Here is a 141,988-nt window from a genome sequence, read left to right as displayed (position 1 = left end):
GAAGTCAGATGCTTAACCAACTGAGCCACCCAGGCGCCCCATTTTTATTTTATTTTTAAAGCATCAAAAAGTTAGTTAAGAAATTTGATCATCCTAACTTGCTACGTTTCTAGAACTATCATTTGGATTACCTATTTTCATTTGAGTACTTCTTCTGTTCCAGTTTTCAATGTGGGTGCTTGTGTAACAAACCCCCTAAGGCCTAGCATCCCAAAGAATATTTTTATTATTCCCTCGTATATGAATAACAACAATTTAGCTAGATAAGAAGTCTAGGCTCAAAGTTGTTTTCCTTAATATTTATTTATTTATCTTTAATGTTTACTGATTTATTTTGACAGAGCGAAAGAGAGCAGGGTAGAGGCAGAGAGAGAGGGAGAGAGAGAATCCCAAGCAGACTTCACACTGTCAGCACAGAGCCCGACATGGGGCTCATACTGAAGAACTGTGAGATCAGGACCTGAGCTGAAATCAAGTGTTGGACACTTAACCGACTGAGCCACCCAGGCACCCCTTCTCAATATTTAAAAATTAATAGCTCCATTGCTTTCTTGAGTCCAGAATACTATTGAAAAGTTGGATATCAATCTAACCTTGACTCTTCTATTGTTGATCTGTTCTTTCTTTCTGGCTCATTTTTAGGCTGGTTGACTTTTTAAAAAAAAATCAATGCACTTTACTTTTTAGAACAGTTGTGAGTTTGTCTAAAACTTGAGCAGGATGTACAGAGTTCTCACATATCCCAACACCTCCACTCACCCACACATCCACACACACACACACACACACACACACACACACAGTTTCCCCTACTATTAATATCTTACAATATACAATAAATTTGTAATAAGTGATGAGGCAATATGGATACATCATTATTAACTAAAGTTCATAGTTTACATTAGGGTTCACTCTTCTCTTAAACATTCTATAGATTTAAATATATTATCCACCATTACAGGACCATACGGAATAGTTTCACTGCGCTAAAAGTCCCCTATGCTCCACCTATTCATCCCTCCTTCTCTCTCCCCATTGCCATCATCATCACTATCACCATGACTATCAATATCATCCTCCTCACCATCATCATCACCCTTAACATCATCTTCATCATTATTACTATCACCTACACAATGATGACTATCATCTTCATAATCAAAAGAAACTTCATAATAATCAAAACCCTCTTCTCTATCACCAGCAGCAGCTCACCGTCATTATTCACATCATAATGCTCACCATCACTGTCATGATCGTCAACTTCATTGTCGTCTTCATTATAACCATGGTCATCCTCATCATCATCACCCCTCACCATCATCTTCATTATCATTGTCAGCTTCTGTTATGGACTAATTTATGCCCCCGAAATTCATAGGTTGAAGCCCTAAACCCAAATGTGACTGTAGTTGGAGATAGGGCCTTAAATGAGGTCATAAAGGTAGGGCTCTCTATTCCTATGGGTCTTGTGTCCTTACAAGAAGAGAAAGAGACAAAAGGGCTCACTGTCCTCTGTTCATGCACAAAGAAAAAGTCATGTGAGGACATAGTGAGAAGGTGTCCATCTGCAAGGTGAGGAGAGAGATCTCACCAGAAACCAACCCTGCCGGAACTTGGATTTTAGACGGCCAGTGTCCAGAACTGTTAGAAAATAAATTTCTGTTGTTTAAGCCACCCAGTCTGTGGGATTTTGTTATGGCAGCCCAAACAAACTAATACACCGTCACAACCATCTTTGTCACCTAAACCACCACGGTTGTCACTTTCATCAGCACCGTCACTATTTTTACCTTCACCATAATCATAATCACCACCATCGTCAATCACCCTTCGTATCATCCTCATGATCACCAGCGTCATCATCACTGGCATCATGACCATGTTTATTGTCTGTGTTAATACCATTTTCACCATCATCGTCATCTGTGTTATTACCATTTTCCACATCATTATTACCAATTGCCATCATCTTCATATTTATCACCACCACCATCCTCATGCTCACCATTACCAGCATAGTCATCATTATCACAATCAGCATTATCTTCATCTCCATAATTATCACCATTACCACCAAGAGTATCAAAATCATCATCATCATCATCGTCATCGTCGTCACGTCACCATCTTCACACTGATCATAGGATCCAACATCATCAGATTCTTATCATCATCGTCATCAATACCATGATCTTTATAATCATCACCAACATTATTTTCCCCATATTTCTCACCGTCATGGCTATCATCACCCCCAATGTGTACATTGCCATCATTTCATCATCTTTACCATCATCCTCATCATCTTCATTATCTTCACACTTATCTTCACCATCCTTACCATCATCACCAACAAAATCACCATCATCAACAACAGCATCCCCTCCGTCACTGTGATTATCACCAGGTCCATCGCCATCATCATCTTCAACATTATTGCCATTATCATCTTCCTCATCACCATCACCATCACCTTAATCATCAGTGTGACCATCACCATCGTCCTCACCATTAACATTACCGCCATCACTGTCATCATCATCATCATCACCATACTCATCACGATTATCATCACCATCATCATCATCATCCACGAAATCTTCATCATCACCATTATCGTCCTCATCACCAGCATGATGAACATCGTCATCGTTACCATCATATCACTCTATTCATTTTCATATTCCTCCCATTAGCATCACCATTATCTTCCTATTCAGCATTGCCATCATTTTCATCACCTTTGCACTCATCCCCGTCATCAGTAGAATCAAAATCATTATCTTTATCTCACCACCGTCATCATCGGCTTCTTTTATATCTTCATCATCACCACCATCATCTTAATTATCATTTGCACTATCCTCATGACCATGATCATCCCAATCATTGCTGCTATCATCACAATTGTCATGATTATCATCATCATCATCATCAACCTCACGATCATCATTATAATCGCCATTTTTATCATTACCACCATCATTTCCAAAGTCCTCATTACCGTCAGCTTTACCATTATCATGATCATCATCGCCATCATGGACATCAACTCGTTTCATCATCATCACCATCTTTACCTTCTCCATCATAGCCATCATCTTCATTAGATTATCTTCACCGCCGAAACCACTATCATCATCATCTTTATCATGAATATATCACCATCATCATTTACACTCTTCATCGGTAACCTTATCTCCAGTATCATCTTCATCACTATCATTATCTACATTATCATCACCTTCCTCACCACCTCACGGCCATCATGATCATAGTCATTGTTACAATTATTGTCCACAGTATCTCCAACGCCACCATCGTCACCATCATCTTCTTCACAGCATCATCCTCATTCTCATCATTGGTTCTCCTCATTTTCATCACTACCATTGTCTTCAGCAGCTTTGCATTCATCATCACCATCATCATCACCGTCCCGCTATCTTCATTCTTACCGCCATTGCCATCATCGTCTTCTTCTTTATCGTCATTCTAGTATTCTCTACGTCATCATCATCACTACCGCCATCTTCACCATCATCATCACCGTGATTATCACCATCGTCTTAATTATTACTAGCATCATCATCAATGCTATCATTATCCTCACCATGACCGTTCTTGTCATTATCACTACAATTAAAATTACCATCGTCGTGACCATCATCCTCATCTTCATCACCACCATCATCCTTTTTTTACCCTTCTCTCTACCATTACCATCACTATCCTATCCATCATCCTCACGTATATCATCACTGTCATCAGCAGCAGCTTCATATCGCCACCATCATCACCACCTTTATCACAATTAGCATTATCATTGTCAACGCTGTCATTGTGATGATCTCCATCATTATCATATTCATTATTATCATCACCTTCATCAGCACCATTATCACTCCCGTCATCCTCACCAGCCTCGTCAGATTGTTCGTTAATATTCATCATAGTCACTACTATTATCACCCGCAGTAGCAGCATCAATATCTTCACTGTCTTTCCCATCAGGATCACCGTTGTAATCCTCACTATAATCTCTATCGTTACCAGATATGCAGAGGATAAATCAATCACAGAGAAAAACGTGGCATACAAAGTTACCAAAGTCAGAGTAGTTGCATGGATTGATGGAACACCAAATTTTTCTTAGTTCTTTAAGATCTTGTACAAATCTATATAGTGGGCAACCATCTTTATCAAATTTCACTTCCTTCTTTATTGGAAGTATGAGGGGATTACATGGTAAGCGCCTTTTGAAAATTATCTCTTCTTTTATTCTAATTCTCTTATAGTTAGTTTCATTCCTTCTAATTGAGCTCTTGACAATGGAGATTGTTTTACACATGGCCGTGGTTTATCCCTCTGGTAAAATATTTTTATGGGCTCTATATTTTGCATATAACAAGTATCATTATTTCCCAGGGCCCAAAATAATGCATTGATTTGCTTCAACTTAGGGTGCTTTCCTATGATGTTGTGAGACCGCCATTCTACCATATTTCCTTTCTTTTGGTGGACACGTAGTAACCAATTCTGATACTACCTTCAGAGGAGCTCCACGGAAACTCCATTTGGAGTACAGAATATGGTAGCCTTTAAGGTGCACGGCTGGACACACAACAGGTGTACAGAAGAACCAAGAGAAAGTGAGGAAACATGTTCTTCAGTCAGAGGATCTGTCAATATGGGAACATGGATGAAATGGAACAAGGGAGAGAAGGTAAAAGCAAAAAGGCTGATCCAAGATACCAACACCCTACATTGATCTATCACCAAATGGAATGTGAGAAATTCCTGACAAAATTGCAAAATAAGAAGCACCAGTAACACCAATTCCCAACTTAGGATTCCCTAAATCGGTCAGATTTTTAAGCTATTTGTCAATGATTTGCTAGCTTTCTGAGCTTTCTTATTTATGTAATTCCTGCATCTTTTAGAGTGTCTTTCTATAATCCCCCCTTTAATATCTTGATTTCTGGCAATATTGACATACAGTTTCCTTTCTTCTTTTGTCCCTTTCATAGGTTTTCTAGAGTAGGGGGTATTCCCTTTAGAAAATAGTTCTAACTGAGCAACTGACACAGTAGTTTTTAAAATTTCTTCATGTTTTCTTTATCTTCTCTGGAGTTTACCAAAACTGAGTAGTTGCAGCTAATATTTGAGTAATAGTCTGCCCTTGCCCTACTATAGCACTTTCCTTAATATGAATTTTAAGAACCAGCAAAGAGCCAGGACTCCTGGTGGCTCGGTTGAGCATCCAACTCTTGATTTCTGCTCAGGTCCCAGAGTCATGGGATAGAGTCCTGCGTTGGGATCCGCACTGAGCACAGAGCCTGCTTAAGATCTCTCTCTCTTCCTCTGCTTCTCTCTGTCACTCACACTCTCTTTCTCTCTAAAAGTAAAATAAGTCTTAAAAAAAAAAAAAACAACAAAATAAAGAATCAGCAAAGAGCCAAGACAAAGGTGGTTAGGACCAGAGGGTGAATTTGATCTGCCCTTAGATCCAGGCCCACAAACACAGAGGACCATAGAGAAAACATCTACTAATCACTGGTGAAATCAACAAGGGATTCACCCATCTTCTTGGGACACCACTGCAACTTCTGCCAGCTTACCTTTAATGGAAAGCGTCACATGCAATCATTATCAACCCTTCCTGACAGGTCTCCAAAGTCCTTAGTTCTTTCATCCTTGTGGGGTGACAGTAAACATCTTTCCTTGGTCACCATAACACTGTATGTGATCTTCCGGACTCTGAAGTGTTTGCTAGATTGAATGGACAGCCTTCTGGCAGCAGGATTCCATGCAGCTGCCGGTTGCAGAATTCTGGGAAGTAGCCAGTGCACAACATCATACATGGGGTTGTAAAATGAAAACACTCTGCTTCTGGGTCCCAGGGGAGACATGACATGAGTATTATCAGCTGGCAAGAAAGGAATGTGAATTACCTGGGTGTCTGGGGTCGCTTTTCAATGTCATCACCTTTGCTGGCGATCCAACTAGGAAGGCCTGGGTTGTTCCCCCCCCCCCCCCGCCACTGATGAGGAAAATGTAAACTATATAGTACTTTTGTCTGCTTTCCTTGACATTCATCGGCTTAACACCTTCTTTGTTTTCCTGTTTCCAAGTAACCAGTGAAACTACTATCCATATTTATCCAAGTTCTCAGGTATTCTCAGATCATGTCCCATTATCATATCTGCTTCTCTAACTGTGCGGATGATAAGGGACTCTTAAAAGCGTCATCTGGGACAAGACATGAGGTGGACTTCGGGTCAAGCCACGAGGCACACATTTATCTTCAAATAGCCAGCGCGGTACAGAAAACTGCAACGCAGACCAACTCAGCAGATTTCATCGCTGATGAAGCCAACAACCAGCACAGACACCACAGATACCCTGAAGGTATTTTGCCAACTATTTTTTGCATTCAGTCGCCTGAGTCCCTCCCCCAAACCTTACAGCTACGCACCTGCATACATCCAGCCCAACCCCATCACTAGCCTCCAATGCTCTCTGCATGGCCAGGGGAAAGAATGCAACAATAGGAGAACATGCCAAAATCCAGGGCCTCCACAGCTGCCAGTGAGCCCGTAGTTGGCCATGGTCCTTGCTGCCTGCCCTGACCCCTATCACTACTATGTGGGTGTCTGCAACTGGACCCTGCTGCTACATAGGCATTTGCAGCTGGCCCCTGCAGCTCAATGTGCACACACCACTGCATCCAGCCACCACTGGATCCTGCCCTGGTCCCTGGCTACCAGAATTGGCGCTTCCAGTCACTGCAGACCCCATGGTGCTCGCAAAGGACCATACAGTTGTTGATGCTATGTGCCACAGCATCCTAAGCCAAGGAGACATCATCCCCGATTAGACCCAGTGCCGCACATGCCCCTGCTCTAGGTGCCCCACACCACCAGACCAGGGATCACACAGCGTATTCCCGCCTACCCTGCCCAAAGGCAAAAGACTTCACTTGTAAGAATCAGCCCATAAAGTCTGAAAGACATAACTGCTTGCTCAAATGCAGAGACACCTATACAAAGCTACGGGGATGACAAAGGATCAGGGAAACATGTCTCCACCAAAGGACCAGAGTAAACCTCCAGTAACTAACACCCGCCGCATACAACAAATGAAGGTCCAGCAATTTCTCTGCGAATAATTCAAAGTAATTGTTCTAAAGATGCTCAAAGAGGTACAAGAGAACACAAATGAACAATTTGATGATATCAGGAAAAGAGTGCAGGAATAAAATGAGACGTTCAAGGAAGAGAAAACATAAAAAGGAAACAAATTTAGGAACTGAAGAATACCATGACTGGACTAAAGAATTTGAAAGAGAGCCTCAACAACAGACATGAACAGCACAAGAATCACGGAGCTAGAAGACAGATCAATTGAACTTATCCAATCAGAGGAGCAAAAATAAGAAAGAATGAAAATTGAAGAAGAAAGTCTATGGGGGTTATAAATACCACAAAGAGAAATACTATACACACCACTGGAGTCCAGAAGGAGAAGAGAGGGAGAAAGGGGCAGAAAACTTGTTTAAAGAAATAATGGCTGATATACCCAACACAACAGCACCTAAGTATATAAAGTAAATATTAACAGACCTCAAGGGAGAAATAGAGAGCAATATAATAATAGTAGGGGATTTTAAAGCCCAACTTTCATCAATGGATAGATCATCCAGACAGAAAATCACTAAGGAAACAGTGGCTTTGAACGACATATTAGGCCAGATGGACTTAACAGACATATACAGACAAATCCATCCAAAAACAACAGAGTACACATTCTTTCCAAGCAGACATGGAACATTCTCCAGGATAGATCATATGTTAGGCCACAAAACAAGTCTTAATAAATTTAAGAAGATTGAAATTATATCAACCATCTTTCTGACCCTATCAGTGTGAAACTAGAAATCAATTACAAGAAGAAAACTGGAAAATTCACAAACACATGGAGATTAAACAACATGCTATCGAACAACCAATCTTCTTTGATTCGAAGAAGAAATCAAGAGAAATCAAAAATATATTAAGACAAATGAAAATGGAAACACAACATACCAAAACTTATTGGATACAGCAAAAGCAGTTCTAAGAGTAAAGTTCAGAGGAATAAATGCCTACATCAAAAAGCAAGAAAGAGCTGAAATCAACAACCTAACTTTATACCTCAAGAAAAAGAAGAGTGAATGGAGCCAAAGTTAGTAGAAGGAAGGAAATAACAAAGATCAGGATGGAAACAAATGATATAGAGACTAAACATATGATAGAAAAAAAAAATCAATGAAACAAAGAGCTGGTTTTTTATTTTTTCATTTTATTTAAAAAAATTTTTTTTCTTGGGGCGCCTGGGTGGCTCGGTCGGTTGAGCGTCTGACTTCTGCTCAGGTCATGATCTCACAGTCCGTGAGTTCGAGCCCCGCGTCGGGCTCTGTGCTGACGGCTCAGAGCCTGGAGCCTGCTTCGGATTCTGTGTCTCCCTCTCTCTCTGCCCCTCCTCTGCTCATGCTCTGTCTCTCTCTGTCTCAAAAATAAATAAACGTTAAAAAAAATTTTTTTAAAAATTTTTTTTCTTGATGTTTTTATTTATAAACGTTAAAAAGAAATTTTTTTTAAATTTTTTTCTTGATGTTTTTATTTATTTTTGAGACAGAGAGAGACAGAGCATGAGCAGAGGAGGGGCAGAGAGAGAGGGAGACACAGAATCCGAAGCAGGCTCCAGGCTCTGAGCCGTCAGCACAGAGCCCGACGCGGGGCTCGAACTCACGGACTGTGAGATCATGACCTGAGCAGAAGTCAGACGCTCAACCGACCGAGCCACCCAGGCGCCCCAAAGAGCTAGTTTTTTAGAAGATAAACAAAATTGACAAATATTTAGCTATACCCACCAAGAAAAAAAGAGAGAGGACTCAAATAAATAAAATCATAAATGAAAGAGACGCTGCATCTGGTGCCACAGAAATACAAAAAACCAGAGGAGATTACAATGGGTAATTATATACCAACAAATTGGATAACCTGGAAATGGATAAATTCATAGAAACATGCAACCTACCAAGACTAACTCATGAAGAAACAAAAAATCTGAACATACTGATTACTACTAAGGAGATTGAATCAGTAATTAAAAACCTGTCAAGAAACAAAAGCCCAGAACCAGATGGCTTTCCTGGCGATTTCTACCGAACGTTTAAAGAATTAATACCAATTCTTCTCGAACGCTTCCAAAGTAATGCAAGAGGAGGGAACACTTTCTCCAACTCATTTTACAAAGCCAACATTACCCTGATAACAAAACCAGAATCCTGCTAAAACAGTTCAGAGAAAATCCCCCACCCTTGATATCTGAGCAAGTTCCTCATCCCCTACCTTTGACGTATAAATCCTTGGCCTATCTCCAGCAAGAATTCTCCTACCCTGGGACACCTGGGTGGCTCAGTCCGTTGAGCTTCTGACTAGATTTTGGTTCAGGCCATGATCTCATGGTTTGTGGGACTGAGCCCTGTGTTGGGTTCTGTGCAGACAATGCAGAGCCTGCTTGGGATTCTCTCTCCCCCTCTCTTTCTCTCTCTCTCTGCCTCTCCCCCACTCGCTCTTCTGTGCGCTCTCTCTCTGAAAATAAATAAATAAATTTTTAAAAATTATTTTAGTATATGTGCTGCCGAAGCGAGCACGAATTTTTAAAAATTAAATTTAATTAATTAATTAAAGAATTCTCCTACCCTTAGGGCACCTGGCTGGCTCGGTCAGTAGAGTATGTGACTCTTTTTTTTTTTTTTTTTTTTTTTAATTTGGGGAGAGAGAGAATCTGTTTTTTAAAGTTTATTTATTTTTGAAAGAGAGAGAGAGAGAGAGAGCGCGTGAGCACAAATGGGGGAGGGGCAGAGAGAGACACAGAATCCAAAGCAGACTCCAGGCTCCGTGCTGTCAGCACAAAGCCCCACACAGGGCTTGAATGAGATCATGACCTAAGCCAACGTTGGACACTCAACCGACTGAGCCACCCAGGCACCCTGCGTATGTGACTCTTGTAAGATCAAGCACCACATTGGGTGTAGACATTACTTAAAAATAAAATCTTTACAAAAAAATTCTCCTACTCTGTTAGTAACTTTCCATCTACTGATCCCCTCACATGGCTATGAGGCTCCACTTGTCCTTGTTATATTTGGGGATGAGTCTGATCTCTTTTCCCTACTGCAATAGGGAAGGCTTCTTTGAGATATTTGAACAGACACTTGATTAGAGAGAGCAATTCACTTGTGCCGTGTTAATTGTATTTTTTAACTTGAGATCTTCCTGGTTCTTTGTATGACAAGTGATTTATGATTGTATCCTGGACGTGTGGGTATTATGTTCTTAGTATCTGGATCCTACTTACAGCTTATACTTTAGGAAGCAGTTTATTTTTTTTTATTTTTTTTTAACGTTTATTTATTTTTGAGACAGAGAGAGACAGAGCATGAACAGGAGAGGGTCAGAGAGAGGGAGACACAGAATCTGAAACAGGCTCCAGGCTCTGAGCTGTCAGCACAGAGTCCGACGCGGGGCTTGAACTCACGGACCGTGAGATCGTGACCTGAGCCGAGGTCGGCCACTTAACCGACTGAGCCACCCAGGCGCCCCCAGGAAGCAGTTTAGATTTACCCTCAGGTCATGGCATACTTTTGCGGACTATGTTTCGAATGACAATTTGGTTCTCACAGGCCTTGAAAAACTCTGCTATGCTTTATTTCTGTGCTATTCAGAAGCCAACCTGAAAACCTAGGCAGGATTTTAATTTCTTGTACAGGTTACTCGGGGGGGGGGGGGTTGCCCAGGATGCTATATATATTTAAAAATTCCTTTCTCCAACTCCTTCCTTGGATTCTCTAGTTTGGAGGGTAAGAAACATCACCTCATCAAGCTTGCCCAGCTCGGTCTCCTAGATATCACCTCATTAATGGAAGGAGAATGCTGCCTCCCAGCCACCAACCGGGGCAAGGTGTACTCATAATTTTTAAACACCAAGGCATTTAATGTTCAAAAACTTTCACTCTCTGTGCTTCTCTAGCAGGAAAAAAGACACAGATGTTCATTCAGCATCTCAGCAAAAACACCAAGAAATTCAGCTAAAATAGATTTATTGAGTGGAATCAGAGCAGGAGGGCAGAAATGTCTTTAAGCGGTTCAAAAGCAAGGAGAGTATCCTGAGATCCATGCTTTATTAGAACAGAGAGCAGAAAGGCTGTCTAGAGAACCAAAATCAATAAAGTGCCATGACAAGGAAAAGGAATGAGTTCCTATGTCAGATTATGCAACAAAGTCAAATAAACTGAGCCATAGCACATGTGATACTAATTCACAAGATCTCTTTTTTGCTGAGCAAATATTCAATAAACAAATTTTTATTTTTTATTTCTATTTTTTTAAGTTTATTTTTTTTGAGACAGAGAGAGCACGCACACAAGAGGGAGCACCTAAGCAGGGGAAGGGCAAAGAGAAAGGCAGAGAGAATTCCAAGCAGGCTCCACACGGTCAGTGCAGAGCCCAATGTGGGGCTCGAACCCATAAATCACGAGATAACCTGAGCTGAAACCAAGAGTCAGACACTTAACTGACTGAGCCACCCAGGCACCCCCAAAAATACAGTAAATTTTTAAAAATAATGAAATGATTTCGGCTCAGGTCATCTCGTGGTTTGGAGCAAGGAGGAGTCTAGCTAGATTTATCCATGGTCAGAAGTAAGGTAAAAGTCTACAGTCCAGGGGTGCCTGGGTGGCTCAGTCGGATAAGCATCCAACTCTTGGCTTTGGCTTTGGCTTAGGTCATCTTGCGGTTTGTGGGTTTGAGCCTCACATTGGGCTCTGCGCTGACAGTACAGAGCCTGCTTGGGATTCTCTCTCCCTTTCTCTCTGCCCCTCCTCTGCTCTTAAGCTTGCTCTGTCTCTCTCTCAAAATAAATACACTTTATACACATAGATGAGTTATTTCCCCATATGGTGGCCTGGATAAGTGCATTTTCATTGGAAAATGAGTTCCTAATTCATGAGTATTGTGAAATTTTTGTGATCAGCTTGTGTGTGTGTGTGTGTGTGTGTGTGTGTGAGAGAGAGAGAGAGAGAGAGAGAGAGAAGCTTTTTAAAAGATACATTGTTTGATGATGATTAAAAAAATAATATTCAGGAAAGAAGGCACTTTCCTATGCTATGTACCAAAAACATTAGATTACTGTCACCACTGAATGTTGTCACCTATTACACACTGTAAAAATTTAAATGTCAACAGAAAACATCATTACCTTAAAAATAGCTAGGATAACAAGGGTCAAAACAATTTTTAAACATTTATGTTTATATTTAAGAGAGTCATAGTACTTAAAGATGGTAAAAATAATCAAAATTCCTTTTAAGAATGTGTTTCCTACATGACTGTAGTGAGACAAAAAGACCCTAATCCCCAGAATCTGTGATTACCTTATATCGCAAAAGATGTGATTAAGTTAAGGATCTTAAGAGGAGGTACTTATTCTGGACTATCTGGGTGAGCTCTAAATGCAGTCACCTCGTGAAAGAGAGGTAGAGGGAGTTTACAGACACGAAGAGGGGAAAGCAACGTAAAAATGGAACGGAGAGAGAGGTTGCCAAGGAATGCCAATAGCCATTAGAAGCTGGAAGAATCAAGGAAGAGCTTGTCTCCGGGAGCCTCCAGAGGGAGTGTGGCCTTGCCAGCACTTTGATTTTGGACTTCTGTACTCCAGAACTCCGAGAGATAAATTTTTGTTGTTTTAAGACACCCAGTTTATGGTAATTTGTTATGGCAGCCCTAGGAAACTAATACAATCCTCCTTACAGAACTTTCTTGCTTTCTCTTTGCCTTCTGCATGAATTTCATATGCTTTATGGAGTTTCCGATTATTGAGATACTGTCTGAAGGAGAAGCGTAAGGTGGTGAGCTCACAAAGGAAAACAAAAGAGTCTGCAGTCTATTCTCTAACACTGAACCGTACTTGGCTACATCTGTGCAGGTATTTGCACATTAGTGATCACCAATGGCTAGGAGATGCCATAAACTTTAGTCAACGTTTTGCCTTTGACCATGTGATTCTCTTCAAGGAGAATCAAGTCCTGGGGTTAAGAATTGATCGATGAAGTTCAGTTTCATATATTTATTTCTGCTTAATTCCTTAAGTTAGAGCAAGTGATGATCCTGGAACAAAAGGTACCCCAACAAAGGTAATGATGGAGGAGGAGGTCCTTGAACGAAGATGACGGTGGTGGTGATAACGGTTTACCATTTATTCCAGGTAAAGGAATTGGAGGAAGAGGAGCAACTCCTTTAAGTAGAGGCAGCACAGGTAGAGATGATGGTTGGCACGACCCTCTATCTGCCCGTAGATGCCACGGAAGAGGACCTGAAATTTATGAGTAACTTGACGGCCAGTGCTCCTATAATATAAATAAACTTCAGGGGCGCCTGGGTGGCGCAGTCGGTTAAGCGTCCGACTTCAGCCAGGTCACGATCTCGCGGTCCGTGAGTTCGAGCCCCGCGTCAGGCTCTGGGCTGATGGCTCAGAGCCTGGAGCCTGTTTCCGATTCTGTGTCTCCCTCTCTCTCTGCCCCTCCCCCGTTCATGCTCTGTCTCTCTCTGTCCCAAAAATAAATAAACGTTGAAAAAAAAATTAAAAAAAAAATAAATAAATAAACTTCAAATGCTTGCAGTAAAATATGCAGTACACATTCATGGGGGTTTTTTAGAGATTATACACTACTTACTAGTTTATCCATCTTCAAGGACCTAGTATATGCAAGAGTCTTGTAAAGATATTTAATAAGCATTTAAAATTCTATACAAAAGTACTTCCACTAACACTGTAATGCCAGAAGAGTTGGCATCCTCATCAAAAGGTTTGTGAAGTCGCACTCCAAAGTAATGAAAAATTAGATGTTACGATGAACATATGCAAAGAAGAAGTATTCTATCTGGCCCGGGCCTGTTAGATTAGTCTGTTCAAATATGGGTAGTACAAGGTTATGGTTTGATCCCCTTGGGAGCTAATTAGCTTTACATAAAGAGTCTGTCTCAGAGTGCCAATGATCTAGCTATCTTATAATGACATAAGCAATATCCATTTATATAGTAATATATGCTTATCAAAGTTTTTACATTATCCCTTTTGAACGTTATTATAACCCTATAATATAGGTAGGGCAAGTAGTTTTATCTCATTATTTACAGACGAGACACTGAGAATCCAAAAACTTACGTGATTGGTCAAAGGTCACAAATTTAGTGTGGAACATAATTAGGACCTGAATACAGTTCTTCATATACTTAATTCGGCTCCCTTTTTATTATAGCAGACTACCTCCTCATGAATGCGTGCCATTTGTCATGAGCTGAGGACAGACATAGGTGAATGCCCAAATTTGGGGAGTGAAAAAAGGGAGAGTAACCAACTTCTTAGAGAAAAAAAAAAGTGAAGTAGGATAGAAAAAAAAAATGTCAAATATTACAGATAGAGTAAAGCAAAATGAGGCTACGAAAAGGCCACCAGATTGGGTCACATGGAGTTCACTGTTGATTTTTTATGTAAGTTTTCAGTAGACTGGTAGAAACAGATGAATTCAAGCAACAAACACCTATTGAGGATCTGCCACGTTAAGATGCAATCTTCACTTTCTGAATATTACCTCCAAATCTGAGCTGTCTTGAGGGTGGGAATATAAAGTTGAAAGGTTTTGCAATAATGGTAGTCGAGATTAGAGAGGTCTACAAAAGCTTTGAGGATTATTAAAATAACTGAAGATTTTCTTCATGAAAGGAAAAGTGATTCTGATGGTTAATTTTATGTGTCAACATGACTGGGCAAGAGGGTGCCCAGGTATCTGGTTAAACATTATTCTGGGTGTTACTGGATGAGATTAACATTTGAATTGGTAAACTGAGTACCACAGATTCCCTTCCCTAATGTGAGCAGACCTAATCCAATCAACTGAAGGCACGAATATAACAAAAATGCTTATCTTCCAACTAGTAATGAAGAATTCTTACTGCCTAACTACCTTTGAACTGGGACACTGGCATTTTTCCTGTATTAGGATTCAAACACAAACATCGGCTCTTCCGGAGTTTCAGTCATGCTGGACTTCCGACCAGACCTACACCATTGGTTTTCATGATTCTAAGGCTTTTCTACTAAGACTAGATCCAGACTAATGGCTCTCCTGTGTCTGCTGCTTGCCAACTCATGCTGCAGATCTTGGGACTTGCTGCTACCATAATCATGTGAGCCGCTTGCTTATTTTATATCGTATATATTATGCCCAATATTACATATGTTATATGTAAACTTTATATATTTTAATAAAAATATGTATACATATTTACATATAAATATGTATATGTTATACATAAAACATACACATATGTACATATAAATATATTCTGTAAATTGTATATATAAAATACATGGATCTCCTGAGGCAAGGGAAAGAAAAGCAAAAATAATCTATACTGTTTTTTAATGTTACATACTATATATATAAAATCTCTATCCTATTGGTTCTGTTTCTCTAGAACCCGGAGTCATATAAAGGTGGACCCAAATATTCAAATTATAGTGAAAATTTACTCTCAAAGACAATTTTGCTTGCATAATATTTTCTATCACAAAATATGTAGGGAAGCATAAGAAACTAATGCTCGAGTCTTTTTCCACACATGGAAATGATTTGTCTTGGGAAATCAAATTTGTAGAGTTATTTAAACTAAAATTTTAATTTATGAGGAAGTCTCTTTCTGGTCCTATTTTTCCTCTATTGAACTAGATAATTTCCTACCATAGAACTCATCTTGACATGATAAAATATATATATAGCTTCATTACCTGTTTTTGATTTTGCTGGAATTCTGTTCCAAGCTCTTTGATCTTTTCTTCCTTTTTTGGCATCTTGTTTCGAACTTGGGTTCAAGCTCTGAATTCTTCATTTACCTGCAATGTTTGACACCGTAAATGCATACTGAATAATAAAGCTTCCAGAAAGCTTTAAACAATATTATGATTAAATAAATGGAACACCCGGTGCTTCTTTAATTCCCAGGCCTTCACTCCTGACTGTTTTCATGACAATTAACTGCCCTTGTGTGGGGCTGGGACTAGTGCTGGTGATCATAGTGGTAGTAATGAAGAACTATGCTCTCAACTCAATGCAAACAAAACCATTTGTACTCCTGAAAAAAAAATACTATAAAAAAATTTTAAATGTGTGGGCCACATTTTTCTTCATATATCATGGGTATATTTTGTTTTACTATTCAAAAGTAGATCTTAGTAATTTCATCCCAAATGGGGAAAGACTGAGAGCTTTTCCTCTACAGTCCAGAACAAGATAGAGATGTCCACTCTCACCACTGTTATTCAACATAGTACTGGAAGTTCTAGCCACAGCAATCAGACAACAAAAAGAAATAAAAGGCATCCAAATCAGCAAAGAAGAAGTAAAAGTTCCATTATTTGCAGGTGACATGATACTATATAGAGAAAACCCGAGGGGCACCTCGGTGGCTCAGTCGGTTAAGCATCTGACTTCAGCTCAGGTCTTGATCTCACAGTTCATGAGTTTGAGCCCCGTGTCTGGCTCTGTGCTGACAGTTCAGAGCCTAGAGCCTGCTTCAGATTCTGTGCCTCCCTCTCTCCCTGCCCCTCCTCCACTCATGCACTCTTTCTCTCTCTCAAAAATAAAAACAAACATTAAAAAAAAATTTTTTTTAAAAAAACCCAAAAGACTCCACCAAAAAACTGCTAGACCAGATAAATGGAATCAGTAAAGTCGCAAGATACAAAATCAACATACAAAAATCTATTGCATTTCTATATACTAATAATGAAGCAGCAGAAAGCGAAATTAAGAAAACAATCCCATTCACAATTGCACCAAAAAATAATAAGATACCTAGGAATAAACCTAACCAATGAGGCAAAAGATCTATACTCTGAAAACTATAAAATACTAAAGAAAGAGGGGCGCCTGGGTGGCTCAGTCGGTTGAGCGTCCGACTTCAGCTCAGGTCACGATCTCACGGTCCGTGAGTTCGAGCCCCGCGTCGGGCTCTGGGCTGATGGCTCAGAGCCTGGAGCCTGCTTCCGATTCTGTGTCTCCTTCTCTCTCTGCCCCTCCCCCATTCATGCTCTGTCTCTCTCTGTCTCAAAAATAAATAAAAATGTTAAAAAAAATACTAAAGAAAGAAATTGAAGAAGACACAAAGAAATGGAAAGGCATTCCATGCCCGTGGGTTGGAAGAACAAATATTGTTAAAATCTCTATACTACCCAAAGCAATTTACACATTTAATGCAGTCCCTATCAAAATACCAACAGCGTTTTTCACAGAACTAGAACAAACAATCCTAAAATTTGTACGGAACCACAAAAGACCCTGAATAGCCAAAGCAACCTTGAAAAAGAAAAGCAAAGCTGGAGGCATCACAATTCTGGACTTCAAGTTATATTACAAAGCTGTAGTGATCAAAACAGTATGGTACTGGCACAGAAATAGACACATAGATCAGTGGAACAGAACAGAATACCCAGAAATGAACCCACAATTATATGGTCAATTAATCAACACAGGAGGCAAGAATATGCAATGGGAAAAAAGTCTCTTCAACAAATGGTGTTGGGAAAACTGGACAGCAACATGCAAAAGAATGAAACTGGACCACTTTCTTACACCATACACAAATACAAATTCAAAATGGATGAAAGACCTAAATGTGAGACCTGAAACTACAAAAATCATAGGAGAACACAGGCAATAACTTCTTTGACATTGGGCCACAGCCATGTCTTTCTAGATGGATCTCCTGAGGCAAGGGAAAGAAAAGCAAAAATAATCTATACTGTTTTTTAATGTTACATACTATATATTTAAGCTTAATAAATTAGAAAATTAAGTATAAAAATAAGTTGTCAGATGGTTCAACTTCTTAAATATATTTAATCTTGAAGAGAGATCACACTACTAGAACATTCAAGTTGATTCACATGAATACAAATTAGAATCTTTCCACTGCATCCTTAATTGCTTAGCATTCTAAAAGATGTGCTGTACAAAACCAGACAGTAGAATGACATACACCATAGGGGTGCCTGGGTGGCTCAGTCAGTTACACGTCCAACTTCGGCTCAGGTCATGATCTCATGGTTCGTGAGTTTGAGCCCCACATCAGGCTCTCCTCTGTCAGCATAGAGCCCGCTTCAGATCCTCTGTCTCCCCTCTCTCTGCCCCTCCTCCCCAACTTGTGCCCTCAAAAATAAACTTAAAAAAAAATAAAAAATAAAAGAATGATCACGTCATAAAGGCATTCTCCATGAGATGGTAAGTCAAAACACTTGTATAAAATGTTAGGAGGGAATGTGAGAGGTTAAAATACAGTGCTAAGCCAGAGAGATCATCTAAATGATGGACATTCTTGGGCCGCCTGGGTGGCTCAGTCGGTTGAGCACCCGACTTCGGCTCAGGTCATGATCTATCTCACTGCTTGTGGGTTCAAGCCCCGCATCAGGCTCTGTGCTGACAGCTCAGAGCCTAGAGCCTGCTTCGGATTCTGTGTCCTGCTCTCTCTCTCTGCCCCTCCCTCGTTCATGCTCTGTCTCTCTCTCTCTCTCTCCAGAATAAATAAAACATTAAATGATGGACATTCTTCTGCTGTGTCCTGCTACAGGTCTTCATCGAGCCTCTAAACAAGACCAAACAAACCTGAATATTTATTGTGAACACTGCTTGGTCCAGCTAAAGAAAGACCATATTCACATCTTATTTCACCTCTGTTGCAATGTCACCTGAAGTCATTCTAGAAGGCTACTACATTCTATAACGCTACTCCTGCTTCTAAAAGTGATGTATCTTCTTGTCTGGAATTGTCTTTTTTCAAATGTTTATTATTTATTATTGAGAGAGAGAGAGAGAGAGGGAGAGAGCGCAAGCAGGAGAGAGAGAGGGAGACACAGAATCTGAAGCAGGCTCCAGGCTCTGAGCTGTCAACACAGAGCCCGACGCGGGGCTCGAACTCATGATCTATGAGATCATGACCTGAGCCAAAGTCGGACGCTTAACCGACTGAGCTACCCAGGCACCCCATTGTCTGGAATTGTCTTTAGCTTAGTGGAAGAATAAGTACTTTCACGGTTAATCATTCATTCTCAGAGTATATATGACCTTTAGAAATTATAAAAGGCATTCAGATCCAAGTCTGAAGAAAGAGTGTGCGAGCAACACGGAGAATAATAATGGTTAGGGTTAAACCTAAAATACTACTTAATAATTGTTGTATCTATTCATATCTGAGTCCTAGAAAATGTCTCACAGTGGCTAATCCAAATCTTCTCTAGTATCTTTAAATTTCAATTCCTCCTCAAAGACTTTGATCAATCAATGATCTGATACTATATTTTTTTAAAGTAATCTCTACACCCAATGTGGGGCTTGAACTTACGATCCTGAGACCAAGAGTCGTATGCTCCACCAACTGACCCAGCCAGGCAGCCTTGATCTGATATTCTGGTTCACTGAAAGATGTGAGTTTGTTTGTTTGACTTTACTATGATCCATGTTAAGATTTGTCTGAATCCAGGGGCACCTGGATGGCTCAGTGGGAAGAGCATGTGACTCTTGATCTCGGGGTCGGGAGTTTAAGCCCCACGTTGGGTGTTGAGATTACTGAAAAAAAAAACAACTTTAAGATTTCTATGAATCTGGGGCACCTGGGCGGCTCAGTTGGTAGAGCATTGGCCTCTTGATCTCAGGTCTTGATCTCAGGGTTGTGAGTTTGAGTCCTGTGTTGGGCATGGAAACTACTTAAAAAAAAAAAAAAAGAAGAAAAAAGATTTCTCTGAATCCACACTCCCTTCCCTCTCCTAAATCAGCTTCTCCTTCTGTGTTTATGAGCATGTGCTTACACAAGATAATGTCTACAATTTCCTTCTGTAAATAGCTCATTGCTACATTTCAGAGAGTCATGTAATCTCTCTGCTTGTAATTTTTAAAATTTTTTTATTGTTTATTTTTGAGAGAAAGAGAGACAGAGCACCAGTGTGGGTGGGGGGAGCAGAGAGAGAGAGAGAAAGAGAGAGAATACGAAGCAGCTCTAGGCTCTGAGCTGTCAGCACAGAGCCTGACGTGGGGCTGAACTCATGAACTATGAGATCATGACCTGAACCAAGGTCAGATGCTTAACCGGCTGAGCCACCCAGCGAACCCCTCTCTGCTTGTAATTTAAAATTAAACACACAGGGGTGCCTGGGTGGCTCAATTGGTTAAGCATCTGATTTTGGCTCAGGTCATGATCTCATAGTTCATGAGTTCAAGCTCCATGTCTGGCTCTGTTCTGATAGCCCGGAGCCTGCTTCAGATTCTTTGTCTCCTACTCTCTCTGCCCCTCCACTGCTCACACTTTCTCTCTCTCTCTCTCAAAAATAAGTAAATAAACATAAAAAAAATTTTTTTAGGGGCACCTGGTACCTTGGTCGGTTAAGCATCTGGCTTCGGCTCAGGTCATAATCTCATGGTTCATAGATTTGAGCCCCGTGTCAGGCTCTGTGCTGACAGCTCAGAGCCGAGAGCCTGCTTCTGATTCTGTCTCCCTCTCTTTCTGCCCCTCCCCTGCTTGTGTTCTGTCTCTTTCTGTCTCTCAAAAATAAATAAAGATGTCAAAAAAATTTTTAATTAAATAAATAAATTTAATTAAATTAACCGCACATAGAATTCAAAATCACACAAGTCTAAAGTATGTGAGTGGAAAGATGCCTTCTTAGAAGGCCACTAATCTTAGCTTCCACTTTTTTCTTTTTCTTTTTTTAAATGTTCATTTATTTTTGTGAGAGAGAGTTAGGGGCAGAGTGAGAGGGAGACAGAGGGTCCAAAGCAGGCTCTGCACTGACAGCAGAGAGCCCAATGCAGGGCTCGAACTCATGAACCGTGAGATCACAACCTGAGCCAAGGTTGGACGTTTAACCAACTGAGCCACGCAGGTGCCCCTTATCATCCACTTGTAACAGTGAAGAAGCCAAGACCCAAGAGTGCAACTTACTCAGAGCCACAGCCAATTGGTAGCAAAGCTGAGATCAGGTCTTACAGCTTATCATCTACAACTGAGTGCAGGGATGTTAGAAAGTACCAGATAGGTTAATATTTCTAATCCCCCAGGCAGAACTCTCATGATCATCACAATAAATCATTAGAGCGACTGAGCATGCGTGGACACGGTGCTCACCAGATATTAACACAGGAAGTTCAGTGAGGCGCCTACTTTGAAAAAGGAGCCTAGGGGCACCTGGTTGGCTCAGTCGGTTGAGTGTGATTTTGAGGTTGAGTGTCCAAGTTTGGCTCAGGTCATGATCTCCCAGTTTGTGACAGCGCAGAGCCCACTTTGGATACTCTGTTCCTCTCTCTCTCTCTCTCTCTCTCTCTCTCTCTCCCTGCCCCTCTCCCACTTGCACTTTCTTTCTCAAAAATAAACACTAAAAAAAAAGAAAAAGGAGCCTAGGTACGGAAGGGGGTAACACAGAATCAAAGTACAAAATACAATGCAGAGTTAACTCATATACCTATCAGAAGTGTGAAATCAGAGTCCGTTCTTCGTCTATGCTTGAACTCTGGGTCCACACCATCGCACGTGTAGCACACACAGTAGATCACACTCTTCAATTTTCTTATAAAACTGGGACCGGGGTGGGGAGGGCACCTGGGTGGCTCAGTCGGTTAAGCATCCCACTCTTGATTTCGGCTCAGGTCACCATCTCATGGTTTGTGGGTTTGAGCCCCACATCCAGCTCTGTGCTGACAGGGCAGAGCCTGCTCGGGATTCTCTCTCCCTCACTCTCTCTCTCCGCCCCTCCCCCCACTCCCAAATAAACTTAAAAACAAAAACGAAAACAAAAACAAAACCTGTGACCTGAAAAGGAAAGAAAGTATTTTTGAGTACCCTCGCCACAGATACAAATCAACTTTTCCAAGATTCCACATGAAAAAATCTATAGCTTCACACTAGAATTTGCTGGGATTCAGTGGCCAAAGATACGGATCAGCCTTTCTGCTTAGTTAAGCTACTGTCCTTAAGGTTAATAAAATAAATATCCTGTTAGCCCTACATGCACAGGTTTAGAAATGTTGTTCCCCACTTGCGAGGGATGAATATCCTGGCATGAGGCAGCCAGGGACAGTTTGGATTTTGTACAGTGGTATCACTCAAGTAGCTGTGAACAGCTTATACAACTGTACTGAGCCACTCAAGATGCTAAGCAAGGAAGAACGTATACACGTGTTCAAAAAAGATCGAACTTATAGAAGCATACATGCTTAGTAGGCAATGGCTAGAGCCTCAATTGATTCAAAGCGGCAAAGGTCTTGAACCATGTCTTTAATTACGTAAACCATCAAGGTAAGCCTGGCCCTAAACCTGACCAATTTGCATACTGCCGAAATACAACAAAATACAACAGCAACTGTTGCATCGAAATGGGAGGGAAAACGACACTCGGTCAGTGGCTGGACGATTTTACAGAGTAATAGCACAAGAGGTACAGGATATTCCCTCTCTTTGCAACTTTCCTCCCCAGATCTCCAGGATCTCTTCCTTCGGGATTTTTGTCACCTTCTCAGTAAGGCCTTTGCTGCACAACCTATCGAAGGTGCAAATCCCCACATCCTTCCCATGGCCTACTCCCCTTCCCTACCCCAGTGTGTTGCAAAGAACAGATCATTATCCCTCATATATATATGTGTCTCATTGATCTTCCCCACTAGAAATGTGAGCCCCGTGTGAACTGGGACCTTTTTCTTTGTCACTTTCATGGTTGTATTTCAAGCATTAAGAACAGCATCTGGCACATAGTAGGTGCTCAGCAAAAAACCAAAGTCACTTTTGGCCTAATGTTCATGCTGTTCCAAAGGTGATCCTGTTAAATGTATGGTGAGCAGTTTTCAGGATTTTCTTCCACATATTTACATTCTCATATAAGAGACTATTAAAAAATAGGTACCATTCACTTCAATTAAGCTTTGAATATTTCTATAATAAACAAAAATCACTTGTTTCCACTTCTACCTGGAGATACAATTACAGCTTTGTAAACATAACCAAGATTAACTCTTTAAGTTTGGTATTTTCCCCCATATTTCTCAATACCGTGCTCAAACTATGATTTTGTTTCTGTTTACTCTTTATCATGGGTGATTTCAAATAAAGCAGATGCAACAATATGTCAGAAATCCTATGCATCTGCCAAACAGCTTCAACAACAATCAACATGAGCAATATTCAACATTTTGCCAGTTGTGGGTTTTGCTTGGGTTTTTTTGCTAATTTTTTTTTTGGTTGAGCATTTCAAAACATATTGCAGATATATGGTTTTGCACATAAATCTTAAGCTATACAATCCATATACTCTACTATAACAAACGCTCTAACAGATAAGGGCTTTAAAAAACCCAAATATTATCATTGCCTCTAAGAAATTATAATTATAGCTGTCCTTGCACAAAACAGGTTTGAACTGCACGGGTCCACTTATACACAGATTTTTTTTTTTTTACATAGTACAGTACTATAAATGTATTTTCCTTTCCTTATGATTTTCTTTAACTTACTTTATTGTAAGAATATAGCATATAACATATATAACATACAAAACACATATTTATGTTACTGGTAAGGCTTTCGGTCAACAGTAGGCTATTAGTAGTTAAGTTTGGGGGGGACTCAAAAGTTATACTTGGATTTTTGACTGCACAAGGAGGTCAGCACCCCAACTCCCCTCATTGTTCAAGGGGTCAACTGTATTCCCTAATGCCACATGAAAATATCCATGTCCAATATGCCTGCTTGACCTAAGTATGTCTCTCAAATTTGATTTGTTCTTATTAGGATCCAAACAAGGATCATCCATAGAATTGGCCAAATTATGACTTAATCCTCTTTTCGTCTATAACATCCCTTTAACCCCTTTTCTTTGCCATTTCTTTGATGAAAATACTGGATTATTTGTCTCATAGAATTACTCACATTCTGATTTCTCTGTAGACATCCTTGTCCTGAACATATTCCATTACAAACAAAATACCTTGTCGTGTGACTTGGTTAGATTCAGGTTAAATGACTTTAGCAAGAATGTTTTATAATTAATGCTTTGTATTCCTATTACATCACATCAGAACACACGTTGTGATTCACACACTGATGATACGAATATGAATCAGTGGGTCATAGTATTTTTACTTTGATTCACCCACATATTGTTCTTTTACTTAAATTGTATTAAATTTATGTGTGGGCTTGCTTTTTATTATTGATATGAAATTCATGCTGTATATAATTTATAATTTTAAAATGTACAAGTCACTTTTTTTATGTTCCCCAATTTGTGCACGCATCACAATCAATTTTAGAATATTTTCATCATCCCAAAAAGCAAGTCCATACCCGTTAGCAGTCATTCTCCATTCCCCCTGACAACTTCTAATCCACTTTCTTTCCCTATGGATTTGCCTATTCCGAACATTTCTTGTGAATAGGATCATGCAATATGCATTCTTTTGTGCTGGCTTCTTAAAAGTACTATATTTTTGGGGTGCCTGGGTGGCTCAGTCAGTTAAGCGTCCGACTTCGGCTCAGGTCATGATCTCATGGCTCGTGAGTTCGAGCCCCGCGTCGGGCCCTGTGCTGACAGCGCAGAGCCTGGAGCCTGCTTCGGATTCTGTGTCTCCCTCTCTCTCTGCCCCTCCCCCACTTGCACTCTGTCTCTGTCTCTCAAAAATAAATAAACGTTAATGAAAAAATACTATATTTTAAAGGTTAATTCAGGTCGTAATGTGTATCCATGTTATGACTAAATAAAATTCCATGATATGGATATAACACATTTTGTTTAAATGTTCATCAGTTGATGGATATTCGGGTTGTTTCCCCCCTTTAGCTTTATGAATAATGCTGCTGTGAACATTCATGTACGAGTTTTTGTTTGAATATGTTTTCAGTTCTCTGTTATATATACCCAGGAATGGAATTGCTGACCACGTGGTCACTCTGTTTAACTTTTGGTGGAATTGCCAAATGGCTTTCCCAGGTGTCCACACGATCTTACATTCCCACTAGTAATGTATATGAAATTAAATTCTTGACAACCTCGCCGCAATTGCTATTTTCCATTTTATTTTTAATTTAGTCATCTTGGTAAGTAGGAAGTGGTACCTCCATGTGGTTTTAATTTTCACTTCCCTAATGATGGATGATGTCGAGTATCTTTTCTTGTGATCATTGGCCATTAGCATGGGAGGGACCAATGGATTTGCAGCATGTGTGTGAATACTTCCTGTGCAACCTTGGTTCACAGTGGCAAAGCCAGTGAGTCTGTTCGTACCTCAGTTTCCTGGCACAATGAGTAGTCAGTGAAGTGGTCTCTGCCCAGAGAATGGGAATAGAAAAAGGCGTTGGCTTGGATCTCTGCATGAGGAAATGACCCCCACTCCCTAACGTGAAGGACAAGAAACACAGGGAGGAATCCAGAGGCTCAGATGAGACCCAGAGCCCAGGGGCTGGTCAGGTAATCCCACCAGGGGAGGAGGTGGAAACGCTTTCATTTACCACTCTGCCAGGTGGGGAGAGTGAGGCAGGGAATGAACCCCTCCCGTCACCCCTAGGAGTGGAAGGCAGCTGGGTTTTGTGAGATTTCCGGTGTTGACCTGAAATGCAAAAAGGCCGCCGCCCGGCCAGGACAAAGCCCCTCGGGGTCTTCTTTGTCCTCCTTCCTTCCGCCCTAGAAATTCCCACCCACTTCTGCCCAAACAACCTAGGGAATGGGTGAGAAAAAGGGGCTGTGAGTCCCAGCTTGAACCAGGCTGAGAGCAGCGGGACAGCAGGTGGTCTTGAGGGTGGTGGGCAGGTGTGGGCAGGGGTGACTTCAATTCTCTCTTGAAACAGGTGTGTATTCCCGTATTTGTGAAGATTTTCTTCTTTAAAAATAAAGGATTGCGTTTGTCAATGGAGAGAAAAAGTACACAAACATATCTTCACAGATATAGATTACAACCTGCTGGGAGGATACACGCACCAAATTAACACCCCTCATCTCTGGCCGCATCACCTATAGGTTTCTTTTCTTCTATATGTGTCTCCATTATGGGAACACTATTTTGCAAGAGGAAGGTTTTCCTCTTTCAATAGGAGGAAATAAATCAAGACACTGATCAGACAGGAGAAGCGTTCCAGTCGCTGTGATTCTTTCGGACCCGGCACATCACCAGGCGGCGTGGACACCACCTGCAGCAGCCCCGGAAAGGCCACACAGGGACGCTGGCTTCCTAGCAGGTCCTGGGCAAAGAGCGGGAGGTGATGGGGCGCAAAGAGCGCCTGCTCTTCCGATCCCGACTCTCACCCGGGGAGGGAGCAGTTAAAGTTTCCATTACCTCAGGCGTATGAATGATGCAAACGTGTAACCTCGTCTGAAAGTGTACGTATTGAAACTTCTTTCCCCCTAAATAGTTTTGCTACTGCGGAACGGTACATTTTCGGTTTTATTGTTTGAGCACCTTCCCCACGTGCCCTCTTGCCGGCGGCGGACAAGTTGATTTTCCCGAGCAAACGGTAAAAGACCGCTTTACGCTCTGAGCTTCCCACGCCCACCTCTTCCCGCCCCTTCTAGCACCTGGGAATGTCCCACCCCTCCCTTGGGCGGGGCCGACACCGAGGAACCCGGATTCTCAGCCCCCGCCCCCGCCCCCGCCCCCGCCCCCGCCCCCGCCGCGACCCCGTACCTCCAGCCTGCGCACGCTCCGGGGAATAGGAGGAGACGCCGACGTTGGGAGGGGCGGCCTACCCAAGGCCTCGAGGGCGCAGCTTTACGGCAGGGATGGGCCGGGGGGCGCAGTCGTTATCGTGCGGCCCCGCGCGAGGACCGGAGCCGACTTTGTTTTTCCCGCCGGCGCGCGGCCTCCGCCAGGTGGGTCCCTCGGCTTTCGTCCCTTTGCCGTTCCTTTCCCTTCTCGGGCGCGAGGGGACCGGGGGGCGGGGGGCCGGGCTTGAGCGGCCCTTCCGGGCCCGAGGACCTTCCCTGTCCTCCAGAATGTGGACAGCCTGTCCCCGGCGTGCGACGTAGGCCAGCGGTGGCTGCTGCCCGGCCGGCTTGGAGGGACAGGAGGGGACTGGCCGAGGCGGGGCGAGCGCGGGCTCCGGGATTGTACCGCCGTCTAAGTTCTGTGCCCAGGCGCGTGTAGGGGGAGCCTCCCAGGAGCGCCTTCTCGGGCCTCCTGGTCGGTGGGCCTGGGAGCGTTTCCCTGTGGCTGCGGGGTGGGAGTGGGGAGGGCGCGGATCCTTGTCCCCAATCCCCACTCTGGACCCTCGCCTTCTTCCCCACTTACGTGGCCGCAGGAGGTTCTGCTCGGTTGGTTTGGATGGAGGGCTCCTCGGAATGTATCGCCAGAAAAGTGACATTTCGTGTAACTGAGGGAAGAATAGGTGTCCTTGGCCCGTGTTGGGCTCAATTCTCTACTCATTTCGGACAAACTTTCTTGAAAATCTTGTAAGAAACCCAGTGCCAATGACTGGCTTAAGGAAACTGTTCTGACCTATAAATTGCTTATTTAAGTGAAACTAGCGGATTCACAGAATAGGTTGCAGATAATATGTCATCCACATTATTTTAAATGAACTAAGGGGATTTGGGAGACCAGGATTAATTTTCACAAGTCGTTGGTGCTCCTCGCGATTTGAAACTTAGCCGGGGACTAAATTTGAAGAGGTGAAATGACCTGAGTGAAGGAATCCAGCCTCTTGTCTTCCTGTGTGTTTAAAACTTTTAAGAGCTTTGTACGGGCGCCTGGATGGCTCAGTCGGTTAAGCCTCGGACTTCAGCTCAGGCGATGATCTCACGGTTTGTGAGTTCGAGCGCCGCGTCCGGCTCCGTGCTGACAGCTCTGAGCCTGGAGCCTGCTTCGGATTCTGTGTGTCCCCCTCTCTCTCTGCCCTTCCCCGGCCCGTGTTCTGTCTCTCTCTTAAAAATAAATGAACATTAAAAAAATTGAAAACTTTTAAGAGCTTGGTATTTGTGCACTGGCCTTACTGTGTTTCACTCATTTAAAGAAGGGTGCCTACTCTCCACAAATCCGTTCTGTCCATGTTTGATTATTTATGACAAATGTACACCCTGTTCAGTCCCTGGCGACATCTGAAAAGAAGATGTAGGTTGTGTAATTGTAGTCATAGAAACGAACAAAGGACGAAAGTTTGCTTTACCTGCATGCAAACGTGCATGTTTGTCGCAGACCTATCCAGATACACACGTCCTGCTGGCGATTCATGAATGAAAAAAATGCAGGTGGAAGGGCCAGGCTATTGATTGTGTTTACTGTGAAGGAGTGGGATTTTTGAAGAGGCTCTTTCAGACCAATTTTAACCATATCTCAGTTCTTAAAACTTTTTAAAGACCAAACTGGAATTTAAGTTAGGATTTTCAGTGAACAGTTTTTTGAAAAAGTTGATGGGTTATCATCAAACAGCGGAGATGTTAGTAATGGATTTTTGACCTAAAATAATTCTATTTCCACATATACTTTTAACCAAACCCCCAAATTTTGGGGGGCTTTCCCCAAGTGATGGGATTACTGGTGCTTTACGTTTTCATCTTTTTACAGTTTTCTGTGAATAGGAGGATCTGAAAGGAGGGTGATTACTAATGAAAGAAACAAGCTTTTTAAAGAAGTAGTTTCAGGTTATCAAAGATAATGAAGGCTAGTGGCAATACAGGTTTCCCCTGTTGTCAGAAATTAGAGAACATTCCTCTGAAACCTAAGCTGAAATGGCATAAAGCTAAGAGTATACTGCACTTCCTGAACATTCGTGTTAGGCCACTTCGCTTTTAAGAAAGACTGGTAGTGGGGCGCCCTGAGTGGCTCAGTTGGTCAAGCCACCGACTTTGGCTCGGGTCATGATCTCGCAGTTTGTGAGTTCGAGCCCTGCGTCGGGCTCTGGGCTGACAGCTCAGAGCCTGGAGCTTACTTCGGATTCTGTGTTTCCCCCTCTCTCTACCCCTCCCCTGCTCACACTCTGTGTCTATCTCTCAATAATAAATAAACGTTAAAAAAATTTTTTTTAAAAGACTGGTAGTAGTACCTGTTTTTGCTAACTGAAGGACATCCGAGGATTTTTGCTTTCACAAAAACTGTTACCATGCTACTGTTGGTCTTTTATAAAAGTGAAGTAGTGGAACTCAAACTTTTGGGAAGCAGGGGATACCCCAATACAAAAATATGTATGAAGCGAACCAACTCGATATAGGCGGGAAAAAAGGCCAGAAGGAAAGAAAGCACTAGTTATTTCCAGATGACAGTGTTACTGGTGTGCTTGTGTTTCTTGTTACTGATACCGAGGCAGACATTTGGTCTTATTTCCAAAATTTAACAGCTCACAGAAGTTCTGCGATGATCTGATGGCATGAGATGGCAATTGAAATGTGAGCGTTAGGGATTTTCAGTAGTACCCTGTTTACAGTATGATTATTCCCATCTGAAGTATTCAAAGAGATTGGCTCCATTCTTTGTAAAAACATCTCCCTGTGAAATGGCACTTGACTGTCTGCATGGGCAGGACAAATCCTTGCAAGAAAATAGCAATGAAACCACTTAAGATGAGCCAGATTCAACATAGGGCAAGAAATGGTCCATACATAAAGAGTTAGTACAATAAACTGGTAATATGGGTCCCTCAGAAGGGCAGGTCACGATTAGAAACGCTTGATGTGTAAGGAATTGTATAACAGTGCAATTTTTGTTTAGATTTTCCTTATTAGTTGGTGGGAAACCTTTTTGTATATTTAGTGTACTTTTGTGTTTCTCTGTGGACTGTTAATATCTTTTACTGTCGGGTGTTACTCAAATGATTTTCTTTGTTAATGTTTATTTTTGAGAGAGAGGGAGAACATGAGCAAGGGAGGGGCAGAGAGATGGAGAGCGAGAGAGAATCCCAAGCAGGCCCCGCGCCATCACTGCAGAGCCAGATGTGGGGCTCGCACCCATGGGCTGTGAGATCACAACCTGAGCTGAAATGAAGAATCAGGCACTTAACTGACTGAGCCATCCAGGCACCCCTCAAATGATTCCTACAGCTTCTCCTGTGTTTGAGTAAGACTAGTGTGAGTTGAAAATATTTTTTCCTATTTATCATTGCTTTTCTGACTTTGCTTACAAAAGTTTTTTTTTTTAAATATGGTGAATTTTACATGTTCATATATATCCATGTTTTCTTTGATGGATTTGGAATCAAAGGTAGAAAGGCGTTCCCTGCTGCAGGGTTATTAACGAATCAGCCTGTGCTTTTAGGGGTTTTATGATTCTGTTCACTGAATATTTAATTCTTGGATCTATATAGAGTTTATCCTGACTTCTTGTGTGAAATGTGGAACCAAGAACCTGGGTACCCCTTTGCCCCAAATCTGTCCTTTTTTGGTTAATGTTTATTTTTGAGAGAGAGAAGGTGAGTGTGCATGGGGGAGGAGAATGGGGGGGGACAGACAATCCTAAGCTGGCTCTGTGCTGTCAGCTGGCTCTGTGCTCGATGCGGGGGTTCGAACTCACAGACCATGAGATCGTGACCTGAACCTAAGTTGGATGCTTAACCAACTGAGCCACCCAGGCGACCCCCAAATCTGTCTTTACGTCCACAGATTTGGGAGCCTACCTTTTATATACTAAACTCTTGTATGTCCTTGGGTCTGTTCTCCTTTTTTTAATTGAAGTGTTATTGACATACAGTATTAAGTTAGTTTCAGGTGGGGGGCACCTGGCTGGCTCAGTTGGAACAGCATGTGAATCCTTTTTACAATTTTTTTTAAGTTTATTTATCTTGAGAGCAAGAGAGAAAGCGAGAGTGCTCGTGCAATGGGGGAGGGGTAGAGTGGAGAGAGAGAATCCCAAGCAGGCTCCATGCTCTGAACGTAGAGCCAGATGTGGGGCTCAAACTCATGAACCATGAGATCATGACTTGAGCCGAAATCAAGAGTCTGACGCTTAACCAACTGAGCCACCCAGGCACCCCATGCATGTGACTCTTGACCTCAGGGTTGTGAGTTTGAGCTCCACATTGGATGTAGAGATTACTGAAAATAAACTAACTTAAAAAAATTAAATTAGTTCCAGGTGTGCAGCATAGTGATTCAATTATATACATTATGAAATGCTCACCGCAATAAGCATAGTTACCTTCTGTCACCATACAAAGTTACTATAATATTACTGACTATATACCCTATACTTTACTTTTCATCCCCATGACTTATTTATCTTATAACCGTAAGCTTGTACTTGTTAATCCCCTTCACCTATTTCACCCACTGCCCCACCCCCCCTTCCGCTCTGGCAACCATCCATTTGTTATCTGTATTTGTGAAAATGCTGCTGTTTTTTGTTTTGTTTTTTAGATTCCACATGTTAGTGAAATCACGTGGTATTTGTCTTTCTCTGGCTTACCTGACTTAGCTAATACCCTCTAAGCCCATCCATGTTGTCGTGAATGGCAAGATTTCATTCTTTTTTATGGCTGAGTAATATTCCAGTGTGTGTGTGTGTGTGTGTGTGTGTGTGTGTGTGTGTGTGTGTGTGTGTATACACATCACATTTTTATCCATTGATCTATCAGTACACACTTGGGTTGCTTCCATATCTTGGATATTGTAAATACTGCAGTAAACATAGGGGTGCATATATCTTTCTGAATTAGTGTTTTTGTTTTCTTCAGGTAAATACCCAGTAGTAGAACTATTGGATCTTATGGTATTTATATTTTTAATTTTTTTGAGAAACCTCCATGTTGTTTTCCAGAGTGGCTGTACCGGTTTGCATTCCCATCAGTAGTGCATGAGGGTTCCCCTTTTTCCGCATCCTTGCCAACACTTGTTATTTCTTACCTTTTTGATACTAGACATTTTGACTGGTGTGAGGTGATATTGTAGTTTTGATTTGCATTTCCTTGATATTAGGAAATATCAAGCATCTTTGTCATATGTCTCTTGGCCATCTGTATGTCTTTGGAAAAATATCTTTGGGTCCTCTGGCCATTTTTTTAATAGGATTTTGTTCTTACTGAGTTGTATGAGTTCTTTATATATTTTGGGTTATTAACCCATTATTGGATATATGATTAGCACGTATCTTCTCCCATTCAGTAAGTTGCTTTTTCATTTTGATGATGATCTCCTTTGCTGTGCAAAAGCTTTTTAGTTTGCCATAGCCCCAATTGTTTATTTTTGCTTTTGTTTCCCTTGCCTTGGGAGACAGATCCAGAAAAATATTGCCCAGGCTGATGTCTTAAGAGTTTACTGCCTATGTTTGGGGCGGAGGGGGTGGGTTAGGAGTTTTATGGTTTCAGTTCTTACATTTAGGTCTTGAACCATTTCGAGTTTATTTTTGTGTATGATGTAAGAAAGTGGCCCATTTTGGGGTCTAGTCTTGGTCTTTGTGTTCTCTGTATATGGCACATCTGGTCATCCCCCCACATGGCCATTCATTATCAAAACTGTCCTGATATTCCTGCCTATTTATTTTATTGTCCCTTATGAGTAATGGAAAACAACAACAAAGCCTTCAAAAGCCTTTTGGATTGTTCTTGGGATTAGAATAGATTGATTAATTTACTGATGATGAATTAACATATTCAAGAGGTTGAGTATTTTTTATGTTTATTTATTTTGAGAGAGAGAAGGAGAGAGAGAGAGAAAGAGAATCCCAAGCAGGCTCAGCACTGTCAGTGCAGAGCCTGACGTGGGGCTCCATGTCACAAACCGAGAGATCAGGACCTGAGCAGAAGTCAAGAGTCAGACTCTTAACCAACTGAGCCACCCAGGCACCTCGAGGTTGAGTCTTATTATTCAAGAATATAATACATGTTTACTCTTGTTTAAGTGTGTTTTCCTGTCTTTCTTGACCCTTTAAAGTTTACCTCCTGTGAAGTGTTTCATGTTTTTGTTCAATTATTCCTAGCCATATAATCTTTCATTATTGGTAATATAAATCCCTTTATTCTGTTTAGTAATGGGATATTTGTCCATGGAATTGGGCTGAAAAAAATATTGGTAGAGCCCTTGATTGTTAAGAATTTTGTTAACCCTCTAGGTGGCAGTGAAGGGTATAAATATTTTCCTTACTGGTTCTTATCAACCCTAGGAAAGGTGAAAAAGTTTTGAAGCATATGCCTCTGAGTGTTGGATCTTCTGGCACTGGGTGGGTAAAAGTTGGGTAAAAAATTACAAATCCATTTCTCTGAAATATTTTGTTTTCTCTCTTACGTTCAGTGTTGCAAACAGAATTCAAATGTTCCCACTGTTCCCATCTCATTGGAGGGTCCTGAAACCCTTGCATTTCTCCGTTAACACATTTGCTGAAATTCCAAAGATTTTGAAAGTTAATGTTAGTTTTTGTGGGCAACAGATAATCCAGTGACTCCAGAAGATGATATAGATCTCAATTTGATGAATTTGGAAAGGGCATAGACACTCTCGTGTACCGAACAAATGGGCTAAGTTTAGAGTATTATAGAGCCTGTAAACCAGAATTTAAGAGGATCAAAATAAAACAAAACTCTAAATTCTGTATTGCCTTTTCTTTTCAAGGCTTTGTTAAACATGATACACAGCGACTCCCTTCAAACTATGGAATACAGAATGCTAGTCTTTTTCTTCTTTAGGGTCTTCTGTTGTTCCTATTTGTGCTTTGATTGTACACAGGCCCTTATTTTGCTGACAAGAACTAAAGTAAAATATATTGTTGAAATGCTTGAAAATTGGAGAAGTTTGGCATGAACGGGGGCTTTTCTAAGCCTGATTGAAATTCAAGCATCCACGAACATCTAGGCTGATGCGTTTAGGTACCCGCCTCTTGGAAAACCATTTGACAGTATTGATCCAAGAATTGAATGAAAGTACATGAGAATTTTTGCTTCATTCTGTTGCTTCTCTGAAAATGCAGGATTATATTCACAAATGAGCAGAGGAGCATATCCAAGAGGGTGTCTTTCACCCAGGATTTGTAGAAGTGAGAAGTAGAAAGGGACCAGAAGGACCCTCCAGAGGTGAATGGTGGGATGTCTTGTTACTCAGCCGTGGGAGGGAATATACACTGCCTGCCATAGAAAGAATGAGATGGTGGTCCTCGTGGGCCTGAATCCTTGGCAGAAGCGTGTCCTCTTTTGAGGGAAAAAGCAGAAAGGTTCCTTGAAGGATTGAAGTTTGATGAATCGCCTACAATATGAAACCAGAAAGAAATCTCCAAGTGGATATGTGTATACCTCTATGTCATTGCAAACGCAGACTGAGGAAGAAACAGACATTTGAATCTTCCACCCGAACAGTTGTTTGCCGTGTGCATGGGACAATCTTTCAAAGATGGAAAGGATAACATAAGATTGTGACTTGCCTTTCTTTGGGGGTCTTATGGCATGTGGTGGAGGCTCTTTAGAATTTTGCTTGATTTTCTCAGTTGATTTAAAGGCTTTTCTAACAGCTTTCAGTCACATCGGGCCTCTGGAGCAATACGGTAATGTGTAGACCAAGAGAAAAATTAAAAAAAAAAAAAAAAACAAAAGAAAACATGAATTGGCTGGATATTCCCAGCCAGAACAATGTGGGAGCAGCTGGGAAAATGGGGCATGGAGTCACCAGCAGAATGCATTTCCTTCTGATTATGCTGTCTTCAGATACCTTTACTTGGCCAGTGTGTTCCTTCAGAGATTATTCCACCCTGCGTCTGCCACAGTCATGGAGAGTGAATTCTAGAGGTGTGCCTGACATAGGTAAAGTCTTCACCATGTAGCACGTGCCGATCGCTCAGAAACCTGACCAAAGGCTTGTGCCTTCATAGGAAATGCTCCAGAGTGAAATGCATGAACTCTCACAAGTGTACAGAAATCATATTTGTTTTTCATTGAAAACTTTCCCGTGGGAAGCATTGAGACAATGAATATAGGCCAGATACAAGGACAGGTGTCTTTAGAATACCATGTAGTTCCATTTCTGACCAATGTATGAGTATAATAATCCATATCTGAAAACTGTGAACAGTCACGTAACATCAGCCAGCTTAACAGGATTATTGTATTGCGAGTTTACCTCACTTGACCTCTTGCTGATACCTGTGGACCAACTGTCTTTGTATCAAGCTATAAGAAGCCTCATGGTCCCAATGTTTTCCGCAGGGGTGGCAAACGCAAAGTGTTAAAGAAATAGAGATACTTTCAGGTCCCCTGCTAGGGTGCCTAGGTGTGGAGTCATTGCTTTTGTGTCATGAAGGCAAGCTAAGAAGATTCTACAGAGACCAGGCCTTGCAGGATGGAGCGCCAGATTTTGAGGCATTTGCCCCTTTGCTCTCAAGTGGCCAAGATGGTGAACCATCTTGTGTTAGCCAAGCTGAACACAAGGTGGCTTTTTTTCCTTAGGAAAGGGTGGAGGGAGAGGACCTGGGGTGGAAGGGCACTTTGGCATTTCTGGTGCAGTACTGCCACCAAGAGGAGATACTTTGCAAATCTCACCAACCAGACACCTTCACTTCCTGGGGAAGAGTGATGGGGGTGAAGTATGGGACAAGGATAGTGTCCCTAGGAGGTCAAGAGATCCACTAGGCGTGGGAGTAAGTGTGACCCAAGACCGAATTGGGTCAGGGAAGCTCCAGAGACTGGCACTGTGATAAGGATCGTGGTCCGGGAGACTGCCAGGCACCCAAATGGCCGCCATGTCTGGGCAGGAGTGGAGGAAGCCCTCTCTGAAGGAGCCCCACCCAGGAGGCTGAGGCGTTCAGCCATGTGCCCTTTCCCCTTGGAGCAAGAGCACATTTGGCCTGGATGGACCAGGTCCCTGAAAGCCTCTCTTGGCCAGAGTAAAGCCCAGTCCAACACCACCGCGGGCACTGGAGGACTGCTGCCGTTGGCAGTCCTAGAGGCAGGACGGCGACGTTCCTCTGTCCGGCTCAGAGATGACATGCGGAGCCTGGCTACTCCGTGCCAAAGGGTCTGAGGCGTAGTGCGGCAAGCAAGCAGAGTCTGGAAGGGAACAGCCCACACGAGGAAAAAGGAGCCAGGTTGAAGGAGCCCTTTGCCTGAGTTAAAGAATCTGATCAGCAACTGTGGTGCCATCTACTGGGGTCTGTAGGATCCCAGACTTCCAAACACACCTTTTGGCTTAGAGCAGGGCAGACACCCTGGCCCGTAATTTGCAGTCTTCGGCACTCTTGGCCGTTTTCCACAAGAATCCGTGAGACTCCTTCAGTGATGAGAAGGAATGGCCCTGGCTTCCTTTCACTCTTGGCGCTCTAAGGTCTCAACCCCATGCTTGCCCCTGAAGCTGGGGAATCAAGAAGAGGTCTGAAGGTGGTACTTAAAGCTCACAGCTGTTAAGTTGAGAGAACCCCCTCCCCCCTATTCATCACAGATCAATATGTTTCTCAGGGACAGGAACAAGGTGCGTACTCCTGGGCACACAGCAGTTCATTCTAGACTTCAGCTGTCCTGATAGCCTACTTCTGGAAGAACCTCTGGGGTAGCTCATGCCCTTTGCCTAACTTTTACCTGCTGAGGGAGGTGTTCTGGAAGCAAATTTCCAGGCTCAACCCCTCCTGCCACCCACACTTGTTGATTCCACCCCTCGTGGAAGGGTGTGGAAACCCACTCACTGTCCCTTCATTTTATGCTTATGGCGTTGAACTTTTTGCTGAGCCCCCAAGGCCAGATCCTGACATACATGGTCTGATTGGTCCCCAGACCAAGGTGGTCTCAGTGTGCCCCTCTGGCCACCTACAGAACATGGATCTCATATAGGAAATCCCAAAAGAGTCCCCAGACAAGAGGACCCAGGTCATACACCCATACACCGGGAGACAGGCTGAGGAATAGGGTGTTTCTGAGCTGCAACCTTCCCAACAAGTAGTGAAAAAAACAGATCGGGATCCCCTTACTCTGGTGGATGATGTCCATCTCAATATACTTATCTTGTCTCTGTCCCGTTCCCTCCTGTATCTACATGCTCTGTCATTTGGGACAAGTAGGGCTTCCTGGGATACTTTGGGGCCTGGAACCCAGATTCTCTTTGTAGGGGGAGCCAAAGCAAACAAAACACAGCTCTAGCTCTAACCAGCAGGGCATCTGCATTACTCTTCCTTGTCTAGGTCTAGTACCAAATCTGGAGATTTTCCATCCTGTCTGCAAGATGCTGCCTCCACCCCAGGGTGGCTGCTGCCTTCCCTTTCCTGTTTCTGTGGCAGCTGAGCCTGGGGCCTCCAGTTCTGGGTTCCCCCGTGGCCCTGAGACCACAGGAATCTCACTGAGCTAGTTCCTGCACTGAGGGTAAGGATCCACAGGCCAGTTGCCCTGGAGTTGGAGCTTCAGCTCCTTGTTCCCTAACATGGTGGCTGCCGAGGCCACGCCCCCACAGCCTCGGGAGGCCTGCGTCCTGGCAGCCCAGTGTTACTTGATGGTTGAGTCTGTCTCTATCCACCCTGCATCGTTTCCCCCACCGACTCTGGGGGTGTGCTCTGTCTGACACGGGATCTTGTGGGTGCCCCAGTCCCACCCTTCCTCCCCTCATAGGCCTTCCTCAGCAGAAGACAGGAAGGTATTACAGTCTTTGCTCAAAAAGTATCCACTTGATGGCACTGTTGCTCCAGAAATGCCATCCATGCTTGCCTGTGAGGTTTCTCTCTCTGTCCTTTGAGGATCAGGAAAGGTTCCTGAAGACTCTAAAGTGAACTAAGCCCCCAAATAGGGTTGACTGTAGTGGGGTGTTGGGGGAGGTGGTGTCTCTTCTATTTGGACTTCTTGTTGGCAGTAGGAATGTACCTATAATAACACCTAAAGGAATACATACATTTATGGATTCACCCTTATGTCTCTTTAAGAGTTTTAAGTATGCATGCCCTGGGGACTGGGACCCTGTTTTCTCTGCACACTTTCATATGGATAGTTCTTCTGGGGCAGAATCCTCCCTTTCCAAGGACACTGATTCTATAGCAGTAGCTGTCACCATAACCTGGATTTCCTAACTTCGTGAGTTATTGCCTCTTTCTGTGTTCATCCAGCTTCTTCATCCAGCTTAAAGGCCCAGGAGTAGGCCATCATGACAATAGGAGGAACTGACAGGGGCCGTGTTAGGTGAGGGGACAGGGAGGTGAATTGCCCATGCTCACCTCCAAGAGCCACAGTCACTCTGCCACTGAGTGCCCCAGGGGGGTTGTGCAGGTTGAGGGTGGGAGGGGTGGGGTCCATAGGACAGATGGAGAGCCCAGTGACTTCATCCACATAGTTAGATGACCTAGGTGAGGGCCATTGTCAGCAGCCCCTCCTGGGAAGTCGTCCTTGGGAATGCCTCTATATTCCACCCTCAAAACACCTACTCATTGATTCAGCATTCACTTTTTCGTTAATAATAGACACACAAATATGTTTGTGTTTCTGTATATACATATATATAAAATTTCCTGTCTGTATTTTTCCCTAAAACTGCCTTGGAGATGCCACATTGGATAGAAATTTTGCCCAAAGAAAAGCCCTTAGCGATGCGTGATGACCGCTCCCAGGTTGTCTCTTTGCCTTCCAACCCCCTATCTGCTGTGGGAACCACGTGTAATGTTTCCTCATGTATGCTGCAGTGACTGCATGTAAATGAAAACTAATGGACACACAGGGCATCACGTATTCTGCTCTCTGACCCTACACGTCCCACATAGTAATACACACTCTTTAACATTTGGCTGCTCTCCCAGCATATAGGTATCTTGACCTTGGCACATCTGTGCAGAGTAAATGACCTAGCCTGCTTGATTCTCTCCATTTCTTTTCTGATAGCTGCTCAGTGTAGGGTGTCCTCACCTCTGCCAGGGGCTGGAGCACAGGTTATTTTACTTGTCCCATCTCTTTGGACACTGGGTTTCTCCCCTTCTCTCCTTCCGTCTTCAACCAGCATACAGAGTCATAGTTACTGAACTGTGTGTGCATGCATGCGTGTGTGTGACCATGATACATTTTCTTTTTTTTTTTTAAGTTTTTTAAACATTTATTTTTCAGAGACAGAGACAGAGCGCAAGTGGGGGAGGGGCAGAGAAAAGGGGAGATACAGAATCCAAAGCAGGCTGCAGGCTCCAGGCTCCAGGCTGCCAGCACAGAGCCTGACGCGGGGCTCAAACCCACAAACTGTGAGATCATGACCTGAGCTGAAGTCAGACACTTAACTAACTGAGCCACCTAAGTGCCCCCAGGATACATTTTCTTACATCAGTGTCCACCCAGAGGAAAGAGGATGGTAAATCGTAACCTGCCACATCCTTAGGGAAAATGTCCACATCCCTAGAAAATGAATGTATGCCCATCAATATCCCCCCATAGTCACACAGGTCCAGAACTAAGGGGGGAGAGCTATGAGTATAAACGTCAAGGTGATGGCTGTGGTTCCCTCAGAAAAGAGATTTTAGAAGATAACTTCACGATTCACCTGATGCATTCTCTGTGAGCTGCTTTCTGACATCCTGGAATGACAATCTGCGCAGTTTTTGAAAGATGAGTGCGGTTGGTTTACACACCCTGCCGTATTCAGCAGTTTTGGTTGACCCCAGAGGTGGTATGAATAGTAACCAGAAACACTCAAGATTGCTTGAGTGGGATGTACACGACACCCTGTTAACTGGAGCACCACTGTGGTGGTCCCATACTGAGAGAGCTCTATCGTTGCAGGAGGACACAGTGTAAGGAAAGAAAGAGAAAGGAAAAACGAAGAGGCCGGTGCTGGTGTTCTGGGTAAGTGAGTGCTCTTCGTTCTTTCTTTTCCTTTTCCAAGAGAGTTTATTTTATCATAGGTAAAACACAGTGGTTGTGGTATTTCCGCAAGGCTCAAGGAGAGACTCCCGAAGCAGGTTCCTGACACCAAGGCATTTGTGTACTTTACCAGAGTTTCAGCCATGGTAGGCAAGGCTCTCAAGTCACATCCTGATCGTGGGACAGGAAAAAGGTGATACGTGCATGAGCGTCTAGATCATCTCAATACTTGACTTAAGGGAACCTGTATGAGGAACTCAAGGTCAGTGTCCTGCAGGACTGAGAGAGTGGAAAGGGATTGGGCCGGAACCTGATTTGGGCTCCAGTCCCTGTGAAGTCAACTACCAGAGACCAAAACATGGTCTGGTATTTGGCTCCCCACTTCACCTACGGGGAGCAGCAGTCCCAGCCCCATTGGCGGAGAGGTCACTGGAGACCTTTTGAAGACAGCCAAGTGCCTCATGCCTATTGCTATCTTTGATTTGATTGGATCTCTCCATACATGTTCTTCCCATTGTCTCCTGATTTCTCTTGCGTCTAGCTTACTGCACCACGGCCCTCTGCCAGTTCAGGGAAGCCTTGGGAACAAACTCTTAATGGAATATTAAGAGGTTACATGTGCTGGGGGGTGTTGGCTTCGGGGGAGCATATCATGGCAGTCAACTATAGATCTCTCCACGAGCCCTAACTCTATCTTTTGACAAACCAAGAAACTTAAAAGCATAGAGTCTTGAGGAAGTGTACTTCGTTCTTCTGGGGGGAAATGTTGCATGAGGGCATGGCCAGAAGCCAGACATGTTTTCTTTCTTCTTACTCATGTTCCTTTAAACAAAAAAAAGTGTCATGAAGATGACACTTCCTACTGTGGTTCAAAATAATTGAAGGCTTCTGCAGGTGGCCAAGGGACCTTGTAGAATCATGCTTATGCTGGGTTGTATGCTAGTCTGGTCAAGGTTTCTGCCTTAGCAAAGGACAGAGACAGGGTCCAAGCAGCAAAGGCAAGGAGACAATTTTGTGGGAACCCCACTTTCAAGAGGACCTTGTTTGACAACCCTATGAGCCTTTCATAGTAAATCCTGGACACAGCTCAATGTTTGAGTCAAGTTCTTCCTCTAGGTTCCAGAGAGGAGGAAAGATGCCACCTGCTTCCCTTAAAAGAAGCTTTGGACCATGACACTCCCCTCCTTCTCCAGTATGACTTTCTGTACAAAACCTAGGGACAGGGAAGGAATATGCTCCCTGTTACCTGCCATAGGGGGAAACGGAGCTAATGGGAACCTTAGGTGTGATTGAGTGCACAACTCCTGTCTTGTTGGAATTTAAAAAAAGTAGGGGTTGTCTCAAGAATGGAGATTTGAGGAGTCGATACAACATGAAGCCATGTGGGCATGCAAACACCTCTGTACCTCTGTACACTCAGACTGCCACGGAAACAGGCAGAATGCCCAGACATGGACAAGCATTTCTCCTAGAGCATGGGTCTATAGGACCCCTGCTCAGACCTGGCAGCTCGTTAAGTATTGCTACATACATCTCAGTATAACCGAAAGTGGTGTCAGCACAGAGTATGAAAATTACAGTTAGAGACAGTTCAGTGCAAGCTCAGAGAAAATAAAGGTAGAGTAGAAAGAAAACTAGGTCATGCCATTGCTTTTCAAGATGCAGCATATGATAAATGGCAGTGCTCATAAATGCAAAGATGGAGGTCTCATCAAAGTGCTCTGTGTCCTCCCAATGTCTCTAGTCATTGAGAGTCAACTCCTTCACCAACATGGAATTCTGAAGCATCAACTCACCCAGATGCCTTCTCTAAGAGCAACCAAGCACTAAGGAGCCAGTAAAGTTCATTGGCATGTGTCTACACGAAACGCCTGATTAACGACCATAAAAACAAAGTACATTTCCAAAGCTAAAACAAGTATAAGGTATATATCAGATAGCTCCTCCCTAGCCTACTGACATGCTGATATGAATATGAGAGCCGTCAGAAATTCAATTTCAGAAGGCATGACATGGTTAGGCATCGCATGAGACACACACCTGCCATCCATAATTAGTCATAGGTGCTATTATTCACACGTAAATCTCAGGAGCACCTGGTGGGTGAAGGGCCGGGTCCACGGGACAAATCCGTCCTCTAGCCACGAAAAGCGGACGCCAGCTTTGACCGCACGGCTCCTTCCCGGGACCGGCGCAGACCTTGGCGTCTGGCTGCTAGAGGCTTCGGGGTCACGTCAGGCTGGCCCGTCGGGGAGTCCTGACCGAGGATGCCCGGGTGAGCGTGTGCCCCCGTCGGGCACCGACTGGCTGGATAGGGGTGGCCCCGGGCGCTGGGTCCACAACCAGTGGGTCTCCTGAGGTCTCCTCCTGCAGGCCTCCAGGGGTCGGAGTGGCGCCCCGGAAAGGGTCAGGACCAGCACGGGGAGGATGGGGGAGCCTCGGGGAGCCTCGATGCGCCGGCCTCGCGTTTGCTTTTGGGTCCCAAAGCGGGCTACATGGAGCCAGAGGGGACAAGGCTCCGCTCCCCGGAGCCTCAGGAGCCGGAGTGCTCCCCCAGGTGGCAGAGACCTGAGAGCCGCCATGTTGGAGCCCGGGGTGGACAGGGCCCGGCCTTTTTTCCTCGGCAAAGGGCGGAGGGAGAGGACCTGGGGGAAGGGCGCGTGGACATCCGTGGTGCAATACTGCCATCAAGCGGAACTCGTTGGCCATCCAGGCTTCCTCTGGAGGAGAGGCGTGGGAGTGAAGTGGGGAGTCCCGGGCGGGACAGAAGGGGCCGCGGTCCAAAGGTGCCCGGTCCTTTTAGCAGGCTCTCCACCCTGGTCCTTTGGTGACCGGCTGCGAAGCAAGCGTGGCATCCGGACGCAGACACAAAGGCCCCTCCTTGCCATTGCCCTCAACACTCTCATGGGACGTTGGAACCAGGTGGCCCAGAGAGTGACCCGTGTCAATGCAGATGCCTAGCGGGGGGCGGGGCGGTGGGGTGGGGTGGGGAGTGGACCACTCCCCAGACAGACACTTGGACAGACAGTTGAGTGGGAGATCAAGATCGGTGGTGCGCGGCCCCCGCCGGAGACCGTGTTATCCCCGGGCGTTCGCACCGCAGCTGCCCCGTGTGTGTGTGTGTGTGTGTGTGTGTGTGTGTGTGTGTGCGCGCGCGCGCGCGTGTGTGTCGGGCGGCCGCTTCCTGGGCCCAGGCCTGGGTTTGGGGGGCCGTGGCGGGTCGTTGGGGGGGGGGAGGGGTGCAGCAGCGGAGCGAAGGAGGAGGGGGGCTGCCGCCACTTCTACTTTGGCTCGCCCTGGCTTCTGGACTCTGTTCCTCCCCACACCCCGCGGGAGCCACCTGCACGTTCCTCACCCCCACCCCCCAAGACCAGCTCGAGGTCCCTGGACACCGGCTAGGCGGGGCCCCACACCTGAGCCTCACAGTGGGACACAGGGACATCAGGGTCCCGCCTCCTCCCCCAAGGCCAAGTGGCAGCAGCCCTCCCAGTGCCCGTGCCGTGCCGTGCCGTGCCGTGCCGTGCCTGTCTCGTGCAGGGCTTCTAGCCCCCACCTGCCCTCCACACCCCGGCCCCGCCGGGGCCGATCCTGCTCTTGCTCCCAAGGAAGGGACACGCGGCCAAGGGCTCACGGGCCAAGGGCCCAGCGCCCGTTGCCCCGGCCGGCCCGGGGTGCTCCTGGCCGCTTCGGGGCGGCTTCCAGGACTCCTCCAGTCCCGCCCAGACATGGCGGCCACCAGGGTCCCTGGCCCTGGCTTCCCGTGCCCGACCCGCAGGGGAGCCCGTTCTGGCGCTCTGTCGCGCCACCCGTCTCTGGAGCCTCCCGGGTCTCCCGCTGGTACTCTTCGCCTGGGAGTGGGGGGGGGGGGGGGGGGCGGTTGGAGGGAGGACCCATCTCTCTCCCGCCTGGGACTTCACTCACAGGGAAGCCACAGCGCGGGGCTCACGGGATGGCCAACGACTTTCGCTTGATGGCAGTGTTGCACCACGAATGCCCACGCGCCCTTCCCCCAGGTCCTCTCCCTCCGCCCTTTGCGGAAGAAAAAAGGCCGGGCCCTGTCCACTCTGGCTCCAACATGGCGGCGCCCTCGTCTGGGCCACTTTGTGGCAACAGCTCCGCTTGTGTGGTGGCTCCGTGCAGCCGAGCCTGGTCCCCTGGGCAGCAAGGCCCAGGCCCCTAGGCCCAGATGCCCACTCAGGCAACCGTCCGCCTAGGCCGCGGTGGAGGCTCACGCTGTGGATCACAGCGCCCGCCCTTACGTGGAGACCCCGGCCGTGCCAATAGCCCACGTGTGGAAGAAGGTGCGGGCTGGGTCGTGCCTTCCCCTCCACACGCAGCCACATCCAGCCCCGGGAGTCCCCAAGCATCCACACGTGTCCGGGTCCCACGTCCACGTTCCTCCCTCCTCCCCCCCGGCCCCCCCCCCCAACTCCGGCCAACACCCACCGAGGGCCGAAGGCAGCCTGTGTCCCCTTCTCCTCACACAAGTCAACTTCAGCAAGGCTCTTTGGGCGCGGGGTGGGGGTGGGGGTGGAGGTTGGGGGTGGGGAGCGAGAAGCTGTGCCCCCTCCCCTCCTTTTTGGCCAAACCCCAGGGGCACGGTGTTGACATCCTGGAGATCTCCTTGTTCCCCCGCCCCTTGCCCGAGAGCCCCGGTGGGTGTCCTTTGGGCCCCGGGTCCAGCAGGTGCACCCGCAGACGTTGGGTCCACGGAACCGCAGAGCGCCCTGCGTGCGCTCTCGGGTGCCTACCCAGAGGACGGGAACTGGGTCACGCGGGCCCCGAGGCCGAGGAGCAGGGCTGCGCTGGGCTGCGCTGGGCTACCGTTGATACCCAGTGGGGCAAGGTGGGCCTCGATGGGGTGACTGTGGTGGGTGAGGTCCTTGTGGGCGGAGCGGTCCCGGGCGCACACGCACACCCTCCCCCTCGGTCAGGGTTCCCGAGATGGGCGCCGTGGGGGCCCGTGCCGGGGACTCTGTTTGGTGACCTGACAGCAAACACCCGGGTTCGGGGGCACCTGGGTGAGCCTCCCTTGGTGCGGCCCCGTCCCCGACGATCGATCGGGGCGGCTCGCGTCTCTTGGGACCAGACCCTTCCTTCCCCGTGCGGGTCGTTCCTCCCTCCCTGTCTCTCTCTGCGTGTCTCTGTCTCTTTCGTGGCCTTGCGTGGCTCCTGCTTGCGCTTTGAGGGTCCTCGGGGCCTTTGTGGTCAGAACGAAATCCCTCGGGAGGGTGGCAGCCGGTGGAGAATGGAGATGCTGGGTTTCCAGCCGGACTGGAGGGGCAACTAACTGTCCGGGAGCCTGCTTGGATGTCCCGGCAGCCCAGAGTGCCCGGAATGACCCTTTTGGACTTGAGGCCGGCCAAGGGTTTTCGTGTGCGGGTGCCAGGAGAGAATGTGCGGGCACAGGCCGCCTCGGGAGGGGCGGTGGACGTTCGTGGCCTTCCCGGACCGCCCGCCACCGCCGCCGCTGCCGCTGTAGGTCCCTTCGCGTGGGCCCGTGTCCGTGCCCGCGTGCCTGGACGGTGCGATCGCACCACGGACTCGCCAGTGCCAGTGCCGGGCTGTCTTGGGGACGACGCGTCCCTTTGCGGGAACGCTTGGCTCCAAGGTCAAAGAACAGAGCCCCTCTGGTGCGTGTTCTTTCTCCCCTCCCACCAGCCCCGGGCCCCGGGCCCCAGGCCCCAGGCCCCAGGCCCCAGCCCTCAGCCCTCGCCCTCGCCCTCGCCCTCGCCCTCGGGGGCATGAGTCTCCCCAGCGAGCAGGGTCTGTGTCCACCCGGGTGTCGTTCGGCCAGGGTTGGTAGAACTGACGCGCGGGAAGGGACCGGAAGGACTCTGGGGACGTGGAGACGAATATGGCGGGGTGGGGGGAGCGGGAAGGAGGCTGGCTGCTTTCCACAGGTGGGATGGAATCTTACATCCACTGGCTGGCCTAGGAAGAACGAGGTGCTGGGCCACAGGCTTGGGAGAACAGGCGGCTCCCGTCTGCAGGGCAGAAAGCGAAAACGTTCCCCGAGGGTTGAAGATGGACAAGTGTCTCGCCGGAGGAGAGCAAGTGACCTGGGTCCGTGCGGTTGTCAGGAGTCCCTTTATGCCCTTGGGCACACGGACCGGGGTAGAAACAGACATCCGCCGTACACCTTTATGAGCTCTTGCTGCGGGGTGTGTGGGCCACCTCCTGAGGGCGAAAAGCATGACGTCCAACTGTGCCGAAGTCCCCTTTTACTGCGGGACGGTGTGGGCGTGTCAGTCTGCACGCGCGCGCGCGCGCGTCTGTCTGCGCGAGAGTGTGTCCAAGCCTGCTTGTGGTGTGAGTTGAGGGTGTGTGTGTGTGAGATGAGGGTGTGTGTGTGTGTGTGTGTGTGTGTGTGTGTGTGAGCGAGCGAGGGAGGGAGGGAGGGAGGGAGGGAGTGTGGTCCTTCCTGGTTGGAATGTGCCCCAGGCACGAGAGGCGGGTTGTCAGGGTGCCCTTGAGAGGTCTGCGGTCAGGTGTTGGTCGTAGGTTATGGACCGATGAACGGGAGAGAAGACCACCGGCCCTGTGCGTTGGCCTTGTTACCGCCGTGCCAGAAAAGGCACGGGTCCTGGAGAGCGTGGGCACACCTGGGTGCTGCCCATGCCTGGCCTTGGCTCCCGTGGGAGCTGTCCAGGGATGGAGCCTGGGGCAAGCGTGAGGCCGCTTTGGCGTCGGTGGTGCGGCTCCAGGCCGCCCTCCCCAGTGACCCGTGGGTGCCACCGTCCGCGCCTGAACCGCGGGGGTGCCCCGGGGGTGAAGGGCCAGGGCCTCGGACCCGTACGTCCTCTGGCCGCGGGAAGCGGACGCCAGCGTTGACAGCACGGCTCCTGCCCGGGGGCCGGCGCAGACCTTGGCGTCTGGCTGCTAGAGGCTTCGGGGTCACGTCAGGCTGGCCCGTCGGGGAGTCCTGACCGAGGATGCCCGGGTGAGCGTGTGCCCCCGTCGGGCACCGACTGGCTGGATAGGGGTGGCCCGGGCGCTGGGTCCACGACCAGTGGGTCTCCTGAGGTCTCCTCCTGCAGGCCTCCAGGGGTCGCAGTGGCGCCCCGGAAAGGGTCAGGGCCAGCGCCGGGAGCCTCGGGGAGCCTCGATGCGCCGGCCTCGCGTTTGCTTTTGGGTCCCAAAGCGGGCTACATGGAGCCAGAGGGGACAAGGCTCCGCTCCCCGGAGCCTCAGGAGCCGGAGTGCTCCCCCAGGTGGCAGAGACCTGAGAGCCGCCATGTTGGAGCCCGGGGTGGACAGGGCCCGGCCTTTTTTCCTCGGCAAAGGGCGGAGGGAGAGGACCTGGGGGAAGGGCGCGTGGACATCCGTGGTGCAATACTGCCATCAAGCGGAACTCGTTGGCCATCCAGGCTTCCTCTGGAGGAGAGGCGTGGGAGTGAAGTGGGGAGTCCCGGGCGGGACAGAAGGGGCCGCGGTCCAAAGGTGCCCGGTCCTTTTAGCAGGCTCTCCACCCTGGTCCTTTGGTGACCGGCTGCGAAGCAAGCGTGGCATCCGGACGCAGACACAAAGGCCCCTCCTTGCCATTGCCCTCAACACTCTCATGGGACGTTGGAACCAGGTGGCCCAGAGAGTGACCCGTGTCAATGCAGATGCCTAGCGGGGGGCGGGGCGGTGGGGTGGGGTGGGGAGTGGACCACTCCCCAGACAGACACTTGGACAGACAGTTGAGTGGGAGATCAAGATCGGTGGTGCGCGGCCCCCGCCGGAGACCGTGTTATCCCCGGGCGTTCGCACCGCAGCTGCCCCGTGTGTGTGTGTGTGTGTGTGTGTGTGTGTGTGTGTGTGTGTCTGCGCGCGCGCGCGCATGTGTGTCGGGCGGCCGCTTCCTGGGCCCAGGCCTGGGTTTGGGGGGCCGTGGCGGGTCGTTGGGGGGGGGGAGGGGTGCAGCAGCGGAGCGAAGGAGGAGGGGGGCTGCCGCCACTTCTACTTTGGCTCGCCCTGGCTTCTGGACTCTGTTCCTCCCCACACCCCGCGGGAGCCACCTGCACGTTCCTCACCCCCACCCCCCAAGACCAGCTCGAGGTCCCTGGACACCGGCTAGGCGGGGCCCCACACCTGAGCCTCACAGTGGGACACAGGGACATCAGGGTCCCGCCTCCTCCCCCAAGGCCAAGTGGCAGCAGCCCTCCCAGTGCCCGTGCCGTGCCGTGCCGTGCCGTGCCGTGCCTGTCTCGTGCAGGGCTTCTAGCCCCCACCTGCCCTCCACACCCCGGCCCCGCCGGGGCCGATCCTGCTCTTGCTCCCAAGGAAGGGACACGCGGCCAAGGGCTCACGGGCCAAGGGCCCAGCGCCCGTTGCCCCGGCCGGCCCGGGGTGCTCCTGGCCGCTTCGGGGCGGCTTCCAGGACTCCTCCAGTCCCGCCCAGACATGGCGGCCACCAGGGTCCCTGGCCCTGGCTTCCCGTGCCCGACCCGCAGGGGAGCCCGTTCTGGCGCTCTGTCGCGCCACCCGTCTCTGGAGCCTCCCGGGTCTCCCGCTGGTACTCTTCGCCTGGGAGTGGGGGGGAGGGGGGGGGGGCGGTTGGAGGGGAGGACCCATCTCTCTCCCGCCTGGGACTTCACTCACAGGGAAGCCACAGCGCGGGGCTCACGGGATGGCCAACGACTTTCGCTTGATGGCAGTGTTGCACCACGAATGCCCACGCGCCCTTCCCCCAGGTCCTCTCCCTCCGCCCTTTGCGGAAGAAAAAAGGCCGGGCCCTGTCCACTCTGGCTCCAACATGGCGGCGCCCTCGTCTGGGCCACTTTGTGGCAACAGCTCCGCTTGTGTGGTGGCTCCGTGCAGCCGAGCCTGGTCCCCTGGGCAGCAAGGCCCAGGCCCCTAGGCCCAGATGCCCACTCAGGCAACCGTCCGCCTAGGCCGCGGTGGAGGCTCACGCTGTGGATCACAGCGCCCGCCCTTACGTGGAGACCCCGGCCGTGCCAATAGCCCACGTGTGGAAGAAGGTGCGGGCTGGGTCGTGCCTTCCCCTCCACACGCAGCCACATCCAGCCCCGGGAGTCCCCAAGCATCCACACGTGTCCGGGTCCCACGTCCACGTTCCTCCCTCCTCCCCCCCGGCCCCCCCCCCCAACTCCGGCCAACACCCACCGAGGGCCGAAGGCAGCCTGTGTCCCCTTCTCCTCACACAAGTCAACTTCAGCAAGGCTCTTTGGGCGCGGGGTGGGGGTGGGGGTGGAGGTTGGGGGTGGGGAGCGAGAAGCTGTGCCCCCTCCCCTCCTTTTTGGCCAAACCCCAGGGGCACGGTGTTGACATCCTGGAGATCTCCTTGTTCCCCCGCCCCTTGCCCGAGAGCCCCGGTGGGTGTCCTTTGGGCCCCGGGTCCAGCAGGTGCACCCGCAGACGTTGGGTCCACGGAACCGCAGAGCGCCCTGCGTGCGCTCTCGGGTGCCTACCCAGAGGACGGGAACTGGGTCACGCGGGCCCCGAGGCCGAGGAGCAGGGCTGCGCTGGGCTGCGCTGGGCTACCGTTGATACCCAGTGGGGCAAGGTGGGCCTCGATGGGGTGACTGTGGTGGGTGAGGTCCTTGTGGGCGGAGCGGTCCCGGGCGCACACGCACACCCTCCCCCTCGGTCAGGGTTCCCGAGATGGGCGCCGTGGGGGCCCGTGCCGGGGACTCTGTTTGGTGACCTGACAGCAAACACCCGGGTTCGGGGGCACCTGGGTGAGCCTCCCTTGGTGCGGCCCCGTCCCCGACGATCGATCGGGGCGGCTCGCGTCTCTTGGGACCAGACCCTTCCTTCCCCGTGCGGGTCGTTCCTCCCTCCCTGTCTCTCTCTGCGTGTCTCTGTCTCTTTCGTGGCCTTGCGTGGCTCCTGCTTGCGCTTTGAGGGTCCTCGGGGCCTTTGTGGTCAGAACGAAATCCCTCGGGAGGGTGGCAGCCGGTGGAGAATGGAGATGCTGGGTTTCCAGCCGGACTGGAGGGGCAACTAACTGTCCGGGAGCCTGCTTGGATGTCCCGGCAGCCCAGAGTGCCCGGAATGACCCTTTTGGACTTGAGGCCGGCCAAGGGTTTTCGTGTGCGGGTGCCAGGAGAGAATGTGCGGGCACAGGCCGCCTCGGGAGGGGCGGTGGACGTTCGTGGCCTTCCCGGACCGCCCGCCACCGCCGCCGCTGCCGCTGTAGGTCCCTTCGCGTGGGCCCGTGTCCGTGCCCGCGTGCCTGGACGGTGCGATCGCACCACGGACTCGCCAGTGCCAGTGCCGGGCTGTCTTGGGGACGACGCGTCCCTTTGCGGGAACGCTTGGCTCCAAGGTCAAAGAACAGAGCCCCTCTGGTGCGTGTTCTTTCTCCCCTCCCACCAGCCCCGGGCCCCGGGCCCCAGGCCCCAGGCCCCAGGCCCCAGCCCTCAGCCCTCGCCCTCGCCCTCGCCCTCGCCCTCGGGGGCATGAGTCTCCCCAGCGAGCAGGGTCTGTGTCCACCCGGGTGTCGTTCGGCCAGGGTTGGTAGAACTGACGCGCGGGAAGGGACCGGAAGGACTCTGGGGACGTGGAGACGAATATGGCGGGGTGGGGGGAGCGGGAAGGAGGCTGGCTGCTTTCCACAGGTGGGATGGAATCTTACATCCACTGGCTGGCCTAGGAAGAACGAGGTGCTGGGCCACAGGCTTGGGAGAACAGGCGGCTCCCGTCTGCAGGGCAGAAAGCGAAAACGTTCCCCGAGGGTTGAAGATGGACAAGTGTCTCGCCGGAGGAGAGCAAGTGACCTGGGTCCGTGCGGTTGTCAGGAGTCCCTTTATGCCCTTGGGCACACGGACCGGGGTAGAAACAGACATCCGCCGTACACCTTTATGAGCTCTTGCTGCGGGGTGTGTGGGCCACCTCCTGAGGGCGAAAAGCATGACGTCCAACTGTGCCGAAGTCCCCTTTTACTGCGGGACGGTGTGGGCGTGTCAGTCTGCACGCGCGCGCGCGCGTCTGTCTGCGCGAGAGTGTGTCCAAGCCTGCTTGTGGTGTGAGTTGAGGGTGTGTGTGTGTGAGATGAGGGTGTGTGTGTGTGTGTGTGTGTGTGTGTGTGTGTGTGAGCGAGCGAGGGAGGGAGGGAGGGAGGGAGGGAGTGTGGTCCTTCCTGGTTGGAATGTGCCCCAGGCACGAGAGGCGGGTTGTCAGGGTGCCCTTGAGAGGTCTGCGGTCAGGTGTTGGTCGTAGGTTATGGACCGATGAACGGGAGAGAAGACCACCGGCCCTGTGCGTTGGCCTTGTTACCGCCGTGCCAGAAAAGGCACGGGTCCTGGAGAGCGTGGGCACACCTGGGTGCTGCCCATGCCTGGCCTTGGCTCCCGTGGGAGCTGTCCAGGGATGGAGCCTGGGGCAAGCGTGAGGCCGCTTTGGCGTCGGTGGTGCGGCTCCAGGCCGCCCTCCCCAGTGACCCGTGGGTGCCACCGTCCGCGCCTGAACCGCGGGGGTGCCCCGGGGGTGAAGGGCCAGGGCCTCGGACCCGTACGTCCTCTGGCCGCGGGAAGCGGACGCCAGCGTTGACAGCACGGCTCCTGCCCGGGGGCCGGCGCAGACCTTGGCGTCTGGCTGCTAGAGGCTTCGGGGTCACGTCAGGCTGGCCCGTCGGGGAGTCCTGACCGAGGATGCCCGGGTGAGCGTGTGCCCCCGTCGGGCACCGACTGGCTGGATAGGGGTGGCCCGGGCGCTGGGTCCACGACCAGTGGGTCTCCTGAGGTCTCCTCCTGCAGGCCTCCAGGGGTCGCAGTGGCGCCCCGGAAAGGGTCAGGGCCAGCGCCGGGAGCCTCGGGGAGCCTCGATGCGCCGGCCTCGCGTTTGCTTTTGGGTCCCAAAGCGGGCTACATGGAGCCAGAGGGGACAAGGCTCCGCTCCCCGGAGCCTCAGGAGCCGGAGTGCTCCCCCAGGTGGCAGAGACCTGAGAGCCGCCATGTTGGAGCCCGGGGTGGACAGGGCCCGGCCTTTTTTCCTCGGCAAAGGGCGGAGGGAGAGGACCTGGGGGAAGGGCGCGTGGACATCCGTGGTGCAATACTGCCATCAAGCGGAACTCGTTGGCCATCCAGGCTTCCTCTGGAGGAGAGGCGTGGGAGTGAAGTGGGGAGTCCCGGGCGGGACAGAAGGGGCCGCGGTCCAAAGGTGCCCGGTCCTTTTAGCAGGCTCTCCACCCTGGTCCTTTGGTGACCGGCTGCGAAGCAAGCGTGGCATCCGGACGCAGACACAAAGGCCCCTCCTTGCCATTGCCCTCAACACTCTCATGGGACGTTGGAACCAGGTGGCCCAGAGAGTGACCCGTGTCAATGCAGATGCCTAGCGGGGGGCGGGGCGGTGGGGTGGGGTGGGGAGTGGACCACTCCCCAGACAGACACTTGGACAGACAGTTGAGTGGGAGATCAAGATCGGTGGTGCGCGGCCCCCGCCGGAGACCGTGTTATCCCCGGGCGTTCGCACCGCAGCTGCCCCGTGTGTGTGTGTGTGTGTGTGTGTGTGTGTGTGTGTGTGTGTGTCTGCGCGCGCGCGCGCGTGTGTGTCGGGCGGCCGCTTCCTGGGCCCAGGCCTGGGTTTGGGGGGCCGTGGCGGGTCGTTGGGGGGGGGGAGGGGTGCAGCAGCGGAGCGAAGGAGGAGGGGGGCAGCCGCCACTTCTACTTTGGCTCGCCCTGGCTTCTGGACTCTGTTCCTCCCCACACCCCGCGGGAGCCACCTGCACGTTCCTCACCCCCACCCCCCAAGACCAGCTCGAGGTCCCTGGACACCGGCTAGGCGGGGCCCCACACCTGAGCCTCACAGTGGGACACAGGGACATCAGGGTCCCGCCTCCTCCCCCAAGGCCAAGTGGCAGCAGCCCTCCCAGTGCCCGTGCCGTGCCGTGCCGTGCCGTGCCGTGCCTGTCTCGTGCAGGGCTTCTAGCCCCCACCTGCCCTCCACACCCCGGCCCCGCCGGGGCCGATCCTGCTCTTGCTCCCAAGGAAGGGACACGCGGCCAAGGGCTCACGGGCCAAGGGCCCAGCGCCCGTTGCCCCGGCCGGCCCGGGGTGCTCCTGGCCGCTTCGGGGCGGCTTCCAGGACTCCTCCAGTCCCGCCCAGACATGGCGGCCACCAGGGTCCCTGGCCCTGGCTTCCCGTGCCCGACCCGCAGGGGAGCCCGTTCTGGCGCTCTGTCGCGCCACCCGTCTCTGGAGCCTCCCGGGTCTCCCGCTGGTACTCTTCGCCTGGGAGTGGGGGGGAGGGGGGGGGGGCGGTTGGAGGGGAGGACCCATCTCTCTCCCGCCTGGGACTTCACTCACAGGGAAGCCACAGCGCGGGGCTCACGGGATGGCCAACGACTTTCGCTTGATGGCAGTGTTGCACCACGAATGCCCACGCGCCCTTCCCCCAGGTCCTCTCCCTCCGCCCTTTGCGGAAGAAAAAAGGCCGGGCCCTGTCCACTCTGGCTCCAACATGGCGGCGCCCTCGTCTGGGCCACTTTGTGGCAACAGCTCCGCTTGTGTGGTGGCTCCGTGCAGCCGAGCCTGGTCCCCTGGGCAGCAAGGCCCAGGCCCCTAGGCCCAGATGCCCACTCAGGCAACCGTCCGCCTAGGCCGCGGTGGAGGCTCACGCTGTGGATCACAGCGCCCGCCCTTACGTGGAGACCCCGGCCGTGCCAATAGCCCACGTGTGGAAGAAGGTGCGGGCTGGGTCGTGCCTTCCCCTCCACACGCAGCCACATCCAGCCCCGGGAGTCCCCAAGCATCCACACGTGTCCGGGTCCCACGTCCACGTTCCTCCCTCCTCCCCCCCGGCCCCCCCCCCCAACTCCGGCCAACACCCACCGAGGGCCGAAGGCAGCCTGTGTCCCCTTCTCCTCACACAAGTCAACTTCAGCAAGGCTCTTTGGGCGCGGGGTGGGGGTGGGGGTGGAGGTTGGGGGTGGGGAGCGAGAAGCTGTGCCCCCTCCCCTCCTTTTTGGCCAAACCCCAGGGGCACGGTGTTGACATCCTGGAGATCTCCTTGTTCCCCCGCCCCTTGCCCGAGAGCCCCGGTGGGTGTCCTTTGGGCCCCGGGTCCAGCAGGTGCACCCGCAGACGTTGGGTCCACGGAACCGCAGAGCGCCCTGCGTGCGCTCTCGGGTGCCTACCCAGAGGACGGGAACTGGGTCACGCGGGCCCCGAGGCCGAGGAGCAGGGCTGCGCTGGGCTGCGCTGGGCTACCGTTGATACCCAGTGGGGCAAGGTGGGCCTCGATGGGGTGACTGTGGTGGGTGAGGTCCTTGTGGGCGGAGCGGTCCCGGGCGCACACGCACACCCTCCCCCTCGGTCAGGGTTCCCGAGATGGGCGCCGTGGGGGCCCGTGCCGGGGACTCTGTTTGGTGACCTGACAGCAAACACCCGGGTTCGGGGGCACCTGGGTGAGCCTCCCTTGGTGCGGCCCCGTCCCCGACGATCGATCGGGGCGGCTCGCGTCTCTTGGGACCAGACCCTTCCTTCCCCGTGCGGGTCGTTCCTCCCTCCCTGTCTCTCTCTGCGTGTCTCTGTCTCTTTCGTGGCCTTGCGTGGCTCCTGCTTGCGCTTTGAGGGTCCTCGGGGCCTTTGTGGTCAGAACGAAATCCCTCGGGAGGGTGGCAGCCGGTGGAGAATGGAGATGCTGGGTTTCCAGCCGGACTGGAGGGGCAACTAACTGTCCGGGAGCCTGCTTGGATGTCCCGGCAGCCCAGAGTGCCCGGAATGACCCTTTTGGACTTGAGGCCGGCCAAGGGTTTTCGTGTGCGGGTGCCAGGAGAGAATGTGCGGGCACAGGCCGCCTCGGGAGGGGCGGTGGACGTTCGTGGCCTTCCCGGACCGCCCGCCACCGCCGCCGCTGCCGCTGTAGGTCCCTTCGCGTGGGCCCGTGTCCGTGCCCGCGTGCCTGGACGGTGCGATCGCACCACGGACTCGCCAGTGCCAGTGCCGGGCTGTCTTGGGGACGACGCGTCCCTTTGCGGGAACGCTTGGCTCCAAGGTCAAAGAACAGAGCCCCTCTGGTGCGTGTTCTTTCTCCCCTCCCACCAGCCCCGGGCCCCGGGCCCCAGGCCCCAGGCCCCAGGCCCCAGCCCTCAGCCCTCGCCCTCGCCCTCGCCCTCGCCCTCGGGGGCATGAGTCTCCCCAGCGAGCAGGGTCTGTGTCCACCCGGGTGTCGTTCGGCCAGGGTTGGTAGAACTGACGCGCGGGAAGGGACCGGAAGGACTCTGGGGACGTGGAGACGAATATGGCGGGGTGGGGGGAGCGGGAAGGAGGCTGGCTGCTTTCCACAGGTGGGATGGAATCTTACATCCACTGGCTGGCCTAGGAAGAACGAGGTGCTGGGCCACAGGCTTGGGAGAACAGGCGGCTCCCGTCTGCAGGGCAGAAAGCGAAAACGTTCCCCGAGGGTTGAAGATGGACAAGTGTCTCGCCGGAGGAGAGCAAGTGACCTGGGTCCGTGCGGTTGTCAGGAGTCCCTTTATGCCCTTGGGCACACGGACCGGGGTAGAAACAGACATCCGCCGTACACCTTTATGAGCTCTTGCTGCGGGGTGTGTGGGCCACCTCCTGAGGGCGAAAAGCATGACGTCCAACTGTGCCGAAGTCCCCTTTTACTGCGGGACGGTGTGGGCGTGTCAGTCTGCACGCGCGCGCGCGCGTCTGTCTGCGCGAGAGTGTGTCCAAGCCTGCTTGTGGTGTGAGTTGAGGGTGTGTGTGTGTGAGATGAGGGTGTGTGTGTGTGTGTGTGTGTGTGTGTGTGTGTGTGAGCGAGCGAGGGAGGGAGGGAGGGAGGGAGGGAGTGTGGTCCTTCCTGGTTGGAATGTGCCCCAGGCACGAGAGGCGGGTTGTCAGGGTGCCCTTGAGAGGTCTGCGGTCAGGTGTTGGTCGTAGGTTATGGACCGATGAACGGGAGAGAAGACCACCGGCCCTGTGCGTTGGCCTTGTTACCGCCGTGCCAGAAAAGGCACGGGTCCTGGAGAGCGTGGGCACACCTGGGTGCTGCCCATGCCTGGCCTTGGCTCCCGTGGGAGCTGTCCAGGGATGGAGCCTGGGGCAAGCGTGAGGCCGCTTTGGCGTCGGTGGTGCGGCTCCAGGCCGCCCTCCCCAGTGACCCGTGGGTGCCACCGTCCGCGCCTGAACCGCGGGGGTGCCCCGGGGGTGAAGGGCCAGGGCCTCGGACCCGTACGTCCTCTGGCCGCGGGAAGCGGACGCCAGCGTTGACAGCACGGCTCCTGCCCGGGGGCCGGCGCAGACCTTGGCGTCTGGCTGCTAGAGGCTTCGGGGTCACGTCAGGCTGGCCCGTCGGGGAGTCCTGACCGAGGATGCCCGGGTGAGCGTGTGCCCCCGTCGGGCACCGACTGGCTGGATAGGGGTGGCCCGGGCGCTGGGTCCACGACCAGTGGGTCTCCTGAGGTCTCCTCCTGCAGGCCTCCAGGGGTCGCAGTGGCGCCCCGGAAAGGGTCAGGGCCAGCGCCGGGAGCCTCGGGGAGCCTCGATGCGCCGGCCTCGCGTTTGCTTTTGGGTCCCAAAGCGGGCTACATGGAGCCAGAGGGGACAAGGCTCCGCTCCCCGGAGCCTCAGGAGCCGGAGTGCTCCCCCAGGTGGCAGAGACCTGAGAGCCGCCATGTTGGAGCCCGGGGTGGACAGGGCCCGGCCTTTTTTCCTCGGCAAAGGGCGGAGGGAGAGGACCTGGGGGAAGGGCGCGTGGACATCCGTGGTGCAATACTGCCATCAAGCGGAACTCGTTGGCCATCCAGGCTTCCTCTGGAGGAGAGGCGTGGGAGTGAAGTGGGGAGTCCCGGGCGGGACAGAAGGGGCCGCGGTCCAAAGGTGCCCGGTCCTTTTAGCAGGCTCTCCACCCTGGTCCTTTGGTGACCGGCTGCGAAGCAAGCGTGGCATCCGGACGCAGACACAAAGGCCCCTCCTTGCCATTGCCCTCAACACTCTCATGGGACGTTGGAACCAGGTGGCCCAGAGAGTGACCCGTGTCAATGCAGATGCCTAGCGGGGGGCGGGGCGGTGGGGTGGGGTGGGGAGTGGACCACTCCCCAGACAGACACTTGGACAGACAGTTGAGTGGGAGATCAAGATCGGTGGTGCGCGGCCCCCGCCGGAGACCGTGTTATCCCCGGGCGTTCGCACCGCAGCTGCCCCGTGTGTGTGTGTGTGTGTGTGTGTGTGTGTGTGTGTGTGTGTGTGCTGCGCGCGCGCGCGTGTGTGTCGGGCGGCCGCTTCCTGGGCCCAGGCCTGGGTTTGGGGGGCCGTGGCGGGTCGTTGGGGGGGGGGAGGGGTGCAGCAGCGGAGCGAAGGAGGAGGGGGGCTGCCGCCACTTCTACTTTGGCTCGCCCTGGCTTCTGGACTCTGTTCCTCCCCACACCCCGCGGGAGCCACCTGCACGTTCCTCACCCCCACCCCCCAAGACCAGCTCGAGGTCCCTGGACACCGGCTAGGCGGGGCCCCACACCTGAGCCTCACAGTGGGACACAGGGACATCAGGGTCCCGCCTCCTCCCCCAAGGCCAAGTGGCAGCAGCCCTCCCAGTGCCCGTGCCGTGCCGTGCCGTGCCGTGCCGTGCCTGTCTCGTGCAGGGCTTCTAGCCCCCACCTGCCCTCCACACCCCGGCCCCGCCGGGGCCGATCCTGCTCTTGCTCCCAAGGAAGGGACACGCGGCCAAGGGCTCACGGGCCAAGGGCCCAGCGCCCGTTGCCCCGGCCGGCCCGGGGTGCTCCTGGCCGCTTCGGGGCGGCTTCCAGGACTCCTCCAGTCCCGCCCAGACATGGCGGCCACCAGGGTCCCTGGCCCTGGCTTCCCGTGCCCGACCCGCAGGGGAGCCCGTTCTGGCGCTCTGTCGCGCCACCCGTCTCTGGAGCCTCCCGGGTCTCCCGCTGGTACTCTTCGCCTGGGAGTGGGGGGGGGGGGGGGGGGCGGTTGGAGGGGAGGACCCATCTCTCTCCCGCCTGGGACTTCACTCACAGGGAAGCCACAGCGCGGGGCTCACGGGATGGCCAACGACTTTCGCTTGATGGCAGTGTTGCACCACGAATGCCCACGCGCCCTTCCCCCAGGTCCTCTCCCTCCGCCCTTTGCGGAAGAAAAAAGGCCGGGCCCTGTCCACTCTGGCTCCAACATGGCGGCGCCCTCGTCTGGGCCACTTTGTGGCAACAGCTCCGCTTGTGTGGTGGCTCCGTGCAGCCGAGCCTGGTCCCCTGGGCAGCAAGGCCCAGGCCCCTAGGCCCAGATGCCCACTCAGGCAACCGTCCGCCTAGGCCGCGGTGGAGGCTCACGCTGTGGATCACAGCGCCCGCCCTTACGTGGAGACCCCGGCCGTGCCAATAGCCCACGTGTGGAAGAAGGTGCGGGCTGGGTCGTGCCTTCCCCTCCACACGCAGCCACATCCAGCCCCGGGAGTCCCCAAGCATCCACACGTGTCCGGGTCCCACGTCCACGTTCCTCCCTCCTCCCCCCCGGCCCCCCCCCCCCAACTCCGGCCAACACCCACCGAGGGCCGAAGGCAGCCTGTGTCCCCTTCTCCTCACACAAGTCAACTTCAGCAAGGCTCTTTGGGCGCGGGGTGGGGGTGGGGGTGGAGGTTGGGGGTGGGGAGCGAGAAGCTGTGCCCCCTCCCCTCCTTTTTGGCCAAACCCCAGGGGCACGGTGTTGACATCCTGGAGATCTCCTTGTTCCCCCGCCCCTTGCCCGAGAGCCCCGGTGGGTGTCCTTTGGGCCCCGGGTCCAGCAGGTGCACCCGCAGACGTTGGGTCCACGGAACCGCAGAGCGCCCTGCGTGCGCTCTCGGGTGCCTACCCAGAGGACGGGAACTGGGTCACGCGGGCCCCGAGGCCGAGGAGCAGGGCTGCGCTGGGCTGCGCTGGGCTACCGTTGATACCCAGTGGGGCAAGGTGGGCCTCGATGGGGTGACTGTGGTGGGTGAGGTCCTTGTGGGCGGAGCGGTCCCGGGCGCACACGCACACCCTCCCCCTCGGTCAGGGTTCCCGAGATGGGCGCCGTGGGGGCCCGTGCCGGGGACTCTGTTTGGTGACCTGACAGCAAACACCCGGGTTCGGGGGCACCTGGGTGAGCCTCCCTTGGTGCGGCCCCGTCCCCGACGATCGATCGGGGCGGCTCGCGTCTCTTGGGACCAGACCCTTCCTTCCCCGTGCGGGTCGTTCCTCCCTCCCTGTCTCTCTCTGCGTGTCTCTGTCTCTTTCGTGGCCTTGCGTGGCTCCTGCTTGCGCTTTGAGGGTCCTCGGGGCCTTTGTGGTCAGAACGAAATCCCTCGGGAGGGTGGCAGCCGGTGGAGAATGGAGATGCTGGGTTTCCAGCCGGACTGGAGGGGCAACTAACTGTCCGGGAGCCTGCTTGGATGTCCCGGCAGCCCAGAGTGCCCGGAATGACCCTTTTGGACTTGAGGCCGGCCAAGGGTTTTCGTGTGCGGGTGCCAGGAGAGAATGTGCGGGCACAGGCCGCCTCGGGAGGGGCGGTGGACGTTCGTGGCCTTCCCGGACCGCCCGCCACCGCCGCCGCTGCCGCTGTAGGTCCCTTCGCGTGGGCCCGTGTCCGTGCCCGCGTGCCTGGACGGTGCGATCGCACCACGGACTCGCCAGTGCCAGTGCCGGGCTGTCTTGGGGACGACGCGTCCCTTTGCGGGAACGCTTGGCTCCAAGGTCAAAGAACAGAGCCCCTCTGGTGCGTGTTCTTTCTCCCCTCCCACCAGCCCCGGGCCCCGGGCCCCAGGCCCCAGGCCCCAGGCCCCAGCCCTCAGCCCTCGCCCTCGCCCTCGCCCTCGCCCTCGGGGGCATGAGTCTCCCCAGCGAGCAGGGTCTGTGTCCACCCGGGTGTCGTTCGGCCAGGGTTGGTAGAACTGACGCGCGGGAAGGGACCGGAAGGACTCTGGGGACGTGGAGACGAATATGGCGGGGTGGGGGGAGCGGGAAGGAGGCTGGCTGCTTTCCACAGGTGGGATGGAATCTTACATCCACTGGCTGGCCTAGGAAGAACGAGGTGCTGGGCCACAGGCTTGGGAGAACAGGCGGCTCCCGTCTGCAGGGCAGAAAGCGAAAACGTTCCCCGAGGGTTGAAGATGGACAAGTGTCTCGCCGGAGGAGAGCAAGTGACCTGGGTCCGTGCGGTTGTCAGGAGTCCCTTTATGCCCTTGGGCACACGGACCGGGGTAGAAACAGACATCCGCCGTACACCTTTATGAGCTCTTGCTGCGGGGTGTGTGGGCCACCTCCTGAGGGCGAAAAGCATGACGTCCAACTGTGCCGAAGTCCCCTTTTACTGCGGGACGGTGTGGGCGTGTCAGTCTGCACGCGCGCGCGCGCGTCTGTCTGCGCGAGAGTGTGTCCAAGCCTGCTTGTGGTGTGAGTTGAGGGTGTGTGTGTGTGAGATGAGGGTGTGTGTGTGTGTGTGTGTGTGTGTGTGTGTGTGAGCGAGCGAGGGAGGGAGGGAGGGAGGGAGGGAGTGTGGTCCTTCCTGGTTGGAATGTGCCCCAGGCACGAGAGGCGGGTTGTCAGGGTGCCCTTGAGAGGTCTGCGGTCAGGTGTTGGTCGTAGGTTATGGACCGATGAACGGGAGAGAAGACCACCGGCCCTGTGCGTTGGCCTTGTTACCGCCGTGCCAGAAAAGGCACGGGTCCTGGAGAGCGTGGGCACACCTGGGTGCTGCCCATGCCTGGCCTTGGCTCCCGTGGGAGCTGTCCAGGGATGGAGCCTGGGGCAAGCGTGAGGCCGCTTTGGCGTCGGTGGTGCGGCTCCAGGCCGCCCTCCCCAGTGACCCGTGGGTGCCACCGTCCGCGCCTGAACCGCGGGGGTGCCCCGGGGGTGAAGGGCCAGGGCCTCGGACCCGTACGTCCTCTGGCCGCGGGAAGCGGACGCCAGCGTTGACAGCACGGCTCCTGCCCGGGGGCCGGCGCAGACCTTGGCGTCTGGCTGCTAGAGGCTTCGGGGTCACGTCAGGCTGGCCCGTCGGGGAGTCCTGACCGAGGATGCCCGGGTGAGCGTGTGCCCCCGTCGGGCACCGACTGGCTGGATAGGGGTGGCCCGGGCGCTGGGTCCACGACCAGTGGGTCTCCTGAGGTCTCCTCCTGCAGGCCTCCAGGGGTCGCAGTGGCGCCCCGGAAAGGGTCAGGGCCAGCGCCGGGAGCCTCGGGGAGCCTCGATGCGCCGGCCTCGCGTTTGCTTTTGGGTCCCAAAGCGGGCTACATGGAGCCAGAGGGGACAAGGCTCCGCTCCCCGGAGCCTCAGGAGCCGGAGTGCTCCCCCAGGTGGCAGAGACCTGAGAGCCGCCATGTTGGAGCCCGGGGTGGACAGGGCCCGGCCTTTTTTCCTCGGCAAAGGGCGGAGGGAGAGGACCTGGGGGAAGGGCGCGTGGACATCCGTGGTGCAATACTGCCATCAAGCGGAACTCGTTGGCCATCCAGGCTTCCTCTGGAGGAGAGGCGTGGGAGTGAAGTGGGGAGTCCCGGGCGGGACAGAAGGGGCCGCGGTCCAAAGGTGCCCGGTCCTTTTAGCAGGCTCTCCACCCTGGTCCTTTGGTGACCGGCTGCGAAGCAAGCGTGGCATCCGGACGCAGACACAAAGGCCCCTCCTTGCCATTGCCCTCAACACTCTCATGGGACGTTGGAACCAGGTGGCCCAGAGAGTGACCCGTGTCAATGCAGATGCCTAGCGGGGGGCGGGGCGGTGGGGTGGGGTGGGGAGTGGACCACTCCCCAGACAGACACTTGGACAGACAGTTGAGTGGGAGATCAAGATCGGTGGTGCGCGGCCCCCGCCGGAGACCGTGTTATCCCCGGGCGTTCGCACCGCAGCTGCCCCGTGTGTGTGTGTGTGTGTGTGTGTGTGTGTGTGTGTGTGTGTGTGTGTGTCGGGCGGCCGCTTCCTGGGCCCAGGCCTGGGTTTGGGGGGCCGTGGCGGGTCGTTGGGGGGGGGGAGGGGTGCAGCAGCGGAGCGAAGGAGGAGGGGGGCTGCCGCCACTTCTACTTTGGCTCGCCCTGGCTTCTGGACTCTGTTCCTCCCCACACCCCGCGGGAGCCACCTGCACGTTCCTCACCCCCACCCCCCAAGACCAGCTCGAGGTCCCTGGACACCGGCTAGGCGGGGCCCCACACCTGAGCCTCACAGTGGGACACAGGGACATCAGGGTCCCGCCTCCTCCCCCAAGGCCAAGTGGCAGCAGCCCTCCCAGTGCCCGTGCCGTGCCGTGCCGTGCCGTGCCGTGCCTGTCTCGTGCAGGGCTTCTAGCCCCCACCTGCCCTCCACACCCCGGCCCCGCCGGGGCCGATCCTGCTCTTGCTCCCAAGGAAGGGACACGCGGCCAAGGGCTCACGGGCCAAGGGCCCAGCGCCCGTTGCCCCGGCCGGCCCGGGGTGCTCCTGGCCGCTTCGGGGCGGCTTCCAGGACTCCTCCAGTCCCGCCCAGACATGGCGGCCACCAGGGTCCCTGGCCCTGGCTTCCCGTGCCCGACCCGCAGGGGAGCCCGTTCTGGCGCTCTGTCGCGCCACCCGTCTCTGGAGCCTCCCGGGTCTCCCGCTGGTACTCTTCGCCTGGGAGTGGGGGGGGGGGGGGGGGGGCGGTTGGAGGGAGGACCCATCTCTCTCCCGCCTGGGACTTCACTCACAGGGAAGCCACAGCGCGGGGCTCACGGGATGGCCAACGACTTTCGCTTGATGGCAGTGTTGCACCACGAATGCCCACGCGCCCTTCCCCCAGGTCCTCTCCCTCCGCCCTTTGCGGAAGAAAAAAGGCCGGGCCCTGTCCACTCTGGCTCCAACATGGCGGCGCCCTCGTCTGGGCCACTTTGTGGCAACAGCTCCGCTTGTGTGGTGGCTCCGTGCAGCCGAGCCTGGTCCCCTGGGCAGCAAGGCCCAGGCCCCTAGGCCCAGATGCCCACTCAGGCAACCGTCCGCCTAGGCCGCGGTGGAGGCTCACGCTGTGGATCACAGCGCCCGCCCTTACGTGGAGACCCCGGCCGTGCCAATAGCCCACGTGTGGAAGAAGGTGCGGGCTGGGTCGTGCCTTCCCCTCCACACGCAGCCACATCCAGCCCCGGGAGTCCCCAAGCATCCACACGTGTCCGGGTCCCACGTCCACGTTCCTCCCTCCTCCCCCCCGGCCCCCCCCCCCCAACTCCGGCCAACACCCACCGAGGGCCGAAGGCAGCCTGTGTCCCCTTCTCCTCACACAAGTCAACTTCAGCAAGGCTCTTTGGGCGCGGGGTGGGGGTGGGGGTGGAGGTTGGGGGTGGGGAGCGAGAAGCTGTGCCCCCTCCCCTCCTTTTTGGCCAAACCCCAGGGGCACGGTGTTGACATCCTGGAGATCTCCTTGTTCCCCCGCCCCTTGCCCGAGAGCCCCGGTGGGTGTCCTTTGGGCCCCGGGTCCAGCAGGTGCACCCGCAGACGTTGGGTCCACGGAACCGCAGAGCGCCCTGCGTGCGCTCTCGGGTGCCTACCCAGAGGACGGGAACTGGGTCACGCGGGCCCCGAGGCCGAGGAGCAGGGCTGCGCTGGGCTGCGCTGGGCTACCGTTGATACCCAGTGGGGCAAGGTGGGCCTCGATGGGGTGACTGTGGTGGGTGAGGTCCTTGTGGGCGGAGCGGTCCCGGGCGCACACGCACACCCTCCCCCTCGGTCAGGGTTCCCGAGATGGGCGCCGTGGGGGCCCGTGCCGGGGACTCTGTTTGGTGACCTGACAGCAAACACCCGGGTTCGGGGGCACCTGGGTGAGCCTCCCTTGGTGCGGCCCCGTCCCCGACGATCGATCGGGGCGGCTCGCGTCTCTTGGGACCAGACCCTTCCTTCCCCGTGCGGGTCGTTCCTCCCTCCCTGTCTCTCTCTGCGTGTCTCTGTCTCTTTCGTGGCCTTGCGTGGCTCCTGCTTGCGCTTTGAGGGTCCTCGGGGCCTTTGTGGTCAGAACGAAATCCCTCGGGAGGGTGGCAGCCGGTGGAGAATGGAGATGCTGGGTTTCCAGCCGGACTGGAGGGGCAACTAACTGTCCGGGAGCCTGCTTGGATGTCCCGGCAGCCCAGAGTGCCCGGAATGACCCTTTTGGACTTGAGGCCGGCCAAGGGTTTTCGTGTGCGGGTGCCAGGAGAGAATGTGCGGGCACAGGCCGCCTCGGGAGGGGCGGTGGACGTTCGTGGCCTTCCCGGACCGCCCGCCACCGCCGCCGCTGCCGCTGTAGGTCCCTTCGCGTGGGCCCGTGTCCGTGCCCGCGTGCCTGGACGGTGCGATCGCACCACGGACTCGCCAGTGCCAGTGCCGGGCTGTCTTGGGGACGACGCGTCCCTTTGCGGGAACGCTTGGCTCCAAGGTCAAAGAACAGAGCCCCTCTGGTGCGTGTTCTTTCTCCCCTCCCACCAGCCCCGGGCCCCGGGCCCCGGGCCCCAGGCCCCAGGCCCCAGCCCTCAGCCCTCGCCCTCGCCCTCGCCCTCGCCCTCGGGGGCATGAGTCTCCCCAGCGAGCAGGGTCTGTGTCCACCCGGGTGTCGTTCGGCCAGGGTTGGTAGAACTGACGCGCGGGAAGGGACCGGAAGGACTCTGGGGACGTGGAGACGAATATGGCGGGGTGGGGGGAGCGGGAAGGAGGCTGGCTGCTTTCCACAGGTGGGATGGAATCTTACATCCACTGGCTGGCCTAGGAAGAACGAGGTGCTGGGCCACAGGCTTGGGAGAACAGGCGGCTCCCGTCTGCAGGGCAGAAAGCGAAAACGTTCCCCGAGGGTTGAAGATGGACAAGTGTCTCGCCGGAGGAGAGCAAGTGACCTGGGTCCGTGCGGTTGTCAGGAGTCCCTTTATGCCCTTGGGCACACGGACCGGGGTAGAAACAGACATCCGCCGTACACCTTTATGAGCTCTTGCTGCGGGGTGTGTGGGCCACCTCCTGAGGGCGAAAAGCATGACGTCCAACTGTGCCGAAGTCCCCTTTTACTGCGGGACGGTGTGGGCGTGTCAGTCTGCACGCGCGCGCGCGCGTCTGTCTGCGCGAGAGTGTGTCCAAGCCTGCTTGTGGTGTGAGTTGAGGGTGTGTGTGTGTGAGATGAGGGTGTGTGTGTGTGTGTGTGTGTGTGTGTGTGTGTGAGCGAGCGAGGGAGGGAGGGAGGGAGGGAGGGAGTGTGGTCCTTCCTGGTTGGAATGTGCCCCAGGCACGAGAGGCGGGTTGTCAGGGTGCCCTTGAGAGGTCTGCGGTCAGGTGTTGGTCGTAGGTTATGGACCGATGAACGGGAGAGAAGACCACCGGCCCTGTGCGTTGGCCTTGTTACCGCCGTGCCAGAAAAGGCACGGGTCCTGGAGAGCGTGGGCACACCTGGGTGCTGCCCATGCCTGGCCTTGGCTCCCGTGGGAGCTGTCCAGGGATGGAGCCTGGGGCAAGCGTGAGGCCGCTTTGGCGTCGGTGGTGCGGCTCCAGGCCGCCCTCCCCAGTGACCCGTGGGTGCCACCGTCCGCGCCTGAACCGCGGGGGTGCCCCGGGGGTGAAGGGCCAGGGCCTCGGACCCGTACGTCCTCTGGCCGCGGGAAGCGGACGCCAGCGTTGACAGCACGGCTCCTGCCCGGGGGCCGGCGCAGACCTTGGCGTCTGGCTGCTAGAGGCTTCGGGGTCACGTCAGGCTGGCCCGTCGGGGAGTCCTGACCGAGGATGCCCGGGTGAGCGTGTGCCCCCGTCGGGCACCGACTGGCTGGATAGGGGTGGCCCGGGCGCTGGGTCCACGACCAGTGGGTCTCCTGAGGTCTCCTCCTGCAGGCCTCCAGGGGTCGCAGTGGCGCCCCGGAAAGGGTCAGGGCCAGCGCCGGGAGCCTCGGGGAGCCTCGATGCGCCGGCCTCGCGTTTGCTTTTGGGTCCCAAAGCGGGCTACATGGAGCCAGAGGGGACAAGGCTCCGCTCCCCGGAGCCTCAGGAGCCGGAGTGCTCCCCCAGGTGGCAGAGACCTGAGAGCCGCCATGTTGGAGCCCGGGGTGGACAGGGCCCGGCCTTTTTTCCTCGGCAAAGGGCGGAGGGAGAGGACCTGGGGGAAGGGCGCGTGGACATCCGTGGTGCAATACTGCCATCAAGCGGAACTCGTTGGCCATCCAGGCTTCCTCTGGAGGAGAGGCGTGGGAGTGAAGTGGGGAGTCCCGGGCGGGACAGAAGGGGCCGCGGTCCAAAGGTGCCCGGTCCTTTTAGCAGGCTCTCCACCCTGGTCCTTTGGTGACCGGCTGCGAAGCAAGCGTGGCATCCGGACGCAGACACAAAGGCCCCTCCTTGCCATTGCCCTCAACACTCTCATGGGACGTTGGAACCAGGTGGCCCAGAGAGTGACCCGTGTCAATGCAGATGCCTAGCGGGGGGCGGGGCGGTGGGGTGGGGTGGGGAGTGGACCACTCCCCAGACAGACACTTGGACAGACAGTTGAGTGGGAGATCAAGATCGGTGGTGCGCGGCCCCCGCCGGAGACCGTGTTATCCCCGGGCGTTCGCACCGCAGCTGCCCCGTGTGTGTGTGTGTGTGTGTGTGTGTGTGTGTGTGTGTGTGTGTGCTGCGCGCGCGCGCGCTGTGTGTCGGGCGGCCGCTTCCTGGGCCCAGGCCTGGGTTTGGGGGGCCGTGGCGGGTCGTTGGGGGGGGGGGAGGGGTGCAGCAGCGGAGCGAAGGAGGAGGGGGGCTGCCGCCACTTCTACTTTGGCTCGCCCTGGCTTCTGGACTCTGTTCCTCCCCACACCCCGCGGGAGCCACCTGCACGTTCCTCACCCCCACCCCCCAAGACCAGCTCGAGGTCCCTGGACACCGGCTAGGCGGGGCCCCACACCTGAGCCTCACAGTGGGACACAGGGACATCAGGGTCCCGCCTCCTCCCCCAAGGCCAAGTGGCAGCAGCCCTCCCAGTGCCCGTGCCGTGCCGTGCCGTGCCGTGCCGTGCCTGTCTCGTGCAGGGCTTCTAGCCCCCACCTGCCCTCCACACCCCGGCCCCGCCGGGGCCGATCCTGCTCTTGCTCCCAAGGAAGGGACACGCGGCCAAGGGCTCACGGGCCAAGGGCCCAGCGCCCGTTGCCCCGGCCGGCCCGGGGTGCTCCTGGCCGCTTCGGGGCGGCTTCCAGGACTCCTCCAGTCCCGCCCAGACATGGCGGCCACCAGGGTCCCTGGCCCTGGCTTCCCGTGCCCGACCCGCAGGGGAGCCCGTTCTGGCGCTCTGTCGCGCCACCCGTCTCTGGAGCCTCCCGGGTCTCCCGCTGGTACTCTTCGCCTGGGAGTGGGGGGGAGGGGGGGGGGGCGGTTGGAGGGAGGACCCATCTCTCTCCCGCCTGGGACTTCACTCACAGGGAAGCCACAGCGCGGGGCTCACGGGATGGCCAACGACTTTCGCTTGATGGCAGTGTTGCACCACGAATGCCCACGCGCCCTTCCCCCAGGTCCTCTCCCTCCGCCCTTTGCGGAAGAAAAAAGGCCGGGCCCTGTCCACTCTGGCTCCAACATGGCGGCGCCCTCGTCTGGGCCACTTTGTGGCAACAGCTCCGCTTGTGTGGTGGCTCCGTGCAGCCGAGCCTGGTCCCCTGGGCAGCAAGGCCCAGGCCCCTAGGCCCAGATGCCCACTCAGGCAACCGTCCGCCTAGGCCGCGGTGGAGGCTCACGCTGTGGATCACAGCGCCCGCCCTTACGTGGAGACCCCGGCCGTGCCAATAGCCCACGTGTGGAAGAAGGTGCGGGCTGGGTCGTGCCTTCCCCTCCACACGCAGCCACATCCAGCCCCGGGAGTCCCCAAGCATCCACACGTGTCCGGGTCCCACGTCCACGTTCCTCCCTCCTCCCCCCCGGCCCCCCCCCCCAACTCCGGCCAACACCCACCGAGGGCCGAAGGCAGCCTGTGTCCCCTTCTCCTCACACAAGTCAACTTCAGCAAGGCTCTTTGGGCGCGGGGTGGGGGTGGGGGTGGAGGTTGGGGGTGGGGAGCGAGAAGCTGTGCCCCCTCCCCTCCTTTTTGGCCAAACCCCAGGGGCACGGTGTTGACATCCTGGAGATCTCCTTGTTCCCCCGCCCCTTGCCCGAGAGCCCCGGTGGGTGTCCTTTGGGCCCCGGGTCCAGCAGGTGCACCCGCAGACGTTGGGTCCACGGAACCGCAGAGCGCCCTGCGTGCGCTCTCGGGTGCCTACCCAGAGGACGGGAACTGGGTCACGCGGGCCCCGAGGCCGAGGAGCAGGGCTGCGCTGGGCTGCGCTGGGCTACCGTTGATACCCAGTGGGGCAAGGTGGGCCTCGATGGGGTGACTGTGGTGGGTGAGGTCCTTGTGGGCGGAGCGGTCCCGGGCGCACACGCACACCCTCCCCCTCGGTCAGGGTTCCCGAGATGGGCGCCGTGGGGGCCCGTGCCGGGGACTCTGTTTGGTGACCTGACAGCAAACACCCGGGTTCGGGGGCACCTGGGTGAGCCTCCCTTGGTGCGGCCCCGTCCCCGACGATCGATCGGGGCGGCTCGCGTCTCTTGGGACCAGACCCTTCCTTCCCCGTGCGGGTCGTTCCTCCCTCCCTGTCTCTCTCTGCGTGTCTCTGTCTCTTTCGTGGCCTTGCGTGGCTCCTGCTTGCGCTTTGAGGGTCCTCGGGGCCTTTGTGGTCAGAACGAAATCCCTCGGGAGGGTGGCAGCCGGTGGAGAATGGAGATGCTGGGTTTCCAGCCGGACTGGAGGGGCAACTAACTGTCCGGGAGCCTGCTTGGATGTCCCGGCAGCCCAGAGTGCCCGGAATGACCCTTTTGGACTTGAGGCCGGCCAAGGGTTTTCGTGTGCGGGTGCCAGGAGAGAATGTGCGGGCACAGGCCGCCTCGGGAGGGGCGGTGGACGTTCGTGGCCTTCCCGGACCGCCCGCCACCGCCGCCGCTGCCGCTGTAGGTCCCTTCGCGTGGGCCCGTGTCCGTGCCCGCGTGCCTGGACGGTGCGATCGCACCACGGACTCGCCAGTGCCAGTGCCGGGCTGTCTTGGGGACGACGCGTCCCTTTGCGGGAACGCTTGGCTCCAAGGTCAAAGAACAGAGCCCCTCTGGTGCGTGTTCTTTCTCCCCTCCCACCAGCCCCGGGCCCCGGGCCCCAGGCCCCAGGCCCCAGGCCCCAGCCCTCAGCCCTCGCCCTCGCCCTCGCCCTCGCCCTCGGGGGCATGAGTCTCCCCAGCGAGCAGGGTCTGTGTCCACCCGGGTGTCGTTCGGCCAGGGTTGGTAGAACTGACGCGCGGGAAGGGACCGGAAGGACTCTGGGGACGTGGAGACGAATATGGCGGGGTGGGGGGAGCGGGAAGGAGGCTGGCTGCTTTCCACAGGTGGGATGGAATCTTACATCCACTGGCTGGCCTAGGAAGAACGAGGTGCTGGGCCACAGGCTTGGGAGAACAGGCGGCTCCCGTCTGCAGGGCAGAAAGCGAAAACGTTCCCCGAGGGTTGAAGATGGACAAGTGTCTCGCCGGAGGAGAGCAAGTGACCTGGGTCCGTGCGGTTGTCAGGAGTCCCTTTATGCCCTTGGGCACACGGACCGGGGTAGAAACAGACATCCGCCGTACACCTTTATGAGCTCTTGCTGCGGGGTGTGTGGGCCACCTCCTGAGGGCGAAAAGCATGACGTCCAACTGTGCCGAAGTCCCCTTTTACTGCGGGACGGTGTGGGCGTGTCAGTCTGCACGCGCGCGCGCGCGCGTCTGTCTGCGCGAGAGTGTGTCCAAGCCTGCTTGTGGTGTGAGTTGAGGGTGTGTGTGTGTGAGATGAGGGTGTGTGTGTGTGTGTGTGTGTGTGTGTGTGTGTGTGAGCGAGCGAGGGAGGGAGGGAGGGAGGGAGGGAGTGTGGTCCTTCCTGGTTGGAATGTGCCCCAGGCACGAGAGGCGGGTTGTCAGGGTGCCCTTGAGAGGTCTGCGGTCAGGTGTTGGTCGTAGGTTATGGACCGATGAACGGGAGAGAAGACCACCGGCCCTGTGCGTTGGCCTTGTTACCGCCGTGCCAGAAAAGGCACGGGTCCTGGAGAGCGTGGGCACACCTGGGTGCTGCCCATGCCTGGCCTTGGCTCCCGTGGGAGCTGTCCAGGGATGGAGCCTGGGGCAAGCGTGAGGCCGCTTTGGCGTCGGTGGTGCGGCTCCAGGCCGCCCTCCCCAGTGACCCGTGGGTGCCACCGTCCGCGCCTGAACCGCGGGGGTGCCCCGGGGGTGAAGGGCCAGGGCCTCGGACCCGTACGTCCTCTGGCCGCGGGAAGCGGACGCCAGCGTTGACAGCACGGCTCCTGCCCGGGGGCCGGCGCAGACCTTGGCGTCTGGCTGCTAGAGGCTTCGGGGTCACGTCAGGCTGGCCCGTCGGGGAGTCCTGACCGAGGATGCCCGGGTGAGCGTGTGCCCCCGTCGGGCACCGACTGGCTGGATAGGGGTGGCCCGGGCGCTGGGTCCACGACCAGTGGGTCTCCTGAGGTCTCCTCCTGCAGGCCTCCAGGGGTCGCAGTGGCGCCCCGGAAAGGGTCAGGGCCAGCGCCGGGAGCCTCGGGGAGCCTCGATGCGCCGGCCTCGCGTTTGCTTTTGGGTCCCAAAGCGGGCTACATGGAGCCAGAGGGGACAAGGCTCCGCTCCCCGGAGCCTCAGGAGCCGGAGTGCTCCCCCAGGTGGCAGAGACCTGAGAGCCGCCATGTTGGAGCCCGGGGTGGACAGGGCCCGGCCTTTTTTCCTCGGCAAAGGGCGGAGGGAGAGGACCTGGGGGAAGGGCGCGTGGACATCCGTGGTGCAATACTGCCATCAAGCGGAACTCGTTGGCCATCCAGGCTTCCTCTGGAGGAGAGGCGTGGGAGTGAAGTGGGGAGTCCCGGGCGGGACAGAAGGGGCCGCGGTCCAAAGGTGCCCGGTCCTTTTAGCAGGCTCTCCACCCTGGTCCTTTGGTGACCGGCTGCGAAGCAAGCGTGGCATCCGGACGCAGACACAAAGGCCCCTCCTTGCCATTGCCCTCAACACTCTCATGGGACGTTGGAACCAGGTGGCCCAGAGAGTGACCCGTGTCAATGCAGATGCCTAGCGGGGGGCGGGGCGGTGGGGTGGGGTGGGGAGTGGACCACTCCCCAGACAGACACTTGGACAGACAGTTGAGTGGGAGATCAAGATCGGTGGTGCGCGGCCCCCGCCGGAGACCGTGTTATCCCCGGGCGTTCGCACCGCAGCTGCCCCGTGTGTGTGTGTGTGTGTGTGTGTGTGTGTGTGTGTGTGTGCTGCGTGCGCGCGCGTGTGTGTCGGGCGGCCGCTTCCTGGGCCCAGGCCTGGGTTTGGGGGGCCGTGGCGGGTCGTTGGGGGGGGGGAGGGGTGCAGCAGCGGAGCGAAGGAGGAGGGGGGCTGCCGCCACTTCTACTTTGGCTCGCCCTGGCTTCTGGACTCTGTTCCTCCCCACACCCCGCGGGAGCCACCTGCACGTTCCTCACCCCCACCCCCCAAGACCAGCTCGAGGTCCCTGGACACCGGCTAGGCGGGGCCCCACACCTGAGCCTCACAGTGGGACACAGGGACATCAGGGTCCCGCCTCCTCCCCCAAGGCCAAGTGGCAGCAGCCCTCCCAGTGCCCGTGCCGTGCCGTGCCGTGCCGTGCCGTGCCTGTCTCGTGCAGGGCTTCTAGCCCCCACCTGCCCTCCACACCCCGGCCCCGCCGGGGCCGATCCTGCTCTTGCTCCCAAGGAAGGGACACGCGGCCAAGGGCTCACGGGCCAAGGGCCCAGCGCCCGTTGCCCCGGCCGGCCCGGGGTGCTCCTGGCCGCTTCGGGGCGGCTTCCAGGACTCCTCCAGTCCCGCCCAGACATGGCGGCCACCAGGGTCCCTGGCCCTGGCTTCCCGTGCCCGACCCGCAGGGGAGCCCGTTCTGGCGCTCTGTCGCGCCACCCGTCTCTGGAGCCTCCCGGGTCTCCCGCTGGTACTCTTCGCCTGGGAGTGGGGGGGGGGGGGGGGGGCGGTTGGAGGGAGGACCCATCTCTCTCCCGCCTGGGACTTCACTCACAGGGAAGCCACAGCGCGGGGCTCACGGGATGGCCAACGACTTTCGCTTGATGGCAGTGTTGCACCACGAATGCCCACGCGCCCTTCCCCCAGGTCCTCTCCCTCCGCCCTTTGCGGAAGAAAAAAGGCCGGGCCCTGTCCACTCTGGCTCCAACATGGCGGCGCCCTCGTCTGGGCCACTTTGTGGCAACAGCTCCGCTTGTGTGGTGGCTCCGTGCAGCCGAGCCTGGTCCCCTGGGCAGCAAGGCCCAGGCCCCTAGGCCCAGATGCCCACTCAGGCAACCGTCCGCCTAGGCCGCGGTGGAGGCTCACGCTGTGGATCACAGCGCCCGCCCTTACGTGGAGACCCCGGCCGTGCCAATAGCCCACGTGTGGAAGAAGGTGCGGGCTGGGTCGTGCCTTCCCCTCCACACGCAGCCACATCCAGCCCCGGGAGTCCCCAAGCATCCACACGTGTCCGGGTCCCACGTCCACGTTCCTCCCTCCTCCCCCCCGGCCCCCCCCCCAACTCCGGCCAACACCCACCGAGGGCCGAAGGCAGCCTGTGTCCCCTTCTCCTCACACAAGTCAACTTCAGCAAGGCTCTTTGGGCGCGGGGTGGGGGTGGGGGTGGAGGTTGGGGGTGGGGAGCGAGAAGCTGTGCCCCCTCCCCTCCTTTTTGGCCAAACCCCAGGGGCACGGTGTTGACATCCTGGAGATCTCCTTGTTCCCCCGCCCCTTGCCCGAGAGCCCCGGTGGGTGTCCTTTGGGCCCCGGGTCCAGCAGGTGCACCCGCAGACGTTGGGTCCACGGAACCGCAGAGCGCCCTGCGTGCGCTCTCGGGTGCCTACCCAGAGGACGGGAACTGGGTCACGCGGGCCCCGAGGCCGAGGAGCAGGGCTGCGCTGGGCTGCGCTGGGCTACCGTTGATACCCAGTGGGGCAAGGTGGGCCTCGATGGGGTGACTGTGGTGGGTGAGGTCCTTGTGGGCGGAGCGGTCCCGGGCGCACACGCACACCCTCCCCCTCGGTCAGGGTTCCCGAGATGGGCGCCGTGGGGGCCCGTGCCGGGGACTCTGTTTGGTGACCTGACAGCAAACACCCGGGTTCGGGGGCACCTGGGTGAGCCTCCCTTGGTGCGGCCCCGTCCCCGACGATCGATCGGGGCGGCTCGCGTCTCTTGGGACCAGACCCTTCCTTCCCCGTGCGGGTCGTTCCTCCCTCCCTGTCTCTCTCTGCGTGTCTCTGTCTCTTTCGTGGCCTTGCGTGGCTCCTGCTTGCGCTTTGAGGGTCCTCGGGGCCTTTGTGGTCAGAACGAAATCCCTCGGGAGGGTGGCAGCCGGTGGAGAATGGAGATGCTGGGTTTCCAGCCGGACTGGAGGGGCAACTAACTGTCCGGGAGCCTGCTTGGATGTCCCGGCAGCCCAGAGTGCCCGGAATGACCCTTTTGGACTTGAGGCCGGCCAAGGGTTTTCGTGTGCGGGTGCCAGGAGAGAATGTGCGGGCACAGGCCGCCTCGGGAGGGGCGGTGGACGTTCGTGGCCTTCCCGGACCGCCCGCCACCGCCGCCGCTGCCGCTGTAGGTCCCTTCGCGTGGGCCCGTGTCCGTGCCCGCGTGCCTGGACGGTGCGATCGCACCACGGACTCGCCAGTGCCAGTGCCGGGCTGTCTTGGGGACGACGCGTCCCTTTGCGGGAACGCTTGGCTCCAAGGTCAAAGAACAGAGCCCCTCTGGTGCGTGTTCTTTCTCCCCTCCCACCAGCCCCGGGCCCCGGGCCCCGGCCCCAGGCCCCAGGCCCCAGCCCTCAGCCCTCGCCCTCGCCCTCGCCCTCGCCCTCGGGGGCATGAGTCTCCCCAGCGAGCAGGGTCTGTGTCCACCCGGGTGTCGTTCGGCCAGGGTTGGTAGAACTGACGCGCGGGAAGGGACCGGAAGGACTCTGGGGACGTGGAGACGAATATGGCGGGGTGGGGGGAGCGGGAAGGAGGCTGGCTGCTTTCCACAGGTGGGATGGAATCTTACATCCACTGGCTGGCCTAGGAAGAACGAGGTGCTGGGCCACAGGCTTGGGAGAACAGGCGGCTCCCGTCTGCAGGGCAGAAAGCGAAAACGTTCCCCGAGGGTTGAAGATGGACAAGTGTCTCGCCGGAGGAGAGCAAGTGACCTGGGTCCGTGCGGTTGTCAGGAGTCCCTTTATGCCCTTGGGCACACGGACCGGGGTAGAAACAGACATCCGCCGTACACCTTTATGAGCTCTTGCTGCGGGGTGTGTGGGCCACCTCCTGAGGGCGAAAAGCATGACGTCCAACTGTGCCGAAGTCCCCTTTTACTGCGGGACGGTGTGGGCGTGTCAGTCTGCACGCGCGCGCGCGCGTCTGTCTGCGCGAGAGTGTGTCCAAGCCTGCTTGTGGTGTGAGTTGAGGGTGTGTGTGTGTGAGATGAGGGTGTGTGTGTGTGTGTGTGTGTGTGTGTGTGTGTGAGCGAGCGAGGGAGGGAGGGAGGGAGGGAGGGAGTGTGGTCCTTCCTGGTTGGAATGTGCCCCAGGCACGAGAGGCGGGTTGTCAGGGTGCCCTTGAGAGGTCTGCGGTCAGGTGTTGGTCGTAGGTTATGGACCGATGAACGGGAGAGAAGACCACCGGCCCTGTGCGTTGGCCTTGTTACCGCCGTGCCAGAAAAGGCACGGGTCCTGGAGAGCGTGGGCACACCTGGGTGCTGCCCATGCCTGGCCTTGGCTCCCGTGGGAGCTGTCCAGGGATGGAGCCTGGGGCAAGCGTGAGGCCGCTTTGGCGTCGGTGGTGCGGCTCCAGGCCGCCCTCCCCAGTGACCCGTGGGTGCCACCGTCCGCGCCTGAACCGCGGGGGTGCCCCGGGGGTGAAGGGCCAGGGCCTCGGACCCGTACGTCCTCTGGCCGCGGGAAGCGGACGCCAGCGTTGACAGCACGGCTCCTGCCCGGGGGCCGGCGCAGACCTTGGCGTCTGGCTGCTAGAGGCTTCGGGGTCACGTCAGGCTGGCCCGTCGGGGAGTCCTGACCGAGGATGCCCGGGTGAGCGTGTGCCCCCGTCGGGCACCGACTGGCTGGATAGGGGTGGCCCGGGCGCTGGGTCCACGACCAGTGGGTCTCCTGAGGTCTCCTCCTGCAGGCCTCCAGGGGTCGCAGTGGCGCCCCGGAAAGGGTCAGGGCCAGCGCCGGGAGCCTCGGGGAGCCTCGATGCGCCGGCCTCGCGTTTGCTTTTGGGTCCCAAAGCGGGCTACATGGAGCCAGAGGGGACAAGGCTCCGCTCCCCGGAGCCTCAGGAGCCGGAGTGCTCCCCCAGGTGGCAGAGACCTGAGAGCCGCCATGTTGGAGCCCGGGGTGGACAGGGCCCGGCCTTTTTTCCTCGGCAAAGGGCGGAGGGAGAGGACCTGGGGGAAGGGCGCGTGGACATCCGTGGTGCAATACTGCCATCAAGCGGAACTCGTTGGCCATCCAGGCTTCCTCTGGAGGAGAGGCGTGGGAGTGAAGTGGGGAGTCCCGGGCGGGACAGAAGGGGCCGCGGTCCAAAGGTGCCCGGTCCTTTTAGCAGGCTCTCCACCCTGGTCCTTTGGTGACCGGCTGCGAAGCAAGCGTGGCATCCGGACGCAGACACAAAGGCCCCTCCTTGCCATTGCCCTCAACACTCTCATGGGACGTTGGAACCAGGTGGCCCAGAGAGTGACCCGTGTCAATGCAGATGCCTAGCGGGGGGCGGGGCGGTGGGGTGGGGTGGGGAGTGGACCACTCCCCAGACAGACACTTGGACAGACAGTTGAGTGGGAGATCAAGATCGGTGGTGCGCGGCCCCCGCCGGAGACCGTGTTATCCCCGGGCGTTCGCACCGCAGCTGCCCCGTGTGTGTGTGTGTGTGTGTGTGTGTGTGTGTGTGTGTGTGTGCGCGCTGGTGTGTGTGTCGGGCGGCCGCTTCCTGGGCCCAGGCCTGGGTTTGGGGGGCCGTGGCGGGTCGTTGGGGGGGGGGGAGGGGTGCAGCAGCGGAGCGAAGGAGGAGGGGGGCTGCCGCCACTTCTACTTTGGCTCGCCCTGGCTTCTGGACTCTGTTCCTCCCCACACCCCGCGGGAGCCACCTGCACGTTCCTCACCCCCACCCCCCAAGACCAGCTCGAGGTCCCTGGACACCGGCTAGGCGGGGCCCCACACCTGAGCCTCACAGTGGGACACAGGGACATCAGGGTCCCGCCTCCTCCCCCAAGGCCAAGTGGCAGCAGCCCTCCCAGTGCCCGTGCCGTGCCGTGCCGTGCCGTGCCGTGCCTGTCTCGTGCAGGGCTTCTAGCCCCCACCTGCCCTCCACACCCCGGCCCCGCCGGGGCCGATCCTGCTCTTGCTCCCAAGGAAGGGACACGCGGCCAAGGGCTCACGGGCCAAGGGCCCAGCGCCCGTTGCCCCGGCCGGCCCGGGGTGCTCCTGGCCGCTTCGGGGCGGCTTCCAGGACTCCTCCAGTCCCGCCCAGACATGGCGGCCACCAGGGTCCCTGGCCCTGGCTTCCCGTGCCCGACCCGCAGGGGAGCCCGTTCTGGCGCTCTGTCGCGCCACCCGTCTCTGGAGCCTCCCGGGTCTCCCGCTGGTACTCTTCGCCTGGGAGTGGGGGGGGGGGGGGGGGGGCGGTTGGAGGGAGGACCCATCTCTCTCCCGCCTGGGACTTCACTCACAGGGAAGCCACAGCGCGGGGCTCACGGGATGGCCAACGACTTTCGCTTGATGGCAGTGTTGCACCACGAATGCCCACGCGCCCTTCCCCCAGGTCCTCTCCCTCCGCCCTTTGCGGAAGAAAAAAGGCCGGGCCCTGTCCACTCTGGCTCCAACATGGCGGCGCCCTCGTCTGGGCCACTTTGTGGCAACAGCTCCGCTTGTGTGGTGGCTCCGTGCAGCCGAGCCTGGTCCCCTGGGCAGCAAGGCCCAGGCCCCTAGGCCCAGATGCCCACTCAGGCAACCGTCCGCCTAGGCCGCGGTGGAGGCTCACGCTGTGGATCACAGCGCCCGCCCTTACGTGGAGACCCCGGCCGTGCCAATAGCCCACGTGTGGAAGAAGGTGCGGGCTGGGTCGTGCCTTCCCCTCCACACGCAGCCACATCCAGCCCCGGGAGTCCCCAAGCATCCACACGTGTCCGGGTCCCACGTCCACGTTCCTCCCTCCTCCCCCCGGCCCCCCCCCCCAACTCCGGCCAACACCCACCGAGGGCCGAAGGCAGCCTGTGTCCCCTTCTCCTCACACAAGTCAACTTCAGCAAGGCTCTTTGGGCGCGGGGTGGGGGTGGGGGTGGAGGTTGGGGGTGGGGAGCGAGAAGCTGTGCCCCCTCCCCTCCTTTTTGGCCAAACCCCAGGGGCACGGTGTTGACATCCTGGAGATCTCCTTGTTCCCCCGCCCCTTGCCCGAGAGCCCCGGTGGGTGTCCTTTGGGCCCCGGGTCCAGCAGGTGCACCCGCAGACGTTGGGTCCACGGAACCGCAGAGCGCCCTGCGTGCGCTCTCGGGTGCCTACCCAGAGGACGGGAACTGGGTCACGCGGGCCCCGAGGCCGAGGAGCAGGGCTGCGCTGGGCTGCGCTGGGCTACCGTTGATACCCAGTGGGGCAAGGTGGGCCTCGATGGGGTGACTGTGGTGGGTGAGGTCCTTGTGGGCGGAGCGGTCCCGGGCGCACACGCACACCCTCCCCCTCGGTCAGGGTTCCCGAGATGGGCGCCGTGGGGGCCCGTGCCGGGGACTCTGTTTGGTGACCTGACAGCAAACACCCGGGTTCGGGGGCACCTGGGTGAGCCTCCCTTGGTGCGGCCCCGTCCCCGACGATCGATCGGGGCGGCTCGCGTCTCTTGGGACCAGACCCTTCCTTCCCCGTGCGGGTCGTTCCTCCCTCCCTGTCTCTCTCTGCGTGTCTCTGTCTCTTTCGTGGCCTTGCGTGGCTCCTGCTTGCGCTTTGAGGGTCCTCGGGGCCTTTGTGGTCAGAACGAAATCCCTCGGGAGGGTGGCAGCCGGTGGAGAATGGAGATGCTGGGTTTCCAGCCGGACTGGAGGGGCAACTAACTGTCCGGGAGCCTGCTTGGATGTCCCGGCAGCCCAGAGTGCCCGGAATGACCCTTTTGGACTTGAGGCCGGCCAAGGGTTTTCGTGTGCGGGTGCCAGGAGAGAATGTGCGGGCACAGGCCGCCTCGGGAGGGGCGGTGGACGTTCGTGGCCTTCCCGGACCGCCCGCCACCGCCGCCGCTGCCGCTGTAGGTCCCTTCGCGTGGGCCCGTGTCCGTGCCCGCGTGCCTGGACGGTGCGATCGCACCACGGACTCGCCAGTGCCAGTGCCGGGCTGTCTTGGGGACGACGCGTCCCTTTGCGGGAACGCTTGGCTCCAAGGTCAAAGAACAGAGCCCCTCTGGTGCGTGTTCTTTCTCCCCTCCCACCAGCCCCGGGCCCCGGGCCCCAGGCCCCAGGCCCCAGGCCCCAGCCCTCAGCCCTCGCCCTCGCCCTCGCCCTCGCCCTCGGGGGCATGAGTCTCCCCAGCGAGCAGGGTCTGTGTCCACCCGGGTGTCGTTCGGCCAGGGTTGGTAGAACTGACGCGCGGGAAGGGACCGGAAGGACTCTGGGGACGTGGAGACGAATATGGCGGGGTGGGGGGAGCGGGAAGGAGGCTGGCTGCTTTCCACAGGTGGGATGGAATCTTACATCCACTGGCTGGCCTAGGAAGAACGAGGTGCTGGGCCACAGGCTTGGGAGAACAGGCGGCTCCCGTCTGCAGGGCAGAAAGCGAAAACGTTCCCCGAGGGTTGAAGATGGACAAGTGTCTCGCCGGAGGAGAGCAAGTGACCTGGGTCCGTGCGGTTGTCAGGAGTCCCTTTATGCCCTTGGGCACACGGACCGGGGTAGAAACAGACATCCGCCGTACACCTTTATGAGCTCTTGCTGCGGGGTGTGTGGGCCACCTCCTGAGGGCGAAAAGCATGACGTCCAACTGTGCCGAAGTCCCCTTTTACTGCGGGACGGTGTGGGCGTGTCAGTCTGCACGCGCGCGCTGGCGCGCGTCTGTCTGCGCGAGAGTGTGTCCAAGCCTGCTTGTGGTGTGAGTTGAGGGTGTGTGTGTGTGAGATGAGGGTGTGTGTGTGTGTGTGTGTGTGTGTGTGTGTGAGCGAGCGAGGGAGGGAGGGAGGGAGGGAGGGAGTGTGGTCCTTCCTGGTTGGAATGTGCCCCAGGCACGAGAGGCGGGTTGTCAGGGTGCCCTTGAGAGGTCTGCGGTCAGGTGTTGGTCGTAGGTTATGGACCGATGAACGGGAGAGAAGACCACCGGCCCTGTGCGTTGGCCTTGTTACCGCCGTGCCAGAAAAGGCACGGGTCCTGGAGAGCGTGGGCACACCTGGGTGCTGCCCATGCCTGGCCTTGGCTCCCGTGGGAGCTGTCCAGGGATGGAGCCTGGGGCAAGCGTGAGGCCGCTTTGGCGTCGGTGGTGCGGCTCCAGGCCGCCCTCCCCAGTGACCCGTGGGTGCCACCGTCCGCGCCTGAACCGCGGGGGTGCCCCGGGGGTGAAGGGCCAGGGCCTCGGACCCGTACGTCCTCTGGCCGCGGGAAGCGGACGCCAGCGTTGACAGCACGGCTCCTGCCCGGGGGCCGGCGCAGACCTTGGCGTCTGGCTGCTAGAGGCTTCGGGGTCACGTCAGGCTGGCCCGTCGGGGAGTCCTGACCGAGGATGCCCGGGTGAGCGTGTGCCCCCGTCGGGCACCGACTGGCTGGATAGGGGTGGCCCGGGCGCTGGGTCCACGACCAGTGGGTCTCCTGAGGTCTCCTCCTGCAGGCCTCCAGGGGTCGCAGTGGCGCCCCGGAAAGGGTCAGGGCCAGCGCCGGGAGCCTCGGGGAGCCTCGATGCGCCGGCCTCGCGTTTGCTTTTGGGTCCCAAAGCGGGCTACATGGAGCCAGAGGGGACAAGGCTCCGCTCCCCGGAGCCTCAGGAGCCGGAGTGCTCCCCCAGGTGGCAGAGACCTGAGAGCCGCCATGTTGGAGCCCGGGGTGGACAGGGCCCGGCCTTTTTTCCTCGGCAAAGGGCGGAGGGAGAGGACCTGGGGGAAGGGCGCGTGGACATCCGTGGTGCAATACTGCCATCAAGCGGAACTCGTTGGCCATCCAGGCTTCCTCTGGAGGAGAGGCGTGGGAGTGAAGTGGGGAGTCCCGGGCGGGACAGAAGGGGCCGCGGTCCAAAGGTGCCCGGTCCTTTTAGCAGGCTCTCCACCCTGGTCCTTTGGTGACCGGCTGCGAAGCAAGCGTGGCATCCGGACGCAGACACAAAGGCCCCTCCTTGCCATTGCCCTCAACACTCTCATGGGACGTTGGAACCAGGTGGCCCAGAGAGTGACCCGTGTCAATGCAGATGCCTAGCGGGGGGCGGGGCGGTGGGGTGGGGTGGGGAGTGGACCACTCCCCAGACAGACACTTGGACAGACAGTTGAGTGGGAGATCAAGATCGGTGGTGCGCGGCCCCCGCCGGAGACCGTGTTATCCCCGGGCGTTCGCACCGCAGCTGCCCCGTGTGTGTGTGTGTGTGTGTGTGTGTGTGTGTGTGTGTGTGTGTGTCTGCGCGCGCGCGCGTGTGTGTCGGGCGGCCGCTTCCTGGGCCCAGGCCTGGGTTTGGGGGGCCGTGGCGGGTCGTTGGGGGGGGGGGAGGGGTGCAGCAGCGGAGCGAAGGAGGAGGGGGGCTGCCGCCACTTCTACTTTGGCTCGCCCTGGCTTCTGGACTCTGTTCCTCCCCACACCCCGCGGGAGCCACCTGCACGTTCCTCACCCCCACCCCCCAAGACCAGCTCGAGGTCCCTGGACACCGGCTAGGCGGGGCCCCACACCTGAGCCTCACAGTGGGACACAGGGACATCAGGGTCCCGCCTCCTCCCCCAAGGCCAAGTGGCAGCAGCCCTCCCAGTGCCCGTGCCGTGCCGTGCCGTGCCGTGCCGTGCCTGTCTCGTGCAGGGCTTCTAGCCCCCACCTGCCCTCCACACCCCGGCCCCGCCGGGGCCGATCCTGCTCTTGCTCCCAAGGAAGGGACACGCGGCCAAGGGCTCACGGGCCAAGGGCCCAGCGCCCGTTGCCCCGGCCGGCCCGGGGTGCTCCTGGCCGCTTCGGGGCGGCTTCCAGGACTCCTCCAGTCCCGCCCAGACATGGCGGCCACCAGGGTCCCTGGCCCTGGCTTCCCGTGCCCGACCCGCAGGGGAGCCCGTTCTGGCGCTCTGTCGCGCCACCCGTCTCTGGAGCCTCCCGGGTCTCCCGCTGGTACTCTTCGCCTGGGAGTGGGGGGGAGGGGGGGGGGGCGGTTGGAGGGAGGACCCATCTCTCTCCCGCCTGGGACTTCACTCACAGGGAAGCCACAGCGCGGGGCTCACGGGATGGCCAACGACTTTCGCTTGATGGCAGTGTTGCACCACGAATGCCCACGCGCCCTTCCCCCAGGTCCTCTCCCTCCGCCCTTTGCGGAAGAAAAAAGGCCGGGCCCTGTCCACTCTGGCTCCAACATGGCGGCGCCCTCGTCTGGGCCACTTTGTGGCAACAGCTCCGCTTGTGTGGTGGCTCCGTGCAGCCGAGCCTGGTCCCCTGGGCAGCAAGGCCCAGGCCCCTAGGCCCAGATGCCCACTCAGGCAACCGTCCGCCTAGGCCGCGGTGGAGGCTCACGCTGTGGATCACAGCGCCCGCCCTTACGTGGAGACCCCGGCCGTGCCAATAGCCCACGTGTGGAAGAAGGTGCGGGCTGGGTCGTGCCTTCCCCTCCACACGCAGCCACATCCAGCCCCGGGAGTCCCCAAGCATCCACACGTGTCCGGGTCCCACGTCCACGTTCCTCCCTCCTCCCCCCCGGCCCCCCCCCCCCAACTCCGGCCAACACCCACCGAGGGCCGAAGGCAGCCTGTGTCCCCTTCTCCTCACACAAGTCAACTTCAGCAAGGCTCTTTGGGCGCGGGGTGGGGGTGGGGGTGGAGGTTGGGGGTGGGGAGCGAGAAGCTGTGCCCCCTCCCCTCCTTTTTGGCCAAACCCCAGGGGCACGGTGTTGACATCCTGGAGATCTCCTTGTTCCCCCGCCCCTTGCCCGAGAGCCCCGGTGGGTGTCCTTTGGGCCCCGGGTCCAGCAGGTGCACCCGCAGACGTTGGGTCCACGGAACCGCAGAGCGCCCTGCGTGCGCTCTCGGGTGCCTACCCAGAGGACGGGAACTGGGTCACGCGGGCCCCGAGGCCGAGGAGCAGGGCTGCGCTGGGCTGCGCTGGGCTACCGTTGATACCCAGTGGGGCAAGGTGGGCCTCGATGGGGTGACTGTGGTGGGTGAGGTCCTTGTGGGCGGAGCGGTCCCGGGCGCACACGCACACCCTCCCCCTCGGTCAGGGTTCCCGAGATGGGCGCCGTGGGGGCCCGTGCCGGGGACTCTGTTTGGTGACCTGACAGCAAACACCCGGGTTCGGGGGCACCTGGGTGAGCCTCCCTTGGTGCGGCCCCGTCCCCGACGATCGATCGGGGCGGCTCGCGTCTCTTGGGACCAGACCCTTCCTTCCCCGTGCGGGTCGTTCCTCCCTCCCTGTCTCTCTCTGCGTGTCTCTGTCTCTTTCGTGGCCTTGCGTGGCTCCTGCTTGCGCTTTGAGGGTCCTCGGGGCCTTTGTGGTCAGAACGAAATCCCTCGGGAGGGTGGCAGCCGGTGGAGAATGGAGATGCTGGGTTTCCAGCCGGACTGGAGGGGCAACTAACTGTCCGGGAGCCTGCTTGGATGTCCCGGCAGCCCAGAGTGCCCGGAATGACCCTTTTGGACTTGAGGCCGGCCAAGGGTTTTCGTGTGCGGGTGCCAGGAGAGAATGTGCGGGCACAGGCCGCCTCGGGAGGGGCGGTGGACGTTCGTGGCCTTCCCGGACCGCCCGCCACCGCCGCCGCTGCCGCTGTAGGTCCCTTCGCGTGGGCCCGTGTCCGTGCCCGCGTGCCTGGACGGTGCGATCGCACCACGGACTCGCCAGTGCCAGTGCCGGGCTGTCTTGGGGACGACGCGTCCCTTTGCGGGAACGCTTGGCTCCAAGGTCAAAGAACAGAGCCCCTCTGGTGCGTGTTCTTTCTCCCCTCCCACCAGCCCCGGGCCCCGGGCCCCAGGCCCCAGGCCCCAGGCCCCAGCCCTCAGCCCTCGCCCTCGCCCTCGCCCTCGCCCTCGGGGGCATGAGTCTCCCCAGCGAGCAGGGTCTGTGTCCACCCGGGTGTCGTTCGGCCAGGGTTGGTAGAACTGACGCGCGGGAAGGGACCGGAAGGACTCTGGGGACGTGGAGACGAATATGGCGGGGTGGGGGGAGCGGGAAGGAGGCTGGCTGCTTTCCACAGGTGGGATGGAATCTTACATCCACTGGCTGGCCTAGGAAGAACGAGGTGCTGGGCCACAGGCTTGGGAGAACAGGCGGCTCCCGTCTGCAGGGCAGAAAGCGAAAACGTTCCCCGAGGGTTGAAGATGGACAAGTGTCTCGCCGGAGGAGAGCAAGTGACCTGGGTCCGTGCGGTTGTCAGGAGTCCCTTTATGCCCTTGGGCACACGGACCGGGGTAGAAACAGACATCCGCCGTACACCTTTATGAGCTCTTGCTGCGGGGTGTGTGGGCCACCTCCTGAGGGCGAAAAGCATGACGTCCAACTGTGCCGAAGTCCCCTTTTACTGCGGGACGGTGTGGGCGTGTCAGTCTGCACGCGCGCGCGCGCGTCTGTCTGCGCGAGAGTGTGTCCAAGCCTGCTTGTGGTGTGAGTTGAGGGTGTGTGTGTGTGAGATGAGGGTGTGTGTGTGTGTGTGTGTGTGTGTGTGTGTGTGAGCGAGCGAGGGAGGGAGGGAGGGAGGGAGGGAGTGTGGTCCTTCCTGGTTGGAATGTGCCCCAGGCACGAGAGGCGGGTTGTCAGGGTGCCCTTGAGAGGTCTGCGGTCAGGTGTTGGTCGTAGGTTATGGACCGATGAACGGGAGAGAAGACCACCGGCCCTGTGCGTTGGCCTTGTTACCGCCGTGCCAGAAAAGGCACGGGTCCTGGAGAGCGTGGGCACACCTGGGTGCTGCCCATGCCTGGCCTTGGCTCCCGTGGGAGCTGTCCAGGGATGGAGCCTGGGGCAAGCGTGAGGCCGCTTTGGCGTCGGTGGTGCGGCTCCAGGCCGCCCTCCCCAGTGACCCGTGGGTGCCACCGTCCGCGCCTGAACCGCGGGGGTGCCCCGGGGGTGAAGGGCCAGGGCCTCGGACCCGTACGTCCTCTGGCCGCGGGAAGCGGACGCCAGCGTTGACAGCACGGCTCCTGCCCGGGGGCCGGCGCAGACCTTGGCGTCTGGCTGCTAGAGGCTTCGGGGTCACGTCAGGCTGGCCCGTCGGGGAGTCCTGACCGAGGATGCCCGGGTGAGCGTGTGCCCCCGTCGGGCACCGACTGGCTGGATAGGGGTGGCCCGGGCGCTGGGTCCACGACCAGTGGGTCTCCTGAGGTCTCCTCCTGCAGGCCTCCAGGGGTCGCAGTGGCGCCCCGGAAAGGGTCAGGGCCAGCGCCGGGAGCCTCGGGGAGCCTCGATGCGCCGGCCTCGCGTTTGCTTTTGGGTCCCAAAGCGGGCTACATGGAGCCAGAGGGGACAAGGCTCCGCTCCCCGGAGCCTCAGGAGCCGGAGTGCTCCCCCAGGTGGCAGAGACCTGAGAGCCGCCATGTTGGAGCCCGGGGTGGACAGGGCCCGGCCTTTTTTCCTCGGCAAAGGGCGGAGGGAGAGGACCTGGGGGAAGGGCGCGTGGACATCCGTGGTGCAATACTGCCATCAAGCGGAACTCGTTGGCCATCCAGGCTTCCTCTGGAGGAGAGGCGTGGGAGTGAAGTGGGGAGTCCCGGGCGGGACAGAAGGGGCCGCGGTCCAAAGGTGCCCGGTCCTTTTAGCAGGCTCTCCACCCTGGTCCTTTGGTGACCGGCTGCGAAGCAAGCGTGGCATCCGGACGCAGACACAAAGGCCCCTCCTTGCCATTGCCCTCAACACTCTCATGGGACGTTGGAACCAGGTGGCCCAGAGAGTGACCCGTGTCAATGCAGATGCCTAGCGGGGGGCGGGGCGGTGGGGTGGGGTGGGGAGTGGACCACTCCCCAGACAGACACTTGGACAGACAGTTGAGTGGGAGATCAAGATCGGTGGTGCGCGGCCCCCGCCGGAGACCGTGTTATCCCCGGGCGTTCGCACCGCAGCTGCCCCGTGTGTGTGTGTGTGTGTGTGTGTGTGTGTGTGTGTGTGTGTGTGCGCGCGCGCGGCGTGTGTGTCGGGCGGCCGCTTCCTGGGCCCAGGCCTGGGTTTGGGGGGCCGTGGCGGGTCGTTGGGGGGGGGGAGGGGTGCAGCAGCGGAGCGAAGGAGGAGGGGGGCTGCCGCCACTTCTACTTTGGCTCGCCCTGGCTTCTGGCCTCTGTTCCTCCCCACACCCCGCGGGAGCCACCTGCACGTTCCTCACCCCCACCCCCCAAGACCAGCTCGAGGTCCCTGGACACCGGCTAGGCGGGGCCCCACACCTGAGCCTCACAGTGGGACACAGGGACATCAGGGTCCCGCCTCCTCCCCCAAGGCCAAGTGGCAGCAGCCCTCCCAGTGCCCGTGCCGTGCCGTGCCGTGCCGTGCCGTGCCTGTCTCGTGCAGGGCTTCTAGCCCCCACCTGCCCTCCACACCCCGGCCCCGCCGGGGCCGATCCTGCTCTTGCTCCCAAGGAAGGGACACGCGGCCAAGGGCTCACGGGCCAAGGGCCCAGCGCCCGTTGCCCCGGCCGGCCCGGGGTGCTCCTGGCCGCTTCGGGGCGGCTTCCAGGACTCCTCCAGTCCCGCCCAGACATGGCGGCCACCAGGGTCCCTGGCCCTGGCTTCCCGTGCCCGACCCGCAGGGGAGCCCGTTCTGGCGCTCTGTCGCGCCACCCGTCTCTGGAGCCTCCCGGGTCTCCCGCTGGTACTCTTCGCCTGGGAGTGGGGGGGGGGGGGGGGGCGGTTGGAGGGAGGACCCATCTCTCTCCCGCCTGGGACTTCACTCACAGGGAAGCCACAGCGCGGGGCTCACGGGATGGCCAACGACTTTCGCTTGATGGCAGTGTTGCACCACGAATGCCCACGCGCCCTTCCCCCAGGTCCTCTCCCTCCGCCCTTTGCGGAAGAAAAAAGGCCGGGCCCTGTCCACTCTGGCTCCAACATGGCGGCGCCCTCGTCTGGGCCACTTTGTGGCAACAGCTCCGCTTGTGTGGTGGCTCCGTGCAGCCGAGCCTGGTCCCCTGGGCAGCAAGGCCCAGGCCCCTAGGCCCAGATGCCCACTCAGGCAACCGTCCGCCTAGGCCGCGGTGGAGGCTCACGCTGTGGATCACAGCGCCCGCCCTTACGTGGAGACCCCGGCCGTGCCAATAGCCCACGTGTGGAAGAAGGTGCGGGCTGGGTCGTGCCTTCCCCTCCACACGCAGCCACATCCAGCCCCGGGAGTCCCCAAGCATCCACACGTGTCCGGGTCCCACGTCCACGTTCCTCCCTCCTCCCCCCCGGCCCCCCCCCCCAACTCCGGCCAACACCCACCGAGGGCCGAAGGCAGCCTGTGTCCCCTTCTCCTCACACAAGTCAACTTCAGCAAGGCTCTTTGGGCGCGGGGTGGGGGTGGGGGTGGAGGTTGGGGGTGGGGAGCGAGAAGCTGTGCCCCCTCCCCTCCTTTTTGGCCAAACCCCAGGGGCACGGTGTTGACATCCTGGAGATCTCCTTGTTCCCCCGCCCCTTGCCCGAGAGCCCCGGTGGGTGTCCTTTGGGCCCCGGGTCCAGCAGGTGCACCCGCAGACGTTGGGTCCACGGAACCGCAGAGCGCCCTGCGTGCGCTCTCGGGTGCCTACCCAGAGGACGGGAACTGGGTCACGCGGGCCCCGAGGCCGAGGAGCAGGGCTGCGCTGGGCTGCGCTGGGCTACCGTTGATACCCAGTGGGGCAAGGTGGGCCTCGATGGGGTGACTGTGGTGGGTGAGGTCCTTGTGGGCGGAGCGGTCCCGGGCGCACACGCACACCCTCCCCCTCGGTCAGGGTTCCCGAGATGGGCGCCGTGGGGGCCCGTGCCGGGGACTCTGTTTGGTGACCTGACAGCAAACACCCGGGTTCGGGGGCACCTGGGTGAGCCTCCCTTGGTGCGGCCCCGTCCCCGACGATCGATCGGGGCGGCTCGCGTCTCTTGGGACCAGACCCTTCCTTCCCCGTGCGGGTCGTTCCTCCCTCCCTGTCTCTCTCTGCGTGTCTCTGTCTCTTTCGTGGCCTTGCGTGGCTCCTGCTTGCGCTTTGAGGGTCCTCGGGGCCTTTGTGGTCAGAACGAAATCCCTCGGGAGGGTGGCAGCCGGTGGAGAATGGAGATGCTGGGTTTCCAGCCGGACTGGAGGGGCAACTAACTGTCCGGGAGCCTGCTTGGATGTCCCGGCAGCCCAGAGTGCCCGGAATGACCCTTTTGGACTTGAGGCCGGCCAAGGGTTTTCGTGTGCGGGTGCCAGGAGAGAATGTGCGGGCACAGGCCGCCTCGGGAGGGGCGGTGGACGTTCGTGGCCTTCCCGGACCGCCCGCCACCGCCGCCGCTGCCGCTGTAGGTCCCTTCGCGTGGGCCCGTGTCCGTGCCCGCGTGCCTGGACGGTGCGATCGCACCACGGACTCGCCAGTGCCAGTGCCGGGCTGTCTTGGGGACGACGCGTCCCTTTGCGGGAACGCTTGGCTCCAAGGTCAAAGAACAGAGCCCCTCTGGTGCGTGTTCTTTCTCCCCTCCCACCAGCCCCGGGCCCCGGGCCCCAGGCCCCAGGCCCCAGGCCCCAGCCCTCAGCCCTCGCCCTCGCCCTCGCCCTCGCCCTCGGGGGCATGAGTCTCCCCAGCGAGCAGGGTCTGTGTCCACCCGGGTGTCGTTCGGCCAGGGTTGGTAGAACTGACGCGCGGGAAGGGACCGGAAGGACTCTGGGGACGTGGAGACGAATATGGCGGGGTGGGGGGAGCGGGAAGGAGGCTGGCTGCTTTCCACAGGTGGGATGGAATCTTACATCCACTGGCTGGCCTAGGAAGAACGAGGTGCTGGGCCACAGGCTTGGGAGAACAGGCGGCTCCCGTCTGCAGGGCAGAAAGCGAAAACGTTCCCCGAGGGTTGAAGATGGACAAGTGTCTCGCCGGAGGAGAGCAAGTGACCTGGGTCCGTGCGGTTGTCAGGAGTCCCTTTATGCCCTTGGGCACACGGACCGGGGTAGAAACAGACATCCGCCGTACACCTTTATGAGCTCTTGCTGCGGGGTGTGTGGGCCACCTCCTGAGGGCGAAAAGCATGACGTCCAACTGTGCCGAAGTCCCCTTTTACTGCGGGACGGTGTGGGCGTGTCAGTCTGCACGCGCGCGCGCGCGCGTCTGTCTGCGCGAGAGTGTGTCCAAGCCTGCTTGTGGTGTGAGTTGAGGGTGTGTGTGTGTGAGATGAGGGTGTGTGTGTGTGTGTGTGTGTGTGTGTGTGTGTGTGAGCGAGCGAGGGAGGGAGGGAGGGAGGGAGGGAGTGTGGTCCTTCCTGGTTGGAATGTGCCCCAGGCACGAGAGGCGGGTTGTCAGGGTGCCCTTGAGAGGTCTGCGGTCAGGTGTTGGTCGTAGGTTATGGACCGATGAACGGGAGAGAAGACCACCGGCCCTGTGCGTTGGCCTTGTTACCGCCGTGCCAGAAAAGGCACGGGTCCTGGAGAGCGTGGGCACACCTGGGTGCTGCCCATGCCTGGCCTTGGCTCCCGTGGGAGCTGTCCAGGGATGGAGCCTGGGGCAAGCGTGAGGCCGCTTTGGCGTCGGTGGTGCGGCTCCAGGCCGCCCTCCCCAGTGACCCGTGGGTGCCACCGTCCGCGCCTGAACCGCGGGGGTGCCCCGGGGGTGAAGGGCCAGGGCCTCGGACCCGTACGTCCTCTGGCCGCGGGAAGCGGACGCCAGCGTTGACAGCACGGCTCCTGCCCGGGGGCCGGCGCAGACCTTGGCGTCTGGCTGCTAGAGGCTTCGGGGTCACGTCAGGCTGGCCCGTCGGGGAGTCCTGACCGAGGATGCCCGGGTGAGCGTGTGCCCCCGTCGGGCACCGACTGGCTGGATAGGGGTGGCCCGGGCGCTGGGTCCACGACCAGTGGGTCTCCTGAGGTCTCCTCCTGCAGGCCTCCAGGGGTCGCAGTGGCGCCCCGGAAAGGGTCAGGGCCAGCGCCGGGAGCCTCGGGGAGCCTCGATGCGCCGGCCTCGCGTTTGCTTTTGGGTCCCAAAGCGGGCTACATGGAGCCAGAGGGGACAAGGCTCCGCTCCCCGGAGCCTCAGGAGCCGGAGTGCTCCCCCAGGTGGCAGAGACCTGAGAGCCGCCATGTTGGAGCCCGGGGTGGACAGGGCCCGGCCTTTTTTCCTCGGCAAAGGGCGGAGGGAGAGGACCTGGGGGAAGGGCGCGTGGACATCCGTGGTGCAATACTGCCATCAAGCGGAACTCGTTGGCCATCCAGGCTTCCTCTGGAGGAGAGGCGTGGGAGTGAAGTGGGGAGTCCCGGGCGGGACAGAAGGGGCCGCGGTCCAAAGGTGCCCGGTCCTTTTAGCAGGCTCTCCACCCTGGTCCTTTGGTGACCGGCTGCGAAGCAAGCGTGGCATCCGGACGCAGACACAAAGGCCCCTCCTTGCCATTGCCCTCAACACTCTCATGGGACGTTGGAACCAGGTGGCCCAGAGAGTGACCCGTGTCAATGCAGATGCCTAGCGGGGGGCGGGGCGGTGGGGTGGGGTGGGGAGTGGACCACTCCCCAGACAGACACTTGGACAGACAGTTGAGTGGGAGATCAAGATCGGTGGTGCGCGGCCCCCGCCGGAGACCGTGTTATCCCCGGGCGTTCGCACCGCAGCTGCCCCGTGTGTGTGTGTGTGTGTGTGTGTGTGTGTGTGTGTGTGTGTGTCTGCGCGCGCGCGCGCTGTGTGTCGGGCGGCCGCTTCCTGGGCCCAGGCCTGGGTTTGGGGGGCCGTGGCGGGTCGTTGGGGGGGGGGAGGGGTGCAGCAGCGGAGCGAAGGAGGAGGGGGGCTGCCGCCACTTCTACTTTGGCTCGCCCTGGCTTCTGGACTCTGTTCCTCCCCACACCCCGCGGGAGCCACCTGCACGTTCCTCACCCCCACCCCCCAAGACCAGCTCGAGGTCCCTGGACACCGGCTAGGCGGGGCCCCACACCTGAGCCTCACAGTGGGACACAGGGACATCAGGGTCCCGCCTCCTCCCCCAAGGCCAAGTGGCAGCAGCCCTCCCAGTGCCCGTGCCGTGCCGTGCCGTGCCGTGCCGTGCCTGTCTCGTGCAGGGCTTCTAGCCCCCACCTGCCCTCCACACCCCGGCCCCGCCGGGGCCGATCCTGCTCTTGCTCCCAAGGAAGGGACACGCGGCCAAGGGCTCACGGGCCAAGGGCCCAGCGCCCGTTGCCCCGGCCGGCCCGGGGTGCTCCTGGCCGCTTCGGGGCGGCTTCCAGGACTCCTCCAGTCCCGCCCAGACATGGCGGCCACCAGGGTCCCTGGCCCTGGCTTCCCGTGCCCGACCCGCAGGGGAGCCCGTTCTGGCGCTCTGTCGCGCCACCCGTCTCTGGAGCCTCCCGGGTCTCCCGCTGGTACTCTTCGCCTGGGAGTGGGGGGGAGGGGGGGGGGGCGGTTGGAGGGGAGGACCCATCTCTCTCCCGCCTGGGACTTCACTCACAGGGAAGCCACAGCGCGGGGCTCACGGGATGGCCAACGACTTTCGCTTGATGGCAGTGTTGCACCACGAATGCCCACGCGCCCTTCCCCCAGGTCCTCTCCCTCCGCCCTTTGCGGAAGAAAAAAGGCCGGGCCCTGTCCACTCTGGCTCCAACATGGCGGCGCCCTCGTCTGGGCCACTTTGTGGCAACAGCTCCGCTTGTGTGGTGGCTCCGTGCAGCCGAGCCTGGTCCCCTGGGCAGCAAGGCCCAGGCCCCTAGGCCCAGATGCCCACTCAGGCAACCGTCCGCCTAGGCCGCGGTGGAGGCTCACGCTGTGGATCACAGCGCCCGCCCTTACGTGGAGACCCCGGCCGTGCCAATAGCCCACGTGTGGAAGAAGGTGCGGGCTGGGTCGTGCCTTCCCCTCCACACGCAGCCACATCCAGCCCCGGGAGTCCCCAAGCATCCACACGTGTCCGGGTCCCACGTCCACGTTCCTCCCTCCTCCCCCCCGGCCCCCCCCCCCAACTCCGGCCAACACCCACCGAGGGCCGAAGGCAGCCTGTGTCCCCTTCTCCTCACACAAGTCAACTTCAGCAAGGCTCTTTGGGCGCGGGGTGGGGGTGGGGGTGGAGGTTGGGGGTGGGGAGCGAGAAGCTGTGCCCCCTCCCCTCCTTTTTGGCCAAACCCCAGGGGCACGGTGTTGACATCCTGGAGATCTCCTTGTTCCCCCGCCCCTTGCCCGAGAGCCCCGGTGGGTGTCCTTTGGGCCCCGGGTCCAGCAGGTGCACCCGCAGACGTTGGGTCCACGGAACCGCAGAGCGCCCTGCGTGCGCTCTCGGGTGCCTACCCAGAGGACGGGAACTGGGTCACGCGGGCCCCGAGGCCGAGGAGCAGGGCTGCGCTGGGCTGCGCTGGGCTACCGTTGATACCCAGTGGGGCAAGGTGGGCCTCGATGGGGTGACTGTGGTGGGTGAGGTCCTTGTGGGCGGAGCGGTCCCGGGCGCACACGCACACCCTCCCCCTCGGTCAGGGTTCCCGAGATGGGCGCCGTGGGGGCCCGTGCCGGGGACTCTGTTTGGTGACCTGACAGCAAACACCCGGGTTCGGGGGCACCTGGGTGAGCCTCCCTTGGTGCGGCCCCGTCCCCGACGATCGATCGGGGCGGCTCGCGTCTCTTGGGACCAGACCCTTCCTTCCCCGTGCGGGTCGTTCCTCCCTCCCTGTCTCTCTCTGCGTGTCTCTGTCTCTTTCGTGGCCTTGCGTGGCTCCTGCTTGCGCTTTGAGGGTCCTCGGGGCCTTTGTGGTCAGAACGAAATCCCTCGGGAGGGTGGCAGCCGGTGGAGAATGGAGATGCTGGGTTTCCAGCCGGACTGGAGGGGCAACTAACTGTCCGGGAGCCTGCTTGGATGTCCCGGCAGCCCAGAGTGCCCGGAATGACCCTTTTGGACTTGAGGCCGGCCAAGGGTTTTCGTGTGCGGGTGCCAGGAGAGAATGTGCGGGCACAGGCCGCCTCGGGAGGGGCGGTGGACGTTCGTGGCCTTCCCGGACCGCCCGCCACCGCCGCCGCTGCCGCTGTAGGTCCCTTCGCGTGGGCCCGTGTCCGTGCCCGCGTGCCTGGACGGTGCGATCGCACCACGGACTCGCCAGTGCCAGTGCCGGGCTGTCTTGGGGACGACGCGTCCCTTTGCGGGAACGCTTGGCTCCAAGGTCAAAGAACAGAGCCCCTCTGGTGCGTGTTCTTTCTCCCCTCCCACCAGCCCCGGGCCCCGGGCCCCAGGCCCCAGGCCCCAGGCCCCAGCCCTCAGCCCTCGCCCTCGCCCTCGCCCTCGCCCTCGGGGGCATGAGTCTCCCCAGCGAGCAGGGTCTGTGTCCACCCGGGTGTCGTTCGGCCAGGGTTGGTAGAACTGACGCGCGGGAAGGGACCGGAAGGACTCTGGGGACGTGGAGACGAATATGGCGGGGTGGGGGGAGCGGGAAGGAGGCTGGCTGCTTTCCACAGGTGGGATGGAATCTTACATCCACTGGCTGGCCTAGGAAGAACGAGGTGCTGGGCCACAGGCTTGGGAGAACAGGCGGCTCCCGTCTGCAGGGCAGAAAGCGAAAACGTTCCCCGAGGGTTGAAGATGGACAAGTGTCTCGCCGGAGGAGAGCAAGTGACCTGGGTCCGTGCGGTTGTCAGGAGTCCCTTTATGCCCTTGGGCACACGGACCGGGGTAGAAACAGACATCCGCCGTACACCTTTATGAGCTCTTGCTGCGGGGTGTGTGGGCCACCTCCTGAGGGCGAAAAGCATGACGTCCAACTGTGCCGAAGTCCCCTTTTACTGCGGGACGGTGTGGGCGTGTCAGTCTGCACGCGCGCGCGCGCGTCTGTCTGCGCGAGAGTGTGTCCAAGCCTGCTTGTGGTGTGAGTTGAGGGTGTGTGTGTGTGAGATGAGGGTGTGTGTGTGTGTGTGTGTGTGTGTGTGTGTGTGAGCGAGCGAGGGAGGGAGGGAGGGAGGGAGGGAGTGTGGTCCTTCCTGGTTGGAATGTGCCCCAGGCACGAGAGGCGGGTTGTCAGGGTGCCCTTGAGAGGTCTGCGGTCAGGTGTTGGTCGTAGGTTATGGACCGATGAACGGGAGAGAAGACCACCGGCCCTGTGCGTTGGCCTTGTTACCGCCGTGCCAGAAAAGGCACGGGTCCTGGAGAGCGTGGGCACACCTGGGTGCTGCCCATGCCTGGCCTTGGCTCCCGTGGGAGCTGTCCAGGGATGGAGCCTGGGGCAAGCGTGAGGCCGCTTTGGCGTCGGTGGTGCGGCTCCAGGCCGCCCTCCCCAGTGACCCGTGGGTGCCACCGTCCGCGCCTGAACCGCGGGGGTGCCCCGGGGGTGAAGGGCCAGGGCCTCGGACCCGTACGTCCTCTGGCCGCGGGAAGCGGACGCCAGCGTTGACAGCACGGCTCCTGCCCGGGGGCCGGCGCAGACCTTGGCGTCTGGCTGCTAGAGGCTTCGGGGGTCACGTCAGGCTGGCCCGTCGGGGAGTCCTGACCGAGGATGCCCGGGTGAGCGTGTGCCCCCGTCGGGCACCGACTGGCTGGATAGGGGTGGCCCGGGCGCTGGGTCCACGACCAGTGGGTCTCCTGAGGTCTCCTCCTGCAGGCCTCCAGGGGTCGCAGTGGCGCCCCGGAAAGGGTCAGGGCCAGCGCCGGGAGCCTCGGGGAGCCTCGATGCGCCGGCCTCGCGTTTGCTTTTGGGTCCCAAAGCGGGCTACATGGAGCCAGAGGGGACAAGGCTCCGCTCCCCGGAGCCTCAGGAGCCGGAGTGCTCCCCCAGGTGGCAGAGACCTGAGAGCCGCCATGTTGGAGCCCGGGGTGGACAGGGCCCGGCCTTTTTTCCTCGGCAAAGGGCGGAGGGAGAGGACCTGGGGGAAGGGCGCGTGGACATCCGTGGTGCAATACTGCCATCAAGCGGAACTCGTTGGCCATCCAGGCTTCCTCTGGAGGAGAGGCGTGGGAGTGAAGTGGGGAGTCCCGGGCGGGACAGAAGGGGCCGCGGTCCAAAGGTGCCCGGTCCTTTTAGCAGGCTCTCCACCCTGGTCCTTTGGTGACCGGCTGCGAAGCAAGCGTGGCATCCGGACGCAGACACAAAGGCCCCTCCTTGCCATTGCCCTCAACACTCTCATGGGACGTTGGAACCAGGTGGCCCAGAGAGTGACCCGTGTCAATGCAGATGCCTAGCGGGGGGGGGGGCGGTGGGGTGGGGTGGGGAGTGGACCACTCCCCAGACAGACACTTGGACAGACAGTTGAGTGGGAGATCAAGATCGGTGGTGCGCGGCCCCCGCCGGAGACCGTGTTATCCCCGGGCGTTCGCACCGCAGCTGCCCCGTGTGTGTGTGTGTGTGTGTGTGTGTGTGTGTGGTGTGGTGCGCGCTGCGCGCGCGCGCGCGTGTGTGTCGGGCGGCCGCTTCCTGGGCCCAGGCCTGGGTTTGGGGGGCCGTGGCGGGTCGTTGGGGGGGGGGGAGGGGTGCAGCAGCGGAGCGAAGGAGGAGGGGGGCTGCCGCCACTTCTACTTTGGCTCGCCCTGGCTTCTGGACTCTGTTCCTCCCCACACCCCGCGGGAGCCACCTGCACGTTCCTCACCCCCACCCCCCAAGACCAGCTCGAGGTCCCTGGACACCGGCTAGGCGGGGCCCCACACCTGAGCCTCACAGTGGGACACAGGGACATCAGGGTCCCGCCTCCTCCCCCAAGGCCAAGTGGCAGCAGCCCTCCCAGTGCCCGTGCCGTGCCGTGCCGTGCCGTGCCGTGCCTGTCTCGTGCAGGGCTTCTAGCCCCCACCTGCCCTCCACACCCCGGCCCCGCCGGGGCCGATCCTGCTCTTGCTCCCAAGGAAGGGACACGCGGCCAAGGGCTCACGGGCCAAGGGCCCAGCGCCCGTTGCCCCGGCCGGCCCGGGGTGCTCCTGGCCGCTTCGGGGCGGCCTCTTCCCCTCCAGTCCCGCCCAGACATGGCGGCCACCAGGGTCCCTGGCCCTGGCTTCCCGTGCCCGACCCGCAGGGGAGCCCGTTCTGGCGCTCTGTCGCGCCACCCGTCTCTGGAGCCTCCCGGGTCTCCCGCTGGTACTCTTCGCCTGGGAGTGGGGGGGGGGGGGGGGGGGCGGTTGGAGGGAGGACCCATCTCTCTCCCGCCTGGGACTTCACTCACAGGGAAGCCACAGCGCGGGGCTCACGGGATGGCCAACGACTTTCGCTTGATGGCAGTGTTGCACCACGAATGCCCACGCGCCCTTCCCCCAGGTCCTCTCCCTCCGCCCTTTGCGGAAGAAAAAAGGCCGGGCCCTGTCCACTCTGGCTCCAACATGGCGGCGCCCTCGTCTGGGCCACTTTGTGGCAACAGCTCCGCTTGTGTGGTGGCTCCGTGCAGCCGAGCCTGGTCCCCTGGGCAGCAAGGCCCAGGCCCCTAGGCCCAGATGCCCACTCAGGCAACCGTCCGCCTAGGCCGCGGTGGAGGCTCACGCTGTGGATCACAGCGCCCGCCCTTACGTGGAGACCCCGGCCGTGCCAATAGCCCACGTGTGGAAGAAGGTGCGGGCTGGGTCGTGCCTTCCCCTCCACACGCAGCCACATCCAGCCCCGGGAGTCCCCAAGCATCCACACGTGTCCGGGTCCCACGTCCACGTTCCTCCCTCCTCCCCCCCGGCCCCCCCCCCCCAACTCCGGCCAACACCCACCGAGGGCCGAAGGCAGCCTGTGTCCCCTTCTCCTCACACAAGTCAACTTCAGCAAGGCTCTTTGGGCGCGGGGTGGGGGTGGGGGTGGAGGTTGGGGGTGGGGAGCGAGAAGCTGTGCCCCCTCCCCTCCTTTTTGGCCAAACCCCAGGGGCACGGTGTTGACATCCTGGAGATCTCCTTGTTCCCCCGCCCCTTGCCCGAGAGCCCCGGTGGGTGTCCTTTGGGCCCCGGGTCCAGCAGGTGCACCCGCAGACGTTGGGTCCACGGAACCGCAGAGCGCCCTGCGTGCGCTCTCGGGTGCCTACCCAGAGGACGGGAACTGGGTCACGCGGGCCCCGAGGCCGAGGAGCAGGGCTGCGCTGGGCTGCGCTGGGCTACCGTTGATACCCAGTGGGGCAAGGTGGGCCTCGATGGGGTGACTGTGGTGGGTGAGGTCCTTGTGGGCGGAGCGGTCCCGGGCGCACACGCACACCCTCCCCCTCGGTCAGGGTTCCCGAGATGGGCGCCGTGGGGGCCCGTGCCGGGGACTCTGTTTGGTGACCTGACAGCAAACACCCGGGTTCGGGGGCACCTGGGTGAGCCTCCCTTGGTGCGGCCCCGTCCCCGACGATCGATCGGGGCGGCTCGCGTCTCTTGGGACCAGACCCTTCCTTCCCCGTGCGGGTCGTTCCTCCCTCCCTGTCTCTCTCTGCGTGTCTCTGTCTCTTTCGTGGCCTTGCGTGGCTCCTGCTTGCGCTTTGAGGGTCCTCGGGGCCTTTGTGGTCAGAACGAAATCCCTCGGGAGGGTGGCAGCCGGTGGAGAATGGAGATAGCTGGTTTCCACCGGACTGGAGGGGCAACTAACTGTCCGGGAAGCCTGCTTATGGTTATGTCGCCAGCCCCGAGTGCCCGGAATTACCCTTATTTGGACTTGAGGCCGGCCAAGGGTTTATTCGTGAGCGGGTGCCAGGAGAGAGAATGTTGCGGGCACTGGCCGCCTCGGAGGGCGGTGTGGACGTTCGTGGCGTACCCGGACCGCTAGACTTTGTAGTTAGGGACAGGCAACTACTTTGAAAATTTGGCCACGTGTTGTCAGTGGGGACGAGGCTGAGCTTGCTGGAGCCTCAGAAAGGGGAGCTGCTCCTGTATAGTTACTGATATATCTGCATGGGTATATTGGAACTAGGGTTGACAATGCCTGCCCCTTTTTTTGTTTGTTTGTTTGTTTGTTTGTTTGTTTTTAGCAGTGAGGTAAGTGAGGGGATCTTGGGAAGGGCTGTTGGACATATGTAGTGCAGTACTGCCATCAACCTGATCCCGCTGGTGTTCTCTTTATTCCGTGTTGGCTGTTTCTGCAGGAGTGATTTGATTTCACGTTGCGTTCTCAGATTGGACATAAATTTGGACTTCTTGCCTTCCCTCATCTGTTTGAAGGTAGGTAGTTTTTCCTGGGCTCCCCATGTGGTTTTAGTCATTTTATCAGACTGAGGAAGAAGTCTTAATGCCCTGTAAGTCAATCCCAGAAATTCAAGGGTTGAGACCCTTGTTTCTCCTACTTCTAGAAGGCAGTACTAGAGTGGCTGTAGTAATGGGAATGGAGAAAAGACTTTTGACCTGGGGCATTCCCCTTTTCTCTCTGTGTTTTTGGCACATTCCCCTTTCCATAGGAGTAAGAGCATGAAAGGCCTGGGGGGTATAGACCTCTCTGGAATCCTCACTCTTGGATATGCTACAACCATTTTAAAGGTTGTCATGGGCACTCGCAGCATGGCTCCCTTTTGGGCAGCATGGAAGCAGGACCTGTAAAACCATTAGATACTTAGATACATTTGCACATGTGGATGTTTCCCATTCTTGAATTTGCTCTTCTATGCGTCTAGAGGTTTAGTTTGGCATAGTCATGTAGTTGGCTACGCAACCTATGTTGCGGCTCCTTTCTGACCTCCAGATTAACTCTTTGGGCCCCTGTCTATTTTTGAACCTTGAGAGCTCCATGAGAATAGAAGTATATGTTTTGGGTCCTACAGTCTTCTTGTAGGCTTGTCAGACCTTTCTATTTTCATATTGGTTTCCATTGTTCATCACAGACCTTTGTGTCTGCCTGCTTGAATCCTCTTGGTCAGACTGGCCTTCCAGTGACTTCTTATAATTTCTGTTGTGATAGTGCCCTGCTCCCATTGTTTGGTGGTGGCCAGAATACTGTGCTTACACTCATCATGTTTCTTGAGGCCTTAGAAAACCCTAGACAGGCAATGAACTGTCCACAAATGTATTCTTGACGGTCACTGTGGTGTCTCAATGGAGTGTCATTGTATGTTTTTTTTTTTGTTTCATGAAGGCAGTCTACGTGAATACTACAGAGGTCAGGTCCTATGTGGTGGAGCAGCAGACTTTGAGGCAAACATTCACCAGCCCAAAGTCACCATGATGGTGACTTCTTGTGTTAGCCAGAATGGACCCAGGTGGCATTTGTTGTTGTTGTTGTTGTTGTTTTTCCTTGTTAGCTAAGGGTAGAGTGAGAGCGGTTTGCATGGAAGAATAGTTGGCATTTCTTGTGCCATACTGCTACTGGTAGTAAATAGAGAGTTAGCGCTCACAGTCACGTTGCTCCTGAGGAGTGACGAGTGAAGTGTAGGCCACGGAAGTGGGTCCCCAGGATGTCAAATGCCCCAGTAGGCCCTGGGGAAAGTGAAGCCCAAGATCAGGTGAGGCCTTGGAAGCTCCAGAGACAGGCAGAAGCAAAATCACAGAGCGTGGCTTCTTGGTTGGCCTTTTATGAGAAGCCAAGCTTCAAAACCTAGAAGCAGCCATCTCTGTGCCAGTCTAGAGCAATTCTCTCTGAAGGAGTCCTGGCCAGGGTTTTGGGGGCATTTGGCCACATTTACCTTATCCTTAGTGCATAAGCAACTTTGGCCTGTGTGGGCCCAGTGCTTTGGAAGCCTCTAGTGGCACCTGAGGGCCAAGCCAAAGACTAGCGAGAGCTCTAGTGTCAGGCTTCCATCGCAGCTATAGATAGGCCAAGTGATGAACCTCTGTTGAACTCAGGAGTAGAGGTGGAGCCTGACTTAACAGTACCAAAGAGGCCTGACACAGAGTAAGAGTCCCATGAGTCCAGAAGAGAACTACCTTCACCAGGGCAAAGGAGTCAGGCTTGATGGAGACCTTCTGACCCTAAAATGGAATCAGCAGCTGAGGTGCCATCACCTGGGGTCTCCAAGGATTCTGGCACAGGACTGTCTACAGAGCTCCTGGAGCCACCTCCCCAAGAGCAGAGGACAGGAGAGGAACAGAGTAATGAGGACACCCTTGGCCATTCATTTGCATTCCTTAGCTTTCTTAGCCACCTTCCCCAAGAAGCACTGTGACTCCCATCCGGAATGAGAAGGAATGGCCCTGGCGTCTATTCAAGCCTGGCTGTCCAGGTCTCAACCCCATGCTCCCCTATGCAGCTGAGGAATCAAAAGGTCTGAAGACATTGCCCAAAAACTCAGAGCTGTTGGGTTGAAGGAACCCAACCCTCCTCTTCCCTAGATGTGCCACAGATCAAGCATGTCTACCAAAGACAGGATCGAGACACATACTCCCAGGCACACAGCCTTTTCCTCTAGACCCTGACTGTCCTTACATATAGCCCACTTCTGGAAGAACATCTGGGGTGGCGCTTGCCCTTTGCTTAGCTCTTACCTGTTGGCTGTCAGTAGGGGAGCAAGTCTCCAGGCTCTACTTTTCTCTGCACACACACCCTCTGTTTTCACCCTTACTGGAAAAATTCTGAAACCTGCTCCTTGACTTTCATTTCATACCTGTGAGCCACCTGAAAGTGGCTAGCTGCCCTATGTGGGCTGACCCTTCTGGGGTCAACTTTCTTTGCCAAGCCTTGGGTCCAGGTCCCGACTTACGATCTGATTGGTCCCCAGTTTAAAGTGGTTTTGGGGTGACTGGCTGGCTCAGTAGAACATATGACTCTTGATCTCGAGGTCATCAGTTCGAGCCCCACATTGGACATGGAGATTACTTTAAAAACAAAACCAATAAAATATAACACTTGAGGCACCTGATTGGCTCAGTTGGTAGAGCATGCAACTTTTGATCTGGGGGTTGTAAGTTCGAGCCTCACGTTGGGCATACTTAAACAAACCAACAAAACAGAAAAATAAAATGGTCTTAGTGTGCTCCTCTGGCCAGGGCCAATGTCTGCACCCATAGAACATGGACCCTGTGTGGGAAATCTCAGGCATCTCCTCATAGAAGAGGGCCCAGGTCATGCACCCCTACACTGAGAGAGCGAGCCCAGGGTGTTTCTGGGCTGCAACATTTCTGACAAGTACTGCAGGAAACAGACCTGCATCCATCCAGTCAGGAGAAAGATGTACTAAACTTTGTCCTATCTTCTCCTGTTCCATCCCATTATATCCTGAGTGGGTATCCACACCCTGTATCATATGTGAGAAGTTAGGCCTTCTTGGATACTGTGGGGCATGGCACCCAGCCTCTTTTACATGGGAGACAAAATACAAAAGTCCTAACTCCTGCTCCAACCTACAACTTGAGTTGCTCTTCCTTATCTAAGTCTAGTACCAGATAATCAAGAAATTCTCCATCCTGTCTGCAAAATGCTGCCCCTGAGAGGGTGGCCACTTCCTACCCTTTCCCCTGTTTAAGTGGTTTTTGAGCCTAGAGCTTCTGGTCCAGCGTTCCCCATGTCCCTGAGACCCCAGGGAACACACTGGCCTCTGCATTAAAGGCAAGGATTGACTGGCCAGACATCCTGGAGTGGGAGGCTTAGTAATTTGTTAACATGGTGGCTCTCGAGGCCATGCCCCCTCAGCCTGGGGAGACGAGAGGCCTGAGGTAGGCAGCCTGGTACACTGGGGCTCCTTGTTGGGTGAGCCCAGTTCCATCCACCCTGTGTCACTTCTCCAGTGATTCTGGAAGTGCACCCATTCGCTTTGTCCAGCCCAGAATCTTGTGGGTGTCTCAAACCCACCCTTCCTCCCCTCACAGGCCTTCCTGAGAAGCACAGACAGGTGCTGCAGACTCTGCTCAAAAAGATTCCACTTGATGGCACTCTTGTTCCAGGAATGCCTTCCCTGGTTGCTCTGGGGCCTTCCCTCCCCCACTTAGTGTGTCAAAAAGGGCTCAAGGAGGCTCAAGAGTTCTCTAACCCCAAGTCGGGTTGGCTGTACTGGGGTGTTGGGAGGTACTATTGTCTCTTTTTTGGGGGTTTCTTGGTGGTGGTAGGAATACACCTCTAATGACATCCACAGGAATATGTGCATGTGTAGATCCAGTTCCACATCTCTCTAGGAGTTTTATGTGCACATTTCTTGGGAGCAAGGACCGATTTTTCTCTGTACACTTGTGCGTTGATGTCCAAATGGGCAAATATAGGTGGAATTCTCACTTTCCAAGGACACTGATTTGTAGCAGTAGGTGTCACGATGACCTGGATGTCCCCCATTCTCCTTGAGGTATTGCCTCTCTCCTGTGCTCAGCCAGGTACTACATCTAGCTTAAGTGCTTGGGAGCAGGCCCTGGAGGGAATAGGCCATTGTGGCAGCAAGAGGAACTGACAAGGTCAAGTTCAGGTTAGAAGACAGAGAAGTGGATTACCTAGGCTCACTCGAGGAGTCTCAGGCAGTCATTCTTCCCAGGATGTCCCAGGATGATTGTGGGTGGGTGCAGGGCGTTTGGGTCCATGGGACAGGCGTAGAGCCTAGTGACTCCATCCACGTAGTCAGATGACCTGGGTGAGGGCCATTTTTCAGGGAATCCTTCTGGGAAGCCACCCTTGGTAGTGGGTATTCTACCCTCAATACCCATGTTCATTCACCATTCATTCATAAATACATATATATACATAAATGTGTGTTTCTGTGTGTATATACCTATACATCTGACCCTTGAAGAACGTGGGTTTGAACTGCATTGATCCTGAATTGCAGGACTCTACTTAAATATGCAGATTGTTTTAAATGAGTATGGTACAGTATTGTAAATGTGTTTTCCTTACGATTTTCTTTTTTAAATTTATTGTTATTTTTAAATTGTTAATTCTAATATAATTAGCTTATAGCATTATATTAGTTGTAGGTGTGTAATATAGTGATTGAATAATTCTGTATATTATTTAGTGCTCATCAAGATGAGTGTACTCTTAATCCCCTATCACCTATTTTACCCATCCCCCCACCCACTTCCCATCTGGTAACCATAGTTAAGAGTCTGTTTTTTTGTTTCTGTTTTTTTCTTTGTTTTCTTTTGTTTTTTAAATTTCACATATAAGTGAAATCGTGTTGTCTTTCTCTTACCTGTTTCAGTTAGCATTATACTTCTAGATCCATCCGTGTTGTTGGAAATGGCAAGATTTCATTTTTTTATGACTGAATACTATTCCACTGTGTGTGTGTGTGTGTGTGTGTGTGTGTCCCACATTTTCATTGTCCCAATGGACGCTTAAGCTGCTTCCATAATTTGGCTGTTATAAATAATGCTGCAGTAAATATATATTTTTGGTTAAATACCCAGCAGTGGAATTACTAGATTATATGCTAATTCTATTTTTAAAATTTGGGGGAACTTCCAGACTGTTTTCCACAGTGGCTACACCTGGTTACATTCCCACCAACAGTGCATGAGGGTTCCTTTTCCTCCACAACCTCATCAACACTTACTATTGCCTGTGTTTTTGATTTTAGCTATTCTGACAGATGAGAGGTGATATCTCGTTGTGGGTTTGATTTGTATTTTCCTGTTGATGAGTCACATTGAGCATCTTTTCATATATCTGTTGGACATCTGTATGTCTTCTTTGGAGAAACCTCTGTTCATGTCTTCTGGCCGTCTTTATTTTTATTTTTTATGTTTTTAAAAAAATATTTAGTTATTTTGGGGAGAGTGCAAGTGGGAAGGGGGACAGAGGATCCCAAGCGGGCTCTGTGCTGACAGGCTTGACAGCAGCAAGCCCAGTGTGGGGCCTGAACTCATGAACCGTGAGATCATGACCCAAGCCAAAGTTGGACAGTCAACCAACTGAGCCACCCAAGTGCCCCTATTTTTTATGTTTTATATAATTTATTGTCACGTTAGCTAGCATACAATATAAGAGTATACAGTGTACTCTTGGCTTCGGGAGTAGATTCCCCTGTGATTCATCACTTACATAAAACGTCCAGTGCTCACCCCACCAGGTGTCCTCCTCAGTGCCCATCACCCATTTTCCTTGATCCCCCAATCTCCCACTCCCATCAACCCTCAGTTTTTTCTCTGTATTTAAGAGTCTCTTATGGTTTGCCTCTCTCTCTGTAACTATTTTTTTCCTTCCCTTCCCCCAAGGTCTTCTGTTCAGTTTCTCAAATTCCACATACAAGTGAAAACATAGGATACCTGTCTTTCTCTGACTGACTTATTTCACGTAGCATAATACCCTCCAGTTCCATCCATGTTTTTGCAAATGGCAAGATTTCATTCTTTTTCATTGCCGAGTAGTATTCCATTGTATATATGTATATACCACATCTTCTTTATCCATTCATCAGTTGATGGACATTTGGGCTCTTTCCATAATTTGGCTATTGTTGAAAGCACTGTTATAAACATTAAGGTGCATGTGCCCCTATGAATCAGCACTCCTGTATCCTTTGGATAAATTCCTAGTAGTGCTATAGCTGGGTCGCAGGGTAATTCTACTTTTAATTTTTTGAGGAACCTCCACACAGTTTTCCACAGTGACTGCACCAGTTTGCATTCTACCAACAGTACAGGAGGGTTCCCTTTCTCCACATCCTTGCCAACATCTGTTGTTTCCTGAGTTGTTCATTTTAGCCACTCTGACTGGTGTGAGGTGGTATCTCAGTGTGGTTTTGATTTCTATTTCCCTGATGATGAGCATTGTTGAACATCTTTTCATGTATCTGTTGGCCATCTGGATGGCTTCTTTGGGAAAGTGTCTGTTCATGTCTTCTGCCTATTTCTTCAATGGATTATTTGTTTTTCAAGTGTTGAGTTTGGTAAGTTCTTTATAGATTTTAGATACTAACCCTTTTTCCGATATGTCATTTGCAAATATCTTCTCCCTTTCCATTGGTTGCCTTTTAGTCTTGTTGATTGTTTCCTTTTCTGGGCAGAAGCTTTTTATCTTGATGAGGTCCCAGTAGTTCATTTTTGCTTTTATTTCCCTTGCCTTTGGAGATGTGTCAAGTAAGAAGTTGCTGCAGCTTAGGTCAGAGAGGTTGTTGCCTGTTTTCTCCTCTAGGATTTTGATGGGTTCCTGTCTCACATTTAGGTCTTTCATCCATTTTGAGTTTATTATTGTGTTTGGTGTAAGAAAGTGTTCCAGTTTCATTCTTTTGCATGTTGCTGTCCAGTGTTCCCAGCACCATTTGCTAAAGAGACTTTTTTCCATTGGATACTCTTTCCTGTTTTGTCAAAGATTAGTTGGCCAGGGCACCTGGGTGGCTCAGTCGGGTTAAGCATCCGACTTCTGCTCAGGTCATGATCCCATGGCTCATGAGTTTGAGCCCCATGTCAGGCCCTGTGCTGACAGCTCAGAGTCTGGAGCCTGCTTCAGATTCTGTGTCTCCCTCTCTCTCTACTCCTCCCCCACTAGTGCTCTGTCTCCCCCCACCCCTCAAAAATAAACATTAAAAAAAAAAGATTAGTTGGCCATACATTTGTGAGTCCAATTCTGGGTTCTCTATTATATTCCTTCAGTCTATGTATCTGTTTTTATGCCAATACTGTCTTGATGGATAGCTTTGTAGTACAGGCTAAAGTCCGAGATTGTGATGCCTCCACCTTTGGTTTTCTTTTTCAACATTACTTTGGCTATTTGGGGTCTTTTGTGGTTCTATACAAATTTTAGAATTCTTTGTTGTAGCTCTGAGAAGAATTCTGATAGTATTTGATTGGAATTGCGTTGAATGTGTAGATTGCTTTGGGTAGTGTTGACATTTTAACAATATTCATTGAATCCACAGCATGGAATGTTTTTCCATTTCTTTGTGTCTTCAGTTTCTTTCATAAGTTTTCTATGGTTTCATTGTACAGATCTTTTACCTCTTTGGTTAGGTTTATTCGTAGTTATTTTGCAGTTGTAAATGGGGATCGATTCCTTGAATTCCTTTCTGTTGCTTCATGATTGGTGTATAGAAATGCAACTGATTTTTGTACATTGATTTTATGTACTGTGACTTTGCTGAATTCATGTATATCAGTTCTAGCAGTTTTTTGGTGGAGTTTTGGGTTTTCCATGTAGAGTATCATGTCATCTGTGAAAAGTAAAAGTTTGGCTGCTTCTCTGCCCTTTTGGATGCCTTTTATTTCATTTTGTTGTCTGATTGCTGAGGCTAGGACTTCCAACACTATGTTAAATAACAGTGGTGAGAGTGGACATCCGTGTTGTCTTTGTGATCTCAGGGAAAAGCTCTCAGTTTTTCCCCATCGAGGAGGATGTTAGCTGTGGCCCTTTCATAGATGGCTTTTATCATGTTAAGGTATGTTCCTTCTATCCCGACTTTCTTGAGGTCTTCTGGCCATTTTTAAATTGGATTATTTGAGGTTTTTGTGTTGTGTAAGTTTTTTACATATTTAAATACTAACCCTTCATTGGATGTGTCATTTGCAAATCTCTTCTTCCATTCAGTAGGTTGTCTTTTAGTGTTGTTGATTGTTTACTGTGCTGTGCAGAAGCTTTTTATTTTTATATAGTCCCAATAGTTTAATTTTGCTTTTGTTTCCTTTGCCTCCAGAGACATAGCTAAAAATATGTTGCTACCGTGGATGTCAGAGACATTTCTGGTTTCACATCTCACATTTAGGTTGTTAATCCATTTTTACTTTATTTTTGTGTATGGTATAAGACAGTGGTCCAGTTTCATTCATTTGTACCTGGCTGTCCAGTTTTCCTAACACCATTTGTTTAAGGGAATGTCTTTTTCTCATTGCATGTTCTTGCCTCTTTTTGTCGAAAATCAATTGACCATACAGTGGTTTATTTCTGGGCTCTATTCTGTTCTAGTGATCTATGTGTCTGTTTTTATGTCAGTATCATACTTGTTTGATTACTACAGCTTTGTAGTATATCTTGAAATCTGGGATTTTGATACTTCCAGTTTTGTTCATTTTTTTTTTCTTTTTTTCCAAGATTGCTTTGTCTATTTGGGGTCTTTTGTGGTTCCATACAAATTTTAGGATTATTTGTTCCTAGTTTTGTGAAAAATATTGTTGGTGTTTTGATAGGGGTTGCATTAAATATGTAAATTGCTTTGGGTAGTATCAACATTTTAACAACATTTGTTCTCCCATGAGCATGGGATATCGTTGCATTTGTGTCAATCTCTTATGATTGTCTTAAAACATTTCTTCTAAAAAAATTTTTTTTCTGTTATAAGTAACACATGTACAAAATATGTGGTAATTCATTGTTTATGTAATAGGAGAGATTTCTGGTCAACATTGGTTATTAATAGTTAGGTTTTTGAGGAAGTGAAAAGTTCTTTTTGGGTTTTCAACTCCAGTAGTTAGGGGTGGCTGGGTCTGCACCCCTAACCCTGGAGTTATTCAAAGGTGAACTGTATATAAAAATCTCCTGTACTTCACCCTCTAATCGCTTTGCCACTGCAGAAGGAAATGTCTCCCCGTCGAACCAGAAGTTCTTACCGTTGAATGATGACCACTCCGATTTGTCTCTCTGCCTTCTAGATTCCTCCCCACAGTGGGAACCACATGTAATATTTGTCATGTGTGGTTTTGGAGTTGAATGCAAATGAAATCCAGCAGACCCATATGGCATTTTACATTTCCCCGGCTCTCCCATAAAGCTCCTGTAGTAATAATACTTTTTTTTTCCAAGTAGACTTCAAGCTCAGTGTAGAACCCAATGCTAGGTTCAAACTCACAACACTGAGATAAAAACCTGAGCTGAGATCAAGTGTCAGATACTTAACTTGACTGAGCCACCTAGGCACTCCAATCTTTTGCATTTGGCTGTTCTCAGAGCCCATAAATTCCCTGGCTTTGACACATCTCTGGAGAGTAAATGTGTTCTGTTTCATCTTCTCTATTTGTTTCTGGCAAATACCCAGTGTAGGGTTCCCTGGTTTCTTCCTGGGGGTACAGGCCTAGGTTATTTCGCTTATCCCTTCTCTTTGGACACTAGGCTCTTTCTTCTTCTCTCTCTCTTTTTTTTAACTTTTAAATGTTTATTCATTTTTTAAACAATTTTTTATGTTTATTTATTTTTAAGGGGAGGGAAGGTGCAAAGAGAGGGAGACACAGAATTTGAAGCAGGCTCCAGGCTCTGAGATGTCAGCACAGAGCCCGATGCGGGGCTCAAACTCACGAGCGGTGAGATCATGACCTGAGCAGAGGTAAGACACTTAACCAGTTGAGCCATCCAGGCACCCCGGATGTTTATTCATTTTTGAGAGTAAGAGACAGAATGCAAGTGGGGAAAGGGCAGAAAGGGAGACACAGAATCCAAAGCAAGCTCCAGGCTCTGAACTGTCAGCACAGAGCACAATGCGGGGCTCGAAGCCACAAACTGTGACATCGTGACCTGAGCCAAAGTTGCAGGCTTAACTGACTGAGCCACCCAGGCACCCCTTCTTCTCCTCTTTTCTATTCAACTTGGGATTTTGACATCTGTGGTAGAAGGCCCCGCTGCCCTCCAGTCTTCCATGTGGACCTCTGTCTACGCCTGAACTGGAGTCTATCACTGGAGAAGAACTGGGTCCTCAGGCTCTGTATATCATCTGTCTCAGTGTAGGTGGTTCACCCCTCTCAACTCCACCGCCAGTACCAGTAGATAGCCACAGACCTTTGTGTCTGCCTGCTGAGGTCCTGCATTCAGAGTTACCTCTCAGTGACTAGGAAGGATGTCCAGGAAGTGCAGGCCCTGCTGGACACAGGTAGGGAGTGGCTCTGCCTCTGCGCCCATGCTCAGTGTGTTTCCCAAAGTCTAAGGCAATCATGGAGTGCTAAAGTAACAGCCAGGGGTACTTTCAGGTCCTCTGCTAGGGTGCCTAGTAGAGGCGCAGTCATTGCTTTTTGGTCATAAAGATAGGCTAAGAGGTTGCTAGAGAGACCAGGCTCTGCAGGTTGGAGCACTAGACTTTGAGGTGTGGTTCCAATCCCATGTGGTCAAGATGTTTAACTACTGTAAGCCGGGCTAGACAGAGATTGGTGTTTTTTCTTCAGGAAAGGGTGGAGGGGTGGGGGGCAGGTTGACATTCCTGGTGCAATACTGCCATCAAGAGGAAATACTTTGGGGCACCTGGATGGCTCCGTTAGTTAAGTGACTCCTGATCTCAGTTCAGGTCTTGATCTCAGGATCCTGAGTTCAAGCTCTGCATTGGGCTCCATGCTGGGTGTGGAGCCTACTTAAAGGAAAAGAAAAAAAAAAAGAGGGATCACTTTGCAGATTCCACGAACCTTGCACCATCACTTCCTGAAGAAGAGTGACAAGGAAGTGAATTGTACAAGAAGGGAGAGTGTCCCTGAGAGATCAAGAGATTCACTGGTCATGGGGTGAGCATGGCACAGGGCTGAATGGGGCCATGGAAGCTCCAGAGATAGGTGCACCAATTCAAGGATTATGGTCTGAGAGTCTAGTGGGTCTAGCACAGGAAGCCAAAGTTTGGGACTCTGATGGCCACCATGTCTGAGCAGGACTAGAGGAATTTACTATAAAGGAGCCTAGGCCAGGAGGCTGTGGGCATTTGGCCACGTGTCCCAACCTCTCCTAGAGAGATCAGGTTTGTTCTGCTTGGGCCCGGGGTCCTGGCAGCCTTCTTGGGCATGATGAAGCACACCCAAAGACCACCACTGGAGTCCTGCTACCATTGGCAGCCATAGAGACTGGTTGAATGACATTCATCTGACCAGCTCAGAAATAGGATGTAGAACCTGGCTATCTGTGCCCGGGTGGGAGAGGGGAGCAGTGATGAGGCCCAGTGAGAGCGCAGAGTCTAGAAGAGAGCTGCCTTCACTGGGACGACGGAGTCAGGGTTGAAGGAGACCTTCTCCTGAGCCCAAAATGGAACCAGCAGCTGCAGGGCCATTCCCTGGGGTCCCAAAGGACTCTGGCACAGGCCTGTCTCCAGGGCTCCTGAACCTACCTCACCAGCAGCAGACAGGAACAGAGCTGAGTAGAACAATGCAGATACCCTGGCCGTTCATTTGCATATTTCGGCTTTCTTGACCACTTTCCCCAAGAGGCCCTGAGGCTGACTTCTGCAATGAAGGAATGGCCCTGGCTTCCGTTCAAGCCTGGTGCCTGGTGCTGCAGATCTCAGCCCCGTTCTTACCCCACAGCTGGGAATCAAGAGGTCTGAAGTCACTGCCTAAAACTCAGAGCTTGGGAGCTGAGGGAACCCAACCCTTCTCTCCCCAAATTGGTCACAGATCAAGGTTATCTCCCAAGGACAGTATCAAGGCACATACTCCCAGGCACACAGCCTTTTCTTCCAGACCCTGACTATCCCACTTCTGGAAGTACCCCTGGAGTGGCTCATGCCCTTTGCCTAGCTCTTACCTGCAGGGTGTCAGTAGGGGAGCAGGTCTCCAGGCTCAGCTTCTCCCTCCTCACACACCCCTCTTGGAAGTGCGCTGAAACCCACTCCCTTCCCCTTAATTTCATACTCATGAGTTGCCTGAAAGTTTGTCAGGCTGCCCTCTGTGGGCTCACCCTTTGTGGTCACCTGTCTTTGTTAAGCCCAAGGTCAGGGTCCTGACTTATGTCATCTGACTAGTCCCCAGTTTAAGATGGTCTAGGCCTACCCTCTGGCCAGGGCCAATGGCTGCACTCACAGAGATTTCCCAAGGAAGAGGACCCAGGTCATACACCCCTACACTGGGAGGGTGGCCAAGGAATTAGCATGTTTCTGGGCTGGAGTGTTCCCGACAAGTAGGAAAGCTGACCTGTATCCCTTCAGTCTGGAAGATGTTCATCTCCACATACTGGTCCCTGTCCCATCTTCTCCTGTCCTATCCCGAGTGGGTCATCACACCCTCTGTCATATGGGACATGTAGGGCTTTTTAGGGTAACCTGGGACCTGGCCTACAGGCTCTTTTAAGCAGGAGCCAAAGTACAAAACCTAGAAATCTAGCTCTAACCTGCAGTGCACCTGAATTGCTCTTCCTGGTCTGGGTCTAATACCAAATAATCTGGAAGTTCTCCATTCTGCCTGCAGAATGCTGCCCCTGAGAGGGTGGCCACCACCTCCTCTTTTCCCCTGTTTCTGTGGTGGCAGGGCTTGGAGCCTCTGGTTCTGGGTTCCTGGTGGCCCTGAGGCCCCAGGGACCCCACTGACCAAACTTGCCTCTGCACCGAGGGTAAGGATCCACAGGCCAGCTGCCCTGGAGTTGGAGCTTCAGCTCCTTGTTTTGTAACATGGAGGCTGCCGAGGCCACGCCCCCCCAGCCTGGGGAGGCCTGAGTCCTGGCAGCCCAGCGCTGCTGGTTGGCAGAGCCCTGCTCCATCCACCCTGTGTTGCTTCCCCACCAATTCTGGAGGTGCGCGCCATCGCTTTGTTCCGCCTATAATCTTGCGGTGTTCCCAAACCCACCCTTCCTCCCCTCACAGGCCTTCCTCAGAACACAGACGGGCGCTGCAGGCTTTGCTCGAAGAGGTTCCTTTTGACGGCACTGTTTCTTGCTCCAGAAATGCCAACCATGCTTTTGGGACCTTTGTGGATGAAAAAAGGCTAATGAAGGCCTAAGAGCCTTTTGATCCCCCAAGTGGGGTTGGCTATACTGAGGTGTTGGTAGAGGTGGTATCTCTTCCTTTTGGGCTTCTTGTTGGCAGTAGGAATATACTTAAAATAACATCCAGAGGAATATGTGCATGTGTAGATCCAATTCCACATCTCTCTAGGAGTTTTAAGTGCACATTTCCTGGGCATGGGGATCCTGTTTTTTTCGGTATACTTGTGGATGGACGTCCAAATAGGTCTATTTGGGCAGAATCCTTGTTTTCAGATACTGATTCATAGCAATAGGTGGCACGAGTTCTTGATGTCCCTTTTCTACTTGAGGTACTGCCTGTCTTCTGTGCTCCTCCAGCTTAAGGGCTCAGAGCAGGCCATGATGGCAGCAGGAAGAAATGACAGGATCCAGGTCTGGTTAAAAGAAGGGAAGTGGGGGGTGGCACCTGGGTGGCTCAGTCGGTTAAGTGTCTGAGTTCGGCTCAGGTCACTGATCTCATGGTTCGTTGGTTCAAGCCCCAGAACGGGCTCTGTGCTGACAGCTCAGAGCCTGGAGCCTCCTTTGGATTCTGTGTCTCCCTCTCTGCCCATCCCCTGCACGCACGCTTTCATATGCTCACTCGCTCTCTTTCTCTCAAAAATAAAAAAATTAAAAGAAGAGAGGAGGATTGCCCAGGCTCACCTCCAGGAGCCTCAGGCAGTCACCCTGCCATTGTGTGTCCCGGGATGATTGTGGGTGGGTGCTCGGTGTTAGGATCCACGGGACAGGTGGAGAGCCCAGTGGCTCCAACACATAGTCAGATGACCTGGGTGAAGGCCATTGTTCAGTAGCCCCTTCTGGGAAGCCATCCGTCGGAGTGTGTCTGTATTCCACCTGCAAAATCTATATTCATTCACCATTCATTCGCTTGTAAATACATACACACAGAAGCGTGTGTGTGTGTTAGATGTACAGTTGACCCTTGAAGAACATGGGTTTGAACCACATTGATCTGAATTGCATAAGGCACTTAAATATGCACATATTTTTAAATAAATGGAATACAGTGCTGTAAATGTATTTTCCTTATGCTTTTCTTAAAACATTTTTCTCTAGCTTTCTTATAAGAATGTAGAAGTGACACAGATAACTACAAAATACGTGTTAATTGTTTACATAATCGGAAAGGCTTCTGGTCAGTTGTTACTAGTAGTTAGGTTTCTGGGGGGAGTGAAAAGTTGTATGTGGATTTTCAACTGGGCAGGGGCGCTTGTCAGCTTCCAACCCGCACGTTATTCAGTGGTCAACTGGATTTAAAATTTCCCTTCTGTACTTTTCCTTGTAACTGCCTTGGAGATGCCAGTGGGGAAAGAAATTTCTCCAAATCAAAGCAAAAATCCTTACCCTTGTGTGATGGCTACTCCCAAATTGTCTCTCTGACTTTCATCTTTCTCCCCACAGTGGGGACCTTATGTAATTTTTTCATGAATTGTTTGGGGGTTCGATGAAAGTGAAAGCCAACAGACACAGAGGGCATTCTCCATTTTCTCTGCTCTGACCCCGTGAGGCTCTGTAGTAATAACACTCTCTTGCGTTTGACTGCCTCACAGCCCATAAGTCCCCTGGCCTCCACACACCTGTACAAAATAAATGTCTTGTTACACTTGATCTTTTTTATATTTCTTTTGTAACAATAGCCAGTGTCAGGTGCTGTGGGTTCTTCCTGGGTCCAGAGGCCTAGGTTATTTCAGTTGTCCTTTCTCTGTGGAACTAGGTTCTCTTTTCTTTCTTTCTTCTCTTCTCTCTTCAACCTGGGGCTTGGGCATCTGTAGTACGGTGTTAGTCTGCCCTCCCATCTGACCTGCGTGTGTCACTGTCCACTCCAGAACCTGGGGGCCATCACTGGAGAAGAGCTAGGTCCTGAGGCCCCATCCATTGTCTCTTGGTGGGGCGATTTGTCTTTCTCTTGACTCCACTGCCAGTGAGTGGGCTCTGCTGCAGCCCTTAGTGTTTGGCTGCCAGGTGTCTCCCATTTAGGCTGCTCTCTCAGTGATCTGGGAAGGTTCTGGAAGTGTGTGCTCTGCTGGGCGCTGGCTGTGTGTCTCTTCCTTACCGTGATTGTGTTTCTGGATGTTTGAGACAAATGTGGAATGCTAAAGAAATAGCCATGGATACCTTCAGGTCTGCTGCTAGGGTACCTAGGTGGGGAGTCCTTGCTTTTTTGTCATGAAGGTAGGCCAAGAGGATGCTAGAGAGAGGAGGCCATGCAGAATGGGGCGCCAGACTTTGAGGCTTATATTCCCTTTACCCCAAAGTGGCCAAGATGGTGAGCCACATTGTGTTAGCCAGGCTATACACGTTGCCTTTTTTTTTTTTTTTTTTTTTCTGTTAGCAAAGGGTGGAGGGAGGAGGCTTGGGTTGGAGGGGCAGGTTCGCTTTTCTGGTACAATACCGCCATCAGGAGGAAATGCCTTGTAAATCTTGCAAACTCTGTACCGTCACTTCCTGGGGAAGAGTGACAAAGGAGTGAAGCGTGGGAGAAGGACAGTGACCCCAGGAGGTGAAGAGGTCCACTAGGCACGAGGGTGAGCGCGGCGCAAAGCTGAGTCAGGTCGTGGAAGCATTAGAGACAGGGACAGGATCTTGGTCTCGGAGCCTGGAGGTCTAACACAGGGAGCCAAGGTCTGGGACCCTGGTGGCTGCCATGTCTGGACGGGACTAGAAGCATTGGCTCCAAAGGAGCCCAGGCCAGGGGGCTCTGGTCATTTGGCCACGTGCCCCTTCCCTTAGGAGAGAGAGCACATTTGGACTGGGTAGGCCCAGAGCCCTGGAAGCCTCTCTGGGCATGGTGAAGCCCAGCCAAAGACCACAGCCGGAGACCCGCTGCCATTAGTGGCCATGGAAAAGGGTGAATGATGTTTCCCTGACCAGCTCAGAAATGAGATGTAAAACCCGGCGCCCAGTGCCAAGGGGCCTGAGGCCCAACAAGAACACACACGCCGAGTCTAGAAGAGGAATGGCCCTCACCACAACAAAGGAATCCAGTTGAGGGATACTTTCTGAGCCTAAAATGGAATCACTTAGCTCTACTGCCTTCTCCTGGGGGCTCCATGCATTCTGCTGGGCCTGCCTCCCCACGTGCAGAATTGAGCAGAGCAGTGCCCACACCCTGGCCGTTCATTTGCATACTTCCGGCTTTCCCAAAAGATTGAGATTCACTATAGCCAAGAGAAGGAATGGCCTGGATTCCATTCAAGCCTGGCTTCGCAGGTGTCAGCCCCATGCTCCACCCCACAACCCCCCAGCCCCCCACCCCACCCCCCTGCAGCTGGAGAATCAACAAGAGGTGTGAAAACACTGCCTGCAACTCAGGGCTGTTGGGCTGAGGGAACCCAACCCTTCTCTCCCCCGAGTTGATCACAGATCAAGCATATCAGCCAAGGACAGGACATACTCCCAGGCACACAGCCTTTTCTTCCAGACCCTGACTGTCCCTATAGCCCACTTCTGGAAGAACCTTTGGGGTGGTTCGTGCCCTTTGCCTGCCTCTTACCTGTTGGGTGTCAGCAGGGAGCAAGTCTCCAGGTTGAGCTTCTCCCTCTTCACACACCTCTTGCTTTCATCTTCCCTGTAAGGGTGCTGAAACCAGCTCCCTGCTCTGCGTTTCATGCTTGTGAGTCACCTTGAATTTTGCCGTGTAACTTTATGTGGGTTGAACCTTTTGTGCTCAACCTTTTCTCATCACCTTGGGTCCAGGTCCTGACATATGTGGTCTGATTTGTCCCTAATTTAAAGTGGCCTCTGTCTGCCCAGGCCGATGGCTGTACCACAGAACATATACCCCATGTGGAAAATCCCAGGTGTCCCCACAAAGATGAGGAGCCATTTCATACACCCATACACTAGGAGGTTGCCGTGGCACAGGGCGTTCCTGGGGCACAAAGTTCCTGAGGCATGTGAGGAAAGTACACGTGGATTCTCTCACTCTGGGGGATGACGTCCACCTCAAGGTACTGATCCTGGTCATGTCTGTTTCTATTCCCTCCCATCCTTAGTGGATATCCACACCCTCTGTCATATGGGACAAATTTGGGTTGTCTAGGATACTGTGAAGCCTGAGAGACAGATTTTGTTTTTGTGGGAACCAAAGGTAAACAGTCCTAGCTCTAATTTGCGGTACACCACATTGCTCTTCCTTGTCTGGGTCTAGTATTACATAATCAGGAGATTCTTTATTCTGTCTGCAAAACGCTGCCCTGACAAGATGGCTGTCCTCTCCTTTTTTTCTTCTTTCTGTGGCATCTTGGACTAGACACTCCGGTCCTGGGTTTCTTGTTGCCCTGAGACCCTAGAAGCCCCGCTGGCGGAACTTGCTTTGGGCTGAAGGTGCTGATCCACAGGCCAGATGACCTGGAGTAGGAGCTTTAGCTCCTTGGTTCTTAACATGGCGGCTGCCGAGGCCACCTGCCCCCACAGCCTGGCCAAGCTAGCATTCTTTCAGCTGGAGCTGGGCTCTATCCATCCTCTGTGGTTTCCTCACTGATAACGGAGGTTGCCAGGCTGCTGGGTCTTCTCCAGAATGTTTTGGGTGTTCCAGTCCCACCCTTCCTCCCATCATAGGGCTTCCTCAGGGGATCCACACATAGCATCTGCAGGCCTTGCTCAAAAAGCTTTCACTAGAGGTGCCTGGGTGGCCCAGTCGGTTAAACGTCCGACTTCGGCTCAGGTCATGATGTCACAGTTTGTGGGTTCGAGCCCCGCATCGGGCTCTGTGCTGACAGCTCATTGCCTGGAGCCTGCTTTGGATTCTGTGTCTCCCTCTCTCTCTCTCTTCCTCGCCTGTTTGTGCTCTCTCTCTCTCAAAAATAAATAAATGTTAAATTTTTAAAAAGCTTCCACTTGATGGCACTGTTGCTCCTGAAATGTCAACGCAGGTTTGCAAAGGGCAGCCTCTCAGCCTTTTGAGAATCACGAAAGGCCCAAGGAGGCTTAAAAGTCATCCAGACGCTTCAAGTGGGGTTGGCTCTGCTGGGCTGTTGGGGCACGTCATGGTTCTTTCTTTTGGGTTTCTTGCTGGCAGTGGGAATATACATATAGACATCCAAGGAATACATGCATCTGTGGACCCATCACCACATCTCTGTTTGAAGTCTGCATTTCCTGGTAACAGGGACCCTGTTTTCTCTGCATTCTTGTGGATGGAAATCCATATGGGTCTTCGGGGGCAGAATCCTAGTTTTCCAAGGACACTGATTTGTAGCAGTAGGTATCACGATGACCTGGATGTCCCCCATTCTCCTTGAGGTATTGCCTCCCTCCTGTGCTCAGCCAGGTACTACATCTAGCGTAAGAGCTCAGGAGCAGGCTCTAGAGGGAATAGGCCACTGTGGTAGCAAGAGGAACTGATAGGGTCATGTTAAGTTTAGGAGACAGGGAAGCGGATTGCCCAGCTCACCTCCAGGAGTCTCAGGCAGTCACTCTGCCATTGTGCCCCATGATGCTTCTGGGTAGGTGGGGGGTGGCGAGTCCACGGGACAGTGGCCCGGTGTCTCCATCTATACAGTTACGACCTTGGTGAGGGTCATTTGCTCAGCAGCCTTTTCTGAGAGGCTCTTTTTTTTTTTTTAAGTCTATTTATTGAGAGACAGTGAGTGGGGAAGGGGAAGAGAGAGAGGGGGAGACGGAGAATCCCAAGCAAGTCCCACCCTGTCAGTGCGGAGCCAGACCCGGGGCTCAAACCCACAAAACTGCAACATCATGACCTGAGCTGAAACCAAGATTCAGACACTTAACTGACTGAGCCACTCAGGTGCTCCTGAATTTTTCACGTTAAAGAAATGAGTTGTATATATTGCAGTGAAAGCAGCACTCAGAGGGAATTATAATTATATAAACGTAGTTTTTTTAATTTTTAAAAAATGTTTATTTTTGAGAGAGGGAGAGCACGTACACAAGCAGGGGAGGGGCAGAGAGAGAGGGGAGACAGGATCCTAAGCAGGCTCTGGCTTCCTGCTGAAAGCAGAGAACCCTATGTGGGGCTCAAACTCAGGAGCCATGAGATCATGGTCTGAGCCAAAGTCGGATCCTTAACTGACTGAGCCACCCAGGCACCCCTAAACATGTAGTTTAAAAAAGAGGAGACCTTAAATCAACAACCTAACCTTTCACTTAGAAGTCAGAAAAAGATCAGCAAACTACTACAAAGCAAGCAGAAAGAAGAAAATAATTAAGGCAGGGATAAATGAAATGCAGAATAGAAGATAATGAAGAAAACTAAAAGTTCTGTATCTTTAGCTACACTGAATGGAGAAAATAGAAATAATTGAAGTTAAAAATGTGAGGATGGGGCGGACATTATGGCCTATGTTACAGAAATTAGATGGGTGATTGGACTGTATTATGAACAACTGTACCCAACAATTAAACAGGTGAAATTACTAGAAATACACGTTACCAAATTGACTCGAGGATATACATGATCTTAACAGACCTGTAGCTATTAAATATTTTGAATAAGTAGTCAAAATCTCCTGTCAAATACAATTCCAGGACAAGATGTCCTTACCAGTAAATTTTACCACTTAAAGACAATTAACACTAATCCTCAAATCTTCTAATAAATTTGGAATGCATCTGTATTAGTTAGGGTTCTCCAGAGAAATGGAGCCATATATAGAAGAGGAGAGGTTTATTTTATGAAATTGGCTTATGTGATAGTAGAGGTTGAGAAGTATGAAATCTGCATGGTAGGCTGACATGCTTGAGATGCCTGAGAAAGTTCATGTTGCAGATGGAGTGTCACAGCAATGTGGGGGTAGAATTCCCTCTTCCTTGCGGGACTTCCATCGTTTTTCTCGTATGGCTTTCAACTGATTGGATGAAACCCACCTGTATTGTAGATAGTAATCTGCTTTAATTACTGAAACGTCAGTCTCATCTAAAAATACTTGCACTTCAACATTTACATTTTTTTTTTTACTCTTTATTTATTTTTGAGAGAGAGACAGAGTGTGAGCAGAGAGGGAGACACAGAATCCGAAGCAGGCTCCAGGCCCCAAGCTGTCAGCACAGAGCCCAGCCGACGCGGGGCTCGAACTCACGAATCTTGAGATCATGACCTGAGCCGAAGTTGGACGCTCAACTGACTGAGCCACCCAGGTGCCCCGCCCCGCACTTGAACATTTAGACTTAGATATTCAACAGATACTAGGTGCCATGGCTTAGCCATGTTGACACATAAGATGAACTGTCATAACATCCTAGGTCATTGTTTGGGACCAGCATTACCCCAATACCAAAGCCAGGCAAAAACAACACAAGTAAAGTACAGACTAATATCTTGTATGACTGTACACATAAAAATCCTCAAGAAAATACTGGCAGACAATCCAAGCATATTTAAAGATTATACACCAGGATTTACTCCGGGAATGTAAGGAAATTAATCAATGTAATGTACACATAAATAGAATGGAGGTGAAAAACCACATGGTCATCTCAAATGATGCAGAATAACCACTTGACAAAATACCCATTTATAACATTCAATAAAATAGGAACTTCCTCATGTGAAAAGCCCACAGCCAGTATCATACTCAGTAGTGAAAGACCAGAATCTTTCCCACGAGAAACAGAAGGTTGCCTGTTATTGCCACTTCAAGATTTTGCTAGAAGTTTTAGCTATAGCAAAATTAGGCCAGAAAATGAAATAAAAGCCACCCAAATCGGCAAGTCTTTCTGCACATGACATGATTTCCAATACGTGGAGTATCCCAAAGAATACACACGCACACATATGCAGGCACGCACATGGGTTGTTAAATGGATTTGGCAAAGTGGCAGAAGACGAATATGCAACAGTGCAGGGCTCGCTTTGGATCCTCGGTCCCCCCCAGCCGTCTCTGTCCCTCCCCCACTCACACAGGCTCTTTCTCTCTCTCTCAAAATAAATAAAGATTGCGAAATACACATGGAGTGCAGGTTTATACATTTATTTGTACTTCCATTTCATAATTCAGAGCGGGTGGTGTGATTATGGATCACCGATCCCCCAACAAAGGCAAAGGCAGTGGATACCATTTAGTAGAGGCCAAGGACTTGGAGGAGCAATTCCTGCAGTTAGAGGTGGTGCTGGTAGAGCTGGTGGTGGGGATGCCCCTCTTGCCTGTAGATGCGGTGGAGGTCCTGGGATTCACGAGCAACCTCCAAGTCCATGTTCCTACGATATAAATAAGCCACTCTTCCAATACTTGTCATAGAATATGCAGCCCAGAATGCATAGTAATAGACACTTAAGACTCACATAGATTATAAGACATATAGATTATATACCACTTATTAATTTATCAGCATTCAGTGATATAACACTACGTGCAAAGGACTTGTATAGATATGAGCATTTTTTTTTTTATTTTTGAGAGACAGAGCACAAGTGGGGGAGGGGCAGAGAGAGAATGAGACCCAGAATCCAAGCAGGCTCCAGTTTCCAGGCTGTCAGCACAGAGCCCGTCGCAGGGCTCGAACTCCCAAACCGTGAGATCATAATCTGAGCCAAAGTCAGGCGCTAAACTGACTGAGCCACCCCGGGCGCCCCATGGTGATCATTCTAAACTACATAATGACTGCTTCTTTAAAGAGAGAAGGCAAGCAAGTAGGGGAAGGGCAGAGAGGTATAAAATCCCAAGCAGGCTCCGCAGTGTCAGTATAGAGCCTGACGTGGGGCTCTATCACACAACTGAGATCATGACCTGGGCTGAAATCAAGAGTCCAGACAATTAACCAACTGAGCCACCCAGGCACCGCCATAGTGACTACTGCTAATACTCTCATACTAGGAGAGTTGGCCTCCTCATCAAAGGCCTTGTGAAATAGTATTCCAAAATAATGAAAACCTAGATTTCGTGATAAACATATGCAAAGGAGAATTAGTCTATCTGGTATGGGCTGTTAGACTAGTTGGTTCAAATATGGACAATACAAGGTCATGGGTTGATCCCTAAGGGAGCACCAAGAGTCCGTCTTACAACATTGATGACTGAGCTATTTTCTAAGACCAATAACTAATGATAAATAACATCCATTTGCACAGGGACAATGCTTATCAAAATTTTTGCCTTACTTTTGATCCTCATTAGGACCCTGTAACGTAGAGGGGCACCTGGGTGGCTCAGTCAGTTAAGTGTCTGACTCTTGATTTCAGCTCAGGTCATGATCTCAGTTTGTGGGATTGAGCCCTGCATCGGCGTCTGCGCCGACACCGTAGAATCTGCTCCAGTTTTCTCTCTCCCTCTCTCTCTGCTCCTCCCACCCATGCTCCCTCCCTCTCTCTCTCAAAGTAGATAAATAAACCTAAAAACACTTGAACTTAATGTAGATAGGATGAGTACTTTCATCTCATTATTTACAGAAGAGTTACCAAACTCCAAAAGTTTAAGTGACTGTTCAAATGTCTTGGATTTAATCAGTTCTAAAGCTTAGACTTCCTAATAATGATTTTAAGTATAATGGGATCTTTCATCATACATAACTTTACATGACCACCTACAGATAGTAGTTTAGATTTAAAGAGGTATACAGAGCTTCTGGAATTACTAAAATTATTGGGGCTTTGCTTTTTCAAAGGAAATACCATGGACCCAATTTTTCAAATCATCATGAAACACCCCAAAGTCCGCTTCTTTGGAATAGGGACTATTTTAAGCTCAAGGCCATTGAGAACCAGCCAACATAGGAAATGCTTCTAAAACAGCACAAGCTTTCTTTTGTAAAGGAAATTTCCATCGGTAAAAAGTGTCTCTCTCTCCCTCACCAGAAAGAGGAGGGCTATTACGATCTATTTTTTTCCCCAGCTTTATTGAGCTATAATTGACATATAACATGGGGGTACATTTAAGGTGTACCACGTGATTTGATATGTGTATATCTTTGGTATATGTATAGCTCATGAAATAATTACAATAAGGTTAGTTAACATATCCATCACCATTACACAGTAACCTTTTGTGTGTGTGGTGTGAACTTTTAAGATCTCTCAGCAACTTTCAGGGGCGCCTGGGTGGCTCAGTCGGTTGAGTGTCTGATTTCAGCTCAGATCATGATCTCACGGTCTGTGGGTTCGAGCCCTGCGTCGCGCTCTGTGCTGACAGCTCGGAGCCTGGAGCCTGTTTTAGATTCTGTGTCTCCCTCTCTGCCCCTCCCCCACTTATGCTTATCTGTGTCTCTCAAAAATGGATAAACATTAAAAAATAAATATCTCTCAGCAACTTTCATATATACAGTACAGTATTGTTAATTATAGTCACCATGCAGTACATTAGATCCCCAGAACTTACTCATTTTATAACTGGAAGTTTGCACCCTTGGACCACCTTTACTCACTTCCCCCGCCCCGCCCATCACTAGTCTACTGTTCTTTGAATTAGTTTTTAGATTCCACATAAGTGAGATCATATTGTATTGCTCTTTCCCTGTTTGATTTTATTTCACTTGGCACAGTGCCCTCAAATTTCATCCATGTTGTTGTAAATGATCAGATTTTCTTCTTTTCTAGGACAGAATGATATTCCATTGTTTGTGTATCACATTTTCTTTATCCATTCCTCTACCATTGGACACCTAGGTTGTTTCCATGCTTTGGCTATTGTGAATAATGCTCCAATGAAGATGGGTGTGCAAATATCTCTTCAAGATAGTGACTTTATTTCCTTTGGATAAACACGCAGTAGGAATGCTGAGTCCTGGGTGCCCCATCCAGGAACCCATTCCATTCTTAATTGGATTCATGAACTTACCCATTGAAATATTGGCAAGATGGTCCTTTGGGAAAACAATATTTTTGGAAACCATCTCTAGAAATAGCCCCCCAGTGTTATAAAGAATGTCGGATTTGCCCCAAACATAACTCTGGAAGCCCCTTCATAGTTCAAAGGGACATTTTCCCTTACCCTCTGGGCCCTTTTGAGATATGGCAACTGGATTTCATCTAGCTGGTGCCATCGCAAAGGTAGAAGTATGTTTTAGTAACGGTTTGTATGTATTCTCAGTGGATAGAAGCCTTTCCTTGACACAGAGCTACAGTTGAAGCAATAGGAAAAATCCTGTTGGAAAAGATTATTCCCAATTGGGGAAAATACCCTTGGAACTTCATAGTAACTGAGAGACCCATTTCACTGGATAGATAGTATAGGCCATTTGCCACCTTTAGCCAATTATGCACCATTTCTACGGTGCCTATCCATCCTCCATCATGCAGCCTTTTATAGTGAACCAATGGCATTATAAAAACCTAACTAGCGAAACTTTGGGATTTTTCCCACTTGCCATGGCCAAAAGCCTTTCCCTTGGTACTACTGAATTTTTGTGTTTCCCACTGGGAATAGATCTAACTCTCACCTTTGAAAGAATATTGGAAGACTGATGAGATTAGATCAAGATGCATATGAACCAAACTTTTACTTAAAGGTAAGATGATGACTTCTAAGGGGTTGATATAGCCCCTTCAAAGAAGTGAGAAATTGATAGAACAGTCTTTTCACAGTGCACTCCTAGGAGATAAAGACATCAAACATCATGACCTTCAGCCTGGAGACATGGTTTATCGGAAAGCTCTCCATAAAGATTCCCTCCAGCCTTGCGAGAGGGGATCATACCAGGTACTATTGACCAATCATTGTGCTGCTAAATTAAAAGGCACAGGCTCACGGGTTCATGTTTTTCATTTTAAAGAGGCTTCAACATCTGACTGGAGCACCAAACCAACAGGAGACCTCACACTAACCCTTTCTTGGAAAGTGAAGCAGATGACATCTTCAGAGACTCCTCTCACAAGACTCGGGAGCAGGCCAGTATTATGTTCACAAGATTCATCATACCAATCCTCATGAGGCTTCTTTCTCTTCCATTTCCACTTTTGATTGGGAAAACAATGCTATAATTCAAGTGTCACAATCCCTTGTTGCTTCTGGAAACCTTTCTGACTGTTGGATTTGTCACCACACTCCTACTAGGTCTTTTACTGATAATAATACCCCGTAATGTTAACCTATATACAGTTTATACCTCCAAATATTTCCATTAGTTACAGCAAAACACATCCCTCCCATCACTTTCAACGTAAGGATGTTCTTGCCTTAAGAAAACCTTCCATGTTGGGGCACCTGGGTGGTTCAGTCGGTTAAGCGTCTGACTTCCACTTAGTTTATGATCTTGTGGGTCATGGGTTCAAGCCCTGCATTGGGCTGTGTGCTGACAGCTCGGAGCCTGCTTCAGATTCTGTTTCCCTCTCTCTGCCCCTCCCCTACTCACTCCCTGTCTCTCTCTCTCTCAAAAAATAATAAAAATAGAAAAAAGAAAACCTTCCATGTTTTATGCTGACCACCTACCTCCTGGGTCAATGGGTTAGCAAAAAATGGAAACCCACCCCTTCCCTTTATATGATTTCCTCTTTACAAAGTGTGTATCTTCCACCTGTTCTAATAGAAATCTTTTCAACTGTCCCATCTCCATTATGCCAAGACTTTTGGATATTCCTACTTGAATGTACCAGCCCATTCTGCACCAGACCTTCTGATACAATCTTTCAACAACTCAGTGGTGCTCTTTTATGAGAAATCTGTTCATTTAACCAAACCACTATCCCTAGCTAGATGCTATCCCCCTTCTCCTTTACAAAAATAAGACCTGTGCATTCTGTGCACCTCCAGTTGTTTGGACAGCTGGAGAATTACTGGCCAAGGCTTTTCAGGTCACCTTATTTCCCCCCCTCACAGTTCTCAGATCACAACTGATCTCCTATCACAAGGGACTTCTCCATAATAGAGTATCTGATGAAGATCCTTCTGATTATGAAGATAATAGCTGTGGACGTACCCAGGCATGTGATCCCCTGCAGGCTTTTCTGTCAGTTACCAGTGACCATCTCCTTTGAGGTTTCTTTTCCTGGCTGGGGGTTGTAACGCCAAACATGACATCACGTTGTAGAATAGGTCTACAAATTGTATTATTGTTTTTCATTTGTACCCTACTTATTATCTTCAAATTATGTTATGCATTTCCCATTGCTGTTGTATTCAAAATGTCAAAATAATGGTTGCTCAAAGACTTGAAAATATTCATCAGACCTACTCACTGACAATGACAAGTGAAACTTCAGTTGGCATAGCCAAAAGCTCCGTGTGAGGGGCAAAGAGTAGCTAGATTTTATTCATGTAACCATGTTTGGGAATTTCTGTTATTCTAATTTTTTAATGTTTATTTTTGAGAGACAGAGGGAGACACAGAATCCGAAGCAGGCTCTGAGCTGTCAGCACAGAGCCTGACATGGGGCTCCAACTCATGGACAGTGAGATCATGACCTGAGCCGAAGTCAGATGCTCAACCGACTGAGTCACTGAGGCACCCCTGTTATTCTAATTTCAGTGGGAAATGGTTGGAGGGTTTCAGGTAGGGGCCTGTGTGACTTGAGTGATAGAAAGCACTAGAATGACAGAGCTGTAAAATCGGAAGTGAAATCAAGCACCCGAAGTAGAGGTGCTCTTAAGAGAGAGATCCGAGATGCAAAGGAGGTCAGGAAGATGGCAGAGTAGGAGGATCCTGATCTCCCCTCATCCGGTGGACACACCGAGACGGCAGCTACATATGTGCAACTGACTCTCTTCCCCTCCCGTGCTCATGTTCTGTCTCCCCTCTGTCTCTCAATAATGAATAAACGTTAGAAAATTAAGAAAAATAAGAAATAAACAGCAAAATGAAAAAAAAAAGAGCAAAGGATATAAACAGGCAGTTCACAGTATTCTGAGGGAATAGTTCTTCCCTGCTCCTAATATTTACTTCCTCTAATCAAGCACAAGTAATTCAACTACAGGTATCTCTGTCCTTTTTGTACGGTTGCAAGCTTCTAGGATGTTTGTTAGATTTGTTTAAATGTGGTTGGGGCACCTGGGTGGGTCAGTCGGTGAAGCATTCAACTTTGGCTCAGGTCATGATCTCGCAGTTCATGAGTTCAAGCCCCACATCGGGGCTCTGTGCTGACAGCTCAGAGCCTGGACCCTACGTCGGATTCTGTGTACCCCTCTCTCTGTGCCCCTCCCCCACTCATGCTCTGTCTCTCAGAAATAAACATCCAAAAAAAAAAAAAAAAGGAATCTTCCCATTTGCAGCGACATTGATGGACCTAGAGCGTGTTATGCTAAGTGGGAGAAGCCAAACAGAGAAAGACAAATACCATATGATTTTAGTCATATGTGGAATTTAAGAAACATAAATGAACCAAGAAGAACAAGAAAACCAGACTCTTCAGTACAGAGAACAAACTGGTGGTTGCCAGAAGGGAGTTGATAGGGAGTGGGAGAAACAGATAAAGGGGATTAAGAGGGATAAACTTCTAATGGCGCCTGCGTGGCTCAGTCAGTTAAACGTCCCAGTTTGGCTGAGGTCATAATCTCATGGTTCGCCAGTTTGAGCCCCTTGTCGGGCTCTCTTGCTGTCAGTGCAGAGCCCTCTTCAGATCCTATGTCCCCCTGTCTCTGCCATTCCCCTACTTGCGCTCTCAAAAATAAACATTAGGGGCACTTGGGCGGCTCAGTTGTTGAGCGTCCGACTTCGGCTCAGGTCATGATCTCACAGTTCGTGGGTTTGAGACCCATGTCGGGCTCTGTGCTGACAGCCCAGAGCCTGGAGCCTGCTTCAAATTCTGTGTCTCTCTGTGCACCGAGAGACACACCCCCACTCTCACCCTCTCAAAAATAAACATTAAAAAAAATTTTTTTTAATTTTTTTTGAAGAGGGATAAACTTACAGTTACAAAGTAATTAAGTCATGGAGATGAAAATACAGCATAGGAAATGTAGTCACTAAGAGTCTAACATTTGTTGTCAGGAATTATTATACTATGTACCTGACGTAAACACTATTTTGATTATTCTTCAATGAAAAGCTTTGAAAAGAGAGGTCTAGACTTTTCCTTATACTTAGTTATCTGCTAATTTGTGCACATGTCCGTTTTTAAAATTTATTTTTCATACTATTAATCGGCATCTCCGAAAGGTCCTCGATCATACGTTTTTAAGACCTTTTCATTTAATTGACCCACATATTAGCTGAAGATCAAAACCCGGAGAAGTAAAGAGATTTGTTCAAAATCAGAGATGGCAGGCTGATGGGATCACAGGGGTTGTTCGGTACTGCCTACCCTCTCTCCCCACATGCCCTCCTCTCTCCCCACATGCCCTCCTCTCTCCCCACATGCCCTCCTCTCTCCCCACATGCCCTCCTCTCTCCCCACTCCCACTGCTGACTCACAGAACTTCGGAGCTGACACAGGGCACAGAAAGCCAACGTCTGCTGAACCCTGACCCACTCACCCATGTCAGCAGGAGAGAGAGCGCCAAGGGCATGGCCCAGAAGAGGTCATAAGCCACGACAGCCATCAGAAAACGGTCTCTTAGGGCTCCATCATCAAACGTGTATAACATTCTAAACCACCTACATGTGTATTACTATTAAACTCACAAAAGAATACATCGTGATAATAAGCTAGTCATCTTTCACTATTACTCGGAGCCTGCCTTGTGCTACGGACCAAAAGAACAGCACAGAATTGGCATCCGACAGGTAGAGTTTTCTTCTTCTAAAGAAATGACAAGTGAGTTTATGGTCGATCCTCCCCAACAGAGATTCTGATTAGGTATAAATAAAACTGCTGACTAGAAGGCCCCAGAGCAGACTACATCTCACAAGGGAAGTTCCAATGGCATCCTCCAGATCCGGGACAGGACAGGAGGGTCCTCCTTTCCTTCGCGCTCTAGGGAGACAAACAGGATCGCCTGACATCTTTGCTGGTGCTAGAGGTAATAAATATATCAGGCTACCCTGACAGCTTGAAAAGGTCTCCAGTTACTGAAGTTAACTGCCTTTCTTTGCTCAACCTCGGGCACTAAGCACATAGCTATAATATTCATTGAAACCTAACGTACACAGGATTTCTACAAAACCTCTGTGGCACCGGTATAAGCCGGATTAAAACATTTCAGAAAGTCATGCTTGCAAACATCAAGGAGATAAAACACAAGGCACAACTTCTACTCCATCCCTAACACATGCACAACATCAACGCTAGTCAAATAATGGCCTTTGCTGGGCTTTCAGTTTGGAACTCACCAGGTACGTTACTATTTCCAGTTCCCCAGGCAGAACCCTCATAATCACCATCATTATCGCATCATGATCGCATCATCATTAGAGCGACTGAGCATGCGTGGACACGGTGCCAACCAGATGTTACCAGAGGAAGTTCAGTGAGAGGCCTACTTTGAAAAAGGAGCCTGTGTACAGAAGGGCTAACACAGAATCAAAGTGCAACTCAGAGTTCACTTACACACCTATCAGGAATGTGAAATCCGTGTCCGTCCTTCGCCTATGCCTGAACTCTGGGTCCACACCACTGCTTGTGCAGCACACACTGAAGATCACGCTCTCTCACTTTTCTTATAAACCTAGGACCCAAAAAGGAAAGAAAGTATTTTTGATTACCCTGGTCACAGACACAAATCAATTTCTCTAAAGATTCTACATGAAAGAGAAAAATGTATCAATCTTTTACTTCCTCTGTAAGGAAACTCTTCCAGCCACCACACACCCTTAGGAGAAATGTTATAAATCCATTGTGATGTCACCACCTGTGACCATTTAGTGACTTCAGTTTGTAACTTGCTGGGATTCAGGCTTGTGGCCAAAGATACCCATCTGCCTTTTTGCTGATGTCCCTGAGCTACTGCCCCTGAGGTTAATGAAATAACCCGTCAGCCCTGCATCCACGGATATGGAAATTTTTTCCCACTTGTAACTTAATGATTCTAATGAGAGATGAGCGTCCGTCCCATCACTAGGTGGCAAGGGACACCTTGCGTTTTGTACAGCTCTGTTACTCAGCTACCTGTAAACACCTCACAAAACTGGACCGAGCCACGTAAGATGCTAAGCAAGGGGGGGGCGCCTGGCTGGCTCAGTCGGCAGGGCATACGACTCCATCTCAGGGTCGTGTGTTGAAGGCCCACATTGGGCCTAGAGCTTACTGAAGAAACACAGAATTGCCAAGACGCTAAGCAAGGAACAATCTATACGTGTCTTCTGAAGTGATCCATTTTACGGAAGCATACACGCTTAGTGTGTGTAGCTAGAGCCTCAGTTTATTCAAAGTGGAAAAGGCCTTAAACCATATCCTAATCACATAAACCGTCCCGGTACTTCTGGCCCTACCTGACCACTTGCATATTGCCAAAATCCAAAACAGCACCTGTTGGTGTCAACTTGGGAGGGAAGGTGACCGCTGGTCAGTGGCTGAAAGATTTAAACAGGTTAACGGCGGGAAGAGGTACTGGGTGTTCGCTCTCGTTGCGTCTTTCATCCCCAGATCTCCACAGGGCTCTCCCCCTACCTTCCTTCGGGATCTCTGTCCCCTCAGTGATGCCTTCCCTGCACAACCTACCTGAAGGTGCAAATCCCCCCAGCCTCCCCAGGTCCTGCTCCCCTCCCCTGCCTAAGTGTGCTGCATAGGATGGGTCATCATCCATCATGGTATATACACGTCTCATCAATCTTACTTTTTCATTCTCCCCCACTGGAATGTGAGCCTCATGTGAGAAGGGACATTTTTTGTCCCTTTAATGGCTGTATTTCCATTATTAAGAAGAGCGTCTGGCACACATTAGGTCAGCAAATAATGAGTTCTCTTGGCCATCAGCCTTCATGTTCATGCCATTCCCGTAGCTGACACTGTAATTGTATAGTGGGCGTCCTTCAGGATCTCCTACCATATGCTTACATTCTCATACAAAAGCCCATTAAAAATGGATACCGCTCAGTTCACTTAAGCGCGAGTATTTCTCCAGTATGTTAAATATCACCAGTCTCTACTCTGAACTAAAGAGAGAAACAAAGCTCTGTAAATATAACCATAATCAACTCTTAGTTGTTTATTTTCCCGTATTTCTCAGATAAATACTCAAACCGTGACTTCCTTGTCAATTTTGGATGGGAATCTTAAGATGGCAGGCTAGGAGGCCCCTGCATTTCCCTCTTCCCATTGACGCACCAAGGCTACAACTACATATACAGCAACTCTGAGAAGAACCCGAACACTAGCAGAACTATTCACGCCTTAAAGATCTAAAGAAGCCACGTCAAGAAGTCTGTTCAGGACGCACACTCCCAGTATCCACCAAGACGGCTATCACCGATGCACATGTCCTCCCTGAGGAGGAAGAGTGTCAAAGTCCACATCAGCCACCCCCCCCATCCCCGCCAAGCTGGGTACTTGCACCAAAAAGATGCGCCCCCATCACGTCTGTCTTTGAGATCAGTAGGGCTTAACTCCGAGACTGGGCCTTCACTCTGGGAGAGCCAGAGGACAATAGGAAAGGAGACTCTGCTTTTCAAGGGCTCGTGTACAAACTCACTTGCTCACAGACTCAGCACACAGGCAGCACTTTGAAAAGTACCTGGGCCACAGCTAAGGGAGATTGATGAATTTCTGGGCCATGTTTCTTGCCCTCCTGCCTAGCTGGGCCAACACGGGAGGGCCCCAGTTCGGACACTCTCCGTCTGCCTTGTGAGAACCACTCACCTTGCCCCAAAAGCAGCCCCTCCAAAGCAGTCCCTTCCCCAACGCACACGTCGGTAGCCATGGCCGGGGCTGGAAGACCCCAGTGCAGCTGCCACTCTGACATGGCTGGTGGGCAGCCTTGGCTGGGACCGGCAGCCCTCTAAAGCCCCTCCTACCCAGGACAATGGGGGGGGGGGGGCGACACTCCCTACCAGTGTACCCGTAACAGTCGTGACTGGACCTCACAGCCCACCACACTGGGGTCTAATCCCACCCACCAGCCCACCCCTGGCAGTCATGGCCCGGCCAGAGTGTGTGCATTCTGCCTACGTGGGACACCCCATTCTAGTGTTCAGGTAACATCGTGCTTCTGGGCCCCCGAGGATGCTTTCTACGTAAAACCACTCCTTGAAGACCAAGAGACACGGTCTTCCTAATACATAAAAACAAACAGGACAGGGGCACCTGGTCGGCTCAGTCGGTGGAGCATGTGACTGTTGACCTCCGGGTTGTGAGTTCGAGCCCCACGCTGGGGATGACGATTACTTTAAAAAAAATGAAATGGGAAAGTCAGGCAAAATGACACACAGGAATATGTTCTAAATGAAAGAATAAGACACGTCAGGAGAACTAAAAATGGACATAAGCAATCTGCCTATATGTTCAAAATAATGCTCATAAAGATGCTTGCTAGAAGTGAGGGAAGAGTGGATGAACTCAAACTTCAACAAAGAGAAATATGAAACCAAAGAAGAATAGAATATGTAAAAACGATCAGTAATCTGGAAGATAGAATAGCTAGAAATCATCAAAGTTGAGCAACAACAAAAAAATTTTAATGACCACGTTAGACCTCTGGGACATCAAACATATTGACATTCACATTTATTGCAGGGGGTCCCCGAAAAAGAGAGAAAAGAACAGAAAATGTAGTTAAAGAAATACTGCTTACAACTTCCCTTCCTTGGGAAAGAAACCGGTCTGGGAGGCACAGAAGGCCCCGAACGGGATGAAATCAGAGTGGACCACACCAAGAGATGATCACGAAAATATCAGAACTTAGAATCTTAAAAGCAGCAAACAAAAGCACCTACCTACATACAGAAGAACCTTCACAAGGCTATCATCTGATTTTTCAGCAGAAACTTTGCAATCCAGAACATACTGGAATGATGTATCGGTTTAGGTTGGCATAGTTGTTCCTGTAATTCTTGTTTCCTCATTAATATGGATATTTTTCAGCAACTCAAATACAAGAACGAAACTGAGACTCCATTTACCCATGATAAGGGACGAAAAAGCTTCCTTCTATCCTTGCAATTTCTGAAACTGGACTAAAAAGTAAATTGGAAAAAGAATATCAGACAACGCCTGGGTGACGCACTCGGTGGAGCATCAGACTTCCCAGGACGGAATCTCACAGTTCTTCACTTTGAACCCCACTTCGGGTGAGCCCAGCTTTGCTCTCTCCCTCTTTACCCTTGGTCACTTGCACCTTCTCTCTCTCTCTCACAGAAAAAAAAAAAAAAATAACACAAGAAAAAACATTTTAATTACGAAGAGAGAAGAACAAGAGTTTCACAAATCACTAGGAGTGCCTATTTCGTAGTTCAAACACGTAGTTCAGATACTGATTTCTATTTCTTAATAAAAATTCCCTTGAAGAAAAAAAATGCTTTTCATCTTTATTTGTGAGAGAGAGAGAGACAAGGAGTACGAGCAGGGGAGAAACAGAGAGAGAGAAAGAGAATCTGAAGCAGGCTTCAGGCACTGAGCAGTCACCAAAGAGCCGGACTTTGGCTCCGAACAATGAACCACAACTCAATCAGGTGAGCGGAATTCTCATCCTTAAACAACTGAGCCACTCGGGGACACCGGGAAATGCCCGTTGGAGAGAAATATTTCCTTACAAAATCCAAATTACCTCTAACTAGTGAACCCGAACGTCTAGGGGTTCACCAGTTGACTCCTAACTACAAAGGACATATGGACACAAAAACGACTCAACAGCAAGAGGCAGGTAAGAGGAGATCCCAGAGGTTCACACCGTGCCCCTGGGTTTGGGCCTTCGAGAAAGAACTGGGCGGGCACAACCTCCCGGTGTACATAGGTAGGCGAACAGACACCACGTCCCATACCAAACAGAGACACACCCCCCACCGTCCCTCCACATGCCCGCCCCGCACGCACGCCCCCGGTACCTTCACGGCGCCCACCCCGGCAACTCTGACAGAGGGTGTGCACACGCGCCCGGGTCCGCTCGGCCCACAAGGACATCGTCCTCGGGAGTCACCCCATCCAGGCGCCCTTCCCACAGGCTTGCGACGGCAGGCCAGCGAAACCCTGCTCGTCGGCCTCGGAGCCAGCGTGACCCACTTCCTGTCCTCGGGGTGGGTACCCCAGACGGCAAGCAGGGCGCTCCCTCCGCGGTTCCTGAGACCCAAACCTCTGCAGGCGCACCAGGTGGCGCCGGGGCCCGGAGGGCACGCGGACACCTCCGGCGCTCTCGGGCAAGGTGCGGGGGACGCGGAGGGCTGGGAGGTCCGGGAGCTCCACACCGTGCCCCTGGGGTTGGGGTTCCAGGAACGCGTGAGCCTGCACACCCTCCCGGTGTACGTAAGCGGGCGAGCAGACACCACGTCCCGCCCCTCCCGGGCCTCACCTTCTCCTAGTATAGTTATCACACCTGGGGGGGGGGGTGCGGGCGGCGGGGGTACAGAACCACCCCAACAAGGTCGCTCTGTGTGGGGAATGAGGATTAGGGGGGCAGTGGGTGCGGGGTGGTTCTGTGTGCGTGCGCGGTGGGGGCTCTGTGTGTGAGTAAAAGGAGTGAGTGCGCGTGGTGGCGGGGGATAGGAGTGGGGGAGGGGGGGGGCAGGGTCTCTCTATAATGGGAGTGAGCTAGTGAGAAGATGTAAACAAAATAAAAATAGATTATATAAATCTTCCGTATAATTACTTATATTCTAATACGCGATTGGTAGTGAGTAGCGGAGCACGATTAAGTATATGGATTGTGTTGGGATGAGGGTGGAGTCTTATGGGTACGTATTTAGGTAGGTCATTGGATAATTGCGTCGCGCGGTCGAATAAGAATAGAGAAGTGAGAGATGAGAGAGAGTAATATGTAGTAGAGGTATATGTAGAGTTAATGAGAATATAAATAAAGTAAAGTTTTTTATACTTATTTGGTATGTTGTGTTTGTTTTGATGTTGGTTGTGGTTGGTTTTTTGGGATAATGGTGATTGTTTGTGAATTGAGGTATAAATGAGTTGAAAAGAATTGTAGTGAGAGAATAATCAGGTTTGATAAATGATGATGTTTTTATGAGGGATAAATTTGTAGTAGGGAGGGGACATATAAGAGATAGATGGTAATGAGGGTTATTTGGTATAAGAAGATGTGGGGATTAGAATGGAAGAAAAGGGGTAAGTTAAGATGTTAAGGGGTAGGTTGTATGGGGGGAAAGATTTGAATGGGAAATTAGATGTGGAAGAGCGACGGCTCTGCCGAGGATCGAGTGCGCGATCCAGAATTGGGTGCGGGACCGAGACCTGAGTGCGTGATCGGTGGTGGGGCCAGGCCTCCGCCAGAGAGGGTGAAGCCCCGGGGGGGGGGGGGGGGGGGGGGGGGGGGGGGGGGGGGGGGGGGGGGGGGGGGGGGGGGGGGGGGGGGGGGGGGGGGGGGGGGGGGGGGGGGGGGGGGGGGGGGGGGGGGGGGGGTGGCACCGCGGCTGCCGGGTCTGTGCCAGACAACCGCTTCTCGCGCCCAGATCTGCTATCGGGGGGGCGGGGGAGGGGGTTGGCGGAGAAGGAGAAGGAGGCGCTGGTGTTGGTGGCGGCGGTTGCCGCGGCTGCTTCGGCGGCGGCGGCGGCGGCGGCTAAGACCGCTGCCACCGCCTCCCCCTTCCACTTCCACTTCCACTTTCACTTTCACTTTCACTTTCACTCACCCCATGGTGGGCACGTCCCTTCTGGACTCGGCTGCACCAGGGAGCCACCTCCACATCTCCCGACAACCGCCCCCCTCCAACCCCAGGCACCCCGAGAACGACTCAAAGCCCCTGGACAATGGGTGGCCGGGCCCCACACCTGATCCTCAGAATGGAACACAAGGACAGCAGGGTCCCGACTCTGCCCCCCACCGAGTGGCAGCACCCCTCCGACTGCCCCTGCAGGTCTAAGGCACGGTTTCCAGGCTCCTCTCCGCCCCCCACCCCAGGCCGGGCCACACAGGGACCCCGCTGCTAGGGCAAGGGTCACGCGGCCCAATGCTCTCCCAGGCCAGAGTCCCAGCGCCCCTGGCCCGGTGGGCTTTCTCCGCCCGTTTGTTCCCTTGGTGCTCCTGGCCCTTTCGGGGCGGCCTCTTCCCCTCCAGTCCCGCCCAGACATGGCGGCCACCAGCGTCAAGAGCCGTGGCTGCCCGTGCCCGACCCACAGGGCAGCGGGACCTGGCGCTCTGTCCCGCTACCCGTCTCTGGAGCCTCCCGGGTCGCCTGCCTGCGGGAGCTCGGCACCTCGGGGCAGTCGGGGGGTTGGAGGGAGGACCCCGTTCTCTGCCGCCTGGGACTCCCCACTTCGCTCGCAGGGAAGCCACGGCGCGGGGCTCGCGGGAAAGCGAACGAGTTCCGCTTGATGGCAGTGTTGCACCACGTATGCCCACGCGCCCTTCCCCCCAGGGCCTCTCCCTCCGCCCTTTGCGGAAGAAAAAAAGGCCGGGCCCAGTCCACCCGGGCTCCAACATGGCGGCGCCCACGGCTCCGCCACTCTGCGCGGGGCCCCTCCCCGCGTCGGACGCTCCGTGGAGCAAGCGCAGCCTCGTCCGTCCCCTCTGGCTGCTGCACTTAGCCGGCTCCCGGCTCCCGGCTCCCGGCTCCCGGGACCGGAAAGCCAGGGCGAGGGGCATCGAGGCTCCCCGCGGTGGCCCTGAACCTCTCCGGGACTCCGTCGTCGTCGTCGGGACCCCTGCAGGTGTGCAGCAGACCTCAGGAGACACACTGGTCGTGGACCCAGAGCCCGAGCCGAGCCCACCCCACCTGGCCAGTCGGAGCCCGACGGGGCCCGTGCTCCCCGGGAGCATCGTCCGTCAGGACTCCCCGCCAGGCCAGCCCCCAGGGGGAGGCCTCTAGCGGCCGGCCGACACGAAGGCGTGAGGCGGCCGGCGGGCACGGGCCGGGGGCTGGGGGTCGACACTGGCGTCCACCTCCCGCGGATCGACGACGGACGCGTCCCGCGGGCCTGGCCCGTCACCCACGGGGCGCCCCCGCGATTCAGGCGTGGACTGCAGCCTGGAGCCGCAGCACAGTCGCCAAAGCGGCCTCGTGCCTGCCCCAGGCTCCGTCCCTGGACAGCTCCCACGGGAGCCAAGGCCAGCGCGCGGGCGACACCCAGCTGTGCCCACAAGCTCCGGGACCCGCGCCTCTCCTGGCACGGCCGGACGAGGCCAACCAACGGTCTTCTTTCCTGTCAACCGGCTCCCGTCCTCCCCTATGGTGAACACCTGACCTGTGTCATAGCGAGGGTACCCTGACCGCCCCAGCCCGCCTCCCATTAGACGGCAGAAGAACCAGGTGCCCGCCTGAGCACGCACACGGACAAGCACGCATAATCACACGCACACACACTCACACACACACACACACACACACACTCACACACACACACACAAACACACACTCGGCGGCAAACACCCTGAAACCCCATCGCCAAAACCCACACTCGCACACGCATGGCCTAAACCCTCCGCCCCCCTTCCCCGCCCCCCCCCCCCCCCCCGGCGGAGAAAAAGGGAGATCACAGCCGGACGTCATCCTTTGCCTCCTCATGAGAAGGCCCACCCACTCCACAGCAGTGCCTCTGCAGGTCAATGATGGATGTGTGCTTTTACCCCAGTCTGGGTGCCCAAGGGCAGAAAGGGACTCCTGACAACCACCCGGACCCAAGGCACGAGACTGATCCAACTTCAACCCTCGGGGAACACTTTCACTTTCTGCCCTGCAAACACGACCCGCTTCTTCTCCCAAGCGTCCGGCCCCAGAGGCCCAGCGCCTCATTCTTCCTAGGCCAGCGGGTGGATGTATTGGGTCCCAGCTGTGCACAGGCACGCCGCACCCCCTCCCCGCACCCCCAGCCCCCTCGCCACAACCTCCCGTGCCCGGCCACGCATCCTCCACCTCGGAAGGACCCTGGCGGTCCCTTCCCACGCTTCAGTTCGAGGAACCCTGGCGAATCACACCCCGGTGGACACAAACCCTGTGCACGTGGGAGACTCAGGCCCGGAGGAGGGCTGGTGCTGGCGGGAGGGGACAGAGAACCCACGCTGCAGGCGCTCTGTTGTTGGAACTTGGAGCCAAGCGTCCCGCCAAGGGACGCGCGCTCCCGGAGCCAGCTTGGCACCCCGCCTGGTGGGACGAGGTCCGATCGCTGGGTCCGGGCAGGGGCACACGCACGCATGCACGCTGGCCTCCGGGGCCTACGCGAAGGGTGCTACAGCTGCGGGGGGTCGCGGGAAGGGTAGGGAAGGGAAGAAGGGTAGGGAAGGGAAGAAGGGTTGGGAAGGGAAGCAGGGGAGGGAAGGGAAGCAGGGGAGGGAAGGGAAGCAGGGGAGGGGAGGGGAAGGGAGGGGAAGGGAGGGGAGGGGAAGGGAGGGGAGGGGAGGGGAGGGGAGGGGAGGGGAGGGGAGGGGAGGGGAAGGGAGGGGAAGGGAGGGGAAGGGAGGGGAAGGGAGGGGAAGGGAGGGAAGGGAAGGGGAGGGGAGGGGAGGGGAGGGGAGGGGAGGGGAGGGGTGCCCACCGCCCCTCCCGAAGGGGCCCGTGCCCGCACGGTCTCACCTGACGCGCGCGCGCGCGCGGCGACGCCCCTGCACGCACCCTGCGCGGTCCTCAAGTCCAAACGGACATTCCGGACACTCTGGGCTGCCCGGACTTCCGAGCAGGCTCACAGACACTTAGTTGGCCCTGCAGACCGGCTGGACACCCAGCGTCTCCATTCTCCACCATCTCCTACCCACCCTGCCTAGGGCTTCCGTTCTGACCACAAAGCAAAGACACGCACAGGCAGGAGCCACGCAAGACCCCCAAGGACAGAGAGAGAGGAGCCGCAAGGGGAAGGAAGGACCCGGTTCCTAGAGAGGCGAGCCGCCCTGAACGTCGGGGTTGGGTCCACGTCAAGGGAGGGTCACCCGGGTGCCCCCTGACTCGGGTGGGTCGGGCTCGGGCGCGTGGACAGCTCCCCCAAACAGAGACACACCCCCCACCGTCCCTCCACATGCCCGCCCCGCACGCACGCCCCCGGTACCTTCACGGCGCCCACCCCGGCAACTCTGACAGAGGGTGTGCACACGCGCCCGGGTCCGCTCGGCCCACAAGGACATCGTCCTCGGGAGTCACCCCATCCAGGCCCCCTTTCCCCACTGGCTGGCGACGGCAGGCCAGCGAAACCCTGCTCGTCGGCCTCGGAGCCAGCGTGACCCACTTCCTGTCCTCGGGGTGGGTACCCCAGACGGCAAGCAGGGCGCTCCCTCCGCGGTTCCTGAGACCCAAACCTCTGCAGGCGCACCAGGTGGCGCCGGGGCCCGGAGGGCACGCGGACACCTCCGGCGCTCTCGGGCAAGGTGCGGGGGACACGGAGGGCTGGGAGGTCCGGGAGCTCCACACCGTGCCCCTGGGGTTGGGGTTCCAGGAACGCGTGAGCCGGCACACCCTCCCGGTGTACGTAAGCGGGCGAGCAGACACCACGTCCCGCCCCTCCCGGGCCTCACCCCGCGCCCCCCCCCCCCCCAACGCATTCTGGAAGGCGACATGTGTGAGGACAAGGGGCAACAGGCTGCCTTCAGCATTCGCAGGGGGCAGTGCCCGGCGGGAGGATGGACAGCAGGGGGTGGGGTTGGGGGTGGGGGCGTGAGGGGGGTGGTACAGACGCGCGTGGATGCCTGTGGACGAGTGTGGAGGGGAAGGCACGACCCGCCCCGGTCAGGGCTTGTGGGGACAGCAGAGGTCTCCACCTAAGGTCTGCCCCCCGGGATGCAGAGCGTCAGCCTCCTCGGTGGCACTGGCAGACGAGTGCCTGAGTGCTGGCGCCGGTGGCCAAAGCGGGACCGGGCCCGCTAGCCCACGGTGCCTGGCCCTGTGAACGGGCAGGCGGGCTTGGCTGTCCACACCGGTCCCTCGATGACCAGCTGTGAAGCAAGAGTGACATCCGGCCGCAGATGTCAACGGCCATTCCTCCCCGTTGCCCTGAACGCTCCCGTGGGACGTAGGACAGGGTGGCCCGCAAAGCTGCAGTGCGCCAACGCAGAGTCCTCGGCGGACGGCTCTGCCGAGGATCGAGTGCGCGATCCAGAATTGGGTGCGGGACCGAGACCTGAGTGCGTGATCGGTGGTGGGGCCAGGCCTCCGCCAGAGAGGGTGAAGCCCCGGGGGGGGGGGGGGGGGGGATGGCACCGCGGCTGCCGGGTCTGTGCCAGACAACCGCTTCTCGCGCCCAGATCTGCTATCGGGGGGGCGGGGGAGGGGGTTGGCGGAGAAGGAGAAGGAGGCGCTGGTGTTGGTGGCGGCGGTTGCCGCGGCTGCTTCGGCGGCGGCGGCGGCGGCGGCTAAGACCGCTGCCACCGCCTCCCCCTTCCACTTCCACTTCCACTTTCACTTTCACTTTCACTTTCACTCACCCCATGGTGGGCACGTCCCTTCTGGACTCGGCTGCACCAGGGAGCCACCTCCACATCTCCCGACAACCGCCCCCCCCCAACCCCAGGCACCCCGAGAACGACTCAAAGCCCCTGGACAATGGGTGGCCGGGCCCCACACCTGATCCTCAGAATGGAACACAAGGACAGCAGGGTCCCGACTCTGCCCCCCACCGAGTGGCAGCACCCCTCCGACTGCCCCTGCAGGTCTAAGGCACGGTTTCCAGGCTCCTCTCCGCCCCCCACCCCAGGCCGGGCCACACAGGGACCCCGCTGCTAGGGCAAGGGTCACGCGGCCCAATGCTCTCCCAGGCCAGAGTCCCAGCGCCCCTGGCCCGGTGGCTTCTCCTGGCCCGTTTGTTCCCTTGGTGCTCCTGGCCCTTTCGGGGCGGCCTCTTCCCCTCCAGTCCCGCCCAGACATGGCGGCCACCAGCGTCAAGAGCCGTGGCTGCCCGTGCCCGACCCACAGGGCAGCGGGACCTGGCGCTCTGTCCCGCTACCCGTCTCTGGAGCCTCCCGGGTCGCCTGCCTGCGGGAGCTCGGCACCTCGGGGCAGTCGGGGGGTTGGAGGGAGGACCCCGTTCTCTGCCGCCTGGGACTCCCCACTTCGCTCGCAGGGAAGCCACGGCGCGGGGCTCGCGGGAAAGCGAACGAGTTCCGCTTGATGGCAGTGTTGCACCACGTATGCCCACGCGCCCTTCCCCCCAGGGCCTCTCCCTCCGCCCTTTGCGGAAGAAAAAAAGGCCGGGCCCAGTCCACCCGGGCTCCAACATGGCGGCGCCCACGGCTCCGCCACTCTGCGCGGGGCCCCTCCCCGCGTCGGACGCTCCGTGGAGCAAGCGCAGCCTCGTCCGTCCCCTCTGGCTGCTGCACTTAGCCGGCTCCCGGCTCCCGGCTCCCGGCTCCCGGGACCGGAAAGCCAGGGCGAGGGGCATCGAGGCTCCCCGCGGTGGCCCTGAACCTCTCCGGGACTCCGTCGTCGTCGTCGGGACCCCTGCAGGTGTGCAGCAGACCTCAGGAGACACACTGGTCGTGGACCCAGAGCCCGAGCCGAGCCCACCCCACCTGGCCAGTCGGAGCCCGACGGGGCCCGTGCTCCCCGGGAGCATCGTCCGTCAGGACTCCCCGCCAGGCCAGCCCCCAGGGGGAGGCCTCTAGCGGCCGGCCGACACGAAGGCGTGAGGCGGCCGGCGGGCACGGGCCGGGGGCTGGGGGTCGACACTGGCGTCCACCTCCCGCGGATCGACGACGGACGCGTCCCGCGGGCCTGGCCCGTCACCCACGGGGCGCCCCCGCGATTCAGGCGTGGACTGCAGCCTGGAGCCGCAGCACAGTCGCCAAAGCGGCCTCGTGCCTGCCCCAGGCTCCGTCCCTGGACAGCTCCCACGGGAGCCAAGGCCAGCGCGCGGGCGACACCCAGCTGTGCCCACAAGCTCCGGGACCCGCGCCTCTCCTGGCACGGCCGGACGAGGCCAACCAACGGTCTTCTTTCCTGTCAACCGGCTCCCGTCCTCCCCTATGGTGAACACCTGACCTGTGTCATAGCGAGGGTACCCTGACCGCCCCAGCCCGCCTCCCATTAGACGGCAGAAGAACCAGGTGCCCGCCTGAGCACGCACACGGACAAGCACGCATAATCACACGCACACACACTCACACACACACACACACACACACACACACACACACACAAACACACACTCGGCGGCAAACACCCTGAAACCCCATCGCCAAAACCCACACTCGCACACGCATGGCCTAAACCCTCCGCCCCCCTTCCCGCCCCCCCCCCCCCCCCCCCCCGGCGGAGAAAAAGGGAGATCACAGCCGGACGTCATCCTTTGCCTCCTCATGAGAAGGCCCACCCACTCCACAGCAAGTGCCTCTGCAGGTCAATGATGGATGTGTGCTTTTACCCCAGTCTGGGTGCCCAAGGGCAGAAAGGGACTCCTGACAACCACCCGGACCCAAGGCACGAGACTGATCCAACTTCAACCCTCGGGGAACACTTTCACTTTCTGCCCTGCAAACACGACCCGCTTCTTCTCCCAAGCGTCCGGCCCCAGAGGCCCAGCGCCTCATTCTTCCTAGGCCAGCGGGTGGATGTATTGGGTCCCAGCTGTGCACAGGCACGCCGCACCCCCTCCCCGCACCCCCAGCCCCCTCGCCACAACCTCCCGTGCCCGGCCACGCATCCTCCACCTCGGAAGGACCCTGGCGGTCCCTTCCCACGCTTCAGTTCGAGGAACCCTGGCGAATCACACCCCGGTGGACACAAACCCTGTGCACGTGGGAGACTCAGGCCCGGAGGAGGGCTGGTGCTGGCGGGAGGGGACAGAGAACCCACGCTGCAGGCGCTCTGTTGTTGGAACTTGGAGCCAAGCGTCCCGCCAAGGGACGCGCGCTCCCGGAGCCAGCTTGGCACCCCGCCTGGTGGGACGAGGTCCGATCGCTGGGTCCGGGCAGGGGCACACGCACGCATGCACGCTGGCCTCCGGGGCCTACGCGAAGGGTGCTACAGCTGCGGGGGGTCGCGGGAAGGGTAGGGAAGGGAAGAAGGATAGGGAAGGGAAGAAGGGTTGGGAAGGGAAGCAGGGGAGGGAAGGGAAGCAGGGGAGGGAAGGGAAGCAGGGGAGGGGAGGGGAAGGGAGGGGAAGGGAGGGGAGGGGAAGGGAGGGGAGGGGAGGGGGAGGGGAGGGGAGGGGAGGGAGGGGAGGGGAGGGGAGGGGAGGGGAAGGGAGGGGAAGGGAGGGGAAGGGAGGGGAAGGGAGGGGAAGGGAGGGAAGGGAAGGGGAGGGGAGGGGAGGGGAGGGGAGGGGAGGGGAGGGGTGCCCACCGCCCCTCCCGAAGGGGCCCGTGCCCGCACGGTCTCACCTGACGCGCGCTGCGCGCGCGGCGACGCCCCTGCACGCACCCTGCGCGGTCCTCAAGTCCAAACGGACATTCCGGACACTCTGGGCTGCCCGGACTTCCGAGCAGGCTCACAGACACTTAGTTGGCCCTGCAGACCGGCTGGACACCCAGCGTCTCCATTCTCCACCATCTCCTACCCACCCTGCCTAGGGCTTCCGTTCTGACCACAAAGCAAAGACACGCACAGGCAGGAGCCACGCAAGACCCCCAAGGACAGAGAGAGAGGAGCCGCAAGGGGAAGGAAGGACCCGGTTCCTAGAGAGGCGAGCCGCCCTGAACGTCGGGGTTGGGTCCACGTCAAGGGAGGGTCACCCGGGTGCCCCCTGACTCGGGTGGGTCGGGCTCGGGCGCGTGGACAGCTCCCCCAAACAGAGACACACCCCCCACCGTCCCTCCACATGCCCGCCCCGCACGCACGCCCCCGGTACCTTCACGGCGCCCACCCCGGCAACTCTGACAGAGGGTGTGCACACGCGCCCGGGTCCGCTCGGCCCACAAGGACATCGTCCTCGGGAGTCACCCCATCCAGGCCCCCTTTCCCCACTGGCTGGCGACGGCAGGCCAGCGAAACCCTGCTCGTCGGCCTCGGAGCCAGCGTGACCCACTTCCTGTCCTCGGGGTGGGTACCCCAGACGGCAAGCAGGGCGCTCCCTCCGCGGTTCCTGAGACCCAAACCTCTGCAGGCGCACCAGGTGGCGCCGGGGCCCGGAGGGCACGCGGACACCTCCGGCGCTCTCGGGCAAGGTGCGGGGGACACGGAGGGCTGGGAGGTCCGGGAGCTCCACACCGTGCCCCTGGGGTTGGGGTTCCAGGAACGCGTGAGCCGGCACACCCTCCCGGTGTACGTAAGCGGGCGAGCAGACACCACGTCCCGCCCCTCCCGGGCCTCACCCCGCGCCCCCCCCCCCCCCCAACGCATTCTGGAAGGCGACATGTGTGAGGACAAGGGGCAACAGGCTGCCTTCAGCATTCGCAGGGGGCAGTGCCCGGCGGGAGGATGGACAGCAGGGGGTGGGGGTGGGGGCGTGAGGGGGGTGGTACAGACGCGCGTGGATGCCTGTGGACGAGTGTGGAGGGGAAGGCACGACCCGCCCCGGTCAGGGCTTGTGGGGACAGCAGAGGTCTCCACCTAAGGTCTGCCCCCCGGGATGCAGAGCGTCAGCCTCCTCGGTGGCACTGGCAGACGAGTGCCTGAGTGCTGGCGCCGGTGGCCAAAGCGGGACCGGGCCCGCTAGCCCACGGTGCCTGGCCCTGTGAACGGGCAGGCGGGCTTGGCTGTCCACACCGGTCCCTCGATGACCAGCTGTGAAGCAAGAGTGACATCCGGCCGCAGATGTCAACGGCCATTCCTCCCCGTTGCCCTGAACGCTCCCGTGGGACGTAGGACAGGGTGGCCCGCAAAGCTGCAGTGCGCCAACGCAGAGTCCTCGGCGGACGGCTCTGCCGAGGATCGAGTGCGCGATCCAGAATTGGGTGCGGGACCGAGACCTGAGTGCGTGATCGGTGGTGGGGCCAGGCCTCCGCCAGAGAGGGTGAAGCCCCGGGGGGGGGGGGGGGG

The 141,988-nt window shown here is 55.2% G+C and overlaps 2 long non-coding RNA genes across 3 annotated transcripts; one reads left to right on the top strand and one right to left on the bottom strand.

Moving 5' to 3' along the window:
* The first annotated feature begins 26,791 nt into the window (after positions 1–26,791).
* Positions 26,792–123,340, top strand: LOC113597613 (uncharacterized). Of its 2 annotated transcripts, XR_003418400.2 has the most exons (5): positions 26,792–27,003; positions 39,759–39,821; positions 96,909–96,984; positions 106,796–106,919; positions 121,961–123,340. It is a non-coding gene; the product is annotated as an uncharacterized LOC113597613 (long non-coding RNA). The 2 variants fall into 2 exon arrangements; XR_008289817.1 differs by lacking the exon at positions 106,796–106,919.
* Positions 118,212–127,657, bottom strand: LOC113597612 (uncharacterized). The gene is made up of 3 exons (XR_003418398.2): positions 127,490–127,657; positions 126,613–126,726; positions 118,212–118,454 (listed from the first exon to the last, which is right to left on the bottom strand). It is a non-coding gene; the product is annotated as an uncharacterized LOC113597612 (long non-coding RNA).
* Positions 127,658–141,988: the final 14,331 nt, after the last annotated feature.

Source organism: Acinonyx jubatus, chromosome X (genome assembly GCF_027475565.1).
Source record: "Acinonyx jubatus isolate Ajub_Pintada_27869175 chromosome X, VMU_Ajub_asm_v1.0, whole genome shotgun sequence".
NCBI classification, from domain to species: domain Eukaryota; kingdom Metazoa; phylum Chordata; class Mammalia; order Carnivora; family Felidae; genus Acinonyx; species Acinonyx jubatus.
This window is presented reverse-complemented; position numbering and strand designations above follow the sequence as displayed.